The sequence below is a fragment of the Callospermophilus lateralis genome, chromosome 5 (genome assembly GCF_048772815.1).
Source record: "Callospermophilus lateralis isolate mCalLat2 chromosome 5, mCalLat2.hap1, whole genome shotgun sequence".
NCBI classification, from domain to species: Eukaryota; Metazoa; Chordata; class Mammalia; order Rodentia; family Sciuridae; genus Callospermophilus; species Callospermophilus lateralis.
In genome coordinates this window covers 43,416,267-43,538,162 of record NC_135309.1, presented here as the reverse complement: position 1 = coordinate 43,538,162, position 121,896 = coordinate 43,416,267, and the positions used below count along the sequence as shown (strand labels likewise).

Sequence of the window (121,896 nt, the reverse complement as noted above, 5' to 3'; positions counted from 1 at the left end):
TGTGAGATTGTGTCTCAGAATAAAAAAAATCAAAAGGACTGGGCACATAGCTCAGTGATAGAGCACCCCTGAGTTCAATCCCCAGTACCACAATCAATCAATCAATACTATTTTATTAAACAAAATGTAGCTATTTACCCTATGCTTCACTTCCATTACCATTTTAACCTCCCTCTACCCCTGGCTCCTATCTTATGTAAGCTGCAATGACTTTAACACATGAGCTTTTAGGGAACATTAAATCTGTCACTAAAGGAACTTCACTGATAATTATAAAAGCAAAGCTAAGCACCATAGAGAAAAGAGTTCGGACACGGATGAATTACAGTTCTGAAGCTTTGGAATAGCAAATGCAGATGGATTACAAGTACACTTCAGCTAGCTTACTGGGATTTATAAATTCTAAAATTAAAGAGCTGGGTCTCCTTTAAAAAAAAAATACAATCAACTCTTTATACATAGGGATTGCTGCCTCAAAAGAAGCATGTGACTATTAGATGAACATCATGCATACGCCAACAAAGCCAATGAAGAAAGGACATATGTCAAGTGTGAAAAGGGGCTGGGGTCATGGCCAGAGGTAGAGTGCTCACCTAGCATGCGTGAGGCACTGGGTTCAATCCTTAGCACCATATAAAAATAAAATAAAGATATTGTGTTCACCTATGACTAAAAAATAAATATTAAAAAAAATTAATAATGTGTGAAAAAAGCTGAGTGTCGTGTCACAGACCTGTAATCCCAGCAGCTCAGGAGGATGAGGCAGACTCAACAAAGCTAGACTTAGGGAAGTCCTAAGCAACTTAATGAGACTTTGTCTGTAAATAAAATATAAAAAAGGGCTGAGGATAAGGCAGGGTAGTAAAACACCCCTGGATTCAACCCCAGTACAAAAAAAAAAGGAGTTGGAGGGAGCTTTGACAGTGTCCTTTCATTTTCATTCTATACCTCCATTTTTATTTGTTGTTTTGCAGTGCTGAGGATCAAACCCAGGGCCTTGTGCATACTAAGCAAGCACTCTACCACTGAACTACACCCCCAGCCTAACCTCCAATTTGTGGGATCCCACTGTGGTAAAACTCTGACTAGCAAATGAAACTATGAATTCATCTATGTTTGTCTTATGCTAAATACTAAGAATATCAAAGACTAATAGGTTTCTTCAGGAAGAATTTTTAACAAGAGCTTCTTTTTTGTCTAGTTGTTGATGGAACTTTATTCCATTAATCTGTTTACATGTAGTGCTGAGAAATGAACCCAGTGCCTCACACATGCTAGGCAAGCGCTCTACCACTGAGCCACAACTCCAGCCCAGGAAGAAATTTTTAGAATTAGAACTGTTAAGTATTTTGAATAGTAAACTGTTAGAAATTTTTTATAAAGATACACTGAGTATAATAGTTCTCTTGCTTGTCTACAAATATAAGTAAAGTTAGAGAAACAGTAGAAGAGAAAGCACTGGAAGAAAAGATAATATTGGAAAAATGTAGATTGAATTGACTTTATTTTTATAAGGATTTAAGAAAACATGAGCAAATATTGATGTTGCATTAAAAAACAAATTAAAGTCTGTACATCATTCAAATTTTAAAAATCAGTCAGCTTGACACTAAAAAAAATGTACTAACAGAAGTGTTTCATTTTAGAGCAAGATACTATCAGTGGCACATTGCAACTAGACATACAAACATAAAGGAAATGCTAAAATAATGTAAATCTCTGAATCTCAAAGTGATCCAGTAGGTTGGAGGGAGCACCAATTGTCACCAATGTGGGACTGTGACACATTTTATCAGACAAAATAAACTACCACTGGTGATGAAGGTAAGTAAATAAATAAACTATCAAGGGGTTAAAAAAGGAGCCCATGATGCCTGGAATTTTAGAGTAAATGGTTTATTTGGTTCTGTTGTTACAAGGGTTTTGTCTGTTTTCTTCTTCAATAGAATAAGTAGATGTGTGAGGGTCCCCAGAATATTTCCCAATTATATCTTACTTCTTAGTACAGATAATTTTATATTGAAGGAGTAATGATTGCAACTCCCTGTCATTTAAGCCACTGAAGGTAATATTAAAATGTTTTAACTATAGTAGGCTTTGATTTTTTTTCTAAAACTGTAAATCAAGAATAAAGAACTTTTCTGTCTCTTAAGAAATGTACCTATTTACTTCCTGAAAAAAATTGTTTTCAAGAAGCTACAATATGAAATTCTAATATACCAGGAATCTTGAAAAGAATAGTAGATGACCCAATTATAGTCATTAAAATTAAAATATTTAGGAATTCAATCTTGAGGGCTCAAAAATATAATTTTTGATTCCTTATGCATTAAATTTCACCAAGAAATGCAAAATTCTATCTAAAAGTTGGTACTGGTATATTTTAACATTCCTAAAGAAAAAAAAAATTCAACACCTACTCAATTATCCTGAAGGAAAATCAGATTAAAAGTAGTAGGGCATTTGTACATATCATATGTACGGATGTCTAAACAAACAATTTCAGTGGGTAAATGAATCATATTGAATATTTATAGACTACAATCACTTTCTTTTGAAGATGAAAGAGATTTAGTACCTACGCATAGAGCCAGAGGTTTCCTAAAAGGAGTAAATACTAAACCTAAAAGGAGTAAATACTAAAACTCTTTGCACTGAAAAGAAATGCAAAAAATTCTTGTACTACAAATCTTTAATTTACAAAAACTACAAGTAGTCCAACTGTTGCCAATTTATAATTATAAAAATTAAAACAAAAACTCTGAACCAATTGTGTAAAATCTCTATTTTAACATTTTTAAATCCAGTTCATTTGTTCCAGTGAGTCAAGTAAGATTTAAACCCAAGGGGGCAGGGGCTGACAAAGGATTTTACCTTTTCTCAGGAGATAATCACAATTTCATTGAAAGAGGGTGAGTGGCCCCTTAGTGACTTGTATGCTTTAATACCTTCAACAAAAAGTCCCAATATTTCCATTTTTTCAAACCTCTGGAATATTATCCAGATATTTAAAATATTGACATCTAAGTTTTACATTAAAGACACCATACCCTGAAGACAGACCTGCTTAAATGTAGTTTGAATAATTGTGGGATACTTACTGACAGAAGATTTCTTTAGCAAATACTGGTTTCTTATATTTAAAAAATCAGCAAGACAGAATTTTAAAAATCTTAATTTACAATACATTGTAAACTTCAGACAATTACCACATATATCACAGACCAGCACAGGTAAAAATCGTTTTCTAAATGTTTATAAGACTTTGTATCTTCCTTTATTTGTTGGTTGGTATGAATTTTGCTGCAATAGAAAATAAAAGATATATGGTCAGAAAAAGAAAAAGATCATTTTCTTTATCAACTCATAAAACTCTATTAGATATTTAAAATAAAATGTTAACATTATTGCACTGAGGTAGAAGAAACTGTTCAATAAACTGATCATTTTTCTTTATTCATCCAACTACTCCTTGACAACTGTTTATATATATATGATTATTATTTGCAGTACTGGGAATTGAACTGAAGGCCTAAACATGCTAGGCAAGCACTTCACCACCAAGATATATCCCTCTCCCTGCATTTTAAAATTTTACTTTAAGGAAGGGTCTCACTATGTTTTCCAGGCTGAAATCAAACTTGCAATCTTCCTGCCTCAGTCTCCCCAGTAGCTGGGATTACAGGGGTACATGTATACCACTGTGTCTGGCTGACAAGTATGTTTTAAATCAACTTATGGTGATGGCACCTGCAAGTATATGGTTCTGTTTTTATCACTTGTTGGTGAAAATAGTCGAACACCCTTGATCCCCTAAAAGAACATTCTGTAAGTAGAATTTTAGAAAAAAAAAACCACTGTTTTTTTTTTTTTGTTGTTGTTGTTGTTGTTTTGTTTTTTGGGGTACCATAGGGCTCTTAACTTAAGATACATCCCTGGCCCTTTTTATTTATTTTTTTAAATTTTGAGACAGGGTCTCACTAGGTCACTAAATTGCTGAGGCTTGCTTGGAATTCACTGTGTTGGCCTCCTGAACTGCTGGGATTATAGGTGTGCACTACCACAGCAGGCTCCTCAAGAGAAAGGCTAAGATTTCCTTTAAAAGTTCCCTTATCTGCTGAGTGAAGCGGCCCATGTCTGTACTCTCAGCAGCTGAGAGTAGGAGGATCCAAGTTCAAAATCAACTTCAGCAACTTAGCGAGTCTCTTAATCCTAAATAAAAAGGGTTGGAAATGTGGCTTAGTGGTTGAGCACCCCTGGGTTCAATCCTTGGTACAAAAAAAAAAAAAAAAAAATTATCCCAAAATATATGTTGTAGAAAAAATTTATAAGCTTTAACTGGCACTGACGATACAAGAATGTATCTGTCTCTTTTGGAAAGGTAATTAGTAAAGGGCTGTCTTCCAAAATTAAATAGTTGCCCAAGTTGAAAACACTGATAAAACCACATGTTGGCAAAGATGTAGAGTAACTGGAATTTTCATACATTGCAGGAAGAAAAGTAAACTGGTATAATTCCTGTGGAGTTATACTACTAAAAAGCTAAACTCTGCATATCTTATAAACAGCAATTCTGCCCCACGGTATATATGCAAGAAAAAAGCATATTAATGTATACCAAAGAGACATGGAAGTAAGAGTATTTATAGAAGTGTTATTCATAAAAGCCCCAAACTGAAATAATCCCAAAGTCTACTACTATAATAACATGAATTGATATCCTCAAAATAATGTATTTTGTATAATAATAAATACAAAAGGAGTACTTAGCATATGAATTCACTTAATCTTAAATTCAAACACATACAAAATAAATCTACAATTTAATTTAAAAGTTATACTATAACATTTGAGGGGGATGAATAATAGAAGGGTCATGGGCAAGGCTTCTAGATGCTGGTAATGTTCTTTATTTCTTGATTTGGTAAGTAATTACATAAAAGTGCCTACTTTGTAAAAATTCATTGAACTATTATGATTTATGTACTTGATTGTATTTGTATTATAGTTTAATAACATATATACACTTTTGGTACTGGGTACTGAGCTCAGGGCCTCAAGAATTTATTATAAAAAATTTATTAAAATAAAAAAAGTCCCTGAGAAGAGTTTTTACTCACCAGTCGGATTAGTTCTTCCTTTATGAGCCTGGTGATTTCTGCCTTTGCTTTCTGCACAGCCAGTTCATTAGCACCTAATGATTGAATAGAAAATATATTATTCATATTACTAGAACTACACTGGATATTTATACAAGTCATGGAGGTTCAGAGGGAAATATAGTAGGTGACTTTTAGGAATACTGTACTGCCTGCCAAGGTAACAGTTCAATGCTGGTAGAATATCACCCATGTTACATAATGACTGCTTATTATTCTGATTACTTTTAGACTCTCAGATGTGACCAATATATGCAGTATTAATATATGCAGTATCAATATATGCAGTATTAATAGTTCTGGTATACTGATTAAAAACAGCAAAGAAAAGCTGATTAGGAATACAGCCAGAAGAGAATACAGCTAAGAGGAAATACAACTCCCTTGGTTCATTTATTTAATAAATATTTACAGGACCTTTTTTGTGTCCTGTGAGTCTGCAAATGTGTGAGGAAAATGTTCATCTGTATATTATTTTTTGGTACCAAGGATTAAACCCATGGGCGTTTAACCACTAAGCCATATCTCCAGCCCTTTTAAAAATTTTATTTAGAAACAGGGTCTTGCAGAGTTGCTAAGTGACTAAGTTGCTGAGACTGACTTTGAACTTGTTATCCTCCGGCCTCAACCTCTTAAACCGCTGAGATTACAGGTATGCCAGATGAACAAAGTCTCAAAGAATAAAAGAGGACTATCCAGGTTGTGGGAATGATAAAAGTATTTTGAAAAAGAACCACATGTGTTACGGTACAGAATTAAGAAAAGCAGGCTTCATTATTGAAGAGTAAGAGAAGTGTAGAATCGTCAGAAAAAAGAGCATTAGAGAATACTGTAAGGTAGCTGACTGCATGAGGGGGCTGGAGACACTCATCCAGTTACTAATTCCAGAAATGTTTAGCACCCACCATGTATGATATGTTATAAGAGATTCATTATACAAAGAACCCATTCATGCCCTTTACAATCTTGCAGACTACTAGAAAAAAAAACTTGTAAAGCCATTACAACAGAATGATTAGGAAGCAATTTATCAGAACAACCCCCCCCCACTCATTTTTTGTGGTACTGGGGTTGGAACCAAGTGGTATTCTGCCACTGAGCTACATCACCAGCTCCCCCGCTCCCCACTTAAGTTGTAGTTGGACACATACCTTTATTTATTTATTTATTTATTTTTTGAATGAAATTTGAGGGGGGGGGATTTTTTTTTAATATTTATTTTTTAGTTTTCGGTGGACACAACATCTTCATTTTATTTTTATGTGGTGCTGAGGATCGAACCCAGCGCCCCGCACATGCCAGGCAAGTGCGGTACCACTTGAGCCACATCTCCACCTTTATTTTATTTGTTTTTATGTGGTGCTGAGGATCAAACCCAGTGCCTCGAACGTGCTAGGTGAGTACTCTACTGCTGAGCCACAACCCCAGCCCCAACTAGCCCTTTTTAAATTATATTTTGAGATAGGGTTTCACTAAGTTGCCCAGGCTGGCCTTGAACTTGTAATCCTCCTGCCTCAGCCTCCTAAGTAGCTGGGATTACAGGTGTGTGCCACTGCTCTTGGCTCCTGGAAAAACTTTAAATTTCACTTCTAAGAAGTTTTCCCAGGGCTGGGGATGTGGCTCAAGCGGTAGCGCACTGGCCTGGCATGCGTGCGGCCCGGGTTCGATCCTCAGCACCACATACAAACAAAGATGTTGTATCCGCCGAAAACTAAAAAAAAAATAAATAAACATTAAAAAATTCTCTCTCTCTCTCTCACTTTAAAAAAAAAAAAAAAGTTTTCCCAGACTTCTCCAAGTAAAGTGCTTTCTCTCAGTGTTCTCACAATACTATATTCACACCACCATGAAAGTACATTTCTGAGGGAGAATGGACAAGATGTTTTTTCTGAGTGGATGTGAACAGTGAACAAGTTTAGATACTAGAAATTGACTAGCAAGTAAGGAAGTTAGAAGCAGTAAGGAAGATACTGAAACCAGGAGGAAGAGCAGGTGTTTTTAGCAAAGCGAGTGGATGAAATTTAATTTTGAAATTGCTGTAGTTGAAGTTATGGGACACATGGCTGAAAATATAAATGAGGTCTAGAAAGCCATCAAAGGTAAGTGGGGTGGGATCTGAAGCCAGGGAACCATACTCAGGGAGTAGCTAAGTATAGGTACAAGGCACAGTGAACATTCACAACAGGAAAAGAGCTGGACCAAAATAGAAGAAAGTCTGAAATGTCAAAGAATAAACAAACAAGTTGCATTGCAATGCAGAGAGCTACTTCTTTCTCTCTGAAGGAAAGAGTTCATAAGACATAAATCCCCACCCCCCCCTTACTAGAAGGGACTAACTTTCTTGAAGGATATGGACAATGGGCCCCAGGAAGAGAACTTCCCTTACTGTTTCCCTACCTGCCTTCCTGCCTGGCCCTAAATTAACCCTACCAACAAACCTCCTCCCATGGCCTGGTCCTGCTCACCAAAAGTAACTAATTCCTCCCATGACCTGGCTCTGCTAAGGATCTATAAAACCCACTGCCATTTTCCCCCTGAAGATGTGTCCCTTGTGTGTCCCTCTGGTGCTGAAAAAAGCATTCATTGCTGGTCCATGAGGTCTCCCTCCATTTTTTCTTTTTGTATTTGCTTTCATATGCTTTCATTTCTGAGAAAGATGTGGCAACAGTTTAACAAAGAACAAAGGGCCAAGGGGATGGCTGTAAAGTTATAGCAATATATTTAAGTCCTTCCACCACCACTAAGCACAACATTTTTTAAATTAAAAAAAAAATTTTTTTTAAGTTATACATGGACACAATACCTTTATTTTTCTTTAGTTTTATATGGTGCTGAGGATAGAACTCAGTGTCTCACACGTGCTCTACTACTGAGCCACAACCCTAGCCCTTACACACATTTTTAAAGATATAAGAATAAAAGCAAGAGCTAAGTCAGACCGAAAATTACAACCAAGGGGCTGGAGTTGTGGCTCAGTGGTAGAGCGCTTGCCTAACATGTGTGAAGTACTGTGTTCAATTCTCAGCATTACATATAAACAACTGAACGAAATAAAGGTCCCTTAACACCTTAAAAAAAAAAAATTACACCCAAAACAAAATTTGGAAGAAAAATAAGTTGCTTGGCATGAGTTGCTGGGAAGCTCATTGTTGGTATTCTTTAACAAGAAAAAAATCAGGGATTGGGGTGTGGCTCAGTGGTAGAGCGCTTGCCTAGTATGTGTGGGGTACTGGGTTCGATCTTCAGCACCACATAAAAATAAATAAATAAAAATATTGTGTCCATCTACAACTAAAAATATTTTAAGAAGAGAGAGAGAGAGAGAAGGAAAAAGAAGGAAGGAAGGAAATCACATGCTCACCTAGATCCAACTGGAAGCATAACTTTCCTACTTTAGCTAGAGCTTGACAATGAGGACATTTAAATTTCTGACTTATGTAACTTCTCTTGGTAATAGGTTGCACATGTTTATAGGCAGAAATGAGAAAGAGGCATTTCCTTTCATTGGTCCTAAAACAACTCTGGTTGCTTTTAAGGGATTCTCCACTAGTAAAAAGAGAGGGTCATACAACAGGCTATATAAATTATACAGGCTGACTTAGGCATGTAAGTCCTTCCTGTTCTCTTTCCCTCTGCCTGGTGGGAGGCCTGGAGCTGTTGAGCCACACAGAGCCTTCAAGGAGCCAGGCAGTGGGGTCCCTCCAATTATAGAACTAAAAACAGATGACACTAGGCTCCTTCCACACTAGCAACACCTGCTTTCATCCTGTTAGCTGAGTTTGCCTGGAGTTTCAAAAACTACATGATCCTTTAAAAAATCTAATTATCTCTAAAAATTCTAAAAGCTTTAGATCAATTTAATTACCAATCCCCAGCTTTTATTCAGCATCATTACGTCTCTAGAATACTCTTTAAGATTTGTTTTCGATGAGGTTACTTTTTTACTGGGAAAAAAAAATTGCCTAGATAATCATAAAAATTAGATGTTATTTACTGAGTGTGGCTGACAGTGGAGAGAAGTGACCAGGATCAAACTAGGTGGAAAGAAAAGCAAGCAGAAGCTGTGGGCTGAATACAGTAGTAGGTATTTAACTTTATGGCCACTGATAGAACAGGAGATGTGTTTTCATAAAGTTATATGTAAGTTGAACTATGATAATATAAATAAAACTATATTACACAAGGATAACTATTTTTAATAAATCACACACAAAAAAAGATCCTTTTTCAAAGCAAATAATCACTTTTCTGATTTACCTCTTTATTAAAAATTTTAAAATATGGGTTTTGCTTAATGATTACCATGATATTCAAGCAGAGACTAAAGGTCTGGTTCCATGTGTACCAGAAGTTGCACTATCAGATTCCTCTGCATATCATTGTCTCTCCATCCTACATGGTCTAATGAACACAGTAGCCCAAACCTGTCTAGTTCCAAGCACGGAGAGATGTCAGTTTAATTTTCTCTGCTTGAACATCTAGGTGCCAGTAACCCCCATTTTACTACTCATTGAGGAAGAATGTCACATGATTTGGAAAAATAATGAGCCATTGGCAGATAGAAATTCTTTAAGAATACATGAAATGATGCCATTTTAAAATCTGACTTGGGCTGGGGTTGTGGCGCAGCAGTAGAGTGCTCGCCTCGCATGTGCAAGACCCTGGGTTAGATCCTTAGCACCACATAAAAATAAATAAGTGAAATAAAGGTGTTGTGTCCAACTACAACTAAAAAATAAATATTAAAAAAAAAAATCTGACTTCGTGGTGGAGCACAACTGTAATACCAGCTACTTCAAAGGCTGAGGCATGAGGATCTCAGAATTGAGGCCAGCCTAGGCAATTTAGTGAGACCCTGACTTAAAATGAAACCTTAAAAAAGGGCTGGGAGGACTGGAGTTGTAGCTCAGCATGCACAGGAGGGGGGAAAAAAAAAGAAATTAATAATAAAAACTTTAAACTTTTATCAGCTCAAAGAGCTAAAAGAAACCTTCAACAAAGAACACAGCTGGGGCTGATCGGTAGAGTGCTTGCCTAGTATGTGTGAGGCACTAGGTTCGATTCTCAGCACCACATAAAAATAAATAAAAATAAAGGCCCATCGACAATTAAAGAACAAAAATAAAACACCATTAAAAAAAAAATAAAGAAAACTAGGAAAATACTATCTATCAAAACAGCAGATATCATAATGAAGAGCTAGGAAATAATAGGGCTGGCACGGCAATTAGACAAAAGAAAGAAATTCAAGGGATATAATAGGAAAAGAAGAGCTCAAACTATCCCTATTTGCCAACAACACAATTCTATATAAGCCCCCCAAAACTCCACCAGCAAGCTATTAGAACTCATAAACGAATTCAGCAAAGTAGCAGGTTATAAAATTAACACCCATAACTCAACTGTACTCCTACATAAAAATGTTAAATCAGCTGAAAGAAAAAATCAGAAAAACTATCCCATTCAAAATTGCCTAGAAAAAAATAAAATACTTGGGAATCAATCTAACAAAAGAGTTTGTAAAAGCCTTCTACAATGAGAACTACTGAAGAAGACCTTAGAAGATACAAAGATATCCCATGTTCTTGGAAAGGCAGAATTAAGACTGTCAAAATGGCCATGTAAAAATATAAAAGAATTCCTATTAAAATTCCAGTGATGTTCTTCACAGAAATAGAAAAGGCAGTCATGAAATTCATTTGGAAAAATAAGAGGCCCAGAATAGCAAAAGCACTCCTTAGTGAGAAAAGTGAAGCAGGAGGCATCACAATACCAAATGTTAAATTATACTACAGAGCTACAGTAACAAAAACAGCATGGTATTGGCACCAAAACAGATATGAAGACCAATGGAACAGAATAGAAGACACAGAGACAAACCCATAGTATCTCACAACAGACAAAGGCGCTACAAACATACATTGGAAAAAAGATAGCCTGTTTAACAAATGGTTCTGGGAAAAATGGAAATCTATATGTTGTAGAATGAAAGTTAACCCCTATCTCTCACCCTGCACAAAACTCAACTCAAAGTGGATCAAGGACCTAGGCATTAGACTAGAGACCCTGTGCCCAGCAGAAGAAAATGTTGGCTTAGGAATCAGTTTCCTCAACAAGACTCCTAAAGCACAAGAAGTAAAATCAAGAGTCAATATATGGGATGGTATCAAATTTACAAAGCTTCTTCACAGCAAAGGAAACAATAAAGAACACAAAGAGAGAACTTCAGAATAGGAAAAAACCTTGCCATCTGTAACTCAGAGCATTAATCTCCAGGATATGCAAAGAACTCAAAAAAACCTAACATCAAAAAAAAAAAAAAAAAAAACAAAAAAAAAAAACAAAAACAAAAACCAAGTAACCCAATAAATGAAATGGGCAAAGGAGCTGAACAGGCACTTCACAGAAGAAGAAATACAAATATATGAAAAAAAATATTCAACTTTTCTAGCAATTAGAGAAATGCAAATTAAAACTATAACAAGTAACAATAAATGTTGGTGAGGATGTGGGGAAAAACGTTCACTCATACATTGCTGGTGGGAGTGCAAATTGGTGCAACTACTCTGGAAAGCAGTATGGCAATTCCTCAGAAAACCTGGAATGGAACCTCCACATGAGTAGTTACCCACTCCTCAGTATACACCCAAAGGACTTAAAATCAGCGTACTATAGTGACACAGCCACTTCAATGTTTACAGCCACTCAATTCACAATAGTCCTAGGTACCCTACAACAGATGAATGGATAAAGAAAATGTGGTATGGTATATATACACAATGGAATATTACTCAGCCATAAAGAATGAAATTATGGCATTTGCCAGCAAATAGATAGAACTGAAGAATATCAGGCTAATTTTAAAAGAAAGAAAGAATAGGGTTGGGAGTATAGTTCAGTGATAATAATGTACACTTAACATGCACAAAGCTCTGGGTTCAAAAGTACAACAAATGGACTAAAAACTGCTTATCAGCAGATTTAAGCCAATAGAAGAATCACAAAATTTGAGGATAGGTCAATCAAGATTGAGTCTAGAAGACAGAATTAAAAGGAATGAAGAAAAATGACCAGAACCTAAGAGACCATGGGACACCACCAAATGTACCAACACAGGCATAACTAGTTTCAGAGAAGTGGAAAAGAAGCAGAAAGAACATATAAAGAAATGACAAAATTTTGATGAAATCTATACATCTAAACATTTTTTTTTTAAACCTAGAAGTGCTTCACCACTCTGCTACATTGCCAGCTCTATATTTTGAGACAGAGTTTCCTTAAATTGGCTGGCCTTGAACTTGTAATCCTCTGCCCCAGCCTCCTGAATCAAGGAGATTACAGGTATGAGCCATCATGACCAGCTTTTATCCCCCACCCCCAATACTGAGGATTAAATCCAGGGCCTCATACATGCTAGGTAAGTTTTCTACCACTGAGCTACTTCCCCAGCCCTCTCAAAAATCTTTAAAACAAACAAACAAAAAACCAACTATGTAGAGCCAGGTGTGGTGGTACATGGCTTTGATCCCAGCTACTCAGGAGACTAAAGCTGGACTGCAAGTTCCACGCCAGCTTGAGCAACTTAGTGGAATCCTGCCTCAAAATTTAAAATTTAAAAAGGCTAGGGAAGAAACTAGGGGTTAAGTTACCCTGGGTTCAATACTTCCCTCCCCACCCCAAATCCAAGTAGAACAGGCTCAAAAAAAATCAAAGTGTCAAAACATAATGAGAAGCCCAGAACAGCAGCACATGCCTGTGAACCCAGCTACTAGGCAGGAGAATGGCAAATTCAAGACCAGCCTGGGCAATTTAGCAAGATCCTGTCACAAAATAAAAGGGCTGGGAAGGTAGTTCAGTGATAGAGAACCTCTGGGTTCAATCTCCAGTACCACAAAAATAAATCAAAACAAAACATACACAAGAAAGAATCCTGGAAAAGCAACTCATCACTACAAGGGATCCTCAAGAAGATAGACAACTGTCAAAAATCACGAAAGTCAGAAGACTGAGAATGATGTACAAAGTACTAAAAGAAAAAACTCTATATCCAGAATACTATACTTCCAAAATGAAGGTGTAGCTAAACATAATGTTACAAACTTGCATTCCCAGCTATCCAGGAGAATAAAGCAAGAGGACTGGGGAGTTCAAGGCCAGCCTGGGCAATAGAGCATACCCTCTCTCAAAAACAAACCAACCAATTATCAAAACTGAAAGCAGAAAAAACTATTTTTACAGGTGAAATTGAGACATTCTCAGATAAACTAAACAGGAGAATTCATTACTGGTACACCTGTCCTAGAAGAAACCTCTAGACTGAAATGAAAAGACATTAGACAATAATTTGAGTCTACATGAAGAAATAAAGAATACTGGTAAAGGTAATTTCTACACAAGTAAATATAAGTTAGTATTCTTTTTAGTTTGTAGCTTCTCATAATTTTCTGTATGATTTAAAAAACAACTATATAAAATAATAATTATAAATCTTATAAATCTTATTTTGAAGGGTATAATGGACATATAAAGATGTACTTTGTGACAATAGCAACAAAAAAGCAACGGGACAGAACTATATAGGAGCAAAGTTTTTGTTGCTATGAAAACTAAAATCAGAGATACTGGGTGTGCTTATCATACACAAGGCCCCAGTTCAATTCCCAGCATCCAAAACAAAAGGCAACAAAAACTAAATTGGTATTAATCCAATTACACTGTGATATATATTAAGATGTTAACTTAATATATCACTACTCTACAAAAATAGTTATCACTACAAAAATAACTAAATAACAACAAATATTCATGTATATTGAGAGAGAGAGAGAGAGAAACAACATGGGATACAAATATTCAGAATGCTATGGAAGAATAATTGCTTGAGCCCAGGAGTTTGAGGCCAGCCTGAGGATGTACTTCAGCGGTAGACACCTAACGCATAAGCCCTGGGTTTGAGCCATAGCATCATACAAAGCACACAAGAAAATGGTTATCTAGCACAAAAGAAGGTAGTAACTAAGATCTTTTGTAATTTAGGCACTTATAGCAATAAATTTCTGAGTATTGCTTTCATTGCATCTTGTTAAGTTTTATGAATGCACTAAATAACCAATGAATTGTTTCTTTCATTTAATTCATTCATTCATTCATTCATTGTGACATGGGGACTGAACTGTACCAAGGGGCTCACACATGCTAGGCAAGTGCTCTACCAGAGATATATCTCTAGCTCTTTTTATTTTTTATTTTGATACAAGGTCTTGCTAAGTTGCCCAGACTGTCCTTGAACTTGTGATCTTCTGCCTTAGTCTACAGAGTAGCTGGGATTGTACCCAGGTGCCACCATATCTGGCTAGATTGCACATTTTAAAACAGTCAAAATGATAAGTTCTATGTAATTTGAATTTTACCTTAATTTTAAAAGTTGCAATAGTGATTAAAACCTAAAGTAGACATTATTTCAGCTTTAAGCCTTAAATAGCATAAGGCTGTTGATAAATTTTAAAACCAGTTCTAAATGGGGGACATTTAGAACAAATTGGCAATCTGGGCTCTGTACTGAAAACAATGCTGTGATGCAATGGACTTGAAGCCAGCACAAGTGGTCCACTTATCTAACAATCCAGTTCTTTCTGCTTCTCTTGCACATGAACTAAAAAAAAAAAAAATCCCCCACACAAAGAATTTTTAAAGTCTGTTACAAAGATGTTCAGATTAAATAAAATAGATCAGGATGCAACTGAATACCCCCGCCCAGGGGTGGATCAAGATGGAAACTGCCAATGGAATGAATTCATTCAGGAATGCTATGAAATATGGTTGTAAACCAACCTTAATTGCTCTTAGATAAAGTATTATTTATATCCTTTAGGGTATAGTATTAATTGTCTATTTGTCATTTTATTAAAGGTATGAATGAACTCAATTGTGTATAACTTCAGAGGCAATACTGGCTTAAACATTAAGTGGACTAACAGAGTTGATTTATTTTCTAACCTAAACTTTGGCTGGAATATTATACTTCTATGAAGAATAAATGGATCAGTCCTTAAAATGCATACTTCTTTTTTGCATGATTTTCAAATGTGAGCCACACAAGATCATTCTTTGTATATTTATAAACTTGTAAAGAAAAAAAAAAAAAACCTCAAATAATATACGAAACTATTTTTTTCTTTCAGGTATTCCTTCTTTTCAGTCCTTCCTAGAACTGACCTCACATTCTCTGTGTGTATTACATCTATGTCAACCTTGATCCAACTCTAGCCTGAAACAGAACCAATGGTACATACTTTCGATGGCCAAGTAAATTTTCCGCTCTCCTTCCTTGGGTTCTTTGCCAGGAGGGAAGTATGTTCCTCTTATTGTAATTGCAGCTTCAGAATATTCACTAATTCTTTGTAGAGCTTCCTTTGAGGTAACTTTCCACCTAGCCGTCTAAAAGAAGGGTAGAAGGAAAAAAAAATCACTTCATAACAAGGATTTTATAAATCAGGATGCTGACACAAATTACATTGGCTAATATATTATCATCAATATTAGGATTATAATACATGTATATATTATAAGTTCCTTTGGATCCTAACATATCTAGAACAGATTTGTAAAAAATGAATTTCAATTGCCGTCTTCCCCTTCTAGGTAAAAAATAAAGTAGCTATTAAAATGTTCACGTTTATTTTATTTTGCAATATTGAGGATTGAACCCAGGGACCCTTGACAATGAACTACATTCCCAGCCCTTTTTATTTAATTTTTTTAACTTTAAGACTGAGTTGCTAAGGCTGACTTTGAATAACTGTCCTTCTCACTCAAGCCTCCCAAACCACTGGAGTTATAGCTCTGAGTCACCAGGCCCAGTTGTTCATGCATTTTAAGGAAGCATTTCTGTTCTTAAAGAAGCAAGAGTTTCTACTTCACAATATAAAAAAATGTTTAGGGCTGGGGTTGTGGTTCAGTGGTGGAACCTAGCATGCTGAGGCACTGAGTTTGATTCTGAATACCGCATATAAATAAATAAAAGGCCCATCAATAACTTAGAAGAAAATTTTAAAAAATATTTAGACCTATTACTTGCCTGTGGGAAGTCATTGATCTCCAATTCTTCCTCATATCTCTTAAAAGACTCATTCTGTCCACCATCCTGTCTCTCCTCTTCTTGTTTTTCTAAAGGCACATAATTGAGCTTGGCATTGATCTTTTCAGCAAGTTGCTCTGCAATGGTTTTTGCAGACACAGTGGGAGCCAGAATGGTGCCACCTCTGAGGATTGCATTGGTGGCTTGTTGCATCACATCCTGTAGTTAAAAAAGATCTACAGTCAAATCTCAAATGAGGACAGACAAAACCAGAGAACTCACCACAAATTATTCTCAGAAAAGTCATTAATTCTGTTTAAATAAAGAAAAATATCATCTTTTGAGGGCTGGGATTATAGCTAAGTAGTCGAATGCTTACATACCATGTGCAAGGCCCTGGGTTTGATCCCAGCACTATCCCCCCAACCAAAAAAAAAAAAAAAAAAAAACACTTTCTAATTACTGTCCCATTCATATGTTTAATTTAGCACTATATATAACTAATAGTTTAATGTATTTCCCTTATCATTGATGAGAAAACGAAGAAACAGTCAATTCTCTATTACATCTCAGACATTCTGTGGATCATTAACTCTTGAGAGCAGATACAATGCAGTATTTCTAAAAACATTTCCTTTGAATTAGAATCTTTGTACCACTAACATCACTGAGTTTCTCCTTTCCCACTGACCCAAAAAACATTCAACAAATTACAGTAAATGACTTACACAATATCTTCAAAATACTGTTGAAATTAATAAGCCATTCTTTGGGAATGCTATTAAAAATTACTCTTAATTAAAACTTAAATGCTTCCAAGAAAAAGATGCCACATTAAATATTTTAAGAACACATTTCTCCACAATTTAAATACATGTTAGTTTGAGTCATAACCCAATGCTTACTTATTCAGGGAATATTTGCCAGCCCAAAAAAGACTCAGTCAATAACAGATTAAGAAAGACAAAACTGGGCTGGGGATGTGGATCAAGTGGTAGCGCGCTCGCCTGGCATGCGTGTGGCCCGGGTTCGATCCTCAGCACCACATACAAAACAAAGATGTTGTGTCCGTCGAAAACTAAAAAATAAATATTAAAAATTCTCTCTCTTAAAAAAAAAAAGAACTGGCCTTGGATTTGGGGAAGACCAATCAAAATCTAGTACAGGCTGAATATCCCTTATATGAAATGCTTGAGACAAGAAGTATTTCAGATTTCAGAGTTTTATCTGGATTTCAGAATATCCACAGACTTTAAGGTAGACATGGCTAATAGGAAAATTTGACATCCCAAATGCTACAAAATCCAAACCTTTTTGGACATTAGGTTGGTGATCAAAAAGTTTCAGATCTTAGAACATTTTGTTCTTAAAGTGCTAGTGATTTAACTCAGGACTTTGAGCAATGCTAAGTAAGTGCTTTACCAATGAACACTCTCAATCCTGAATTTTGGATTTTTTTTTTCTTTTTTTTTAAGAGAGAGAGAGAGAGAATATTTCAATATTTATTTATTTTTTTTAGTTCTCGGCGGACACAACATCTTTGTATGTGGTGCTGAGGATCGAACCTGGGCCGCACGAATGCCAGGTGAGCGCGCTGGATTTTTTTAGAACATGCTCATCTGCTCTACAAAAACGATCTATGGCTAACAGGTACTCTAGAAGAGGCATGAAGTTGCTCAGTTAATCAGACTGGCAACATCATCCAAATGCAATTATCAAAGAACCCTGTATTCTCACAAACTCAATTTCTAGGAAAACTTGTTCATTTATGCTCAGCATAATTCCTGAAAAGCATCTAAATCAAAAGTACTGAGACTTGGAACAAATTACTTAATACCTGAGACTCGATGCCCAAATTCTTCTGAGCATTGATTCTAAGAGCCAATCTCTTAGCAATTTCTAATTTCTCAGCATTTCCTGCAGTCGGAGCAGGAACACTAGATGTTCCAGGAGCAGCCATATCCTTTACTCTCTTCTTTGAATTAAACATGCTTTCAATTTGTTCATCAATCTAGACCAAGGAAATACAGGAAGGATTAGTAAAAACTAGATTAGAAATGCCAATTTAATTTCTACAAAACGAGTGAGAAACTGTTCCACCAAAAAGATAAAATCAGACATATATATATATATATATATATATATATATACACACACACACACACACACACACACACACACACACACATCTATGTGGGGGGTGAGGGTGTTGCTGGGGGATTGAACCCATGGCCTTGTGCAGCTATTTATTAAAGGGATACATTTCATTTCAATAATCTGTTGTCTATCGTGAAAGACAGACATACTGTAAATAAGCAAGCAAGCAAGCAAGAAGAGATACAAGGGCTGGGGATATAGCTCAGTTGGTAAAGTGCTTGCCTCGCATGCACAAGGTCCAGGGTTCAATCCCTAGCACCACCCTCTCCCCAACCCCCAAAAAAGAGAGAGAGAGAGAGAGAGAGAGAGAGAGAGAGAGAGAGAGAGACAGACAATGCTGCAGAAACCATTTAATCAGACTTCTAAGCAGTCCAGAAAACATTTAGTTTAGTAAATGAGGAAACATGTGCTGCCAATACAAAATAGTCCTTATGATGCAACTGAATTATTCCAGGATTTAGACCTTAAGGACAAATTATAATACAAAGAGGTTAGAAGAAGTGCTATAATTCATGTCCAGAAGATAAGTAAAAATATAGTCAATAATTCTCAGGGGATGTCATGACTTGCTCTGTAGGCAAGGTGTCCAGTCCCAACACCTAAAATGCAATTGGATTTGCTTTAAAAACTGGATAACATAATCAGAAAAAAGGGCTTACTGCTTTATTCTTCCGAATCAATGAAGAAAATAAAGACGATTTTCCCCATAAAGGTTAAGAGCAGCGCTGAAGGCCTCAGCACTCCAGAACTCACATGAGCCCTCATGCAGTGCACTTTCTTTTCTCTTTGAGACAGGGTCATTGTCCAGCCTGGGCTACAACTCATGGGCTCAAGTGATCCACGTGCCTAGGAGTCCTGAATTGCTGGGACTACAGGCACCAGCCATCATGCTTGGCTATTGCACTTCTTTTAAAAGCCTGCCTTTTGCCCAACAATGACTGATGGCACTGATTAGAAACATAAATTCCCTCATAAATCCACATTAGATTAATAAGGCTTTATCTTCTCAATCTCAAATGCAGAGAAAAGTTTCTCTGAGGTTAAAGATATATAAGGTTGGGCTGGGGATGTGGCTCAAGTGGTAGCGCGCTCGCCTGGCATGCGTGCGGCCAGGGTTCGATCCTCGGCACCACATACAAACAAAGATGTTGTGTCCACCGAGAACTAAAAAATAAATATTAAAAAAAATTTTAAAAAAAAGATATATAAGGTTAATTTAGAAAGCCCTTTTACTGAAATAGTCAACAGCTTTTCATTATCTATGCAAAATTTTAATTATCAACTAGTTTTAAACCTAACATTTGGCTTAGTAAAGCTGTTTTAAATTAAACAGCATGTATGATATAAAAATCTAAAAAAATATATTGAATCAGGAAAATGTGGATGGTCCTTTATCAATAGGAATGATTTTATTTTGGGCTTTACTCACTTTTTTTCTCTTAAGTTCTATATTACTTTAACGACCAAAGAAACAATCAAATATTTAATCACAAGATTTTTAAAACTTTTAAAAGTAATATAAAAAAGTAATAAGAGATGGTCTAAAAATACAGCTACAAATTATTTAAGAAGTAAAGCCTCCCCTTGAGTGTGAGATGAACTCAGTGACTTCTAATAGAAGAAAATGGAAGTGACAGTGTGTAGCTTCAAAGACTAGTCATAAAAGGCACTAAAGCTTCCTCTCCTCTTTCTTGGATCATTCTCTATGGAGGAAGCCAGCTGCCTGAAGACACACAGATAGAGAAGAGAACAAAGTCATCCTGTAAATATCAAAGTGAGTGAGCCATCATAGAAGCCTCAGTCAAACCATCAGGGGACTGGGCCAACCACCTGGCTGAAACCCATGAAAGTCCAAGCCAGAAGTAGTTGGCTAAACACCCATTCCTGCCTGTCAGGAACTATGAGATAATAACTGCTTATTATTTTAACCCGCTAAGTTTTGTATTGATTTCTTACACAGTAATAGGTAATTAAAAATGGATTTTTAAAAATTTTGAGATAGTAGGTAAACTAAAAAGAAATGACCCTGGGATAATGGGAGAGCTGGGCTCTGGTTCTGGTTAGGCTTACTTTCTTGGGTAGATCTGGATCAAATATCTTCTTTTTTTGGTACTGAGGTTTGAGCTCAGGGGCACCTGGCCACTGAGCCATAACCCCAGCCCTATTTTGTATTTTACTGAGGATCTCATTGAGTTGTTTAGTGCCTCCCTTTTGCTAAAGCTGGCTTAGAACCTTCGATTCTCCTGCCTCAGCCTTCCAAGCCACTGGGATTACCCAAATACTTTTACAGAGCCTCCATTTCCCAATGCAAAGATGAAATTGAATTCCTAATTTCCATAAGCAAGATAAGGTTTAATCTAATTTAAAAACAAACAAATAAACTGTGGTATGATCAATGTACTGGAAATGTTCTAGCTTAACCAAAGTTAAATGGTCTTCCTTAAGAATTTTTCAGGTTGGGTGCGGTGGCACATGCCTGTAATCCCAGCGGCGAGGGAGGCAGAGGCAGAGGCAGGAGGATCGAGAGTTCAGAGCCAGCCTCAGCAATTTAGTGAGGCTAAGCAACTCAGTGAGACCCTTAATAAAATACAAAATAGGGCATGGGATGAGGCTCAGTGGTCAAGTGCCCCAAGTTCAATCCCTGGTACTCAAAAAAGGAAAAAGAAGAAAAAAAAAAAGATTTTTTCATATCCTTGGACGTGCATTATTTGTATATACTAGACAGATTTTCCAAAATTATAATGGTAACAATTCTTTTCTAATGCTGTAAAACCACACTCTGAAAACCTTAACCTGCTAAGAATATAGGCTTCAATAAGAATAATACTAGCTGTGTAAACCTGAAAAGGTTATTATTTCTTTCTAAGCCTCAGTCTGCTCTATTATAAAATGGCAAATATTTTGAGTATGTACCTTATATGCCAACTGTGAGGAAGTAATGAAACATCCCTGGTAAAGCACTTGGCACAGCATGTGCTACTTAGTAGCACTCAATAAATTCTGAGTATCACTATTAATAAAGCTATTTGATAATTACTCAATTTAAAAAGAATAAAAAACATTGATAGCTGGGTGCAGTAGCATGGACCTGTAGTCCCAGCTATTGAGGACTCAAGGAAGAAGGATCACATGAGCTCAAGGAAAGAGACCCGATATCAACATAGCAGCAGTAACAACAACAAAAAACAATACTAATACAATATTTTTAAATGTACGGCAGCCAGGCATTCTTTCATACTAGTACAATGAGTACAAACTGATATTCCCTTGCTGGAGGACCATCTGACAATGTTTAAGACTAAGTTAACAGCCTAGCAATTAGTATTAACTAATCCTCAAGAGGTAATCTAGTGGGTGTGCAAAAGTTAAATGTACAAGAATGAACAATGAAATATAGTTTACAATAGCTATATTCCAAATAGTGAATACATGAAAATAATCCATACATTCAAAAACAGGTGTTTAATTCATTCAATTCTGAAATATCCATATAATGTTATGAAGTCCTCAAGAATAATATAAGTAAACTTCTAAAATGAAAATATTTCTACAAACTGTTGTTGAGAAGGGAAAATGAGTAAATAAAAATACACAAAGAGAAAATAATATTGGGAGGGTACATGCCAAGGTTTCTAGGGACTGGTTCCCTCAACAAGCCTATGGTCAGCCCTCTAGCATAGAAGGGATAATTTCTTCAATAGATGTTAGTGAAACTTAGAATATACTTACATCAACCGCAGCATCCTCATCATCTGAATCTTGCAGACCAAGAGCCGCTTTTTGTAATTTCTTCCTCTCATTAGCCAAAGCTTGTTCGGTTTCATCAAATTTGAATCCCTTACCAGAGAACCCACTACTCTTTTTAATTATTTTTCCTTCCTTTCAAAGAAAAATTTTAAAAATTAGAGACTTTTAAATATTTTCCAAAGTGGTACATGCAAATTTAACAGAAATGCTTCACCTAGCCTGTAAGACAAACGAAGAACTCTACAGAACTTTATAAAACATTAAATTCAAGCAAAGAAAGAGAACTGTTTTTACTTTTTCCTCTTTAAAGAAATAAATCAAAACAGTCCATCAAGATGTCCAAGTATCAAGTATTCACATTATGATTTGCATAAAAGAAATACAAGTTAAAAAACTCACAGCTTTCTGTTGATCTTTGAAATCACTCCAAAGTTTCTCTAGATCAGGAGGCACTGCAGTCCCTGACAATTCAAGAGCTTTAATTATGTCACCAGCATAGCGAGCTTGATCTTCTGTGATAAAAGTATAGGCATATCCCTAAAGAATGAAGAAGTAAAATTATTGGATATTAATAAGACAAATCCTACTTAGATCAAAAGTAAATTAAATATGATCCACCTAATAAATCCTCTTGAGACTGATACCAATACTAAAGAACTTTAAAGGCCACAAAAGAGTCCTATTAAATTCTTAAATAGTTCAAAGGAAAATATGTAATTTCAACATTTAAAAATAAAATAAGCAGCCTGGCATGTGGTTCAGTGGTAGAATACTTGTGTAAAATGTGCAAGGTCCCAGGCTCAACACTCCCCACCCCAAAAAAGATACATAAAACAAGAAAATATCTAATTTCTTTGTAATTAAAAAATGAAACTTGACACAAATACACAATTGCATTACTGTATTAATTTCATTAATTTTTCTCTTTTATGCTTAATATCATCTTCTTTTTACTACCTGCTATACCACTTTAACACATATTAACTTCCTAGGATATAGCATTCTGTATATTTCTTTAAGACTAATAAAAGAGGGTAGGCACAGCAGCATACTCTGGTAAGCCCAGCAACTAGAAAGGCTGAGGCAGAAAAACAGCATGTTTGAAGCTAGCCTCAGCAATTTAGCAAGATGCTGTCTCCAAATACTATTAAAATAAAATTAAAAAGGCTGGAGATGTAGCTCCGTGGCAAAGCACTTTCCTGACATGCAGAAGACATTGGATTTGATCCCTAGCCCAGTTTAAAAAAAAAAGGGGGGGGGGGTGTGAACATATATATCTATGTGTGATGTGTATGTGGGTAGGTCTATTTTATGATCTCATGTTAAAAAAAAAAAAAAAGGCCATGAAACATCCCAGCCTATATATTTACATGTGTATGTGTATATACAAATTGTTAGACAAGGGCGAAAAATCTAAAAGGAGACACAACTGTTAAACAATATCCAGAGAGCGCATCCTTTCAATAAGACTTAGGGGTGTGTGTGTGTGTGTGTGTGTGTGTGTAAATGATTAACATCATCCATTCCACATAAACCTGATAATCAAGGATTTTTCAAATTGTCCCTATAACTCCTATTAGCTACTCCTTAAAACACTAAAGAAGCACCTATATTGTAACATAAAGGAAATCAAGTATTTAAAAATTCTTTTTACTTTATTGCCTGCTCTTCCAGTCCGTCCTGCTCTGTGCACATAATCCTCATAATGATTGGGGCAGCTGTAATTTACTACAAGAATCAAATGTTTCACATCTAGACCTCGGGCAGCAACAGAGGTGGCCACAAGAAGTTTGCAGGTCCCATTCTTAAAGTCATTTATAATACTGTCTCTGTCATATTGATCAATACCTGCAAGTAAAGAGAAAAACTATAAAACATGTTCAAATTAAATTTCCCATTCCCTTTGACAGAGAAAGAATCTAAATGTGGAGAAAAAACAAATCCACACCTACAATGTCTACAGTATAAAAATAAAAGACTACAGCAATTCAGTGGTGAGTTGGGTGTGGTTGTACCTGCCTATAATCCCTGCAACTTGGGAGGCTGTAGGGGTGCAGTGGGGTGGGAACTTCAGAACATAAGAGAATTCGGAATATTTACAATGTGTTATTCACAAAGTTCAGTGTAAAAACAAAAATTACTAGGCATATAAACAGAAAAACCTGAAACAAAATCAACAGAAAATAATCATTAGAGACTGACATCAAAATAACACAGATGTTATATTTAATAAAGATTTTTTCAAGTACCTATAATAACTATGATCAAGGATTTTTTAATGCTTATAATAAATGTCTTGAAAATCTAAAACAAAACAAAACAAACAAACAAAAAACAAAAACAACAACAACAACAACAAAAAAAAAACAAGAAAATGTAGACGAGAAACCACTGGAAAGTTTAGGACTAACAAAACACATGTATGAGGTCCTTGGTTCAATATCCAGTACCACACATGTACAAAAAATACAACTGAATTAAAAAAAAAAAAATTCACTGGATAAGAGCTGGGGTTACAGCTTTGCAGTAAAGCACCTACCTATCATGCATCATGCATGAGGTCCTGGGCTTGATTCCTAGCACCATAAAATAACAACAACAACAAATCCTCATCAGAGGGACTTAACTGAAGGTTAAAAATGATGAAAAAAAAGATAAAGAAAAAAATGATAAGAAAATTATACACTCTGAATTACAAAGAGAGGGAAGCTAAAAAAGACTGAATAAATCACATGTGAGATAACTTTAAAAGGTAAAACACACACAAAGCTGGAGTCACAAAAAAGGAGAGAAGGTAGGAAAAAAAATTAAAGAAATAACAAGCCATAAATTTCCCAAATTAGATATAAGACATAAATACAGATTCTAGAAGTTAAATGAACAAAATATACATGAAGTAAACCATTCACAGATACTTTACCATATGACCCTGTTATCCCATCTACATTCACATAAAAACCTTTACTTGAATATTTAACAGCAGCTCATTTATTTATTTTTTTAAATTTTTAGTGTTTTTTTTAGGTGGACACAATATCTTTATTTTATTTTTATGTGGTGCTGAGAATCGAACCTAGTGCCTCACACATGCTAGGCAAGTGTGCTACCACTTGAGCCACATCCCCAGCCCTCATTTAATTTTAAAATCTAGAAATAATCAAAATGTTCTTAAATGGATGAGTAAGAAGTGACACAGCCATATAAATAAATACAAAATAAACAAATATGACAGTAAATAAAACAACCGAGGCAACAACTTAGATGAATCTCAGTTATTATGTTGAATAATAATAATAAAGCCAACTGTAAAAAGGTTATGTGCTGATATCACTTACAAAAATTCTTGTAAGAAAGCAGCAGTGCCCCCAGGACAGCAAACAAAACCCATAGAAAAGACAGCAAAAAGGCCAAAAGGTTTGCCAGATGTTACAAACCAGGGTAGGGGGTGCCTTTCTAATTACCTTTACCTTTACAGGGACAAGATGAGAGAGTTTTGTGGGGTAATGGAAAGTTCTATATACTGATTATGGTGGTGGTTAAGTAGATGAACTCCTGGGAACAGCCTAGGTGTCCCAAAGAAATGACTAGAATATTATTCAGCAATAAAGAACTGATACATTCAACAACATGGACAAATCTCAAAAAACATATGTTACCTCTTAAAAAGTAACAGTACATACTATATGGTTCCATTTGTCTGAAATTCTAAAACAAATAAAACTAATTATGTGGAAAAAAATGTTTGAAGTGGTTGGCTCTTAGGGTAGGAACAGGGATTGACAGGAAAATTTATGAGGTTTTATATCTTTTTTTTTTTTGTACTGGGGATTGAACTCAGGGGCACTCAACTACTGAGTCATATCCCCAGCCTGATTTTAAATTTTATTTAGAGACAGGGTCTCACTGAGTTGCTTAGCACCTCGCTTTTGCTGAGGCTGGTTTTGAACTCGTAATCTTCCTGTCTCAGCCTCCAGAGCCTTGGGGATTACAGGCATGTGCCACAAGGCCCAGATACACACACACACACACACACACACACACACACACACACACACACACACATTTTTAGTTGTTGATGCACCTTCATTTATTTTATTTTTATGTGTTGCTGAGAATTCAACCAAGTGCCTCACACATGCTAGGCAAGTGCTCTACACCTGAGCCACCCAAGCCCACTGAGATTGTATCTAAATAGAGCTTGAGTTTCACAAATTATGTGCATATGTGAGAATTCATTAAATGGTACACTTAAGATGCATACATTTCACTATAGTTCAAATACAGTTTTTTTTTTTTAGTTGTAGATGGGACACAATAACTTTATTTTTTTGTGTGGCACTAAGGATCAAACCCAGTGCCTCACATGTGCTAGGCAAGTACTCTATTACTGAGTCACAACCGCAGCCCATATAGTTTTATATTTAAAAACAATTTTGAACTAGTGTTAATGACATTGAAGTAGAATTGCTGAACTGATGCTACAAATTAATAAAATCTGATGAATTTTATTAATAAAAATGAATGGAGGGGCTGGGGATGTGGCTCAAGCGGTAGCACGCTCGCCTGGCATGCATGCGGCCCAGGTTCGATCCTCAGCACCACATACAAACAAAGATGTTGTGCCTGCCAAAAACTAAAAAAAAAATAAATATTAAAATTCTCTCTCTCTTTAAAAAAAAGATGAATGGATAGCTAAAGATACAGAAAGAAATTTCTTTAAAAAATGTTAACTGTAAGGCTAGAGGCATGGGCTCAGTGGTAGAGAGCTTGCCTAGAATATACAAGGCTGTGTGTGTTTACACACACACACACACACATACACGTGTGTTACTTGTAGAATCTACTATAAATAAGGGTGTTCACTATAAAATTTTTTTCAGATTTTCTATGTTTGAAAATTTTGGTAATTAAAAATTAGGAGAGCTAGGTATGGTGGCTTGTGCAACTTGGGAGGCTAAGGCAGGAGGATTGCAAGTTTGAGACCAGCCTGGGCAACTTAGCAAACCCTGTCTCGAAATAAAAAAGGGGTGGGGATGTAGCTCCATGGTAGACTGCCCTAGGTTCAATCCCCAATGCTGTGAAAAGAAAAAAAGGGGGATGGGGGCAGGGTGTATATATGTGACATACACATACATAGAAATAGTCTCTCTCTTTAAACTTGTTTTCTCTGGAAGTTGATGACTGCATTTGCACAGCCTTTCTCCTGGAAGACCAACTTGAGCTGACCTCAAAACAAGGGAAAAGGGGCTGGGGATGTGGCTCAAGCGGTAGCGCGCTCGCCTGGCATGCATGCGGCCCAGGTTTGATCCTCAGCACCACGTACAGACAAAGATGTTGTGTCCACCAAATACTAAAAAAATAAATATTAAAATTCTCTCTCTCCCTCTTTCTCACTCGCTCTCACTCTTTCTTTAAAAAAAACAAAAAACCAAGGGAAAAAAGGACAAAAAAAAAACCATCTCTTCAAGTTGTAAACATGCGAGCTAAAACTAAAACTTTTAGAAGAAAAACAAAGGATAAAATTTTCATAACCTTGGATTTGGCAATGATTTCTTTGATATGACAACAAATGCACAGATACGAAAGGAAAAAGTAAACTGGGATTCAAAATGTAAATCTGGAATCACTTTGCCTTGAGATTTTGCATTGTGTGAAACAATAAAATTTCCTCACAATTTAAGGCAATTGAGTTAATATTTTCTGTTATTTGCAAAAAACAAAAAAACCCCAATACTTTGGAATGGATTTTCTTACATAAGTTTTTCTGATACAAGGGGGGGAGACTCATAGTGGGGTAGGGAGGGAGAGCATGGGAGGATTAGATTAATTCTAGATAGGGAAGAGGAGTGGGAGGGAAAGGAAGGGGGAAGGGGATTAACAAGGATGGTGGAATGTGATGGTCATCATTATACAAAGTACATGTATGAAGACTTGAATTGGGTATCAACATACCTTATATACAAACAGAGATATAAAAAATTGTAATGCAAAAAAAAAAAAAAAAAGAATAGCATTACCTTAGATTAGGTAGAGGGAAGTGAAAGGAGGGGAAGGTAGGGGATGTGGAGATAAGAAAGATAATAGAATAAAACAGACATTATTACTTTATGTATGTATGTGACTGTATGATCAATGTGATTCTACAATATATATACTCAGAAAAATGAGAAATTATATCCCATCTATGAATGATATATCAAAGTATATAAGTGCTATTTTACTGTCATGTATAATAAAAACAAATAAAAAATTAAAAAAAAAAAATCAATACTAATAGTCCATGTCAAAGACCTCAAAGAAGCATTTTGTCCTCCAGAAAGTCTTTGTTCTTTTACACCAGAATTATGAGGAAGCAGAAACCACTGGAATGCTTTCCAAATTTAGTTCACCATATTACTCCAAGGATGTTTTCAAGAAAAATTTTAATTATTCAATATTAATGCAAAAATGAAGAAATGGATGACTGACAAAATAGAATTTTCAGTCATGGTTTAATCAAAATATTTTCAGATCTCTTCTTTCATTCTTTAATCCACCTTAAGTGAATGTTGGCATGTGATAAGTAAAAAAACATAGTATTAAGAACAACATGTTCTTCATGTATTTTGTTCATAAACCACAATTGTCTTGTCCTGGCAAATCTCTTAATGAAAAAGTCAAGCAATCATGAAATGTTTTGACTGTTGTACTGAGAAATTTTTCTCAGGTTGAGTGCTAACAGTGGGTAGAACACACAATTCACACTCTTATTATCTCCTACCACTTACCCTATCCCCTCCAGACCTGAGCAGCTACAGGCAGCTCTGTAGAAGACAGTCTTATATCCCCTCACTATATACAGAATAAACATAAATAAAGAGCTATCAAGTCATTAAATGCTAGTTTTGTCAACAAGACTGGCCATTTATGCAGATCAATCTTCAAAGAATAAATATACCATAGTGTGCATCCTCATAAATGAACATATTCAATATATTCTCTCTTGTTTAGTCACATTCCAAAGACATAAATATTTTTAGCAATTCTAATAACTCTAGCAAGAATGGACCATATGTTTTGCTGTTTGTATTTATTTCTTCTACAAAGGTAAAAACAATAATTAAATACATTTCAGGGGCCTGGGTTGTGGCTCAGTGGTACAGCTTACCTAGCATGTGCAGAACCTGGGTTCAAACCTCAGCACAACATAAAAATAAATAAATAAAATAAAGGTATTATGTCCAACTACAACTAAAAATTAAAAAAAAAAAAAAAAAAAAAAAAAAAAAAACATGCATGGGCTGAGGATGTGGCTCAAGCGGTAGCCCGCTCGCCTGGCATGCATGTGGCCCGGGTTCGATCCTCAGCACCACATACAAAGATGTTGTGTCCGCTGAGAATTAAAAAATAAATATTAAAATTCTCTCTCTCTCTCTCTGTCTCCCTCTCACTCAGTCTTTAAAAAAAAAAACAAAAAACATGCATTTCAGACACATCAATACCCACACTTCTCAAACATACATGGACAAACCAGTTTTAAACAAAACATTTAAAATTAAGAACTATAGGACTCTGGAACAAGACAGGGATGCCCTCTCTCACCACTTCTATTCAATATAGTTCTCGAAACACTGGCCAGAGCAATTAGACAGACGAAAGAAATTAAAGGCATAAAAATAGGAAAAGAAGAACTTAAATTATCACTATTTGCGGATGATATGATCCTATACCTAGAAGACACAAAAGGGTCTACAAAGAAACTACTAGAGCTAATAAATGAATTCAGCAAAGTGGCTGGATATAAAATCAACACGCATAAATCAAAGGCATTCCTGTATATCAGCGACAAATCTTCTGAACTGGAAATGAGGACATCTACCCCATTCACAATATCCTCAAAAAAAAATAAAATACTTGGGAATCAACCTAACAAAAGAGGTGAAAGATTTATACAATGAAAACTACAGAACCCTAAAGAGAGAAATAGAAGAAGATCTCAGAAGATGGAAAAATATACCCTGTTCATGGATAGGCAGAACTAACATCATCAAAATGGCAATATTACCAAAAGTTCTCTATAGGTTCAATGCAATGCCAATCAAAATCCCAACGGCATTTCTTGTAGAAATAGATAAAGCAATCATGAAATTCATATGGAAAAATAAAAGACCCAGAATAGCAAAAGCAATTCTAAGCAGGAAGTGTGAATCAGGAGGTGTAGCGATACCAGATTTCAAACTGTACTACAAAGCAATAGTAACAAAAACAGCATGGTACTGGTACCAAAACAGGCAGGTGGACCAATGGTACAGAATAGAGGACACAGAAACCAATCCACAAAATTACAACTATCTTATATTCGATAAAGGGGCTAAAAGCATGCAATGGAGTAAGGATAGCATCTTCAACAAATGGTGCTGGGAAAACTGGAAATCCATATGCAATAAAATGAAACTGAATCCCCTCCTCTCGCCATGCACAAAAGTTAACTAAAAATGGATCAAGGACCGTGATATCAAATCAGAGACTATGCGTCTGATAGATGAAAAGGTTGGCTCCGATCTACATATTGTGGGGTCGGGCTCCAAATTCCTTAATAGGACACCCATAGCACAAGAGTTAAAAACAAGAATCAACAAATGGGACTTACTCAAACTAAAAAGTTTTTTCTCAGCAAGAGAAACAATAAGAGAGGTAAATAGGGAGCCTACATCATGGGAACAAATTTTTACTCCTCACACTTCAGATAGAGCCCTAATATCCAGAGTATACAAAGAACTCAAAAAATTAAACAATAAGAAAACAAATAACCCAATCAACAAATGGGCCAAAGACCTGAACAGACACTTCTCAGAGGAGGACATACAATCAATCAACAAGTACATGAAAAAATGCTCACCATCTCTAGCAGTCAGAGAAATGCAAATCAAAACCACCCTAAGATACCATTTCACTCCAGTAAGATTGGCAGCCATTATGAAGTCGAACAATAACAAGTGCTGGCGAGGATGTGGGGAAAAGGGTACTCTTATACATTGCTGGTGGGACTGCAAAATGGTGAGGCCAATATGGAAAGCAGTATGGAGATTCCTGGGAAAGCTGGGAATGGAACCACCATTTGACCCAGCTATTGCCCTTCTCAGACAATTCCCTGAAGACCTCAAAAGAGCGTACTACAGGGATACTGCCACATCGATGTTCATAGCAGCACAATTCACAATAGCTAGACTGTGGAACCAACCCCGATGCCCCTCAATAGATGAATGGATAAAAAAAATGTGGCATTTATACACAATGGAGTACTACGCAGCACTAAGAAATGACAAAATCATGGAATTTGCAGGGAAATGGATGGCACTAGAGCAGATTATGCTAAGTGAAGCTAGCCAATCCCTAAAAAACAAATGCCAAATGTCTTCTTTGATATAATGAGAGCAACCAAGAACAGAGCAGGGAGGAAGAGCAGGAGGAAAAGATTAACATTAAGCAGAGTCATGAAGTGGGAGGGAAAGGGAGAGAAAAGGGAAATTGCTTGGAAATGGAAGGAGACCCTCATTGTTATACAAAATTACATATAAGAGTTTGTGAGGGGAATGGGAAAAAAATAAGGAGAGAAATGAATTACAGTAGATGGGGTAGAGAGAGAAGATGGGAGGGGAGGGGAGGGGGGATAGTAGAGGATAGGAAAGGTAGCAGAATACAACAGTTACTATTATGGTATTATGTAAAAATGTGGATGTGTAACCAATGTGATTCTGAAATCTTTGTAATGTTTTGAATAACCAATAAAAAAATAAAATAAAATAAAATAAAATAAAATAAAAAATAAAATAAAGCTTAAAAAAAAAAAAACTATAGGACTGGGGTTATAGATCAGTGGTAGAGCGCTTGTCTGGCACATATAAGGCACTGGGTTCGATCCTTAGCACCATATAAAAATAAATACTTTAGCCGGGCACAGTGGCACACGCCTGTAATCCCAGAAGCTGGGGAGGCTTAGACAGGAGGATCATGAATTTAAAGCCAGACTCAGAAATGGTGAGGTGCTAAGCAACTCAGTGAGACTCTAATAAAACACAAAATAGGGCCAGGGATGTCGCTCAGTGGCCGAGTGCCCGAGTTCAATCCCTGGTACCAAAAAATAATTAAATACATTAAATAAAGGCATTGTGTACATCTACAACTAATTTTTTTAAAAATTAAGATATACAGAATAACAAAGAGCAGAAAGAAAATTATCACAGGTAAGAAACCTGAGCCCATGTTTCAAATGTATAGAATTACTAAAGTTCTGGACAGAAGCTTTGCAGCAAATAGCAACAAAAACATTTTTAAGATAATGAGGCCAAATGGCAAAAATAAAAGTTATATGTATCAGTATTAGTTATACTAGTGATTTGAGATTAATTTAAAAAGTAAATGCAATGCTTTCTAGAGAAAGTTATCAGATTAATAATTGCCAATGTTAACGGGAAGAGTGTGATGAAGGATTTTTAGAACACTGAAAACTATCTTGCATGATACTATAATGATGGACAAAAATCAATATAAATTTGTCAAAATCCATAGAAAGTACACCACCAACACTGAACCCTAGTATAATATGGACTTTGTATGTCAGTGATGTGTCAATGTAGGTTTGTTGATTTTTAACAAGGATTTTTAACAAGGATGCAAGGATTTTAACAGTGAAGAAGGCTGGGGGAGGGGCTAAAGGTATGTGAGAAACCTAAGTTCTCAACCCAAAGTTCTGCTCAACTTCGTTATGAACCTAGAAATGCTCTTTAAAAATACTAAAAGCAAAAAAAGTCAAATTATAAAGAAAGACTTTGGCATACAACAGACATAAACCAATGGAGATGAACAAGGCCCAAAAGAGAATCCTCACATATACAGTCAATTAATTAATTAATGGGAAAGGAGGCCAGATGCAAAAGCTTGAACCCTATCTTACATTATATATAAAAATTAAATAAAAATGTATCAAGTTGGGTGATAGTGGCACACACTACACTTTTAGTCCCTCCCAGTCATTCAGGAGGCTGCAGTGGGTTCAAGACCAGGCTGGGTTTATTTAAAAAAATTTTAAAAAAAAGGACAAAAAAACCCCACCAAGTTCTAAACACGTGAGCTAATAAACTATAAAACTTTTAGAAGGATAAAATTTTCATAATCTTGGATTTGGCAATGATTGGCAATGATTTCCTTGATATGACAACAAATGCACAGACACAAAAAGAAAATAAACTGAGATTCTAAATGTGAAACTTTGGTACTCAAAAGACCCTATCTAAAGAGAAGAAGTTCACAGAATGGGAGAAAACATCTGCAAATCATATAGCTGGTAACACATTATCATACAGAACATAGAAACCCTATAGCAAAAAACAAAACAAGCCAGTTAAAAACTGGATAAAGGGCTCAAACATACATTTCTCCAAAGAAGAAATACAAATAGCCAATAATGACATTAAAAAGATGCTTAACATCTTATTAGAGAAATACAAATCAGAGTCATGATTTTTGATAATAGTATGGCTATTATCAAAAAAAAAAAAAAAAAAACAGCAAGTGTTAGCCAAGACAGAGAGAGATTGGAACCCCAGTGCATTGCTGGTGGGAATATCAAATGGTACAGCCACTGTGGAAATCAATTTGATAGTTCCTCAGAAACTTAAATACAGAATTAGCATACCAATTCCATTCCAAGGCATTCATCCAAAGTAACTGAAGACATTACACAAGATACCTGTATACCACATTCAGTCAATCATACATAATAGCCAAAAGGATACCCAGGTCTCCATCAACAGGTAAATAAAGAAAATGTGGTATATAAAAATAATGGCATATTATTTAGCCTTAAAATGGAAATCTGAGCCAGGCATGGTGGCACATGCCTGTAATCCCATGACTCAGGAGGCTGAGGCCGGAAGATTACACATTCAAAGCCAGCCTCAGCAATTTAGCAAGGCCCTAAACAACTTAGCAAGACCCTAACTCTAAATAAAATATAAAAAACAAGGAGGCTGGAGTTGTGGCTCAGTGATAGAGTGCACACCTTGCACGTGTGAGGCACTGGGTTCGATCCTCAGCACCACATAAAAATAAAATAAAGGTATTGTGTAAAACAAAATACATTAAAAAAAATAAGGCTAAGGATATGGCTAAGTGGTTAAGTGTCCCTGGATCATATCAATCAATCAATCAATAAAATGGTTAAAAAGGGAAATTTGTTTAATGTATATTTACCATATTTTTTTTAAAAAAAGGAAAATATAACTCATTTTAAAACATTACAAGTTGACTAACCAGCCAGGCACAGTGGCACATGCTATAATCCCAGCAGCTCAGGAGGCTGAGGCAGAAGGATCAAAAGTTCAAAGCAAACCTGAGGCACTAAGCAATTCAGAGAGACCCTGGCTCTAAATAAAATATAAAAAAGGGCTAGGGGCGCTGGGGCTGTAGCTCTGTGGCAGAGCACTTGCCTAGCATGTGTGAGGCACTGGGTTCAATCCTTAGCACCACATAAATGAATAAAATAAAATAAAGGCATGCTGTCCATCTACAACTATTTAAAAAGGTGGGGGGTGGTTGGAGATGTGGATCAGTGGTTAAATATCTCTGGGTTCAATCCCCAGTAACAAAAAAAAAAAAAAAAAAAAAAGAAGAAGAAGGAGGAGATAAGAAGGTAAGAAGGTAACTAACCTAACCCTGTTAGTGATGTATCTCAGAGGCAGAGTCCTTGGCTAGTGTATGTAAGGTTATGGGTTCAATCCCCAGCATAGCAAATAAAACAAACGCTTTTACAAAGTTAAAGGAATACAAGCCCATTTAATTTCATCCCGCATGAAGCCAGGTATGGTAGACTGTATATTCCAAAGATGACAATAAAAAGTATCTCCTGTCCCACATTATCTTCTGCATGTGGTAAGATACTCTCTTATTAAGAGGTGGAGTCTATACCTCCATTCCCCTAAATCTGGACCAGTCTTGGGACTATTTTGACCTATAGTACGTAGAAGAAATAAAAACTCTGTTAATTCCCAGGACTGTCCCCCTTGGCATGCCAGATTCTGCTTCTTGTCTTGGGCTTTAAAAAACCTAATAGCCCACAAGACTCCCTTGGCCAATAGCTTGACTAATGTCCTAGTCAAGAGCCAGTGCCAATTTGCCAGCCACATAAGTGAGGCAAATTGAAAGTAGATCATAAGCCCCACTGAGCCACCCTACTCAAACCCCGAATAAGCTACAAAGCATGAAACAACGAAGTAGATGTATATGTCAAATTCTGCCCAAATTGCAGAATTATAAGAAAATTAAAGAGCGTTGCCTCTAAATTCCAAAGTAGTGCAGTACAAAGCCAGACAGCCAGAATACCTGCTTGATGAGGGTAATTCAAACTGTACCTGTTTCACATGTGTTCTAAGCCCCACATATACATAAAAATGCTGAAGTTATATCTAAAGTTACACAAAAATCCAATGTATGCCTGTCTCATTTACTTTATCTCTAATATGACTGATGAACGCAGAAAGCTCAGTAAAAACTGAGATAAATAATATAAAACTAAATACATGGAAAAAAAATAATATAAAACAATTCTAAATTACAGAGAACAAAGCAAATATTATCAGATTATACCACAGAGCTTAAACATTACCTCCATGAAGAGACATGCAAGGGTAAGATGCTCTCATTAAATCCTTTAATAGACCATCAGCATGTTCCTGCTTATCCACAAATATAATCACAGATCCTGATTCTTGATAATGGCCTAGAAGCTCAAGTAACTTCAAGAATTTCTTTTCTTCTTCAATCACAATCTGAAAACACCAAATTACACCAAGTTATTGGATTAAAAATGCAAACACAATCTTTGGACAGAAATACTCATTTAGTGTGTGGTGAATACAAAATAATTCAAGATAATTCTATATTTTAAGGAAGGGCTAGGAAAATGCTGACTTTAATTGAAAAGTAAATAAGTTAAAAAAAATTATAAATCTTTAGGGAATAAAAATTTTGCAAATATGAGCAAGCAATCATCTGTTTGCTCATCTCTTAACTTCATAAGTAATCAAAGATTAAAACAGGTGTGTTATATTTCTATCTACCCCACCTCTGATGAAAGAAACCAAAAAGAGTATTTTAAATAGTCACTTCCACATAACAACAGTCAAATACACCTGGCAAAATACTGAAGCCTGCAATGAATGCAGACCACTTAATTTTAGAAATTATCTATCCACCTCACAAACATCAATCCCAAAAAGATCACACAACCTGCCTACATATCAAGGAAACTAGGGATTTCCTAACAACAATACCCACCACTTGTTGCTCCACATCTGAGCAAACCACACTCCTGCCTCCAACCTGTACTTCAATGGGTTTACTCAAGATTCTACGAGCCAAAGCTTCCATAGCTCTGGGGAAAGTAGCTGAAAACATAACCGTCTGTCGATCAGGACGGACATTATCCACAATGCGCATGACCTGAGAAAAAAACACAAATAAATATGGTAAATATAATAGACTCCAAAGCTTATGCAATGTTAAAGTTAAGTAGAAGAAACTTTTGAGAACAAATGTTTTTCAGTTACTTTTATTTATTTATTTATTTATTTTTGGTGCTGGTGATCGAACCCAGGGCCTTGTGCATGCAAGGCAAGCACTCTACCAACTAAGCCATAGCCCCAGCCCTCAGTTACTTTTTTTAAAAATATATATATATTTTTAGATGTTGATGTACTTTTATTTTTTATTCATTTATTTATTTGTGGTACTGAGAATTAAACCCAGGGCCTCACACATGCTAGGCAAGTGCTCTACCACTGAGCCACAACTCCAGCCCCATTCAGTTACTTTCAAAAAAGTATTTTAATGACTTTCAGACTTGTAACCTTAGAATATGACAATTCATTTTATTCCCCAATTTGCTGCTCTCCATTGAACTATCTCAAGAAATAAAAATTCTACACACTTAGGCCAAAAGTCTAGATGCCATCTTTGACAAATCCTTCTCTGTCAATCATCTCACCAAAATCCATTAATAAATTCAGTAGTCTCATCTTCAAACTATATCTAGGATGCAGGTAATACCTATAACTATCACTGTTTTCCTTCATTTATTTAACTTATTTTTACTGAGCACTTAATAGCCAGGCATTGTTCTAAGTGCTAGGAATATAAAATAATAAAAACACACAAAAAGCTATGCACGGTGGCATACCCCTGTAATTTCAGAGACTGGGGAGGCAAAGGATCTTAAGTTTGAGGCCAGCCTCAGCAACTTAGTAAAACCCTGTCTCAAAATTAAAAGGAAAAAAACAAAAAAACCTAAAAGAATTGGGGATGTAGTTTAGTGGTAAAGTAGTACCCCTGAGTTCAACCTTCAGTTCCAAACATACATGCACAGAGTAGGAGAATCCTGAGAAGATGGCAGAGTGGAAGTACCAGGTATAAATATTTCTGTCTTTTTTTTAATATTTATTTTTTAGTTGTAGTTGGACACAATATCTTTACTTTATTTATTATTTATTTTTATGCGGTGCCAAGGATCAAACCCAGGGCCTTGCATGTGCTAGGTACGCACTCTAACACTTAGCCACAACCTGTCTCTCTTTTGACAACTACTCCAATGGTAGAATCTGTCTGATGTGACTGTACTGTTGTTGTTGTTTTTAATATTATATAGTTGTACATGGACACAACTTTTTTTTTTTTTTTTAATGTGGCACTGGAGAATCAAATCCAGTGCCTCACATGTGCTAGGCAAGCACTCTACCACTGTACTGATTTTTTTGAGGTCTCAGCCCTATACTGATTTTTTAGAGGTCTGAAAGCTTACAACTTCCAGGGGAAATCTTTGGAGGTAAATTATGAATAACTTCAGTTTTAAACACAGTAGAAGTCAATATTTTGTGCCCCCTGCCCTATTGCAGGGGAGGTCCCCGAACATGTTCCTAGAGCTGACTGCATGTAGCTTTGGAAGTTTAGAGTTGCCAAGAAGGACCTTGTGTTCCAAATATCAAGGATCTGTGCTCTGATTGCTACTTTACATCGCTAATGTATAAATAAAGAGACAGTGTCTATTGTTGTTGCACCCATCCCCCCAATTTACTATGAGATCCTCTCCCTATAGCTCAAGTGACTTCCAGGCAATTTAAAGCTTAGTACCCACTTTTCCTTTCTTTTGTTGTCCTCCTTTTCCCCTTCTGGTACCCAAATATTTAATATTAGGACATTAAAAAAAAAAAACAGCTATTCAGGAAGCTGGAATTGGAACTGGAGTTCCACTTAAGCCTAGGAATCTGAGACTAGCCTGGTCAACATAATGAGACTTTATGGCGAAAAAGAAAAAAAAAATTAAAAAAAGACTAGGACATTCAAAAACAACCAAATACACAGGGAAAATAAGAAAATTCTCACACATACTCAGGAAAAGCTACAGGTTCAGAAAATAAATAAGAAGACGTTAAGTTTATGCCTCAGTCTAACCCTTGGCACAAATACAGCCTTTAACAATAAAAATAACAACAACAACAAAGGTAAACTCTAAGAAGGTGGGGGGTGGGATCTTGATTCACAGAGTTACCACAGTTCAAATGACCGGTTCTCAACAAAATCTTGCAAGACATACAAACAGGAAAGTATGGACCACGCAAAGGAAAAAAATTAATCAATAGAAACTGTCCATGGAAATGACCTGGTGGCAGATCTACTAGACAAATGCTTTAAAACAACTGTGTTGGAGATAAACAAACAACAACAACAAAAACAACTATAGGAGCTACTCATAGTAATGCATTCCTATAATCCCAGTGACTCAAGGTAGAGGCAGGAATATCTCAAGTTGAAGGCCAGCCAGAGCAACTTATCATCAAGATCAAGACTATTTCTCAAAATAAAACTTTAAAAGGACTGGGGATGTAGCTCAGTCACAGAACACCCCTCAGTTCAGTCCCCAATACCACATATACATACTCACACATAGGGAAAAAAAAAAAGCTTCAGGAAGATATAGAGAAAAATCAAGAAAACAACTCATTAACAAAATGCAAATATAAAAAACGAGACAGAACCTAAAAAGAAGAAGCTATAAAGTACAAGAAATGAAAAATTTACTAGTCATCTAGGCAGATTTGAATGCAGAAGAATGCATCAATAAACTTGAAAATAGGGTAATGGAAAGTATTAGATCTGAGGAGCAGAAAAAAGAAAAAGGAAAACATAAGGAACCCATGAGATACTATCAAGCAGAACAATATATCTATTATGGGTGTCCCAAAAGGAGAAACAAGAGAGAAAGGCAGAAAAAATTTTGAAAAATAATGCCTGAAATCTTCCTAAATTTGCCAAGCACAGTAGTGCTTACCTATAATGGTAACAACTCAGGAGGCTGAGGCAGGAGGAAAACAAGTTGGAGAACAGTCTGGGCAACTCAGCAAGATCATATGTCAAAGAGAAATGGGACTGGAAATGAAGCTCAGTGGTAGAATGCCCCAGGGTTAAATCTCTAGTACTACAAAAAATAAATTAAAAAACAAAAACTTCCCCAATTTAATGAAAAACATGACTTTTAACATTCAAGAAGCTAACTGAAGTCTAAGTAAAAGGAACTCAGAAAGACTCATACGAAGATTTATCACAATCAAACTTTCTGACAAGACAGAAAATCTTGAAAGCAACAAGAAGCAGCTTGTCATATACAAGTAAACTTCAACAAACTATCAGTAGACTTCTCACCAGAAAACTCTGGAAAGAGAGAAGGCAGGACACACACACACACAAAAAAAAAACATTAAAACACTTTCAAATAAACAAAAGCTGAGAAAGTTCATGACCACTAGATCTGCTTTGTAAGAAATGCACAAGGAAGTCTTCAAGGTAAAATTAAAAAACACAAGACAATAACTTTCAGATACATGAAGTATTACAGAACTCAATAAAAGGAAAAGGCAACTATCTATAAATACTAATATTATCTTTTTTGGCAAGGGAACTTGGGATTAAACTCAGGGTGCTTTATTTTTTATTTTGAGACAGGGTCTCACCAAGTTTCCCAGGGCCTCAATAAACTGCTAAGGCTATGGGCTGTGGCTTAGTGGCAGAGTGCTTGCCTAGAGAGAGACACTGGGTTCAGTCCTCAGCATCACATAAAAATAAAATAAATAAAAGGTATTATGTCCACCTACAACTAAAAAATATATATTTAAAAAAAATAGACAAAGAGAAAAATATGTATATAGGAAATAAAAATATGTACATATCCATTGTTCTTCCCTTATCCTGCCCCTCCTCCCTCTCCCTCAATTCCCTTCCTCTACTTCACTGATCTGATCATTCTTCTATTTTAATAGAACCCCCTCCCCGCAAAGGTTTTTTTGTTCTTTCCCCCTTTATTTTGGACTAGCTAATGCATATTAGAGAAAATATTTGATCTTTGACTTTCTGGATCTCTATCAAGGTAAATTTTTTCCAAAATATATATTGGGTTTTTTGTTTTGTGGGGTTTTTTTTTTTTTTTTTTGGTACTGGGGATTAAACCCTGGAGTACTTAACCACTGAGCCACATCCTCAGCCCTTTTTATTTTTTGAGACAGGATCTTACTAAGTTGCTTAGGCTGGCCTCCAACTTGTAATCCTTCTGCCTCAGCCTCCCAAATTATTGGAATTATAGACATGTACCATGACAGCCGGCTCCAAAATACATATTAACATCACAGGGAGGGCTGGGGATATAACTCAGTTGGGAGAGTGCTTGCATCACATGCACAAGACCCTGGGTTCAATCCCCAGCAGCAAAAAAAAAAAAAAAAAAAAAAAAATCACAGGGATCATTTTTGTGGTTTAAGAGTTATAGTTGAGATAATTATGCAGATGAGCAATTAAGCTGTTAACCTTCTAATAGTAAATGATTTTCTGGAGAATAAAGAAAGATATTGCACACTGTCTAAGCATAGAACAGAATGGGTTAAACTTTTAAAGGATCTTTATAACAATTGTCTATAAGAGGTAGGACTCATTTAATTTTAGCCTATGAGTGTGAAAGGAGATAGAAAGTAATAGGATGTTTTCAAAACAGCAAAGGTGGGGCTGGAGATGTGGCTCAAGTGGTAGTGTGCTTGCCTAGCATGCGTGAGGCACTGGGTTCGATTCTCAGCACCACATAAAAATAAAATGAAATAAAGATATTGAGTCCACCTAAAACAAAAACTGAAAAATAAATATTAAAAAAAAAAAAAAAAAAACAGCAAAGGTGATAATGATAAAGTCTCCTTAAGTTGCTGAGGGTCCCACAAAGCTACTTCCCCAGAGGTTGAGATTACAGGAATGTGCCACTGTGCCCCACGATGAATATTTTCCGTTTTTTGGTACCAGAGATGGAACCCAAGGGCGCTTATCCTCTGAGTCACATCCCTAGCCCTTTTTTAAGAGACAGGGTCTCACTGAGTTGCTTAGGCCCTCCATAAGTTGCTGAGGCTGGGTTTGAACTGATGAACCTCCTGCCTCAGACTTCCAAGCAGGAGTATTTTCTTGGATTCTCTTTAGTTTCTTGGTTAGGCAGGCACAGTAACTTATGCCCATAGACTCAGCTACTAGAGACTGAAGCAGGAAGACTGCAAATTCAAGGCTAGCCTTAGCAATTTTACAACACTGTCTCAAAATAAAAAATAAAAAGGGCTGGGGGTATATTTCAGTGGTAAAGTGCCCCTCAGTTCTATCTCTAGTATAATACAACAGACAAAAAATAAATAAATTAATTAATTAATTAAAAAACCCCACAAGTTTTCTAGTTCATCTATTGGCTTTAAGGGTGTGGCATGTTTTAGAGAAAAGAATGTAAGTAGATTTAAGAGGAGATTCTAAATGGCAGGTTTGCTTTTGCTAAGAATTTAAGAAAATTTGTGGAAAGTAAAATGTTTACATTTAAGATAACTTTAATATATTTTTCAACCATTGAAAAGGAATAAGTTGGTAGGAGAAAAATACAGTATGCTCTTTTTAGTGCATAGTACCTACAAACAACACAATGGTGACATTTCTGTTACTACAGTCTGAGATTACAAATTTTTTATTAGAGCACATTGACACATTGCTATTCTTTTTAAGAAAAATTTCTACTACCTTTCAAAATGTGATTCCAAGGCTGGGAGTATAGCACAGTGGTAGAGTATTTGACTACCATGTACAAGGCCTTGGATTCAATATCTAGCACCACCAAAAAAAAAAAGTCTTTATAAATTTCTATCAGTAAAATCTTATACTAGACCAAACTGCATGTAAGAGAAATATAAAAACCTAAGCTGGTCAAATGCTTTGAATCTTATTTATTTATTTTTGGGTACCAGGGATTGAACTCAGGGATGCTTGACCACTGAGCCACATCCCCAGCCCTATTTTGTATTTTATATAGAGACAGGGTCTCACTGAGTTGCTAAGCACCTAACCATTGCTAAGGCTGGCTTTGAATTCGATCCTCCTACTTCAGCCTCCCAAGCCACTGGAATTACAGGGTTACAGGCGTGCACCACCGCAACTGGCTAAACCTTAATTTTTTGTGTTTGGAGAATGTAAATAACAACATGCTACCTAGATCATGAGGGTAGTTAAAAGCAGAAATTAAAACAATTTATTTGAAAAGAAAATGTAACTAGAAAATATGAAAGTTTAAGGTTAGTACTCTAATTCTGTTTATTTTTTCTTTTTAGTTATACGTGACTATAGAAAGTTTTACATATTATACTCACACAGAGTATAACTTACTCTAATTACACCACATTCTTGTGGTTGAATGAGATGTTATACTAGTGGTGTATTCACACATGAACATAGGAAAGTCATGTCCAATTCTTTCTACTGTCTTTCCTCTTCCTATCACCGTTCCCTTCCCTTCATTACTCTTTGTCTAATCCAATGAACTTCTATTCTTCTCCCCTGCCCCTTATTGTGTGTTAGCATCCACATATCAGAGAGAACATTTGAACTTTGGATTTTTGGGAATGGCTTATTTCACTTAGCATGACAGTCTCTAGTTCCATTTTCTAATTCTAGTTTGATTTATGATGGTTTAGACTTCTAAGGAGTTGCTTGCATAAATACCTCCTAAACAAGTTTTATAAGGAATCTGAAACATAAATATCTATTTTAATTCCATGTGTCCCTAACATACTACATTTCTAGGCAAAAAAATGTGTGTGAATTTCAGAAACCACATAAACATTTCATTCTTATGGCAGTTACACAGTCATATTTACATTTCAAAACATTTAAGAAACTCAGCAATTACCTGTGGTTCAAAACCCATGTCAAACATTCTATCTGCTTCATCCAAAACAACATATGTCACTCTTCGAAGATTTGTGACCCGACCTAAGATGAGAAGAAAAATAAAAACAAAAAGAAAAACTAAAAATCAGTCACAAGTCATTTTATGACTACCAAGAACTTAAAAAACTGTAAAGGGAACTAAAATGCCTGACTTAACCACAGGGGTAGGTTAGGTATCTTTAAACAGTGAAAAGAAATTTTGGTCTACAATGTCTTAATCTAGTGACAAATACTTTCTGACAATGGGTATATGAGGCCCTTTATTTTGTCAAACTCGTCTCTTGCATACCATCATAGGGCCTGAAGAACCTGTAAAATTCAGAAAACAGCCCTCTCCAAAACACATCATAAAACTAAGACTGAGATGAAGCATCGAGCCACATCAGCCATTATTTGACAGCATCACCTAGAAAAAAACATATTAGAGATTACAGCGTATGTGTGGAAAGCAAGTTCCAGTGCTAACTACTTCAGATGTAGAAAATTTCTCTTTATCTTACTTTATCATCTATTTTCCCTATATTTAGAAGCTCCTTAAATGGGCAGGTCAAACCATTAATGAGAAACTATTCAACATCATTAGGTAACATATTACACAAAATCTTTAAAATACAAAATGCATTATATAAATACATTTTTCTATTTTTCTATAAAAAGCTACAACTACAATTTTACTTAAATGAGTTCCTACTGATTTAAATAAATGTTCCTGGCTTCTTAACCAGTGAAAGCTAAATACACAGGAATCCTTTTCCAAAGAATTAATAAAAGCACTGCTATCAACTGTTGAATCAATCACCTGGCAAAACACATATAAAATAGTTATTAAAGATAAACCAATAAGGACAGATAAAGGAAAAAGGTAAATTAATCAAGATGAATTTCAGGAGATTTAATCAATGCAGCATTGAGAAAAAACAAGGGATTATTTAATCAGCAGTCATCCCAAAACTTTTCGTAGGCTATACAAGCACAATGACTTATCAAACCATTTTAATGTCACTTTGCCAACTTCATGTAGAATTAGAATTAAGTTCATACAGAAATTCAAGCAGAATGCTATTAGAAACATGCATTACTCAGTTTTTATTACCCTTGTATGTATATACTGAATACTGCAATGGAAATCTTTGAAAGCATTTTCATCAAAAAATAAAAATGAGTCAAAATAAGTGCTTCCTAATATTTAAGTATTCCACACTAATATTTGCAGCCCCAATTAGTTTTGCAAGGTTGGGAACAGCATTAAATTACCTACCTTTGATGGTTTAAGTCTCGGAAGCCCAGTTCTATAAATCTTGAAGGGCCTTTCTCCACAGAAGTTAAATAATGTCAACAGTTTAGTAACAGTTTTGATAGGGAATAATTTAACAAAGCAATATGAGCTAAAAACATGCAATATTTACAAAAGGTAAAATTTCCTGAAGCTGCAATATCTTAATTTATCTAGTATTGTAAGATACTACAAAGAAAAAAGCCTAAATTTTATAATAACAAATAAGATAATATATGTATCCTTTTAAAAGTAAAGCAAGGTGAAAAATGGATTCAAAATCTAAATGCTAAGAGATCAGATATAGTTGGGTCTGAAAAGAAATTTTAAATTGAATCACAAAAAAACTACTAATACTTATGATAATAAACTTGTTACAATACAAATTCTAAGATATTACAGCTTTAAGAGGAAACATAGAAACCCTTTATTGGTTTCTTGTATTTGCTAAAAAAAAAAAAATGTATAAAATCCATAACTAAAACAGAACAAGAAAAAAATACCTCTGACTTACCACTGTTAGCTGCTAACATGTCAATCATTCGACCAGGTGTGCAAACAATAATTTCAGCACCTCTTTTCAGCTCAGCAATCTAATTAAAAAGATGAAATTTTTTAGTTGATCATCACTAATGCTTAAACAGATTAAAAAATCTAGTATCTGATCCTTGCATGGTTCTACCAAGCAAAACAAGATCCGACTAAAACACTCTAAAATCTCTGACTAAATTCTTTGGAATGCAGGAGCACTACTAATGGAATATTTAAGAGTAGCATGACCACATGCTGCCATAAATTTGAAACCAATGAAACTAAAGAATTTTACCAGTTTTAATTTACCACTGTCTCAAAACCATGAAAGGAAGATGAAGAGAGGTGTGTAAAACACACAAAAACATATCAATGTTTCTAATTTTGGGTTACCACCAATTAAATTAATTTCATAAGTTACAACCAGTCATTTAAGTAATTAAATAGAATGAAAAATACCAGTGCCCTAGACATCACAATTTGGGGATAGTGGGTACTAGGAATTGAGCTCAGGGAATTTTACCACTGAATTATACTTCTACCCCCTTTTTTAAAATTTTTACTTTGAGTCAGGGTCTTGCTAAATTGTTGAGGCTGGCCTCAAACCTGTGATACTCCTATCTCAGCTTCCCAGTCACTGGGAAGGACCACGATATTCAGCACATGATAAAACTTTTGTTTGATTTATATAAATGTAATATGCATGCATGTACCAGTTTATTTTAGAAATGTATTTCTATTTTTAAAATTTGTTTTCTAAATGCATTTCTTACTACAAAACGTGATCCAAAAAATTGACAAAGATGAACTCAGTAAATAAACCAAGTGTGGGCTGGGGCTATAGCTCAGAGGCAGAGCATTTGCCTAGTACATGTGAGGCACTGGGTTTGATCCTTAATACCACATTAAATATAAACAAATAAAATAAAGACATTCATCTATAACCACAAAAAATATTTTTATAAAAAAGAAGCCAAGCTCAAGTATTTAAACTAGCATTAGGATAAGGAAATCAAATATTCCCTGGTTTTAGTAGTAAGAAAGAATTTTACTTTAAGTAAGTTCAGAGAATGCCACTTAAATTATATCTTATTGTCCTGGTATCTCAATATATATTAGTTCATCAGTCTATGAAGTCTTGAAGAAAAAAAAAACCTGTTTTAACTTTGTATAACCGAACACTTCCAGGACTTATTTGATCATAGAACCCATTATTTTTTCTTCTAATTAAACAAAATATCTGGGGTTGGGCTGTAGCTCAGCGGCAGAGCACTTGCCACGCATGTGTGAGGCACTGGGTTTCATCCTCAGCATCACAAAAAAATAAAACAAAGACATACTGTCTACCTACAACTACAAATAAATAAATAAATAAAAATCTATTGCTATCATTCTTTAGAAGACACTTAGATAAATGCCAAGCCAAAGAGAGTCAAAATGGTTTAAATAATTCTTTCTAAAATCATTTAAGAATGCAGATCACCATTTTTCAAGATGTCAACAAGCATTAAAGACAATAAATGCCAATCTGGGAATCAGAAGACCTAGGTCCTAGGGCAAATTCCAGTTCTTATTAATCCAGTTCTTATTAATCTAACTGGTCAACTTAGTAAATGCTCTCAATACTTTGGTGCATGCCTATAATCCCAATAGCTCAGGAGGCTGAGGCAGGAAGATCGAGAGTTCAAAGCCAACTTCAACAAAAGCAAGGCTCTAAACAACTCGGTGAGACCCTGTCTCTAGATAAAATACAAAATAGGGCTGGGACGTGGCCTCAATGGTCGAGTGCCCCTGAGTTTATCCAAAAACAAAGATGGAAAATATTCTGACTTCCTTAGGCAGGAGAAGAGGAAGATCATGTTAACATAAAAGTACTCCAAATTTTATATTTTTTTATTTATCTTTTTAAAAAAATATATTTATTTTTTAGCTGTAGTTAAATACCTTTATTTTATTTATTTATATGTGGTGCTGAGGATCAAACCCAGGGCCCCACATGCGCTAGGTGAGCACTCTACCACTGAGCTACAACCCCAGCCCTCAAATTTTAAAAATAGAGCATTAACATAATCATTCTCCTACCACCCCGGCTTGTGTGAGGTGTGTGTCAGCTTGCAGTACCAGGGATTAAATCCAGGGGCACTCTAGAATATTATTTTTATTTTGAGACAGGGCCTCACTAAATAGCTGAACTGGAATCCTCCTGCCTCAGTCTCCCAAGTAGTTGAGATTACAGGTTTGTGCCACTGCATGTGACTCTCCTAGGTTTACTGAGGTATAATCAACAAAAAATATTATGTATTAGAGCTGGGTGGACCTTGCCAGTAATCTCTGCAACATGTGGGGGAGGCAGGAAGATCACAAGTTTGAATCCAATCTTGTCAACTTAGTTAAGACCCTATCTCAAAATAAACAATAAAGAGTTAGGGATTAGCCCAGTGGTAAAGTACTCCTGCGTTTAATCCCCAGGGTAAGTAAGTACATAAATAAGTAAAGCAAATGAATAAATATAAAAAGGACTAGAGATATAGCTTGATGATAAAGGACCCCTGGATTCAGTTCCCAGTAGAAATACACATACAATTATGTATTAAAGGTCTGGGGAGCAGAGCATGGTGATGCACACCTATAATCCCAGAAATCTGGGAGACTGAGGCAGGAGGATTGGAAGTTCAAGATCAGCCTCAGCAATTTAGCAAGGCAATACCCTGTCTGAAAATAAAAAACAAAAGGGGCTGGAGCTGGGACTCAATGGTTAAATGTCTCTGGGTTCAATCCTTGGCACCAAAAAAAAAAAAAAAAAAAAAGAAAGAAACTACTCTGTACTCTGTAATTTTAAGTACATAATACAAGATTAACTATAGTCACCATATTGTATATTAGACTTTCAGAGCATATTCATTCTACATAACATAACTCATTCTTTTTTTAATTCATTTTTCAGTTTTAATTGAACACAATATCTTTTATTTTATATATGTGGTGATGAAGATCAAACTCAGTGTCTCAAGCATGCTAGGTGAGCACTCTACCACTGAGCCACAACCCCAGCCCACATAATTCATTCTTACAACTATTTCACACCTAATCCTCTTTATGATAGAAGAGTCACTATTCAAAACACTAAAGTAAAAATCACTCTTACTTTACTGAACCATTCAATTTGAGAAATGATGGAAAAACTGAATGTTCCTGTTGTAAGTACCTGCTCACTGATTCCTGTTCCTCCATAAACACAGACCACTCTAAGTCCCAAAGTCTTCGAAAACTTCTTACATTCTTTAGTAATTTGTAAAGCCAGTTCTCGAGTTGGAGTCATGATGACAGCTGAAAAGATAAATATGTCAAAAGCCTAAGCACCAAGATTCTTAAGAAGCTAGGTTTTAAAATGTTAAGTTTAACCCCTGAAATAAAAGTCATCTCTCTTAATTAAAAAAAAAAAAATTTGTGCAACTCTGAAAATTCTATTTCAAAAGCTTTGTAACGGCAGAGATTGTGGTGAAGGGTAGGCAGATTTTTAAGAACATGCTATAGGAAAATAAATGAGAGTTAAAAATACCACACTCAACCTTCAGGAAAATACTTGGTTGAACAGAATGAAAACGGTTTTCAACTGCAAATCACAGAACAAAAAAAATCAAGTGACTCACTGTGTTGCAGAAGCCATACCGCTCCTTCAGGAAACAACCTTGGTCTGACTGGCTCAGACAGAGAAGAAATAAACAATACCCTGTATTTCCAAGAAAGGAGCCGAAAAATTTTCCAAAACCCTACTAAAATTTGCAGAAGATATCTCTGCCAAAATGAATAAACATCTGAATCTGAAGACCTAACCCTGAATGAAATGCCGATACTACAGACTTATAAAGCCATAAAAAAAATTAAAAAAAAAAAATAGGAAAATACATTTCCATATTATCTTCCTTGTTGAGTTTATATATCCACTGATACTGGGCTAGGAACAAACCTCAACATAAATTAAACAGATATATGCATGAGGGGTCTACCTGCCGAGTCAGAGTTTAAAAACTGAGCTGTGCCAGGAGAGGCTGTTTTTGTACTTCTGAGATGTCACTCCAGAGCTCTGAAGATTCTCACTCCACCTGCTGGTAAGGGAAATCAGCCCCAAAGTGCCAAAATGATAAAGGAATTGTACATAAAGGCATCTTTATGGTTATAATTAAGAACAATATAGGATATCAGGTCTTTCTGATTAACTGACAACAAGGATATGTCAAAAATTAATTTAATGAGAAGAACTATACCTATTGGCCCTTCTCCTTCTTCTAATGACCTCTGATCCATAATGTGTCTAAACATGGGCAACAGAAAAGCAATGGTCTTTCCACTTCCTGTTTTGGCAATGCCAATCAAATCTCGTCCAGACATTATAGCAGGAATTGCTTGAGTTTGGATTGGTGTGGGCTTTTCATACCCATGCCTTAAAAACAAAGAATAGAAAGAGAAGGTAAAAACTGAGATCTTCTGATGCCCCAGAATCCCATAAAAATAAGTTCTTCCAAAATGTGGCATGTTCATACAAGAAAGTATTATTTGGAAATAAAAAGGAATGTGATATTCAGAGATTCTACAATATGAACAAATCTTGAAAACACTGTGATTATACTAAGTGAAAATAATCAGAAAGACTACATGTTAAGTGATAGTGCTTATATAAAATGTCCAGTATAACTAAACAAATATAGACAAAGTACATTAATGAATGTAGAGGTGATGGGAATATATGGCTTTCTTTTTGAGATGATGAAAAATGTAACCAAGAGAAATATCTGTTTGAAAGGGCAATTTTGAGTAGTAAGATACTGAAAAATGTAGATAACCACTTACTTTTTGAGAGAATTTAAGATCTTCATGGAAATTCCACACTGGACCCAAGACTTAATTGGTTTGGGGCAACCTTTTCCTTTGACTGTGATACCCTCCATTTCCAATCGAAATACATTCACCTCTGCAAAACAAAGCCCAGATCAAAAATTCCTGATGCTTTCTATTTTAATTAGGCATGGTAGGACTAAGAATATCAGCTTTTTTTTTTTTTTAATTTAACAAACAATATTATGGAAGAGTTATAGGAGGAAGCATTGAAAGTCACTTAAAGCAGTTACTGTTGCAATCAACTAAGGATGACCAGAAATACCCTCATTTCAACAATCTTTCATTTTTTTTCTTAAAACTACAATAATAATAAAATAAAAGGAATAACAGACAAGTAATACAGCCACTTATTCTACCATGACTTGTCCAATTACCTTTATTCAACCAATAATATCCATATTCACCATGTATCTCCTAACTCTTAAATACCAGAAGGACTAAGAGATTTTTTTTTTTTTGTACCAGGGATTGAACTCAGGGGCACTCAATTACTGAGCCACATCCCCAGCCCATTTTTGTATTTTATTTAGAAACAGGATCTCACTGAGTTGCTTAGTGCCTAACCCTTTCTGAGGCTGGCTTTGAACTCACAAACCTCCTGTCTCAGCCTCCCGAGCTGCTGGGATTATAGGCATGCGCCACCACACCGAGCCTAACAGACATATTTTACTGGCAATCTCACTTTAAAACACTAAAAACAAGAAGCTGAATTAATTTTGCTCATTTAAAAAATATTTCCCTAAAACCCTCTACCTCACAGGTTTGTCCACATTACTCCTGGGCAGAGTGAAGTATATCCTCCTTTGAGCCCACTATAACCAATAAACAAATAAAAAAAAAGAACTTTACCCTCTTGAGACATTTTTGCTAGTTCTGGAACTTCAACGTAAAAGTTTTTTCTGAATGGCTCATATTCAATTTTTCCATGATCAACTGGTTCCAGAAGTTTTCTCTGTTTGGTCTGATAGCCTGTAAGAGCTGTCTGAAGATCAACTTCTTCCTCCTCTGAAGAATACTTTAGTTTACAAAAAAAAAAAAAAAGTAAAAAAATTCATTATTACTGTCCCCTTATACGAAGCAACAGTTCTAGATTTTAAGTCTCCTCTCCTAGAAACTACTCTAGGGCTCTTTTTGCTTTTATTCTAAACAGACTGCTTAACCCATGAGATTTTTATGCTACACCAGAACTTAACACCTAATTTCAAAAATCACTTCAAACTATTCCTGTCAGAATTTTTATAACACCTCCTGCAAAGTTTTATAACAATATTTATTTTTTCTTTGCCCTTATAGAAAGTTATACTGCAATACAAAATTAAAGTAATTCTAGTAATGGCTTAATGAAGTTTTGCTATTGTTTTCACTATGCTAATGCACAGAAACTTAATTCATTCTGTCACTTCATTTCTTCTCTCCATATTATAAACTTGAGGTGAGCTGATGAGGGGGATGAAAAAATGCACACAGCAAGAAATGAAAGACTTCAGAATGTTCTACTATATTTAGATAAATTCTACTACACTACTAAGAATAGCAAGGGTTCCTCATAATAGTCTGCATAGCTGAATAATATGTCTCAATCAACGTTATGCAATAAATGCCTGTAGAATACAATCATAAATAAAGTCAAAATTTTAAAGTTAAAAAAAAAAAAAATCACCTCCATGGCATCCTGGTCATTCTCCATCAGCTCACCTTTCTTCTTATCAGAATCTACAACTGCCTTTTTGGTTGTCACGACAGTGACAACTTTTGTGACTGTTGGCCCAGACTTCTAAAATAAAAAAGGAATATAAATTGTTTTGCAAAAGGGAAAAACAAGTTATACTCTAAGAACAATGGTGTCATAATTTATAATCAAATTAATTTATTGACAACTCATTGAAATGACAAACAGTAGTGTGCTTTTTCCCTTTAATTTGTATAAAATTTTAAATGTAATACAATTATGTTTTATATGTGTACACACACACACACACACACACACACACTCCCCCACCCCTCCCTGCCCGTACTAGGGATAACTCAGGGGCACTCTATCACCGAGTTACACCTTCATTCCTTTTCACTTTTTATTCTGAGACAGGGTATCAGTAAGTTGCCCAGGCTGCCCTTACATTTGCAATCCTTCTCCATCAGTGTCCCCAGTAACTAGGATTACAGATTGACACTGGTCTCAAATTTGCAATCCTCCTGCCTCAGCCTGCCAAGCTGTTGGGATTACAGGCATGTGCCTAGTTTAATTATATTACATTGTGAAATATAATAAAAAATAAAAAACCATTTATATATACATGGTTTTTTCCATGATGTTATATGATATGATGATATATTTTAAATATACTATCAAATGGTATTTTTTACTCATTAGACAAGCCAGGCACTGTTCTGGGAGTTTGAATGAATCAATAGACAGGTCAAGGTCACCACTCTTTGGAGTTTATTTTGAAGGCAGGTGGAAAAAATAGAAAGCACAATAAAAATTATAATATATGAAAAGGTAATAAATGCTATAAAGGACTTGAGATAGTAATATATAAACAAAGATACTAAATAAAGATGGTGGTAATAGAACAGCTTTTGAAAGTACAATTACAGCTAAAATTCATCATTTAAAAAAATGTTTAAATTCATCAGTTTCTCTGGTACTTGGGAAAAGTATTGTTATTTCCGAAATGAAGAAAAACGAAAACATTAACTCAATTAAAATGCAAAGCAAGAGTAGGATGAATTATCCAAGTGGGAATATAAATCTTTAAAAAGAAGGAAAAAACTCCATACCTTTTCATTTCCCCCTCCACCTTTTACACTTCTCATATTAAACTTTTTCACTTCTTCTTTCACTTCTTCCATGTATGCATCTAATGGATCTAATTCCTCACCCTCCATTTCATTTCCTTCCTTTTCAGCTTCTGCAGGATCATCCTCATCATCTAAAAATATCAGAATGTATTTCTTTGTACATTGTGTTTTAAAATACCCGACACAGACCACACCTTACCTTTCTAACCTTTTCTCCCACTGCTAACAACCACTCCTTTCCAATTACTCCAGTCACACTACAGTTCAATACTTAACTTAGAAGTTTTTATACTTTTAAATCACACATGACTTTTTTTTTTTTTTTTTTTTTTTTTTTTTGCAGAGGGTGGAGTGGGGTGGGGTGTATGTGTTACTGAGGATTAAGCCTAGGGCAAGTGTTCTACTACTGAGCTATATCTTCAGCCCTTTATATTTTGAGACAGAGTGTCACTAATTTGCCCAGGCTGCCCTTGAACTTGCAGTCCTTCTGACACAGTCTCCCAAATAGTTGGGATTACAGGCCTGCACCATCAAGCCCAACCATGTATTACTTTTAAATAACAATGATGAAAAAAATAAATGCCAATAAGTCATTTAATTATGCTTAGAAAATGGATCTCCACGGCTAAGGATATAGCTCAGTAGTATAGCACTAGTCTAGCATGTATAAGGCACTAGGTTTAGTTATAGTTCAGCAAAAAAAAAAAAAAAAAAAAAAAAAAAAAATTCCATTTTAGATTTATAGTAATATTACTAGAAACAGAATTAAAAACTTTCTCTGCTAAATGACATTTACAATCATTTCTTTTCTTTCAAGTACCCCAATCACAGAAAGAAAAAATGGCACATTACTCATAACTAAAAATAATTTTATGTAATGAAGATATCATGATCTTTTATAGACATAATCCATGCATGTATTCAAACCACTTTGAAACTTTCAGAAAATGGGCCAAAATTCCATTTTCCTCCAAGTCCACAATCTTTCATTTCACTAAAGTCTCAAAATTAAAACAGAAATGGAGAGGTAGGTTGGGATACAGTTAGTCTAGCAAAGGTGAGGCCCTGGGTTTGATGCCTAGTACCATACACACAATAATAATAATAATAATAATAATAATAAAAAGCGGAGAGGTTCTCTATAAATTATGAAAAATTAGAGAAGGGACTTGAAAGCATGTCCTTCATTTACTCTAATAACATTTATACCAGCAATTAAAGAGCTTCCAGCTGTGGTGGTACATGCCTGTAATCCCAACAACTTGGGAAGCTGAGGCAGGAGAACCAAAAGTTAAAGGCCAGCATTGGCAACTTAGCAAGAACCCATCTCAAAATAAAAAAAAATTTAAAAATGGCTAAAGATGTACTTCAGTAATAGACTGCTCCTAGGTTCAAATTCCAGTACAAAAAAAGAAAGGAAGAAAGAAAAAAATAAATACCTAAATAAATATATTTGCATACCAATGCTCATAGCAGCATTATTCACACTAGCCAAAATGCATAAACAACCTAAAGGTGCAAAATAATAACGAATGAATAAATACAATGTGACATATAAATACAATGAAATATTATTCAGCCATTTAAAGAAATTCTCACATATGCTATAATATAGATGAATCTTGATAACATTGTACACACTGAAATAAGCCAGACACAAAAGAACAAATATTGAACAATTCCACTTCTATGAGATCCCTAAAATGGGCAAGTTGGTAGAGATTGAAAGTAGAATAAAAGTTACTGGGGCTGGGGATGTGGCTCAAGCGGTAGCGTGCTCGCCTGGCATGCGTGCAGCCCAGGTTCAATCCTCAGCACAACATGAAAAAAAAGATGTTGTGTCTGCCAAAAAACTAAAATATAAATATTAAAAAATTCTCTCTCTCTCTTACTTAAAACAGGCTGAGAGAGGCAGGATGGTGAGTTATTAATAAGTATAGAGTTTCTGTTTAGAATGATGAAAAAGTTCAGGAAATGAACAATGACAATGGCTTTCCAACACTATGAGTGTACTTATTACCACTGAATTGTCTACTTTTATATATCATGTATATTTTCCACTTTCAAAAAAAAAAGCCCCCATCCTCATATGAAATTTACTAATAATTCTGGAATATAACAAATAAATATACCATCATCATCTTCTAAACTCCATTTTTTCCCTTGTTTCATCTCTTCAATTTCTTTTTTCAGTTCCCCTATGTTTTCCATGGCCTTTTTACGCTGCTCTTCTCGCCATTTTTCAACTCTTTCCTTTCGCTTTCTCATTTCTTCCTCCAGTTTATTCTGGTCAAAGTTCTTGGGAAGGGGAAGAGAAAAGGAAAATAAAAAGCAAAACCAATATTAGCAGTTTTACTCCAAGTGACATTCCAAATAAGTTCTCCAAATTATAAAAAAGGAAAACAAAATAGGCACAAATATAAACTGCTAAATGTAGACCAGATTTACTAGATCATACATCTTAAAAAAGAGATTCATAAGTCAGGCATAATGGCCCATGCCTATAATCCTAGCAATTTGGGAGGCTGAGGTAGGAGTATTGCAAGTTTGAGGCCAGACTTAGAAACTTAGTGAGATCTTATCTTAAAATAAAAAATAAAAAGCATTGGGGATATAGCTGTATGGTAAAGTGTTTCTGGGTTCAATCCCCAGTACCAAAAATTTAAAAGTACATATGTGAAAACATACAACTATTTTGGAAGTCAATTTGACAACATTTACATGATCTAATCACATTTTGTAAATAAAAACAGATGATGTGAATAAAATGCAACTTTTTCAAGAAAAAATTTCTCATGGAGACAACTATTACTTTATCTTCCTTTTATCTTATGCCATTATGTATTTTAAAATTAAGCACAGGGCTGACAATGTAGCTCAGAAAGCACATGTCTTAAATGTATGTGTGAGGCTTTGTGTTCGTTCAATCCCTAGCACCACCACCAAAGGTGGGAGAAAAAAATGCCAGGAGTGGCAGTGCTTGCCTATAATCCCAGCAACTCAGGAGGCTTAGGCAGGAAGATTGCAAGTTCAAGGCCAGCCTTAGCAACTTAGTGAGGCCCTAAGCAACTTAGCAAAAACCTGTCTCAAAATAAAATAAAAAGGGGTGAGGATGTATATCTCAGTGGTGGAGTGATCCTGGGTTCCATTCTCAGTACTGGGAGGAAAAAAAAAAAAAATCAACTCTATAAACAAATAATTTGTTATAGAAGCAAGAGTGATACCATAAGGATTATTTATAAGTTAGTAAACATACACCAGCATCTTTTTCTTTTTCATCCTCCTTATCATCTTTGTCTTTTTTCTTCTCTTTAGAACTTTCCCCACTTTCTGTTTTCTCTTTGGACCTAGACCTACCAAAAAAGAGAAACAGAGAAAGAGATATCAACTATTTGTCCTTGGAAACATTCATTTTAAAATGCCTCCACAGACCAGTATTTCACTTTTTTAGTTAAGAAATAAACTTCTAGGAATCAACTGCATTCTCATATTACATTAAAAAACATCCTGAAAATATAATGTAAAAAATTAATCCCTGACACTAATGGCAAACAATACTATTTAGAAATCTAACCAAGAAAATCTGAATGTACCATATTAAAAACAATACCAAAATTTAAATACGAAAATAAAAACTTAGAGAAATATACTAAGATCTTAATGTTCTGTAAGGTAATTTATGTATATAATAAGATTTAAAACCACAATTGGCTTGTTATTTGACTTAAGGTTTCTTATAATGACTAAAATTGTCTTAATTTTAATGTAATCAAATTAATCATTCTTCCCCCACCTTTATATGTGGTGTTAGTCTCTGAGATTACAAATACTTCCAGACTTGATAAAGATATTCAGAGATTAAAAAAAAATATTCTTCAGCATAAATTTGTAAAAGGTTTAATGTTGCCACCTGTTTTGGTCTTTAATATATCTGGAATTGCTTTGTATGCGCACAGTAGGCAAGTAGTTGTATTTCATTATAAACTAACAAATAATATTAACACCAAATTTTAATAGCTTGTCCTCACTGACTACCAGGATCTGTTTCTGGGCTCTTTATATGGTTCCACTGGTCTATGTGACCAGCCCTACATTAATACCACACTGACCTCATTTTAATAACTTTTTGACAACCTTCAGACACTTGGCAGAAAAAGTCCTCCAACATTGTTCTTCAAGAATATTTACATTCCTTTATATTTCTAATTTTATGATGAGCTTATAAAATGCCCTTTCAACTCACTTCTGCTAAGAAACTTTAAAATATGAATATATGTTAAGTTTAATAAAATATTTTTCCTTAATCTATTTAACAAGCACATGACTTTTCTCCTGAAATCATATTAACACAGAACATTACAATGTAAACATTACAATTGTAAATTACATTCACAAATTTGTAAAGCTAAACCATGTTCCCATTTTTTAAAAAACTCAATTTATTTATGCTACCTTTTACATAGACTGTTGGATTTAATGTTAATCTTCATGTTTATATTGAATGTAGCCTACAATTTTCTTTTCTCATATTGACCTTGCCAGGTTTATATCCATTATTCTCAATGCATAAGATCTCTAATCATCTAAAGTAAAAATTGAACCACCCTAATCTGAAATCCAAAATCTGAAATGTTCCAATATCCTAAATTTTTGAGCACCCATAACACCACAAGAGGAAAATTCAACACCTGATTTCATATGACAACTTGCACTCAAAATGCAGATGCACTAGGCTGGGGCTGTAGCTCAGTGGCAGAACACTTGCCTAGCATGTATGAGGCACTGGGTTCAATCCTTAACACCACATAAAAACAAATAAAGGCATGCCATCCATCTACAACTACAAAAAAAAATTTTTTTTAAATGCAGGTGAACTAAAAATAATGTATAAAATTACCTTTGGGCTATGTGAATAATAATATATATGAAACATAAATAAGTTTTCTGATTAGTCTTGGGTCTCATCCCCAGGACATCTCATTATGAATATACAAATAGCCCAAAACTGGGTTGAGGTTGTGGCTCAGCAGTAGCCCACTTGCCTGGCATGTGTGAGGCACTGGGTTCGATTCTCAGCACCACATAAAATAAATAAAGGACTATCAACAACTAAAAAATAAAAATAAAAAATAAAAAACCCCAAATAGCCCAAAACACAAAAAAATCCAAACTGTAAACACTCTGGTTTCAAACATTTTGGATAAGACATAGTCAACCTAGCCCTTACAAAAAATAAAGAACAAAAACTCCTATAAATAAATTTATATTTTTATTTACTTATTTTTTTGAAGTGCTGGGGATTGAATCCACGGCTTCACACATGCTAGGCAAACACTCTACTTCTGAGCTACATCCTCACCTCCACAAATGAATTTTAAAATGAGATATACTTCAGGAAAGAAAAAATCCAAATGGCCAATAAAAATATGAAAAGTCTCCATAAATTAAAACAATGAAAATGCCAGGGCATGGCATAACACGCCTACAGTCCCAGCACCTAGAAGGCTGGGACAAGAGGATAACTTGAGCCCAAAATTCAAGATCAGTCTGGGCAACATTGTGAGAATGTATCTTAAAAAACAAAAACAAACAACAACAAAACCCACAGTGATATTGTTATTACACATATAACAAAGTGCAAAAAACTAACAATTTTAAAAGGGTATGAAGCAACAGAATTCTCATACCTTGATGGTAGGAATATAATTAGTACAAACTCTTTGGAAAACATTATCTACTAAAAACAATGCTAGGGCTGAGGATGTAGTTCAGTTGGCAGAGTGCTTGTCTTGCATGAACAAGGCCACGCACCACCAAAAAATAAATTGAAAAAAAATTTAAGAAATAAAAACAAAGTTATACCTATGACCAAGCAATTTCAATTCTAGATATATAACCTAAGTAAACTGCTGCACATGTTCTCTAGGACATATATATAAAAACGCTCACATCCATCTCACTAGAATGGACAAAATGAAGTACATTAACACCTCAGAATACTATTCAGTAATGAAAATGAACTACTGCTAGAAGCAACAAAAATGAATCTCAAAAATATTAAGCAAAAAAAAAAAAAAAAAAAAACCACACACACACACACACACACACACACACACACAAAATACAGAATCCTGGGGCTGGGGTTATGGCTCAGCGGTAGACCGCTCACCTCGCATGTGCAAGGCCCTGGGTTCGATCCTCAGCACCACATAAAAATAAATAAAAGTTATTGTGTACAACTACAAAAAAATAAATATCAAAAAAAATATGGGACCCTATTCATGTAAATCATGTAAAGTTAAGAATCAGGTATCTAAACTATTTTTCCAGAAGACACAGATGGGAAAAACCACACAGGAATGTAAGGAAATTACTAGCATAAAAATCAATAGTAATTTTATTTAGGAAGGTAGATAGCTGAATTAAAGAGGGAAATAAAAGACTGCTGGGATACTGACAATATTTCTTTCCTTCCTTCTTTCTTTTTGATACTTGGGATTTAACTCAGGGATACTATACCACTGAGCTACATCCCCAGCCCTTTATATTTTTTAAAATTTGAGACAGGGTCTCACTGAATTGCTTAGGGCCTTGCTAATTAATTGCTAAACCCGGTCTTGAACTTGTAATCCTCCTGCCTCAACCTCCCACATCGTTGGGATTAAAGGCATACACCACCACACCTAACTACAATGTTTTATCTCTTATTCTTGTTGGAGGATCTATTATGTGTTTGCTTTAAAATTATTTAATAATTTGTATGTTAATATTTCATTCACTTTTCTGAATATATTACTCTTAATTTTTTTAAAATCCCCAAAGTACCACACTGACAGTGAAATAAATTTTATTAAGTAAAATAAGCAACATGGGAAAAAATACCAATAATTACTTGAAGAATATACAGAAAACAGACTTAGGCCTACATATTAACTATCCTATGACTCAGTGAAGAAACAATAGGTAAAGTACAAACCACTGAACAAAGAAATATAGTAAACATATTATGTCTAACAAACAAATTACATCCCAAAACTGAATGTTTTTTTTTTTTTTAAATGAATGCTATTGGCATCTCCAGGAAACACATATATTTAATTTATATAAGCAAAGCACTGTAGCACATGCCTGTAATCCCAACAGCTCAGGAGGCTAAGACAGGAGGATCGTGAGTTCAAAGCCAGCATCAGCAACAGTTACTTAGTGAGGCACTAAGAAACTCAGTGAGACCTTGTTTCTAAATAAAATACAAAATAGGGCTGGGGATGTGGCTCAATGTTCTAGTTCAATCCCTGATACAAAAAAAAAAAAAAAACAAGCAAAGCTTACCCTTCCTAAATAGCAATTCAGCAATGCATACCAAAAATTCAAAGTTTATTTGTCAACAATGTCAGAAACATTACCTAAGAAAATAATTTCAAAGGAAGTTACATAATATCCAGAAAGAGGTCTATAAAACATATTTCTGATCGTGAATAGTATGTATTAAATAAGGGTAAACTGCATTAATTATTAAAACTGATAGAGGGGCTCAATTGGTAGAGTGCTTGCCTAGCATGCACCACCACAAAAAAAACCTGTATTTTCTAGTATTTTCCAACAAAATCATGAACTTATATTCAGTTAAAATTCTGTCAATAGTTCATAGCAGGAGCCAAATTCAACAATTGTTTATAAGAATAAATTTAAAAGGAAGAGAAGGAAAAAAAAAAAAGGCACAGGGAAGAGAGCTAGTTTTCCAACCTGCATGACGTTTACCTATTCTCAGCTTTCTTGCTTTTATTGCCAGGACTGGAAGATCGGGATCGCCGGCCCCGGCTTCTACTCCTTGAGCGTCTCCTGTCTCGGCTGCGAGATCTTCTTCGCTCTCGGCTTCTGTCTCTCTCTCTACTTCTGGAACGCCTGAAAAAGAGACACTTTTCATTTATTCTATAACCAACAGAACTATTATTTCAGATCACGATTCTGTCCATTTGAAAAGACCTGCTGCTTATGTGTGTGCATGCATGCAGGGGGTGGGGGTGTTCTCCACCACTGAGCTACATCCCCAGACCTTTTTCTTTTCTTGAGAAGATCTCACTAAATTGCCGAGATTGGCCTCAGATATGCAATCCTCCTGCCTCAGCCTCCCAAGTTGATAGGATTATGGGCGTGTGCCAGAGCATCCAGATGAATCTTAATTATCACCATTATTGTTTGGCACAGTATCACATCTGTGAACCAGGGACTTGGGAGGCTGAGACAGGAGGATCACCAAGTTTGAGACCAGCCTCAACAAGTTAGCAAGACCCTGTCAAAAATTTTTTTAAAAAGGGGGATGTGGGGGCTGGAGATGTAGCTCAGTAGTAATAGCATCCCTGGGTTAAATACCTAGTAACAAAACAAAACAAAACAAAAAAACATTAATTATTAAAGGCTTTTAGGATCAAAACAGCTAAAAAAAAAGAAACAAGTAAAGCCAAGTCCAGCAAGTGCTCAATGAAAAAATGAGGGTACTAATTTTATGTTGGCTCAATGGTAGAGCTCACTTGCCTATAGTGTGCAAGACCCAGGTTTGATCCCTAGCACCACATACACACAAAAAAAGCCGAAGGATGGGCAGAGCAGAATGAGACTTCGAAAAGATCAGTGATCTGAAGATTTGGAGGCAAGAATTTCACTGGTACTGCTAATAATCAGTGACATGAAAAGGTCAGATCTCCAACTCTCTGGGTCTCAATTTCCTCATCTATAAAATATGAAGACTTCACTATATACTCTCAAAATGTTCCTGAGCTGGGTGCAGCAGCCCAGGAGGCTGAGCCAAGAGGATCTCGAGTTCAAAGCCAGCCTCAGCAATGGTGAGGCGCTGAGTAACCTAGTGAGAACCTGTCTCTAAATAAAAAACAAAATAGGGCTGGAGATGTGGCTCAGTGGTTGAGAGCTCCTGAGTTCAATCCCCAGTACCCCCCGCCACAATGCTTCTTGATCTAAAATCTTGTGATTCTGCTTTCACACTAAAAAGTCAAAAACAAATGTTAAATGATCAATTTCACTTAAGTGATTAACGATGTGAAATTATTCAGGGAACCATGTAATACGAAATTGAATTAGTTAGCATTAGTCACACTGTTATAGGTTAATACTTTCCCTGATAATATCATTGCATCCTCTCCTTCCAATGTCTGAAAAATACTGTCAAATTCTTTCTGTGATCTGTTCATAGTACCAGTTCACAGCTCTGTAATCTGTTCACAGTACAACTTTGTCTTCCTTGTCTTTTTTTTCCTTTTTTTGTCATTGTACTGCAGATTGAACCCAGAGCCTCATGTTTCCACTTCCTATTTTCACGAGAAAATGTATAAGAAAAAAAAATTTTTTTCTACCTTTATTTATTTATCTTTATATGGTGCTGAGGATTAAACCCAGTGCCTCACACATGCTAGGCGAGTGTTCTACCACTGAGCCACATCCCCAGCCCTACTTTGTATTTTTATTTAGAGATAGGGTCTCACTGAGTTGGTTAGCACCTCGCTTTTGCTGAGACTGGCTTTGAACTCGCAATCCTCCCACCTCAGCCTCATGAGCCGCTGGGATTACAGGAATGCACCACTCTGCCTGACTCAAGAAAATTATATATTTTTTTTAGTTGCAGTTGAACACAATACCTTTATTTTATTTATTTTTATGTGGTGCTGAGGACCAAACCCAGGGCCTTGCACATGCTAGGCGAGCACTCTATTGCTGAGCCACAACCCCAGCCCCAAGAAAATTATTTTTTAATAACCGTTTTTCAACTCCAGAAAGGTCATGGCTTCTTAACTAGTGCCAATGATCCAATGATTATATAATCAAGAAAATATAAAACAAAAATTAGACTGCTTTAGTGTAAATCTTAGAATAGTTTAATAAAGTAGTTCAAATCAGAAAGGAGGACTTTGAGAAAGTTCTGCCTGTCTCCTCCTATCTATTCCAGTGGCTGCTGTGAACCCAAGTAGTCAGCTGCTTGGGGAAGAATAATATTAGAACTTCCGACCTTTTTTTTTTTTTTTTAAACTTCACTTTTACCTATTACAATAGGCTTCAGGGGCTCTTTATATTATAGAAAATACAACCTAAGTTTCCAAATTTAAAATATTGTTAGATAGAATCTCGGTAGGCAAATCCTTCTGACTATATCTAAAGAACAAGGATAAAGCTGAAGGCCCACAAATGGGCTTCTAAATTGCAGTCCAAACACACTTTTTGAGAAGCCTGATTTAGTTAACAAGGCCCAATTTATGAGCAGTCATTCAGAGAATAATGACTTTTTTTTTTTTAAGAGAGAGAGAGAGAGAGAATTTAATATTCTTTTTTAGTTTTCGATGGACACAGCATCTTTATTTTATTTTTATGTAGTGCTGAGGATCGAAACCAGCACCCTGCGCATGCCAGGCGAGCCACATCCCCAGCCCCAGAGATTAATGTCTTACCTTAGACGCTTTCTGTCCCTTGACCGAGATCTTCTTTTATCTCTGCTCCGAGACCTCTCTCTCCTTCTATCTCTATCTCTGCTTCTAGATCGTCTGTCATCTCCACGTTTACTTCTTTTATCTGAAGGTGAGCGGCTTCTAGATCTACTTCCAGAACGTCCCCGCGATGCTGACCGTTTCCGATAATGGCTACAATAGCATGAAGTCAAAGTTAAGCTTAGCAAATACAGATTGCATTCTATTGTTTTATTAGTTTTTTCCAATAAAATCTCATGAGACAAATTAAAAACAGAAAGGACTTTTCATAAACTGTTTTAATTAGGAAGCCAGACATGATAAATATGTAATCAAGTAATTATAAAATTAAAAAGTAGACTGCTCTTAGGTTAAATCTAAAACAATTTATTAAAGTAGTTTAAAACAGGAGGGCTTAGAGAAAGTTCTACCCTGTCTCCTTCTCCTGTGTATTTCAGTGGCTGGTCTGAACCCAATGGTCAGCTCTCTTGGGGCAGGATCAAAATAGAACCATCATGAATAGAACATATTCATGACTTGGGTCAGAATGGCAGTTTGAGATACTAAGAATGGTTGAAATCTAGAAAAAGAAAGAAAAAATTTAAAAATCTGGCTCTGATTAGACTGGGGATGTAGCTCAGTGGTAAATCACCCCTGGGTTCAATCTCCAGCACCAAAAAAAAAAAAAAAAGGAAGAAAAGAATTAACTCTTTTGTTACAGCACAGGGGTGGAAAACTGTCTTGAAAGGGAAGCAAGGGCAATAAACAAAATAGTCCAAGCTCCTACCTTCGAGTCCCAGGCAGCTTCGTTCTGGTTAAGGAGGAGATGCCGGACAAGTAAAGAAACAAATATGCAATATGTCAAGAAGTACAATAGAGAAAAACAGATCAGAGCAAAGTAAAAAGAGAGAATGGACAGTGGGAAGCTTGCTACTTTATTGCTGGTGACTAGAGAAGACTTCACTAATAAAATAAAGTGACATTTATTATAGAAGCTTAAAGGAAATAAAGGTAGGAACCATGAAGAACCATGACAGCTGCAAAGTCATTAAGAAGCTCTACTGGTACATTCAAGGAACAGCAAGGAAGCCTGCTTTGGCCAAGGCTTAATGAGCTAGAGAGTGCCACAAGAGAAGTTCAAATAAACAACAAGGCAGCCAATTATAGAAATTCTTATATGACATTATATAGGACTTATTTTGAGGAAGATGAAAGCTATTAGTTGGAATATGGTGGCATGCCCATAGTCCCAGTTAGCTACTAGGGGTTGAGGAGAAAGGATCACTTGAGCTCTTAAGTTCACGACCAGTCTGAATAACACAGGAAGACCCCATCTCAAAAAACGAATAAAAATAAATAGGGCCGGGAGTGAAGCTCAGTGGTACCGTAATTGCCCAACATACATGAAGTGCTTGCCCAACATACATGAAGTCCTGTGTTCAACCTCCAGCACCAAAAAGAAAAATAAAGTTGCTAATGTACTAACATGAAAAGAATGAAGGAGTACATTTAGGGGAAAGGTAAGAAATCAGAATATTAGGTATCCAAGTGGAGATGTACAACCATAGGTAAAATCTGAGTCTGGAGTTGAAGAGGTTTGGTCTGAAAATATATACTGTGGAGCCATTAGTGTACAAAGACTACTCAAAGCTATAACCCTGGATAAGACCATTAAGGAATGATCACACCTGATTTATCTTTTGTAGAAATACAAACTTGTTACCTTTCCCTACCCCAAACTATGTATCATCCCAACTTCTGGTCACTAGGCTCAAAACATCAGTTAACTCGAATATTTTTCTTTTTTTCATTCTACACAACCAATAAAACACCAAGCGTTACCAATTTCACCTCTGTAATCCTTTCACATTATATCACCTCTTCAGAGCTATCACTGTCACTAATCCATATGAGATTTAACTACTGAGTAATTTTTTTATTTTTTAATTTTGGTACTAGGAATTGAGCCCAAGGGCACTTAACCAATGAGTCACATCCCCAGCCCTTTTTATTTTTGACACAGGATCTCAGTAAGTTGCATAGGGCCCCACTAAGTTGTTGAGGCTGGCCTCAAACTTGACATCCTCCTGTCTCAGCCTTCTAAGCCACTGGAATTACAGGTTTGAGACACGGTGCCCAGCTAGTTTTTTTTAAAGACTCCTGATCTTCCTGCTTCTAGGATCATCTTCTGACCCTATTCAAAATCTTCAAAAGCTCACAAATTTTTATCTTCAAAATTAAATTGGTAATTCATTTTCTGTGTTTTTTCAAGACCTACCTTCTTCTTCTCAATCCTTCATGAAATCCATATATGTAGGAAAACTGGATTCTTTAGAGTATTTATCTAACACCCTGCTCTTTCCCATCTGAGCCTTTCATTCCTGCTTGAACAAACCTAAAGCACACACTCTAGGACATAAAGGTATGGCAGAAGGCTAAAAGGCTAGAAGGAGGCCTTGAAGGCTATTGTCAAAGTTTGAATTTCATCTTGGAAGCAAAAGGAGCTACTGAAAACAAGTCAGGGAGATGACACTGATTTTATCTTTATTTCACAAGTGTCTCTTTGGCTGCAATATGAGGGCTCTGATGATTAGAAAAGCAAGATCAAAGAATGATAATCAATTCAGGGAGCAATCAATTTGAAGGAGGTGCAGAAGTATGAGCAATAAGTGATTAAAGGCCTCAAGTGAGGGAGATCAGGAATGGGGAAAGGATGCAGAATCCAACTAGATGTAGGCAATAAAAAAGATGAATCAAATATCACTTCCTGATTTCTGGTCTAAATAGCCAAATGAATGGCAATGCCTTTAGGAAGCCCAGGGCGGGACGACTCTGTAATCCCAGCAGCCTGGGAGGCTGAGATAGGGGGATCTTGAGTTCAAACCCAGCCTCACCAAGGGCAAGGCACTAAGCAACTCAGGGAGACCCTGTCTCTAAATAAAATACAAAATAGAGCTGGAGATGTGGCTCAGTAGTCGAGTGTCCCCCAAGTTCAATCCCTGGTACCCAAACTAAACCAAAACACAACAACTTTGGAGAAATTTAAAAGATCTTCACAGGATTTTTCTGTAGCTAAGTAAGTATTCTTTATCCAGACGATGGTTACACAATTCATATATTTGCTAAATTTCATCAAGCTCTACTCACACTTTGTTCATTTCCCTGAAAGTATGCCACAATAAAGCATTTAGCATTAAAAACAAAGCAAAACCGTCACTGTCCCTAGACATAAAGCATCTTTCAGTCACTGCTAAACACATATCAAATATTTATATTTAAGATAAAAAAAAAAAAGTCAAGGTCCTGAGCCAGTTGTCAACAATCTTAAGAGATTTCACAGTCCTAATAAGGTCTCCCAGCTGAGTTTAAAGAATACAGAAAGCAGATAACAAAGAAATATGAAATCCTTTTGCGAAGTAAACATCCACGCAACAAATACTGCAGCCCAGTAAAAGCCGGTCGAGTACAATGCTGAAGATGCAGTAAAAATGCCCACACGGTCCTTTCAACCGACTTGGGAAAAGACAATCGGCGCAAAAAGAATGAAATACAGAGTGAAAGGAGCCGAGAAATGTTGCAAATGCGAAGCGATTAAAAAAAAAAAAAATCAACTGGGATCACTACTAGCTGAGGCAACCAGGGTAGGAAGTGGCAGGATGGGGTGACCCGTCCCAGGCGGCCTGGAGGGCTGCTCTTGCTCCAGAGGCTCAAAACGGGTGATGGCAGTGCAGGGTAAGAATGTGCCCATCACCGACCCAAGCACAGACATTCCCTCAGCCGAAGGATCTAGCACATTCAGTGGCTGGGGAGCACAGTGGCCACACGTGGAGGCCACCCCAGGCCTGGCCCCGCCACCACCTCAACTCCCGCCTCTTCTCCCTACCCCGAGAAGCCGCTCGCCCGCTCGGCGCACTAACTCACCGCGACTCCCTGCCCATTCTGCCGACTGCAGGAAAGCCGCGTCCTTGAGGACGACTCGCAAGCGAAAGGGACAAAGGAGAAAGACCCGCTACCCTCGGCGCGTCAGGCGAAGACTTAGCACTAAGAACTGGTAGCAGAGACAGCAGAGGAAGCCATCCCAACGCAGCCAACGACAACAGGACGTGCTGGCACCGACTGCAGAAGGAAGGAAACTGCCGGCCGGAAGTTGCTGTCTTTCCACAGCGCCGCCTTTCGGCTGGAGGGCGCGCAGCGCGGACAGCGCCAGAAAGGCATGCCCTTGCCAGGTTTGTGCCAAACTAGAGTTTGCGTTCAAGGGCAGCGCCTCAGTCGCGGGATCCTTGGGTGTGGTTTTGCTGCTGGGGCCACCAACACGTCCTGGACAGTCAGCTGCTGCCCCAGAGGGTTTACTCATGTCCGTCTTAATCTTTCCTAAATAATACTATAACCTTCTCCATTCACGCACTTTATTCATGTATGCAGTCACTCATTTTTGTTGTGTGCCAGGTTTGTGCTAGATCTCACGGAGAGTGGGGGATGGATATGACCGAAAACAAAAAAGATGTAATACCATAAGGAAAGTGCATACTGGAAAAAAAAGAAAGAGCTCTCTGAGGAAGTAAGTGACCTTTCAGCTTGCAGGTGAGAGTTGAAGACTGACTAGGAGTTAACCTGATGAAGAAGACAAGAGTTAAAAATATATTAGCAAAAGACGTGACAGCTCTTGTCCCTCATGATGGTGCATGCCCGTAATCCCGGTGTCTGGGGTGACTGAGGCAGGAGGGTTGAAAGTTCAAGAAAAGTCTTTGAAATTTAGGGTAGACCCTCAACAATTTAGGGAGACCCTGTCTGAAAGCTAAAGCATCTTTGGGTTTAATCCCCAGTAGAAAGAAAGGAAGGAAGGAAGGAAGGAAGGAAGGAAGGAAGGAAGGAAGGAGAGAGAAAGAAAGATTTTTATATAAATATATATTTATATATAATATATATTTATTTATTTTTTCCCTCCCCTCAACATTGCCTGCCCTGAGAAGGGTTAGGGAAAATCAGATATGAATGCCTGAGTTTCCATTGATGACCTGACTTACTTGGTCAGTTTTTCGTTTTATTTTTAGTTACAACAGTATCTTTATTTTATCTTTATGTGGTACTGAGGATTGATCCCAGTGCCTCATGCATGGTAGGCGAGCACTCTACCTCTGAGCCACAACCCCAGCTCTGTTTTTGTTTTTTTTTAACTGGAGATTGACCCAGGGGCACTTTAATACTGAGCTATATAGCCCTAACCCTTTTAATGTTTTATTTTGAGACAGAGTCTCCCTAAACTCTTTAAAACCTCACTAAGTTGCTGAGGCTGGCCTCCAACTTGCAATCATGTTGCCTAAGCCTCCTCAGTGGCTGGGTTTACAGGCCTGTGCCATACCCCGCAGCATTGGGGATTTTTAAGCTTCCTAGGAGACCCTGAAGTAGCCAAGATTGGGAATTAATGGTCTGGTAGAACACATACCCAAGATTTTGCAGAAAGCTGCCATGAAGTTGGGGAAGAATCTCTCATTTTTACCCTACATGTGACTGTACTGCTACTTACTTTCTTACACCTAAATAGAAAAGCACTATACCTTTTTTTTTTTTTTTTTTTTTTTTTGGTACTGGGGATTGAACTCAGGGGCACTTGCCCACTGAGCCACATTCCCTGTCCTATTTTGTATTTTATTTAGAGACAGGGTCTCATTGAGTTACTTAGCACCTCACCGATGCTGAAGCTGTCTTTGAACTCATGATCCTTCTGCCTCAGCCTCCCAAGCTGCTGGGATTATAGGTGTGTGCCACCATGCTGGGCAAAAATACTATATCTTTATTGTGGCAGTTGTGTGGATATATACATTTGTTAAAATTCATTGAATTACACTTTAGTTAATTTTTGCAGTACTAGTAACTGAAACCAGGGCTTCATGCATGTTAAACCCTCTACCACTGATCTACATCCTCTGCCTATTTTACTTTGACACAGGATCTAAGTAAATTGCCCAGGCAGGCCTCAAATTTGTGATCCTCCTGCCTCAGTCTTCTGAGTAGCTGAGATTACAGGGGTGTGCCACCATGCCTAGCAAACTATACAGTTTGAATTGATGTTTTATTCTATATAAAATTTAATATCAAATAAAGATGATTTTTTTAAAAAAGTAAAATAAAAATAGTGTAAGGTTAAGATTCCAAGCTGAGTTCTGGCTCTCAACCCTATGGCGGTTGCCTGCCTGTGTGAGCTGTGAGCTGCACTGAAGAGGGAGAGACTGGAGAGTTTGGCACCCTGCCAAGGGTAAGGAAGGACTGAAACAATATTACCAGATGGACTGCCAAGGAGGGACAGGTACCAGAGCTACATAAATTGCTGGGATGTAGGCTATAGGGAAGGATATGGATTTCAGTCTAAGAGAAATAGGAAAACAGGCCACCTGGGGTCCTGTAGTTCCAGGTGTTCTGCTGCTCCAGTGGCTGAGGTGCCAGCCTGGAGAACATAGCAGGAGCTTTCTCAAAACAAAACAAAAATAGAAAACCACTAGTGACTTAACCAGTGGAGACAAGATATGGTCAGATTCCAGATGTATTCTGGGGAAAGCTCTCAAAACAAACTGATCAATTGACTGTAAGCTGTGAGGGAAAGGGAAGAAGAAAGCTGACTCCCAAGCTTTTTAAAAGAATATTTTTATTAGTTATTGATGGGTCTTTATTTGTTTATATGTGATGCTGAGACTTGAACCCAGTGCCTCGCACATGCTAGGCAAGCGCTCTGCCACTGAGCCACAACCCCAGCCCAGACTCCCAGGTTTTGAACAGAGCTATACTTTGATTGTTGTAATGTATGGAGATGAGAAAGGCATGGGAGCAGCCATTTGGGGGGCGGGGGAAGGAAAGAAATGAGCAATTCTGTTTTAGTCGTGAGAGGCTTGAGATGCCTACTACACTTCCAGGAACTTATGGCTATATAAGGTGTTATATGAATCTGGAGTACAAGGGAGAAATAGAAGTGGGAGAGAAGTGGGTTACTAGCAATTTGTATTAAGTATAGTACAACCATGGACTGGTGAGATCATGCAGAGGGAATGGAAGTAATGCAATTTGAATATTGCTTGGTCACAGAATTAATGTTAACAGGTGGAACAGATTTTTTTTTTTTTTTTTTTTTTTTTGGTACAGAGTATTAAACTCAGGGGCACTCAGCCACTGAGCCACATCCCCAGCTCTATTTTGTATTTTATTTAGAGACAGGGTCTCACTGAGTTGCTCAGTACCTCACTTTTGCTGAGGCTGGCTTTAAACTCATGACCCTCCTGTCTCAGCCTCACACGCCACTGGGATTACAGGCATTGCCAGCGCACCCAGCTGGAACAGATTTTTTAATCACATACTCAAACTTCTTGATTTTAAGAAAACAGACACTCAGGAAACACACTTAGTCCTATATCACTCATCTTGCTAGAACTAGAATCTAGGCATGATACCTAGATCTAGGCTCATTTGAAGATACTTTATTTCTAACTCCCCTCTGAGAGAACCCATTAACAAGGCAATTCTCACTGCCATAATAATTTATGACCACAATACATTGGTGGTTAATTCACATTACTTCTCTGTCCTGCGGGAAGCTGCTAGTGTCTCAAATATGTCACTCAGAGCAAATAGCCTGGCTTCCAAAGCAGATTTTGATTCTGACTCAGTTCTGAGAAACTTATAATCGTCTGTTTTTAATACCAATGGTGATAATTAATCAGACTAAAAAACCCACTGGGTGACATGGTTGAAGATGTCCTATTTAAACGACCATATTTGTCAGTCATTTAGCTCACATACATGTCAAAATTCCTAAAAAGATTTTAAATTTTTCTGAACACGAAGAGATTCCATTTCCATCTGATATCATTCACCATACTGAAGCAAATGATCAGGGGGATGTCAATCAACTGTAGAGAAAAAGTGACAACAACAGGTATCTGACAGGTCTTTTTTTTTCTTTTTTTACTTTACATCTCTATTCCTGTTTTTTTTTAAATTTTTAAAAATTCTTTCTTTATTTATTTATTTTAGTCATATATGACAGCAGAATGGATTGACATATAATACATACATCAATCATATTGTCTATTCTATTCTGCTGCCCTTCCTATCCTCCTTACTCCTTCCCTCCTCTCCCATCCTTTCTCTCTATCCAATCTAATGTGACACCTTTTTTTTCTTTTTCTCATTACAACATCATATATGTATTCTGTATAACAATGAGATTTTCCTTCCATCTTCCGTGCAACTCCCCTTCTCCCTCTTTTTCCCTCCCACTTCTCTTCCCTATTTAGTGGTAGTCTTCTTCTCATGCTCTTCTTCCCTATCCCATTTCTTCCCTACCCCCTTATATCAGAGAAGACATTGGGCATTTGCTTTTTTGGGATTGGCTAACTTCACTTAGCATAATCTGCTCTAATGCCATCAATTTGCCTGCAAATGCCATGATCTTGTTATTTTTTAGTGCCGAGTAATATTCCATTGTCTTACAGGTCTTCTTGATATATAAATTTATGTGGGAGGCCATAATGTTGTGTCCGCCGCTGGGTGAGAGACCCTTAGACACAGCTGTGTCAGAGCTTTCCCCACCCTTCTCCAGGTCCGATTGAGGGGTAATCATTCCCCCCCCTCCCCGACCTTGGGAGGCTGCCCCTCTTAATCTTCATTGGATGGGATTTTCCCCAGAATCTTTTGTTCCCCTCCCTGGGGTGTTCTCTCTCTCTCTCTCTCTTTTTTTTTTTTTTTTAAAGAGAGAGAGAGAGAGAGAGAGAGAGAGAGAGAGAGAGAGAATTTTTTTTTTTAATATTTATTTTTTAGTTTTCGGCGGACACAACATCTTTGTTTGTGGTGCTGAGGATCCAACCCAGGCCACAGGCATGCCAGACGAGCGCGCTACCTCGGGGGAGCCATCCTGGAGCTAGTTTAAAGGTAATTAGAGGGCTGGGGATGTGGCTCAAGCGGTAGTGTGCGTACAGCCCAGGTTCGATCCTCAGCACCACATACAAACGATGTTGTGTCCGCCGAAAACTAAAAAATAAGTATTAAAAAAAACTCTCAAAAAAAAGTTAACTAGAGTCTTGTCTCTTTAATTCAAAACTTCCTAGCGGTTCCTCACGTCTCCAACCTTCATTCATGAAGCCAGAGTGGGTCGAAGGTTAAAAATTTGACAATGAAACACACTCTTATTTAGTTGCTGAGGGTCTTGTGATCCTCCTGCCCCAATCACTGGGATTACAGGAATGCATCACCATGCCTACCCCCTACTTTTTTTTTAATTTAAGGAAACAAAAGTGGTAAACATGCAATTCAAGATCACTAGTGTTTTCCTAGGGATTAAGGGGGTGACAAGTCTAAGGATGCTTTATATTTCTCTCTAGATTCATTTTGAAATCAGAAAATGTGTATGCTTGTAATCTTAATCTCAAACTAAAGGAACAGACTTAAATTATTCTGTTACTCTGGTTTAAAATAAAATTATACAAAATAAGACTTAGTGAGCATAAAAAATAAAGTATGTGTTTTTAATATCATGAGTATTAACCAAATAGACCATACAAAAATCTGTAAAAAAAAAAAAAAAAAATGTAGTACCAAATGATTTAATACTCAATTCATTTTTTTTTTCATTTTATTTTTAGGATGGTTTCATTTTTCAGGACAAAATGACACAAATACAAGAAACAATCTTCAGGGCTGGCTGAGACCACATTTATCTGCTCTCTCAAAAGCATTAGCTCAGGCCCCAAAAGAGGAATTACAAATCTGAGAAGTTAGGGAAAAGATATATAGACTAGGGATTCTAATTAAACAAGGAAAATCATTAATGACATTGGTACTCTATTTTTCATAGTAATACTAATACAAATGTAACATTTTCAAATCAAGGAACCTGTCATTCCTTTCCTATTGGCTTTATAATCCCTATGAAATAAAATTATATAAAGGTGTAAACTGATATGCCTCTTTTAGAGACACTGCAATATAGAAGAGTAATTGGTTTTTTTGTAAGCTTCTTCTGAGTTCTGCAGGTTTCATGGTACTTCAGAGCCCCAGTAATCCAGCAGTTCATGACAGAAGATAAAAGTGAAAAAGTAGACACACAGATCTGTGAAGACTTCGCCCATTTTGCCATAGGTATCCATTGATCGATTTATCACTTCAGCAGGAATTCCAGATAATAGAAGTGCTGCTGTCAATACTGTTGTCTTTATTTTCTTTTCACTCTGTAAAGACAAAGATTCAAATTAACTTTACATCTTTCAGCAGACTACATAAACTCTATAAAACATGATGAATTCTGCCTAACTGGTTTAGAGCTTGTTAAGAAAGTTTTAAAACAATATGCTAGCATTTACTGAGAATATAATAGGCAAATCAGTAAACTATAGGCAATAGCAGGTAAGAGTCTATCAAAAAATTTTAAAAGGTGTCATCTTGGAAACAAGGCACAATTTGAAATATACATGATACCACAAGGCAAAAAACAGGAAAATCATTATTAGTTAGGACTTCAATAACTGCTAAATGAATGAAACGAACAATGTGTCATTAGGGCCCAAAGGAGATAGAAATTGTCCCAGTTTTCTGTAAATAAAGGAATAATTCTATAGGAGGTAGAAAATAGGCCTTCAAGAAGGAGCAGCACTTAGATTGGGAGAAATAAGATGAGAAATCTTATTTTAAGTCTCATGATAACAAAAGCCAGAGGCAAAAGAATGCTGATCATATTGGAGAACACTGAGTAATTTGTAACCATATCACAGGAATATCCTTAAAGGTCCTACATGATATGCAAAGAAATTCACACCTGATTACATGCACAACAGGATATCATCGGACAAGAATACTTTTGGGGGAAGAGAGAACATTTATTGTCTCATTTTAAAAAAAAAATTCAAAGTTGCTTTTTTAAAAAAAAGTTATTGATTGGTATCAAGAAAACCACTCACATGGTTCAATAATTTTAGAAATATAAAAAGTTATGCCAGATATGGTGGTGCACCTGCAGTCCCAACTATTCAGGAAGCTCAAGTGGGAGGATGGCTTCAGCCCAGGAGTTCAAGACCAGCCTGGGCAACATAGAGGGACCCTGTCTAAAAATAAATACGTAAAAATTAAAAATAAAAGTTATAATTAACTTAGAAAAATGAAGCCCATGTCCACCAAGACACAAAGAAAGTTTCTTAGAAGTAAAACTTCGATTTTAGTCAAAATGAACCAAAACTGGGAATAGCCATGATATCCATCAACAGGAAATCAAATAAACAAATGGATTTATTCGTACTCCTGATTTATCACTCACCAAAATAAAATGGAATCAACAATAAATATACTCAAAAACTTAATGAACCTCAAAAATATCATGCAGAATTAAAGAAGGCTTATAAAAACACAAAAAGGAATAAATGATCCTATTAATTACTAAAACAGGTAAAACTAATTTATGGCGGGAAAAAGAAAATTAGATCTTTGTGGGAGAGGAACTGGGAGTGCCTGGAAAGGGACACAATCAAACTTTCTGGGATGATACAAGGTTCTAAACCTTGAGTTTTTCAGGTTGTCAGAACTTATCAAATGGTTCACTTAGAACATGCGCATTTCCTTTACAAAAAGTTAACCTTAAATAAAAAGAACCAGCTAGTCAGTCTCAGCAACTTAGCAAGACCTTGTCTCAAAATAAAAAATAAAAATAAACTAGGCATAGTGGTGTACGCCTGAATCCCAGCAGCTCTGGAGGCTGTGGCAGGAGGATCACAAGTTCAAAGCCATCCTCAGCAATTTAGCAAGGCCCTAAACAACTCAGAGACTGTTTCTAAATAAAATACAAAGTAGGGCTGAGGATGTGGCTCAGTGGTAAGACATCCCTGGGTTCTATCCCCCGTGCAAAAACAAAACAAAACAAAAAAGAGCCAGCTGGGTAAGGGGATGTTCACCTATAATCCCAGTGACTAAGGAGTTTTGAGGAAAGAGGATTATAAATTCGAGGCCAGTCTCAGCAATTTAATGAAGTCCTAATAACTGAGCTAGAGTCTGTCTCAAAATAAAAAAAAAATTTAAAAAAGGATTGGGAATATAGCTTAGTGGTAAAGCACCTCTAGGTTTAATCCCCAGTAAACCCTCCCTAAATAAATAAAAAGAACCATAAACATTGACTTGGAGTTAATGATATGTTAGAGGGGTGAAGTATATAGATATGTACATCTATAACATACTTTGAAATACAGCAAGAAAAATAAGATGGATTTGAAAATAGAAAATTCTATACATGACAAATATAATGAGAGGTTAATTACAGAATCTACATAGTAAAGATAGTGTTCACTGCACAATTCTTTCATTTGTGTGTTTAAAAACTACTGCAGCATCTGGGCACATTGGCACATGCATGTAATCCCAGCTCCTCCAGAGGCTGAGGCAGAAGGATTCTAAAATTTGAGGCTAACACAGGAAGTTTAATTTAGACCCAGTCTCAAAGTAAAAAATAAAAAGGACTAGGGTTGGGAATGTAGCTAAGAGGTAGAGTGCCCTTGGATTCAATCCCCTGCACCACAAAGAAAAGGGAAAAAAACCTACCATAACAAAACAGGCAGGGTGGGGCATGCCTGTAATCCCAGTGGCTGGGAGGCTGATTGCAAGTTCAAAGCCAGCCTAAGCAATTTAATGAGGCCCTAAGCAACTTAGTGAGACCTGTCTCAAAATTAAAAAAATAAAAAGGGATGAGATGTGGCTCAGTGGTTAAGCACCCCTGGGTTCAATCCCTGGTACCAAAAAAAAAAAAAAAAAAGAAAGAAAGAAAGAAAGAAACCACCATAACAAAATGTTGTTTTGTCGAAAGTGTAAAAATCTCCCTTTCTTGTTTCTCCCCCATTTACCTAGTAATCTATACACAGCTCTATTACTATTACTGTTAATAGTTTCATGAATATATAAACAAAATCAAATATGAATTATTTTGCATCCTTTTCACACACAAAAAAGGAGTATGCTACAGATCATATTTCTACACTTTTTATTTTTCTCTTTTAATATTTCTTGGACAGCTTACCACTATGACTATAGGGAAAACTTCTTTTGTGTGTTTATGGTGCTGAGGATCAAACCCAGGGGCTTGTGTATGCTAGGCAAGTGCTCCAACTCTGAGCTACATCCCCAATGCAAGATTGAACTTCTAGGCCAATGCTTTAATTAAAATGATATTTCTTTCTTTACTCTTTTACTTTCTGTATTTGACCAATTTGAGCTTCAAAACACAAATATTTTAAATCCATCAAAACCCAAAACAGATCTATTGGCCCATTAGAAATGACTAAGCATGGGGTGAATGCCTGTAATCCCAGTGGCTGTGGAGGCTGTGGCAGGAGGATCAAGAGTTCAAAACCAGCCTCAGCAATTTAGTGAGGCCCCAAGTGACTCAGCAAGACCCTATCTCTAAATAAAATATAAAAAAGGCTAGGGATATGGCTCAGTGGTTGAGCACCCCTAAGATGAATCGCCAGTTCTAAAGAAAAAGAAATGACTAAGCAGGGCTGAGGGTATTACTCAGTGGTAGAGAACTGTCTAGCATGCATGAGGCCCTGAGTTGGATCCCAGCACCACCCATACAAAAAAAAATGGCTAAGCAAACAGCCAAGTAGTCATTTTTCAGCCAAAAAAATAAAAAATGAAAAAACCAAAAAAACTCAAATAAAGATAAAGTGCATTGTTACCAAGTGTTCAATAAGGGGCATAGTAAGATAGTCAAAATAATTTTATTTTATCTTCATTTATTTTTTAGGTGTAGATGGACACAACACAATGCCTCTATTTTTATGTGGTGCTGAGGATTGAACCCAGGTCCTGCCTGTGCTAGGCCAGCACTCTACCGCAGAGCCACAATCCCAGCCCTCAAACCAATTTTAAAAATTTATTTCTTTTATTATAAATAAAATGAATTACTAAAGTTAAATAGTAATTAAATTGAACATTTTTCTTAGACAAGTACTATTAATACTACCCTAAGGACCTCAAACCACATGGACCAACATTTTTGTAAAATATAATGAAAGTGTATGATAATATAAAAGTACTACGAAAATTCCTGATTATCCACTTTATTATTTTTGGGGAGTACCAGGGACTATAGATGTACACACAGTCTTATGGGGCTCAAGTTGCCTGATATCCAAGATAACTTTACTTGTCTGACCAAGTTTTATGTGAGTTTTTTTTGTTTGTTTGTTTTTGTTTTTTAACTCGGGGGCATTGGACCACTGAGCCACATCCCCATCCCTATTTTGTATTTTATTTAGAGACAGGGTCTCACTAAGTTGCTTAGTGCCTTGATTTTGCTGAAGCTAGCTTTGAACTCACAATCTTCCTGCCTCAACCTCTTGAGCAACTGGGACTGATCGCTCCATTTGAACTTAATACATCTTGAGACATAATTAGTTTGAAGATCAGCACTGGCAGGCAAACCGTACTTTGAGCATCACTGATCCAGAACACAAGCAGAACCACATAAAACTTGGTCAGACAAGTTTAGTTTTGGTACTGGGAATTGAACCCAGAGGCACTTAACCACTGAGCCACATCCCCAGTCTTTTTTACTTATTTTGAGAAGAGGTCTCCCTAATTTGCTTAGGGCCTCATTAAGTTGCTGAGGGTGTTTCTGAACTTTCCATCCTCCTGCCTCAGCTTCCTGCACTGCTGGAATTACATGTGTGAGCCACTGTGCCCAGCAGGACCATTTTTTTTTTTAAGTTCTTAAAATTAGCTAGTCATGAATCAATCTAAATACATCACCAAACTTAGAAAAGATTTTAATTTACCTTGGGAAAATATTTGTACAGTCCCATGTACGCAAGTTGTAAAGTAAGAAATGGAGCAAATATGGACTGTGAAGATAAAAGATAAAATTAAATATTTCCAACATAATCATTCAAACCACAATAAATCAAACAGAAGCTAAAAAATTCCAAGCAAAAAACTACAATAAAATATTAATTTAGTGGCTGAAAGTTATATAGTTCTTTCAATTTCCCCAAAGTCTTCTCTCATAAATATTTACTTTTAAAATTGTTTAAGAGTATACACTAGTGCTAGATATATAATAATAAATCATGAATTTCCTTCACCTAGAAGGAACTAACTGACAACCTGAAGCATACCTAAAAGGCCCAACACTCAAAATATACACCATTCATTCCTTAGACTTTGGGGCAAAGAATAACTCAGATGGCTACCATCTTGAGCCCTCAAATGAGGAGCTATTCACACTATAGATAAAATGACTTGATGATCTGGCTTCTTAGGCAAAATGGAAAAGATCAAAGTAACACTTAATTTACATAATTATTTCTAAAGTTAAAAAAAAAAGCTCCTGAAAAAACGAGGCACAAAATGAGATGATGCTTTAAAAGCATGAAAGCACAGAGTCCTTTAGATAAGAGAGATAAAAGCAGCTACCTAGCTCACTAAATGTTAAAAGCATCATCAATCTTTGCTATAATTTATTATCAGGGGAAAAAAAAAATCGGAGATCTGTTGATTATAACTAAAGAAACATTTGCATAAAAAGATTTTCAAAAACTGTTTTGCTTAATGATATAAATCTTAATTACCTGGAAAATTTGTTTATGTGCCTGATATATGGTAGATATTCTTAAAATGTCTATTGAACAGAAATAGTTCTAAGAGCAAGATGCGAGTGAACTATGAGCTATGCTTTTCTGCCGCCTGCCACTACTGTAAAATAACAGGACCACATCATGGTACAAAAAAGGCCTGTCATACCACTTCAACATTATGAAAATGTTGAAATACCTTTTGACACACAGGAACTCTATACTATTTGGAACTTAATAATTAATATACTTTCTATATTGGCACTTAACCCTTTGGTTCTAGTATGAAACTGCCTGGATTTAATCTCAGCTGTCACTTAGATGCTGTGTGACCTTGGGCAAATGATTTTACCCAAGTCTTCATTCCTTTACAGATTTAAATGATATCTAGTTCATAAAGGATGAAAAGTAAATAAATTATTACAAGCAAAGCACTTAATGGTAGCTGGCATAAAGAACACCTTTAAAAATTATTAATAGGCTATCATTCTGTAACTATGGTGAATAATGAAGTTTATATAATACACCTCCAAATAGCTTCATAAATCTGGTAGATATTAACTTAATATTGGCAATTAATCCTGTGAATTAAAAGTACTTATCATATATAGTCAACTTGCATTTTCCAAATTTAGTTAGTTTATAGCTCTTTCCTTACCAAATATTTGCAAACAAAAGCTCTGACGCCAAGAGCAAGAAGAGCACATCCCACCAATCTAAATATTCGAAAAGAGTCAAATTCTTCTGATGCACTTCCATCATCTGGATTGGGCTTTTCACTGATCAACTGTTTCCGTAATTTCATTGCTTCTTCAAATCTGGAAAGGTACTGTTCTAGACCATGGCGAGAACCCCTCTGGACAGTGTCCGTGGTCAGGTCCCCTCTGTTTCGCTGTCGGAGCTCAAGGTTGACATCATTACTGCACTCCGGTGGTTTAATAAAAGAGTCCAATTTGTCTCCCAGCTGGGTCCCCTTTACCTCCACAACACCACCCTGCTGGTCAGTTGTTCCTGGACTGACCGAGTCACCCAGCACTATTCGCTTTGAAACGGAAGGAATGCTGAGGGAGTTCAGTTTATCACTGTCCTGCTGCTTTGATTTTGCTTGACTTTCCTCTTCTAAGGGGGAAAAAAAAAATTAAAAGCCTTTTGTTATTACACATGCCTTATGTGTTAATATTTTTAAAATACGTTGCTGCAGCTAAAACTCGACAGTCACTAAATCAAAATACTGATTTTGCATAAAATAAAAACAAGTTCCTCTTTCTATACCATCAAACTATATCACCCAAGAGTATTCCTGAAGAGGAAATAATCCAAACTTTGTGGGTAGGAGATAGGACTAATAAACAAACTAGGAAAAATATTCAAGGATGGAAAAAGCTGTCAAGACCAACTTTTCATGGATAACATATTCCAGAAATATGACTACATTGGTTGCACTAGCTTATTTGGTTAAAAATACAAAGCCATTAAAGATTTTTAAGATCTGAATTTTAAAATAAAATTTCTGAATCCAGAGCCCTGTGAGCATAGGGTGTGGCATAGCCTACAACTATTGTTAGGCAGCCATTAGGGCAGCCATTAGTAAGTACTTACATAGTTTTAGGATGCTGCTGATTCAAAACAAAATAAAATAGAAATAAATTTCAAAACAAAAGAACAAAATACAGAAAGATACTAAGTAGTCGGGTGCAGTGGCACACCTATAATACAGGGAGGCCAAGGCAGGAGGATTATAAATTCAAAGCCAGCCTCAGCAACTTGGCCAGACTCTGCTCTAAATAAAATGTAAAAAAAAAAAAAAAAAAAAAAAAGCTGGGGATGTGGCTCAGTGGTGAAGCACCCGTGATACCAAAATGTGTGTGTGTATATATATATATCTCTATCTATCTATATATATCTATATATAATATAACATACCTATTATTTATTATATGTAATATCATATATAATAAATAATGCTCTGAGAAAGAAAGAAGATCCTGATATTAACCATGAATGGAAAAACGTTTCTTCTAATGGTGCTCCTACATCTCATTTGAACTGTCTGAAGTTGACACTACCCAAGCCTCACAGAAGTTACGAAGATCTAAGGAGCTTGCAAAAACTGACTAAGGCAATCATTTAAGAACACACTTAAAATTTAAACTTAGACAATATTAGGGCATTCTAAGTGTTCAATTATATTCACTTCAAAAGCATTTATTGGACAAGTCTTTGGGTGAGAATGTACTTTCCTTTAGAGTGAAATGTGGTTCCCGAAATAAACCGCAGTAACCTCACCTAATGAGAGAAAATCTCAGGTGAGGATGTCGCACCTATTGGGTCTATAAAAGATGATCACTCTTCCCCCCACCTGTTCTAGAAGGTCTGTTGGTCACAGTATTATGAGCACTGAACACCGACACCAAGATATGAGTCCCTGATCCACGTAGGATGGACGAGCAGGCAGTTCATAAAGAGAAGAGTTATACAGCAAAAGGCAATAGAAAGTAGAAGCCGGGAAGGCAATGGAAGGAAAAGCATTTGGAACAGATGGAAACTAAAACAATTGGCCTGAGGGGCGCGGTGGACAGTCAGTCTGGGGATGAAGTGTGCGCCCTTCCAGAAAGACGAGAGGGTAACGGGGCGGAGGGACCCAGGGGCCAAGGCTTTGCACCGGGTGGGGACAGCCTCAGCAAAGCTCCGGGAAAACTGCGCGGAGTGACTAGGACCGTCCTGGAGCTAAGGAGTGAGAACGGGGGGCATCACTTAAACGGGCAGGAGCAGAATGGAGGTCAGCGAGCAGGGTTTGGTCCACAACATCAGTGCAGTGGAGGAGGGCGGGCAGAATGATCCTGAAGACCGTAAGGGGTGGGCGGAAAACTCAAGGGAAACCGAGGCTCTCACCCGCGCCGCTCCCGGGCCTGTGAAAGCCCATGATGCGGTTGATGCGCTGCTCCGAGTTCATGAGCAGCTTTCTCCGCCGAAGCTCCGCCCGACGCTGGGAAGCAGACATGCCTGAGCCCGCCGAGGCCCCGGGTCTGTCCCCGCCGTCGGTGGCCACGGTCACCGGCTCCATCCTTCCTCCACAGTGTGGGAGAACTGGCAGTGGTGACAGAGGAGGTGTCGGCGCGGATGACTTAGGGCCGCAGAAAGCACGTCACCCTCCCACGGTAGCACCGCCCCCCAGCGCGGTGCCAGAGTCGGCCGGCTGAGCACGCGCAGCCCGAGGGACCGCGCACAGGCTCTGGCCGCCATCTTGGGTGAGGGCAAAGAGGGCACGCGTCCCTACCCGCCTTGGCTGGCTCTCACTTACTTGCCTTCCCCGGTGTTGAGTCCCCTCCGCTGTTCATGCGGAGGTAAAGAAAACCAGCACTCGGCCTGACGGGTGGGCAAGGACGCCAGTGAGGAGCGGGTTCATGCCACATTATTGCCAGGAAGCAAAATGGAGATTGCAGCGTCAGGCGCCTGTCTCCAGACCTTCTGCGGTCTGCTCGCCGGCTGGGAACTACGTAACTGCGGGAGCGACGCCTGGGGGAGCATTGACTGGGATTTATTAGGAGGTGCCGATTCTCATCCTGAACCGCCCTTCTTCCGGAAACACGCCCGGTTTCTTCTAGGGTTACATTCTTGTTCAAATGAGGTTTTCCCAAGAAAGCCTTCCATGTCCATTCTATCTAAATTAACAGAACCCTGAGTGTGTGTTTGGTACCGGATTGAACTCAGGGGCACTCGACCACTGAGCCACGTCCCCCGCCCTATTTTGTGTTTTATAGAGACAGGGTCTCACTGAGTTGCTTAGCACCTCGCTAAATTGCTGAGGCTGGCTTTGAACTCGCGGTTCTCCCGCCTTAGTCTCCTGAGCCGCTGGGATTACAGCTCACAGCACTCTGTGTTCCCTTGTTTTGCGTTATGTTTCTCCTTCACTCTTAATCACCTCGCGTGCTAAGTGTACTACTAATTTTGTTTGTGTTTCACTAGCTGGAATGCAAGCTTGGTGAAGGCAAGCCTTGTTTTGTCCACTGCTGCAGTTCCTAGAACAGCGAACGCACTACAGGCCGGCTTACTCCTCAGGCCCAGTAGGCGCAACGTTGAGGGCCCTTAGTAATTTGGGACCCCACGAAAACGCTTCAATTTTAGTTTCTCTTAGTATCAGAGGAAACAATTATTATCATATAATAACGAGCCAAATCTGAGTTATAGTCGTCTTTAATAGCCGCACAGTTATGAAATATTTTAAGTAAGTTTACATGGAGGCAGGAGCCCGCAGGCAAAATTGCCAATGTTAGGTAGGACTTAAGGACGCCAAAATGGCAGAGGCAGGGTATATAAGAAGGACACGGCTGGAGGACAAGACAGAAGACTGGTCACGTCCCTGTTTACCTTAAGTCCCGTTACCATGACAACTCCCGCCACTGAGGATGTATCACCATGACAACGCCAGCCACAGGTTTGGTATTTTAAAGTGACCAATGGGGGTAAATTGGACAGTATTCTAATTAGGTTTTCTAAAGTAACCAATGGGGAAATTGGACAATAATCAGGTATCATAAGGTAACCAGTTGGGGGGCGAATAGGGTAAGGTCTTCAATCAGGTCAGTATAGGGAAGGGAACACCTCATAGCTAAGCATATAAGACACTGATTTCCAGACATCAGGACCTTGAGTCTCTCTTGCTGGGCCCACTCTGCTACTTCCACCTTTAATAAATCTGTGTATTGCCTGTGACTTCTGTGTGTCTTGCTCAATTCTTTCTTCCGCACACCAAGGATCTGGACCCTGACAATAACACCATGGGCCCAGGAAAATAAAAATGTAATCCTTGCATTCAGTAATCAACTAAGTGAAAGACTCCATCAACACGTGCTAAGAGGGGACCATGGCCAGGTCCCTGAGGCTCCAGTGTAGATAAATCCAGTCTCTAAAGAGAAGTGCCAGGGCTGGGGATGTGGCTCTGTGCTAGAGTGCTTGCCTGTTGCCTGGCATGCACAAAATCTCAGGTTCAACCCCACCATCAGGGGTGGGGGGGGAATAGAGAGAGAGAGAGACAGCCATTCCCATAAACCATTGGAATGCAGAAAACCCGCCCAAGAACTGTTTGAATGTGAAACAAGCAGCAAGCACTCCTGAGCAACCCTGCCTAAGTCTTTGGCTTGTAATTGCCCACAAAAGGTAACCCCCCCCAACAAAGGGGTTGCTTCTTCTCCCTTGCTCAGAAGGCTGAGGCAGGAGCCAAGTTCAAAGCCAGCCTAAGCAAAATCTACTTACTGAGCAACTCAGTGAGACCCTGTCTCTAAATAAAATACAAAAAAGGGCTGGGGATGTAGCTCATTGTTAAGTGCCCCTGAGTTCAATCCCTAGTACCAAAAAGAAAAAAAAAAAAAAACAGTTTATCACTGAGTATAGTGTCACACACTTGTAATCCTGGGAGGCTGAGGGAAAAGGATCGCAAGTACAAGGTCTGTGGTATTTTTGTTGCTCAATTTAAGTTCGTTTATTTTGTTTTCTTTTAACAGTGTTGGGGATTGAACCCAGTGCCCCTGTACCACTGAGCTACATCCCAAGTCCTTTTTTAAAATTTCATTTCAAGATAGGGTCTCTCTAAATTGCCTATGCTGATCCTGAATTTGAGAGCCTCCTGCTTCAGCCTCCCAAGTGGCTGGGATTGCAGGGGATATTGCATAGATGTACAACATAGCACCACTCAGTGACTGGCTAGTTATTCACATCGCTTTCAACAACCAGTCACTGTAAGCTCTTTCAACTGACTTTATTGAATAGCCAAATTGATAAATTAGCACAGATCAAATGATTGCTTCGATTATAAAGTGTGTGTGTGTGTGTGTGTGTGTGTGTGTGTTTTGCTGGGAATCGAACTCAGGACCTTGTGCAAACAAGGCAAGCACTCTATCCACTGAGCTATATCCCCAGCCCCAATAATTTTTTTTTTTTTTTTTTTTTTTTTTGGTGCCAGGGATTGAACTCAGGGATGCTTAACCACTGACCTACATCCTATTCCTTTTAATTTTTTATTTTGAGAAAGAATATCACTGAATTGGTTAGGGCTTCACTAAATTGCTGAGGCTGGCTTTGAATTTGTAATCCTCCTGCCTCAGCTTCCCAAATTGCTGGAATTACAGGCATGTGCCACCATGTCCGGCAGTATTAATTTTTTATATATAAGAATAAAACAGTGAAAACTACAAACTGCACAAAGGAAGACAAATCTTGTTTCTAACATTTGAGAGAATAGAGATTTAACCCCAACACTGGCAATCAATAATAACTTGAATTTGAGAATAAGAATTTAATTTTACAACATTATATATTATTTATAAAATTAAAAATTCTATATAAGGATTATATATGCAATAGTTAACACATTTTTAATTTTTTTTTTTAGTTGTAGATGGACACAATAGCTTTATTTATTTATTTTTTTATGTGGTACTGAGGATTATACCCAGTGCCTCACATGTGCAAGGCAGGTACTTCTACCACTGAGCTACAGTCCCAGCCTCTAGTTAACAACATTTTGAAATCACATTTGGTGGTCCTCTAGATAATAACTGTTATGCATATTTGATTAAGATAAACACTTTATTTTGGTTGGAGATGAAACTCAGTGATAGAGCACTCAGGGTCCAATCACAGTATAAAAAAACAACAAACAAACAAAAATATTGTTATTCTAAAGATTGCAAAACAGTCTAATAGACTCAATCCATTACACTAAAAACAATAAAATTTTCACAATCTAAAATAAATGGTACTGCTTGATGAATGTTATTATCAGACTTACAGAAATGTTATTTTAAAAATTCTAGAAATTAGAAAAAGTACTTTTTATGGTAGAACTGAAAAATTCAGATTCATATACTAAGATTGCTGTTGTTTGTTACTTTAGTAGTTATAGAGCTGTAGAAAATTCAAGGATCATTGGGTTGGGGGTTGTGGCTCAGTGATAGAAAGTTTGCCTAGCACATATGAGGCACTGGGTTGATCCCCAGCACCACATAAAAGTCAATAAATAAAACAGAAGTATTTAAAAAAATTCAAGGATCTTTCATAATTTACAACTATATCTTTTAAAATGTGGTGCCGCAGTCCGGCTGGCTGCAGCAGAATAACCAGGGGGTGACGAACAACTTGTGTAGATTGATGCAGCAGGAGAGGGAGCCATTTATTGTAAAACAGGAGTGGTATTTATACATTCCACACAGCTTATCTTAATTAGCATAAACTAGATACAGCAGTCAACCAATAAGGAATCTCTAGACTTAATGGCTTGCTTTTGTTACTTCACAAACCACTCCCTCTGGCATTTTGCCAGGTGCCATCCAGACTTGTTTACAGACTCTAACATTTCTCTGGCAAAATGCCAGGCGCCATCCTGACTTGTTTACAGACTCTAACATTTCCCCCTTTTGTTTAATTTAAATAACAACCATAGTGGTTTTTACACAAACACCACAAACAATCTGCTACAAGTAGAAGGGGAGGATACAAAATGCCACAATACCAAGCCAATTGCTGGCTCCATGCAAGAAGCCCTTGGAAAAATTATACCAGCAATGACACCGTTTGCAAAGATACCAAGTTACAATTTGTTGTAGATTACAGTTTGTTGTTTCAGTCCAGGTAAAGCAGTGTCTCAATAGATTAACTCACAGTCCAGATAAATCACAGTCCAGGTAAGTTCTGCAAGCAGTTCAAAGCAGAGGAATCTGTCAATATGTCCATTTCCTCCCAAAGTAAATCAACTCCTTGATTGAGCATTACTTGTTGAGTTATTATTCATTGATGCATCAGTTTATACAGTTTGTTGTGATAACTATCGAAGAAGCTGTAGTTTGGATTTATCTTTGTCTTTACCGGCACTGCGATGAAGATAGGAATTCTGGCAATGATGCTAAGAAAAAAATTATGTAACATTCCAACAGGCACTAAGAAAACAATTTTTTGAACAATTTATATTATCCTGAACAGAATTATTAAATCTAATGAAAAGGAAAGGTGAAAGTAAACAAACATATCTGTTAACCTCCTTATTTGTTCACATATTAAAACAATTTTCAACAGCTGTTTACCCAATCTAAATTAAACCATTAAAATCACGTGAATAAAAAAAATTCGGATCCATTTATTCATGAGCGCTCCTCATATATGATATATGGACATACAGACATACAACACAAAACAGAAGTGTGCACACATAACATACAACATATAAGACAATAGTAGAGGCCTTGTAGCTTTACCTAGGTGTAATCTCCATTGCAATGTTTAAAAACTCCACAGTCAAAAAATAAAACTGATTAGAAAAACATTAACCTAGGTCTGTATGAGCTCAGAAATAAAATAGAAGTTTATGATGTGGGAAAAGGCAAATAATAAAATAAATATTGAAAAAAGCATCCTGGTTAATCACTGTTGCAGATGTAAGAATAGCCAAATTGGAGCTCTGGATATCAGCTGTTATGGATTTGAGTCAAATCACCTTTCTTTTTTTTTTTTTTTCAGGTCCATAGAATTCGCTTTGGTTAGTTTCTCTGGAATCCAAATCGGCTGTTGTTCTCCCTGTGGAAACACACAAACAGAACCCCGACTCCAGACAATCACTGGGTCAGGACCTTTCCATTGTCCTGTTAGAATATCCTTCCAAGTACCTTAGGCTTATGTACATTTTTTGGACACATATGCCTTTCCACAGCACTAAGCCCTGATGAATCCAAATTTAAAAAGTTTAGAGTAAAAAGGGTTATTTTAAGTTTATCTTTGGGGGATATATACCCCTTTCCAATTCCCTCTTTTTTGCTTTAATAAGTACATTTTAATAGTTTGATGAGCTCTTTCAACTATGCCTTGTCCCTGAGGATTGTATGGGATTCCTGTCATATGAGTAATGCCAAATGATGAGCAAAATTGTTTAAAAGAGGTAGAAGTATAACCAGGACCATTATCTGTTTTTAACTGTTTAGGAACGCCCACAGTGGCAAAATTTTGTAAGCAATGAGCTATAACATCTTTAGTTTTTTTCTCCGGCATGAAGGGAGCCCATCAAAAATCCAGAAGAAGTATCAACTGTAACATGCAAATATTTTAATTTTCCAAATTCTGGCAAGTGTGTGACGTCCATCTGCCAAATATGGTTAGGTATCAGTCCTCTAGGATTGACTCCAAGATTAACTTGTGGTGAAAAGGTCACACAATTTTGACATTGTTTTATTATTTGTCTAGCTTGTTCCTTAGTTATTTTAAAACGCTTTTGTAAAGTATTAGCATTGACATGGAACCTTTTATGAAAATGTGTAGCTTCTTCTAGTGTAGAGAAAATATGTATGTCATGTGTAGTTTTATCTGCTAAATCGTTGCCCAAACTAAGGGCTCCAGGCAATCCTGTATGTGCTCTGATATGTCCTATAAAGAATGTATCTTTTCTGTCCCAGATTAGATTTTGTATAGCAGAAAACAAAGAGAAAACAGTAGAGGAAGGGGAAATCCTACCAGCATCTTCAAGGGATACTATAGCATTAACTATATACTGACTATCAGAAAATAAATTAAACACAGAATCTTTAAACATCACAAAAGCTTGTAAAACTGCATTAAGCTCTACCTTTTGAGCTGATTGTTTGGGTACTAAAAATGTAAAAGTTTGATCAGGGGTAACCACTGCTGCTGTACCATTATTTGACCCATCAGTGAATATATTTGGAGCATTCATGATAGGGGTTTTTCTTGTCATTTTTGGAAAAACTACAGGATGTGAAGACCAAAAAGACAACAAAGGATTAGATGGTAAGTGATTATCAAATGAAACATTAGATTTACACATGATTATTGCTCAAGTATTTAACTCATTAGCTCACTCATCAATTTGATCCATAGTATATGGAGTAATAATTTTATTGGGAGAAATTCCAAACACTCCCTTTGCTGCTTTTATTCCTTTGAGTATTAATTGTCCTACAGCCTCACGATAAGAATAGTGTTAGGAGAATAAGATAAATGTATCCACAATAATGGACCTTCTTGCCAAAGTACTCCTGTAGGAATATTTTTTGTTGGTATTACAATAAATTAAAAAGGCAAACTTATATCAATTCTATCCAAATGCATATTTTCCATATATGTTTCAATAATTTTTAATGCCTTTCTTGCTTCAGGCGTTAACATGCGGCGTGAATTTGGATCTGATGGACCTTTTAGGATATCAAATAAAGGTCCCAACTCTCCTGTTGGTATGCCTAGATAAGGCCTTATCCAATTTATGTCTCCTAATAACTTTTGAAAGTCATTAAGTGATTTGAGTTGATCTACTCGTATTTGAATTTTTGGTGGATGGACCATGGTTGAGGATAATAGAACTCCTAAATAATTAATTGGAAAATTTAATTGTGCTTTATCTATTGCTATCTCTAGATTATAATTTTTTAATAAGTTTGTAAGTGTGGCATAACATTCTAGCAATGTGTTTTTATCTTTGTGTGCTAACAATACATCATCCATATAGTGAAATATTTGTAGTTCAGGATTTTGATTTGTAAGTGGCTGGATTGCGTTGTTAACATAAATTTGACACATAGTTGGGCTGTTAGCCATCCCTTGAGGGAGTACTTTCCATTCATATCTCTGATCAGGACCTTCATGATTCAGTGCAAGGATAGTAAATGCAAAACGTGGTCTATCCTCAGGATGAATTGGAATTGAAAAAAAAAATCTTTAATATCTATAGCTAAAACGTACCAGGTTTTTGGCAAAGCAGACAATTGAGGAATCCCCATTTGAGCAGGTCCCATAATAACCATCTCATTATTAATGGCTCTTAAATCTTGCAATAATCTCCATTTACCAGATTTCTTTTTAATGACAAAAATGGGAGTATTATAGGGAGATACAGAAGGTTGTATATGTCCCTCCGCTAATTGTTGTTTGACCAGGTCATGGGCTGCTTGTATCTTTTCTTTAGTCAGGGGCCACTGAGGAACCCATACTGGTCTTTCTGATTTCCAAGTAATTTTTATTGCCTCAGTGACCCCTTCTGAAAACCCAGTCCATGTCTATTTATTCCTTGATCTATTTGAATTGGTGCTGCTATACCTTGTTTTCCTAATCTTTTTTCTTTCCTGAAACCTTGTCTAGCCCTAATAGTGGGCACATTTGGATTGATGTTATTTGTTAATGTCAAACCTAATTGATCTAGGACATCTCATCCCCACAAATTTATAGGAAGATGATCCAATACATATGGCTGTGTAGTTCCTTCACATCCTTCAGGATCCTTCCAATCTAATACCATTGCACTTCTTTGGGGATTAGTTGCCACTCCTAGGCCTCGAAGCGTTTGAGTGGCTTGTTGTAACGGCCAATGTTTTGGCCATTCTTGACGAGATATGATGCTAAGGTTTGCACCTGTATCCAGTAGCCCATTAAATTCATGTCCTTGAATATTTAGTTTTAGCATTGGGCGAGAATCTAAATTCAAAGACAGCATAGCCCAATCTACACCTGTGGAGCCTAATCCCCTGGAACCTCTTTCTATACTACTACTAGAAAATTTATCATGTAGGCTGGGTATTATTAATAACTGTGCTATTCTATCTCCTGGTGAAATTTACTGATATACCCTTTGGAGAACTAGCTATAATTTTTATTTCATCTTCATAATCGGGATCAATTACCCCGGGACTTATCCTAAGTCCTTTTAGCGTAGAAGAACTGCATCCTAACAATAAGCCTACTGTTCCTTGGGGAAGAGGTCCTTTTACTCCTGAGGGAATGATTTGAACTCCCATCTCTGGAGTTAGTACTGCTCTGGCGGAGGTGCAGATGTCCAACCCTGCGCTCCCTCTGGTTCGTCTGATGAGAGATCTGATGGATAATGTGTCCTGGGCACTACCCTGATGGTGTTGCTGGGTTCCTCCATGGTGTTTCTGGGTTCCTCCAGTGCCCCATACATTTGTGGTCGTGGGCCCTGGAGCATTGGACCCCCCTGTCCGTTTTTTGACAATGGAGCCTGATGCCTTTCTCCACGATATCGTGGGTAAACACCTGGTCCTTGTCCATTTTTTGATAACGGAGTACCCTCTATGGTGGTTTGAGAACGGCATTCATTAGCCCAATGTCTTCCTCTATGGCATCGTGGGCAAATACCTGGTATTCTATTCCTTTGATACCTAGCTTTGTTAAACCCTCCTCCTATGGGGCAACTCCTTTTAAAATGTCATGTTTGTTCACAATTGTAGCATGTTTTTGGCCTGGCATCTAAAGCCTGTTGTACTGCTGCCAAGACTTGTCCTTTTCATTAATGTCTCTACATAATTTAATATATGTGTTTAAATCTTCATGTCTCCATGGTCTAATGACCTCTCTGCAGCAACGATTTGCTTGGTCATAAGCCAGTTGTTTTATAAATGGCATTGCTTGTTCTGTATCCCTAAAAATTCTGGAAGCTGCTTGAATAAGCCTATCTACAAATTCAGTGTAAGGTTCATTAGTTCCTTGTATTACCTTAGATAATTGACCTTGTAAATCTCCATGCCCCTGTAAAGTTTTCCATGCCCTAACCGCATCTACAGCAATTTGTGCGTATACGCCAGTTTACAGACTCTAACAATGTGGCATAGTAGAATTATTATTTGCTTTACATCAAAAAGAAAGAAAAGATGACTGCAGATAGTTTCCTACTGTCCCCCTGCAAAACCTTCGAAAGCACTGAATATTCCCCAAAAGCTCATTCATTCTCTCTCTTTTTGTTTTTTTGGGGATTGAACTCAGGGGCACTTAATCACTGAGACACATCCCCAGCCCTATTTTGTATTTTATTTAGAGACATGGTCTCTCTGAGTTGCTTACTTAGTACCTCGATTTTGCTGAGGCTGGATTTCAACTCAAGATCCTCCTGCCTTAGCCTCCTGAGCCACTAGGATTATGGGTGTGCATCATCACACAGGCTCATTTGTTCTCTTATTATCTGGAGAACAAATATTGTGAATCCTAATTAATTTTTTTTTTTTTTTGGCTTTTCTGGTACTGAGGATTGAACCCAGGGATGCTTTATCACTAAGCTCCACCCCCAGCCTTTTTTTATTTTAAAAAATTTTTAGACAGGGACTTGGTAGATTACTTAGGGCCTTTCCAAATTGCTTAGGCTGGCCTTGAAATTGCAATCCTCCTGCCTGAGCCTCCTGAGTCACTGGGATTACAGGTGTGTGCTACCACACCTGGCTGAAATTTATGTTTTTTTGAACTGTTATAAAATTACTTTGGATTGTGCATGTTACACAATATCTAAAATGTGTTTTGGGGGTGGGTACCAGGAATTGAACTCAGGGGCACTAGACCACTGAGCCATATCCCCAGCCTTTAAAATATTTTTTAAAGTAAATTTGTGAAATATATGCTAACACAGCATGCAGTAATAACAAGAATCATATTATTACCCTATGTACCTATATAACTATATGACCGATGGGATTCTACACCATGCATAACCAGAAGAATGAGAAATTATACTCCATTATATATGCTATATCAAAATGCATTCTACTATCATGTATAACTAATTGAAACAAATACAAGAAAAAAATTTTAAACTCTGTTAGACACTAAATGTTTTTGTCTTCTCCCCCCACCACACACAAAAATTATAGGTTGAAGCCTTAGCCCCTAAAGGAATTATATTTGGAAGCAGAATTTATGAGGAGGTGATAAGGTTAAATGAGGTCATATGGGAGGGGCTCTAAAGCAACAGTGCTGATAACTTTATAAGAAGTGACAAATACATCAGATCCCTCTATCCTTCCACCATGCAAGAACACAATGAGAAGGAAAGCTGTCTGAAAGCCTGGAAGAGATTTCTCACTAGCAACTGAATCAGCTGGTACCTTGATCTTGGACCTATAGCCTGTAAGGAACTGTAAGGAATAGAACTGTGAAAAATAAAGTTCTGTTGTTTTAAGCTTAAATAAATAAATAAATAAATAATCAAGCACTTCATGGTGATGCATGCTTGTAATCCCACTGGCTCAGGAGGCCGAGGCAGGAAGATCACAAATTTGAGGTCATCCTCATCGATTTAGTGAGGCCCTGAACAATTTAGTGAGTCCCTGTATCAACAAAAAATAAAAAGGACCTGGGATGTAGCTTAGTTGTAAAGTGTCCTTGAGTTCAGTCCCCAGTACCAATGGAAGAAAAAAAAAAAAGTAATATCCGTTTAGGAGGCAGTGAGGCACAAGGAAGATTATTCCTAGAAGCACAAATGTTTCTCTCTGTAAGATTCTTTACTATTATTAAGAATAGACCTAGAGGCTGGGGATGTGGCTCAAGCGGTAGCGGGCTCACCTGGCATGCGTGAGGCCCGGGTTCGATCCTCAGCACCACATACGAAACAAAGATGTTGTGTCCACCGATAACTTAAAAATAAAAACATTAAAAATTCTCTCCCTCTCTCACTCTCTGTTTAAAAAAAAAAAAAAAAGAATAGACCTAGGAATGTCAATACATAAATCACATTGAGAAGAAAATTTTAGTTCTTTAAAGGATCATCAGTGTGTTATGATTTTGCTTCTTAAAAAGGGGTAAATATAAATTTATTTTAATTTGTTAAAATTTGAAAATTGCTTCCTAATGTATCAAGCAGCTTTCAAGAAAAGTTTCAGTTGAATGCGCCACTTGAACAATGAAAACAAATTTTAATACTATTTAAGGAAGATGATATCTTCAAGAAACACAATCATTCTGAGCCATCTGGTAAACAGTAGTTGTATTCTCCTGAAGGGACCATCCTAAACATTTCAGTTAAAGTTAGCCCATATGGATATAAATCTGAAAGTTACTGTTTCATTAAAACTTAATTATTAAACACCTTAGAAAAATGTTGCTGATACATTTGAGATAGCATTTAAGAGAACTTTAATTTCTTTCACTGATCCTCCTTTTGCCAACACTTACCATGTATCACAGAGCAGAAATGTATCCAGCAAAACCCCACAAGACCCAGGAGTAGTGGCATGCCTGTGATCCCAGCCACCCAGGAGGCTGAAGCAGAAGGTCTAGAAGTTCAAGGCCAGCTTCAGCAATTCAGCAAGGCTCTAAGCAACTTAACAAGGACCTATCTTTAAAATAAATAAATAAATAAGGAACTGGGGATGTAACTCAGCCGTAAACCATTTCTTGGTTCAATTTCCAGTACCAGAAACAAACAATTTTTAAAAAGAAAAATGTAAAGAATCAAGACAATTAAAATTTCTCATTTCTCTATTATCACTGTCAGTTCCAATATATTTATGAAAACATCTGAAAGGGTTTTCATTGAATATTAAAATAGTATGGCATGTCTTCTGCAGCCAAATCAGAATATCACCTAATTACAGCTTTCACTTCAAATCAAAGTGACATTGTTCTTCAACCATAGAGAACACTTAAAGCTTGAACACTTTCCTTCAAATCCTTCTCAACCTAGACTACACTTAGTTTACTCTAGTTTTAATTAACATGATGCTCCTTTTTCTTCTTTGAAGAAAGAAAAAAAGTATGGGGGAATGAATTCTAGTTTTTCTACATTCTATTTATTTTTGGATTTTCTGATTTTTAAAAAGACCATTGTCACAGGGCACAGTGGCACATGCCTATAATCCCAGTGGTTTGGGAAGCTGAGTCAGGAGGATCACAAATTCAAAGCCAGCCTCTGCAACTTAGTAAGACCCTGTCTCAAAATAAAAAATGGATGTGGTTCAGTGGCTAAGCACCCTTGGGTTCAATTTCCTGGTACAAAAAAAAAAAAAAAAAAGATCATTGTCAATGGACTTGTAACTTCCTTGCAATGCTTGGTGTTTTGAGATTTTAAATGTAACAACCAAAATATCAGAAAAATAAAAAAAAAATGATAAATAAACATGTGGAACACAAAAGTTTTTATTTTACCAAATATTCTTTGCCTTTGCAATATTGCCTTTTCTTATTTCAATACATAATAACTCAAATATAATTGGCAACAAAGAATAAAGGTATCTAATCATATGTAGATATACTTTGGTTGTTTTGTTTTGTTGGCACTGGGAGTTGAACCAAGAGCTTCACACGTGGTAGGCAAATGCCCTGCTACTGAGCTATATCCCCAGTCCATTAATGTTTTGGGAACAAAAAAAAAAAAAGAACAAAAACAATAGTTCAGAGTTGCATGTTTTGGTCTCTGATATTGTCCTCTATTGTTTATAGTTTACTGAAATCACGGTGAAAACATCTTAATCATCAGTGTAGTTCATAAACACCACAGGAAGGAATTACATACATCCAAGAATCCTGAATGGTTACAATTTCCTTAGGAATAATTAGATCAAGTTTCTTTATTCATTCATTTATTTACTTGCTGTGGATATACAAGAACTCATAATTTGATAATATGAAAGTGCAGATTCTGTTATGTCTTTGTGTGTGTGTATTGAACCTGGAGTTGCTTTATCAATGAAATAATATCTAGCCATTGTGTTATTTTGAGATGGGGTCTTGCTAAGTTTTGGAGGCTGGCCTTGAACTTGTGATCCTCCTGCCTCAGCCTCCTAAGTCACTGGCAGTGCAAGTCTGTGCTACTGCGCCAATTCCTTGAAGGAAGTTTGCTTTCATTGGACTCTCATCCCTTAGGAATAAAAGACAAAAATATTTATATACATCAAATAAAATGTAAAAGTAAAGCAGTGGGTTTGTTACAGGCTTTTGATTTGCCATGATAACTAACACAATATTTATCCAACAGCTACTTCTAGAGGCTTTCTCTGAGAGTATTTGATGACTATATACATGATGTAAAACATCATGTCATTTGGGGTAAAAACTTTGATGGAATTAGGATAAATAGTTAAGCTTTTATAAAATATTTTTTAGTTATAGAGAGATGCAATATCTTTATTTTGTTTATTCATTTTTATGTGGTGCTGAGGATCAAACCCAGTGCCTCATATGTGCAAGGCAAGTGTTCTGCCACTGAGCCACAAGCCCAGCCCCAATAGTTAAGTGACATTTAGAATTAATTGGTGTTATGGTTTCGATATGAGATGTCTCCTAAAAGCTCATGTGTTACAGAATACAAGAAAGTTTAGAGGTAAACTGATTGGGTTATAATAGTCTTAATCCAATGGGTGCATTATAATAGTCTTAATCCAATGGGTGCATTAATTCACTTTAGTGGATTAACTGACTGGGTGATGATTGTAGGCAGGGAGGGTGTGGCTGGAGAAAGTAGGTCACTGGAGGCGATTTTGCTTAAGCTTTGTTTATTTAAATAAATAAACAATTGCACTGGTCAATTTGACATGTCTCTATTCCTTGGATTTGTCTAGAGATTTGTCTTAGAGAAATTAAATAAAGGCACTATTTTCAGAAACTTTTCTAAACCAAACTTTCTTGACATAGACCTAGAAAAGAAACAAAGTATAAAGTTTTAAATAATAAGCAAATGCTTCCTTATTTCTGTACAGGACTGTATATGATGAAGCTTAAAAACCTTCAAGGAAAAGCCACTAAAAAAGGGAATCAGTCTCACCTCAGATGAGATTGTCAACTCTATACAAATTGGGAAACACTGTGTGCATAAGGTAAACCTGTGAGAGGGATCATTGCCCTAAATGTTCCAGGAACAGCAGAGTCTTGCAGGCAGATCACCCATGACCAGACTGCCTGCCTACCTGGGAGCTATCAGTCCAGGACAGGAACTGAGGTCACCTCCCCCACACAGGATAATCATCTCATGATGAAACCTGGATCACCTCTTCCAGCAATAATTGTGGAGAGCCATTCTCACACGTGACTGGGCGACTCCTGGTTTGGGTCTGAGGCGCTCTGGCTAATCTGTGTCGGAGCTTTCCTGGCCCTCTCCTGATGAGAGAACCCGTCTGTGTGGGGTGTGACTGACCACTGACCGGGGGCCAATCACTGACCCTGACCTTGGAGTGCGGCCCCCCTCAACCTTCATTGGATGGAATTCTCCCCTGAATTTCTTGTTCCCCAATAAAAGGCTACTCCCTGGCGTGCTCTCTCTCTCTCTCTCCTGCTAGCCCTGAGTAATCCCTGCTGCCCTACCGGGTGGTTCGAGGTGGGAACCAGAGGGGGAGCCGTCTCGGACCTGGTCATAGAAAAAGGTAACTGAGTCTGTGTGTTTATTTCGATCTCACTAGCTAACTTTTATGCCAAGAACCTCATTAATGAAACTAGTGCGGTGGCCGCATGGTGGAAATAATGACTTCTCTGCAATCACCTGCAGAACCAGACTTGAGATAATGATCAACCAAACCAACAGTTTGAACAGGACTGCTTAAATATTCGAGCCTCCTGCTGGCTGCTTCAGGTCTTCCTCTATTTAATTCTGAAGCCCTTGTCAGTACCCTAGAGACATTTGATCCCCCTTATCTTCCTAACATAGCTGTAGTGAATAAATTATTTTCCCACCTTTCACTATTATTGTGGGGGGAGGGGTTTACCAGGGATTGAATTTAGGGCACTCGACCACTGAGCCACATCCCCAGCCCTATTTTGTATATTTAGAGACAGGGTCTCACTGAGTTGCTTAGTACCTCATTTTTACTGAGGCTGGCTTTGAACTCATGCTCCTCCTGCTGCAGCCTCCCAAGCCTCTGGGATTATAGGCATGTGCCACCACACCCAGCTTTCACCATTATTTTTTTCTGTTTCGTTTCTGGCCTGACTGGACCTGTTGGGACTCTCCAAAGTCAGACAAGGGCTGATTTTCCACTTGACACATAGCAAAAATGTGTTTCTCTAGATTCACATTTGTCCCAACTTGGAATGATTTTTATACAAAAACCAAATCCTTATATCCTCAAGAAAAGACATTTTTAAAAAATACAGCTGGGCATAGTGGCATAATCAGTGGCTCAGGAGGATCTCAAGTTCAAAGTAATTTAGCAAGGTCCTGTCTCAAAATAAAAAGGGTCAGGATGTGGCTCAGGTTAAGCCCCCTTGGGTTCAATTCCAGGTACAAAACAAAACACCAGAACTTTGTCAATGTCAGTTGTTAAAAGAATATCTTTAGACAAGCTGGCAGCAGTAGCACACACCTGTAATCCCAGGGACTCAGGAGGCTGAGGCAGGAGGATCCCAAGTTTGAGGCCAGCCTTGGCAAATTCAAGGCCAGCCTCAGCAATTTTAACAAGACTCTGTCTCAAACAACAAAAATAAAAAGTCTGGGGAATGTAGCTTAGCAGTAAAATTCCCCTGAGTTCAATCCCTAGCCCCGGTAAGAGAGAGAGAGAAAGAGAGAAAGCAAATTTAAAGATCAAGAAGTTTAATGTTACTAAAGGGAAGAAGCAGAACAGAACTAAAGAAAGAATCACATGTGTACCTCTTCCTTCTTTTTTTAAAAAAATGTTTTATACTTTCTCACTAAATTGAAAGGCTGGCCTCAAACTTGTCATCCTCCTGCCTTAGCTTCCCGAGTTATTAGGATTACAGGAATATGCCATTACGTCCAGCAACCAACCTCCTCCTTCTTTTAAAATTCAGTTTTTATAATGACAAATTATAAAATTGTCAAATTATAAATTTTATAATTGACAAATTTTAATTGTATGTATTTATGGGGCAGAAAGTGATATGATATTGCATATAATGTGAAATGACTGAATAGAGCTAATTAACAATCCATCACCTCAACTATTTTTTATGTATTCCTCCTGTCTAACTAAAACATTGTACCCTTTGACCAACATCTTCCTGTCCCCCCACACCCTTCAGTCTTTGGTAACCATGCCTGTAATCCTAGCTACTTGGGACACTGAGGCAGGAAGATTGCATGTTCAAGGCCAACCTGGGCAACTCAGCAAGACCTCATCTCAGAAGGAGAAGGAGAAGGAGAAGGAGCAGTTGCTCTGGAGTATGACATATGGAATTATGTTTGATCTCTCTCTCTCTCTCTCTCTCTCTCTCTCTCTCTCTCTTTCTCTCAATTTTTGTGTCACTGGGGATTAAAACCCAGGGGTGCTCTATTACTGAGCTATGTTCCAAGTTTTTTGTTTGTTTGTTTGTTTTTGTTTTTTTGGTACTGGGGATTGAACTCAGAGGCACTTAACTACTGAGCCACATCCCCAGCACTAGTTGTTTTTTTGTTTTTGTATTTTATTTAGAGCGAGAGTCTCACTGAGTTGCTTAGTGCCTTGCTTTTGCTGAGGCTGGCTTTGAACTCATGATCCTCCTGACTCATCCTCCTGAGCTGCTGTAATTACAGGTGTGCACCACCATGCCTGTCCTCAGCTCTTGTTACTTTATTTTGAAACACAGTCTCACTAAATTGTCAAAGCTGTGCTTGAACTTGCCATCCTCCTGCCTTAGCCTCCCAAATAGCTGGGATTATAGTTGTGTGCCACCATGCCTGACTTTGAGGTCTTATTTTACATATTTTGTACTTTACCTTTTTTTTTTTCTTCTCTTGTGGTGCTGGGGATCAAACCTAGAGCTTCATGCTAAGCATGCGCTCTACCCCAACCTCTCTTGCACTCTTCTTCTTTTAACTTTATCAAGAGTATTTGATTTGTAGTGAAGTTATCATAAAAAATAAAAAGAGAAACTTCCGAAATTCATCACAAAGTTTTATGAAATTAGCACTCTAGAAAAAGGACAAAGTCTAGTTTGTTGGCGGGTCCTCAAGTTCTTTATGTAAAGTACATAAAAATAGCCTTTGACTGGCCAAGTAGAAAAAAATGTTAAGCACTTTTAGGATGAACATTCCTCCTGCTTCACAGCCAATATCCATGTGTCTGTTATGGTATTCCCAGAGAAGACTGGCATGTGGCTCAGCTAAACTGGTGGGGAAGACTTCTCCAGGGAGCCTCCAGACCTCCAGCACGGAACAGGGCTACAATATTTGTCCCTCTTGGGATGAGGCTTCTGGATTCTTGGACTGAACAGCTACTAATTTTCCCATCTCACCAACCTGCAAATGGCCATTGTGGGACTATTTAGCCCCTGATTGTGTGAGCCAATATAATAAATCCCTTCTTAGGCTGGGGTTAGTGACACATTCTTATAGTTCCAGCTACCAGGGAGACTGAGGCAGGAGGATCATTTGAGTCTAGCAGTTCAAGACCAGCCTGGGCAACACAGAAAGATCTCATCTCAAAAAACAAAACAAAAAAACACCATCACCAAAAATCTCCTTTTAACAACTGTGTTTTCTTTTTGTTTGGTTCCTCTAAAGAACCCTGACTAATAGACATTATTAGGAAGCAGTTTTCATCCCTGAGGAGTTCTGGGAGAGAGGGTCCCTCAAGTCAGGATGAGCAAAGGTCTTGACATACATCACAGAAATGAATTTAAGAACATGTCAGTTAGAGGCAGATAGATTTATTTAGGAAAGCAGAGACACATTCAAGGGAGAAGGAAGGCCATATGGAGAGTGAAATGTTCTAGGAGTGAAAACAAGTACTATACATTCAAGGAAGAATTTGGGGCATCTTGAGAGCAAGAGAAAGCAACCCCTTTGCTGGGGGTGTTCAGTAGCTAAGGACTGAACTAGAAGTGAGTCAAGGTGCAGTTACACAACTTCTCACCAATTTTCCCTGAACTTGGGCATTGCCCTCACATCATGTTACCTTTGCCAGGAATGACACAGGCCAAGGGTGCGCCCTGGGTGGCAGGAGTGCTTGCTGCTTGCTTTACATTCTAACAGTTTGTGGGTGTTTTCTGCATTCCTATGGTTGAAGGGCACTTCTCTTTTTTTTTCTTTTTTTAATAATTTTTTTTTTTTTTTTAGTTGTCAGTGGAACTTTATTTTATTTATTTAGAGGCAGTGCTGAGATCGAACCCAGTGCCTCACACATGCTAGGCAAGTGCTCTGCCACTGAGCTCCAGCTCCAGCCCCTCTTTCTTTCCTGCTCTTTCTTTTGATACCAGGGATTGAACCCAGGAGCGCTTAACCACTGAGTTACATCCCTCAACCCTTTTTTTTTTGGGGGGGGACCGGGGGTTGAACTCAGGAACACTTAACCACTGAGCCACATCCCCAACCTTATTTTGTATTTTATTTAGAGACAGGGTCTCACTAAGTTGCTTAGCGTCTTGCTTTTGTTGAAGCTGGCTTTGATCCTCCTGCCTCAGCCTCCCAAGCTGCTAGGATTACAGGTATGTCACTGTACCCGACCATGGGTACTTCTCTTCTGAGACTCAGCCTATCTTCCTTTTTCTGTATCTCCAAATTGCTATCTCACCTATTCTCAGTAAATACTGCTAGGATGGGTCCTCAGCAGGAGGACAAGCCTCAGAACAACAGGAATGGCAGAGGGTAGTGATGCAGAGTCTTTTGTGTGGAGCTGGTCTGTCCCCTGGGACTACCAGCATTTTCAAGTGTGGCTGAAGCTCACAGATGATATTTTATGCAACTTCTTTCAGATGGTGTGTGATATTTAAGAATGAAGTAAAACCTGTTTTTTTTTTTTTCTTTTTTAAAATTTTCCTTTAATTCATTGATTGAATGATTTTTGAGACAGGTTTTCACCTTGTTGTCCAGGCTGATCTTGAACTCCTGGACTCAAAGGATCCTGCTACCTCAGCCTCCCAAGTAGCTGGGACTATAGGCACATGCTCCTGTGCCCAGCTTCAAACCTGTTTTATCAAATCATATCATGAAATATTTATCCTTCCTCTTATTTCATCTTATAAAATATTCAGTGTTTTCCATCAGTTATAAAAAGAAAGCACTAGATCATTTATTTTTTAGCAGTATATACCACAATAAATACTGCTACTGTCAGTGTGTAGTGTGTGGGATGTGTGTGTGTGTGTGTGTGTGTGTGTGTGTGTGTGTTACTGAGAATTGAGCCCAGGAGCATGCTACCACTGAGCTATATACCCAGCCCTTTAATTAAATTAATTAATTAGCTAATTAATTAATTAATTAATTAATTTTTTGGTACTAGGGATTGAACCCAGGGGCACTTAACCACCAAACTACATCCCCAGTCCTTTTTTTAAAAGATATTTTTAAAATTGTCAATGGACCTCTATTTTATTAATTTATTTATATGTGGTGCTGAGAATCAAACCCAGTGCCTCCCACATGCTAGGCAAGTGCTCTAACACCAAGCCACAATCCCAGCCCAATCCCCAGTCCTTTTTATTTTTTTATTTTGAAACAGAGTCTTGCAAAGTTGCTGAGGCTGGCCTTGAATTTGTGAATCTCCTGCCTCGGTCTCCAAGTAGTTGGGATTCCAGGCATGTGCTACCATGCCTGGAATAAATGATGCTTTCTATGCTTAATAATTATTCATTAGACACACACACACACACACACACACACAAACACACGTGCCATTTTCAAGAGATACACAAGGAGGGAATCCAATAAAACTTCTATCCAAATGATGAAACATTTTTCTGGAAGAGATTGTTTTTTTAAAACAGACTGTTTAAACTCTCCCTAATTCAAAGTTGAACTTTGAAAGGTTCTCAGAAGAGCTAAAGTCTTAATAAAATGTCCCTAATCCATGTGACTTTTGAAGATTCACTTGACCACATTTTCTTTTACATTTTAGTAGTGGTATGAGGGCCTGGGATATAGCTCTGAGGTCGAGTGCTTGCTTAGCATGTGCAAGGCTGAGGATTTGATCAAAAAAAAAAAAAAAAAAAAAAAAAAAAAGATGGTAAAAATAATCTCAGCTATCTTTGATTCCTCCATGCATGTACTTCCTTATTTAAACCTCCTGCTGCTTGAAGTGGGCGTTGGTGTTCTCTCTCTTTTAGAGATGAGGAAAAGAGTCTTTGTAAAGAAAGTCATATTCCCAAGGATATGAGATCATTTTCAGAACTGAGGAACCAGGGCTTGAATCTAAGAAGCTCTAGCAACCAGCTCAAGCATCTCTTTCCTGTACCCACCTCCCTCCCTGAGGCTCTAGGGTTGATATTTCATGGATCGCTAGGGCAGCAGGAGCTAGAAAGACAAGGTTTCCTCTAGAAATGTCAGGGAAACATAACTTTCAGGAATGCTACTTCTAGAACTCCCAGTGTATAATGGCCCACTTGATGGTGACCCACAAATCCCTTAGGATTTTCAATCCTTTTTTTTTTTTTTTTTTTTTTTTGGTACTGGGGATTAAACCCAGGGGCACTTAATCAATGAACCATATCCCCAGCTTTTTAATATATTTTCTTTAAAGACAGGGTCTCACTGAGTTGCTTAGAGCCTCACTAAGTTGCTGAGGTTGGCTTTGAACTCAAAATCCTCCTGCCTCAGCCTCCTGAGCCACTGGAATTACAGGCATGCATCCCCATGCCCGGCTTTTCTATTCTTTAAATCAATAGTTCACATTTTTCTGTCTTCAAGTTTGCTGAATCTTTCTTCTACTTGCTCAAACCTGCTTTTGAATTCCTGTAATGAATTTTTCATTTCAGTTATCACACTTTTCAGCTCCAGAATTTTTTGTGAGTTTCCTTTCTAGTTTTCCTGTCTCCTTATTGATATTTCCATCTTATTTCATCTATTTTTTGATATTTCTATTATATTGGCTTTCTTCATTTAGTTCTTCTGGCATCTTTAAAGCAGTTGCTTGAAGTATTCATCTAATAGATCCACCATCACTCAATTTTTTTTTTCTTTTTGGTATTGGAGATTGAACCAGGAGCACTTAACCACTGAGCCACATCCCCAGCCTTCTTCTTTAAAAAAATTTATATATATATAATTATATATATATATATATATATATATATATATATATATAGAGAGAGAGAGAGAGAGAGAGAGAGAGAGAGAGAGAGAGAGTTGTGGATGAACACAACACCTTTATTTTATTTTATTTATTTATTTTTATGTGGTGCTGAGGAACCCAGTGCCTCACACATGCTAGGCAAGTGCTTTTACCACAGAGCCACAACTCCAGCTCCTAATTTTTAATTTTGAAAAAGAGTCTCTCTAAGTTGCTTAGGGCCTTGCTAAATTGCTGAGGCTGGCTTTGAGCTTGTGATCCTCTAGTCTCAACCTTCAAGTCACTGGGATTACAGGCGTGTGCCACTGGTACTGGCCTGTCAGGACTTTTTTCAGGGATAGTTTCTGTTGATTTACTTTTTTTGTTTGTTTTGAATGGGCTACTTTCCTGTTTCTTTGTATGCTTTAAGAGGTTTTGTTATTGTTGTTCAAAACTGGATACTTAATCTGATAATCTTATAACTCTGGAAAACACATTCTCTCCCTTCCTCAGGGCTTACTGTTTTCTTTCTTTCTTTCTTTATTTGAAAAAAGTTTTAAGTGATGGAGTCTCACCCAGTGACTTGGGAGGCTGAGGCAGGATTGAAAGTTCAAGGCAGACTTAGCATCTTGGTGAGTACTTAAGCAACTTAGATGGGGAGGGACTTAGTTCAGTGGTAAAGTGCCGCAGTCTGGCTGGGCACAAATCACGAGCCACTGAAGCAGGAACAAACTTTATTTCTGAACTCCACCAGCACACTCCACACATGCTCCTGGGAACTCCCCCGAACGCCACGGCTGCTCCTCCAGGAACCAGCAACCCGAAATATCCCTCCTCTGGCACTTCCCCAACCAATGGGAACTCTCCCAGAATCCCCACAGGCGCTCAAGCGGAACTCAATGGGAACTCCGCCAGAACTCAAAAGTCATCATCTTAATGGCTCGCTAGCCTCACCTCTCAACCACTACCTCTGGCAAAAATGCCATGCGTCATCCCGACTTGGCTGTGGCCCTCAACAGTAAGGTGCCCCTGGGTTCAATCATCAGTACCAAAATAAATAAATAAATAAATAATAAAAAAATGAAGAGGAGTGGGGGTTGCCCCAGCTCTAGGCTCAAGTGATCCCCCTGCCTTAATTTTTTAATGTTAACTTTAATATTCTGCCTCTGTGTCAACAATCAACCTGAGGCCTAACCTGAAGTTCTTCTCAAGTCTTTTTGAGCCTCTGCCTTCTCCTCGGTGTGCATGATGAGTCTAAGTTCCACCATATATGCAGTTGTTTTGAATAATCCAATCTCAAATGTGTGACTTCCAGAAGGAGAAAAAGAGAAAAGTAAAGGGGGAACAAAAGACCCTGAGCTCTTAAGTCCCTGATAAGTCAGTGCCATCAGAGTGTAGGGAACCTGCAGTAATGGGGGAAGGTAGAAGAGCAGTGGCTACCACCTCTTTGTACCTCTGTGATCAGAAGCAGCGATCAGACCATAGATCCCTAATATGTGGAGGGCAGGGTCCTTTTTGCCCACCTTTGCTCCCACAGGTTGGTACTCCAGGTACACACACATGGCTGCCTCCATAGGGTTGACCAGTGGGAGGTGGGCAGCTGCTCCAAGAGCTGAAATTGACCAAAATTAAACATAATACCATCCAAGACCGCTCCTAGGAGTTGGAAGCCTTTAACAGGCTCCAGAGAGAGATCCAAAATAGTTACATCAGACAGAGTCTGTCATTGCAATTGTTGTCTGGGTTAAGAGATAAATTCTTTGTTTCCTACTCCACCATCTTCCCAGAGTCCCCTCCTCTCCCCAAGGTTTTGGGTTTTTCATTTTGATTTGTTTTTGCTGCAGTGCTGGGAATCAAAACCAGGGCCTCATGCATGCTTAGTACTGGAGGTGTAGCTATCTAGCTTGAGAGATTACAACCTCCCTCAAACTGAGCTACACTTCCGTCCCTAGCTTTTTACCTTGAAAAATTTTCAACTTTTTTTTGTTTAAGAAATTGGCTGCATGGGGCTGGGATTGTGGCTCAGTGGTAGAGTGCTCGCCTCGCACGTGTGAGACACTGGGTTCGATCCTCAGCACCACATAAAAATAAATAAACAAAATATTGTGCCCATGTATAACTAAAAAAAAAAATTGAAAAAAAAAAGAAATTGGCTGCAACGTACTCATACATAACACGCTTTAGGAGGAAGTTTTTTTCACCACAGAGCTAAATATCTGCCTTTCAATAAAGACTGGCGTTGTGTCCTAGGGCAAGGTTTGAAGGTGACCAACTTACTTTTTTATCTGTGATGTGGTGGGGTTGGTGGGAAATCAGTTTCAGGAACCGCTATCAGAAGAAAATGACCACCAGGGGGCAGTAAAAGCCGGTAGATGAGCAAGGAGCTCTGGATCTGGAGAAAGAGCTTCTATTACAACCTGGCATCTCATTGAGCTTTTCCCTCTTTATTAGTCTGAAGACTCGTGGGCATTTCTGTAGCATGAAATCTCCTTGTCCATTTTGGGTTGAAGTGGGTATAGCTTGGGAGAGGAGCAGGGGTGACCCAGAATGAGGATCCTCCTCTCGCCCACCGAATCTCTTTCCACATTCCAAAAGAAGGGGAGGCCTGGGGGATGGGCGAGCATGGCTGGGCTCTATTGCCCTTAGATACAGGCTTCTTCTGAAGGGTTGTCTGGCTGTGCCAGAGGGGTGAACTGAAAAAAATAGATGAGTTCAACAGAAACTGCTCTGATTTGGGGGGAGGTTGAAAAAGGAAAGTAAGGGTTGGATTTCTTGGGACTGAGAAGGACAAGTATTGTTGAAGCTACCAGGAACAGATACTGGAGCCTGCACCAACCCCACATTCCTCATCTGGCAGCAGTCCTTTGGGTGTGTCTGTTCCCAGAAGGACTGGTGAAGTTGACATTGTGTGTGGAGCCATGGTCTTCCGGAAGTCTTGGGAGCTGGTGATATTATCTCCTGTATGGACGGGCTGGGCAGCAGTGGTCGGAGAGACACTGGAGCTCTTCCCTGCACGAGAGGAAGTATTAAGGGGTCTTTCCTTCCTTCCTGTCTCCCTCCCTTCCTCTTTCCGTGGAAAATTTCACACACACACATAAAAGTAGAACAAAGATAACAAGGACTGCTGGACAGCCACAGTGAGCATCTCCTGACCACTTCGTCGTCATCGTCGGCGTCTTCTTCTTTTATTTATTTATTTTTTTGTAGTTGCATCTTTTATTTATTTATTTATTTATTTTTGTAGTTGCAGATGGACAGAATGCCTTTATTTTTTAAAATTTTATTTGTTTATTTTTTTAAAAAAACTTTTTAGTTGGAGATGGACACAATACCTTTATTTATTTATTTATTTATTTTTATGGTGTGGGGGATTGAACCCAGTGCCTCACATGTGCTAGGCAAGTGCTCTACCACTGAGCCACAACCCCAGCCCATGACCACTCTTCTTTATCCTCCTCTTCCACTCCCACCACTGAATTATTTTAAAGCAAATTCTGGACATTATTATATTTTATTTATAAATCTTTTAGGCTCTATTTGCAAATAATAATTATTTAAAATCCAAGCGTTATTGGGGAAAACCTGGTATATGAGAACTGCCTGTCAAAAATGGAATGTTCTGAAGGAAAAGAAAGAGGATATAACAAAATGCAATTTATTGGGAAATTATGCATAGAAGTGTATCAGCAAGACAGGACGATTCCTGCACCTGGAGGCAGAAGAGGCTTATATGCTAAGCTAGGCAAAGGTGGGCTATGCCAACTAGAATGTACCAGGGCTTTTTCAAAAACTACTAATATGTCGAATGTCAGTTTATCAGTTCTGGGAGCTGGGGATGTAGCTCAGTGAGAGAAGTGTGATTAGCATGTGTGAATCCCTGGGTTCAATCCCCAGCACCAATGAAAGTAAAAAAAAATTAAAAAGAAGAAGAAAAGAAAGAAAGAAGGAAACAGTCTGGTGTCAGTGGTTGTCACGACATGTTTGACTATGTTAACGGCTTAGCTTATCTGGCGGATTTGGAATGCATGCCACCATCAGCTGGTGGGCAAAATTGTGAATACAACCAAGTTGGCTCTAGTCATGTCAAGATAGATTATTGCACATGCACAATACCATTATCATACCTTGGCCTCTAATACCCAGTCCTTATTCACATTTTTCTGATTTTCTCAAGAAATTGTTCTGTAGTCATTTGGTTCAAATCAGGATCCACCTGAAGTGCACACTGTGCATTTGGTGGATGTATTTCTAAGATCTCTCATAATCTGCAATGACCTTCTTGGGACTTTATCTGGCAAGTGTTACAACTTGTAGAGGAACAGAGGGCTTTCTGGCACAGCCATGTCATATTAGATTCCCAGTAGATGGTGCTGGAATTCTGATATAATTTGACAAGTGCAGAAGAATTCCATTTCTCATAATCTGAGTCTAGACAATGTCATTAAGTTCTCACAACAACCCATATGATAGCAATAATGCTCATTTTATAGATGTAAAAATTAAGTCCAAGGGAGATTTTTAAAATAAGAAATAATGGTTTCTTTTCCGCATCTCACAGACCACATCTGTTTTTTTCTCCAGAATTTCTGTTGACCCAGGACAACCCACAGTGCCAGATGCCACCACCAAGAGCACCAATAGGTCTTCTTGCTAATAAACAGCAAGGGGATTTCGGAGAGTTAAAGGAGTGTGTATTTGGTGATGCCGAGACAACAGCTCCAACTACACCATCCCTCCCATGGAGTACAGATAAAAAGCATTTTCATTTCTCATAACTGCTTCAGATGTCAGCAGTTCTCTTTGTTTCTGTATGGATTTATTCTGACATGACTGCAGCTATCTTGAGTCATAACCACCATGATGTCCCCTGGAAAAATCCCAGTTAGTTTTTTCTGCACAGTTTTCCAGCAAATATAAATAAACAAAAGCATTACCGTGGTATGTGGAGCTTTACAACTGTACCCTGGCATCAGGAATGTGCCTGTCTCCTTGATGTTAGCTTAGATAAACCAGGTACAATTATGGGTTTGATGAAGACACTTCTGTCCTTACCCAATTTATATGCCCCTCCTTACTCAAATTGTGAGGATCTACTTGATCTTGCTGCTGCCCAGGACCACACTTCCAAAGGTCCCCAATAAATTTGTGCAAGGCTGGATCTGACTACCTCTCTTCCTTAGTCTCAGAGTACCTTTGGGTTGGTTCTCATACACTGTTCTAGGACAGTTGCAATAAAAAAATTTATTATGAAATTTTGTATTTTATAAATATGAAGCATATATATGTATGAATACATACAAAAAGTTTAAAAAACTAATGAAATAAGCTTTTATGCACCCAACATACAGTTTAACAAATAGAATCTTAAGCTAGGTATGGTGGCACATGCCTGTAATGCCAGCAACTTGGGAGGCTGAGGCAGGAAGATCATAAGTTCAAGGCCAGTCTCAACAAATTTGTGAGACCCTCAGCAACTGAGTAAGATCCTGTGTCAAAATAAAAACAAAAATGGCTGGGGATGTAGCTCAGTGGTAAAGCACCCCTGGGCTTAATTTCCAGTATTAAAAAAGAAAAAAAAAGTTAAGAATATCTTTAAAGCCCATGTAAGTCCCTCCCTGAATCCATTCTCTCCCTCCTAATTTCCCAAGGTTACATTGTACTGAGTTTTTAATTATCATTCATTTGCTTTCTTTATATTTACTACAAACAAATATATATGTATACATATATACATGTACCCAGTAATATATACTACCAATATAATATCGTGTAGACAGGATACTGACGTTTAGTTTTGGTGCTGGGGATAAAACCCAGGTCCTTGTGCATGCTAAGCATGTGCTTTATTACTGAGCTACATCCTCTGTTGTTGACTTTTAATTTGTATTAATCTGATGTAGATAAACTAGCATTTAATTGTGCTTTTAATTTGCATTTTTATGATGAATGTGAAGTTCATAATGCATTTTTCTGTTTTGTTGCCCTATTTCCTCTTCCGGTAATGGGAAGCAGATTATTCATCTGTTCCTTATGGGCAGTCCCCAGTACAAAAAAGAAAAAAAGAAACAGAAAGGCATAAAGACATACGAATAAGGAGAGAGAGAGAGAGAGGAAAAAAGAACAGGAAGTAAAAAGTAATAGTAGTTCTGAGGATCTTCTATTCCTGGATAAGGGAATATTCCTTGATTAGGATCCAGATCTGTCTGGTTTTTTGTTTTTTTTTTTTGGTACTGCAGATTGAACCTAGAACTGCTTAACCACTAAGCCACATTCCCATCACTTATTTATTTACATCATCATCATTATTATTATTATTATTTTTACCAGGAATTGAACTCAGGGGCATTCCACCACTAAGCCACATCCCCAGCCCTATTTTGTATTTTATTTAGAGACAGGGTCTCTCTGAGTTGCTTAGTGTCTTGCAGTTGCTGAGGCTGGCTTTGAATTCTCTATTCTCCTGTCTCAGCCTCCCAAGCCGCTGGAATTACAGGTGTGTGCCACCGCTACCGGCACTTATTTTAAATTTTGAGATGGGGGTCTCACTAAGTTGCTTAGGACTTCAATAAATTTCTGATGCTGGCTTTGAACTTGGGATTCTCCTTCCTCAGCCTCCTGAGTTGCTGGGATTACAGGCATACACAGCAGCAACTGACCCAAATTTGTTTTTTGAGAGTGGTTTCCTTTAGACTGTTATTCTCAGTGGATTTTGGATGCTTCCTCTACAAAAACCTCTTCCTTTTCTAAAGAAAATGACCTGTGTTTGCCAAAGAGCAGATTAATTTCTTATTCGTGTCCATAGAAAGTTGCACAAAAAAGGCTCAGAGGTCCTTATTGAGTTTAACCTATGTCTGTCATTTTTAGTCCAAGCAGGAAGTGCTTTCACCAACACAATTCCCTTTAAAAATCTATAGGTTTCCTATGAATCTAATTGGGGTTTGTGACATTCCCCAAAATACACATGCATTATTTTTTCCAAAATAAGCCTCTCTCTATTTGGACATGTGCTAAGAGGCTTGCCCTTCCAGCATGGACTGTGAGGAGCTTGAAGATGTGGAGAAACCCCTCCAGAGACTGTTTCAGAAAACAGCATCTGCTTTACAGGGCAGCAAAAATAGCTTTTATAGTGGGTATGTGCCAATTTGCATATAACAGTCACGGTAGGCTAGAGGTGATACACAACATATCATCTTACAGAAGTCCAGACACCAAGAGTTCTGAAACTGCCACAGAGGCTCATTTTGCATCAACAGGGGAATAACTCCTTGTCAAAGGAGCAAGGAAATTGGACTTGTTAGTGTTCTGACAGCACTCTGTCCCAAAACATAGCGTTCGTTCTATGTTAGGACTTCTTGATGCACAGTGAGCAAGATAAGCATTCCTCCATGAGGGTCCAAGGTCAGGCCTTGCAACAATTATGAAACAATGACCTTAAGGTTGTTAGACTATCTTTTCTCTAGATGGGAGGATCTGTGCAGCTTCATCTTAAATTATAATGAGTTATTGACAAAGGTTTTTTTATAGCTGCAACCTAGATTCAATCATGACTTTGAAGCCATTTCTTTTTCTTTTTCATTTGGTACTGCGGACTAAATCCAAGGTTTTTTTTTTTTTTTTTTTTTAATTTTGAAACAACTTGCTTAGTTGCTGAGGTTAGCCTCAAGTTTGTGATCTTCCTGCCTCAACCTCCTGAGCCGCTGGTAATTATAAGCATCTGCCAATTTTTCTGGTTCTATTTTTAAAATATGTTTCTTTTATACATACATACCTATGCTAAAGCTTTACTGATCAATTAGTCATAGTAGGAGATTAGTAACAATAACTAATAATTAAATAGAACAATTGTAACTATATATTATAATAAAAATTGTGTGAATGTACTATCCCCTTTGAAAGAGTAAAGATTAGTGAGTCTGCAGTCAATCACGATAGTTGATGTTATGGAAAGCAAAACCATGGATAAGGGTGAATATTGTAGTCATTTTAAAATTTGCCACTTTAAAAAAACCCAGATCCAGATGGTTTTACTGATGAATTCTGCCAAAAACTTAAAGAAAAATTAATGCCAATACTTTACAAACTCTTCCAAAAATGGAAAGGGAAAACTGCCCAAACTCATTTGATGAAGTCAATATTATCCTCATACCAAAGCCCAAAACATCACAAGACAACTGGGTACAGTGGCACATGCCTGTGATCCCAGAGGCTCAGGAGGCTGAGGCAGGAGGATTGTGAGTTGAAAGGCAGCCTCAGCAACTTAATGAGACCCTAAGTAACTCAGTGAGACCCTGTCTCTAAATAAGATATTAAAAAGGGTTGGGGATGTGGTTCAGTGGTTAAGTGCCCCGGTTCAATTCCTGGTACCAAAACAAAACAAAAACAACAACAACAACAACAAAAAATCACAAGAAATCACAGGAAAATTTTCTCCTACAGGCTGGAGATGTGGCTCAGTGGTAGAATGCTTATAATCATGAGGCCCTGGGTTTGCCCCTAGTATTAAAAAAAAAAATTCTCCTATGAATATAGATGAAAAAATATCCTGTACAAACTAATGGCAAATCAAAACCAACAATATATAAAAAAGATTGTATACCAAAACCAAGAAAAATATATCCCAGTAGTACAAGTTTGGCTTGTCTAAAAATTTATTAATACAGTTCATCATATTCATAGAATAAAGGGAGAACCACGTGATCATCTTAATAGATCCAGAACAAACATTTAACAAAATCTAACACCCTTTTATGATAAAAACCCTCAGCAAAATACAAATAGGAGGGAATTTCCCTAATCTGATAAATCATGTCAACAACAGCAACAAAAGCAAGCTAGGCGTGGTGCCACATGCCTGTAATCCCAGCATCTCAGGAGTCTGAGGCAGGAGGATTGTAAGTTCAAAGCCAGCCCAAGCAACAGTGAGGCGCTAAGCAACTCAGTGAGACCCTGTCTCGAAATAAGATACAAAATAGGGCTGGGGATGTGGCTCAGTGGCTGAGTGCCTCTGAGTTCAATCCCTGGTACCGAAAAAAAAAAAAAAAAAAAAATCCACAGGCAACATACTTACTGGTGAAAAACTAAAAACTTAAGAACAGAAATAAGGCCAGATGCTTTGCCTTGCCTGATTTTGTCACATATTCAACATTGTGCTGGAGATTTCATTCAGGGCAACAAGGTAAAAGAAAAACTAAAACTATTTCTATTGGAAGATGAGATGATTTTGTATGTAAAAAAAAAAATCCTATGGAACCCATTTTTAAAACTATTGGAACTGATAAATAAGTTCAGCAAGGTTATAGGAAACAAGATCCATATAGAATAATCAGTTGGAATTCTACACGCTAGTAATTAACAGCCCCAAAGTGATGATTAAGAAAACAATTCTGTTGGGTGCGATGGTGCACACCTGAGATTCCAGCAACTCAGGACACTGAAGCAGCAGGATCTCAAGCTCCAAGCCAACCTCAGCAACTTTGTGAGACCCCAACTCAAAACACAGAGAGTATAAAACACAAAATAGGGCTGGGGATGTGGCTCAGTGGTTGAGTGCCCCTGGGTTCAATCCCCCGCACCCACACTCCAAAAAAAGATGATGAAACTCCTCATTTGACCCGAAGGTTCAGTGTAATCTCTATCAAAATCCCATCTAGCTTATTTGCAGAATTTGAAAATTCAATTCTGATTTTCATATGGAAATTCAAAGAACCCAAGAGCCAACATCTTTAAAAAGAAGAGCTGAGTTGGAGGACTCACACTTTCTGATTTCCAATCTTACGACAAAATTACAATAATCAAGACAACGTGGTACTGATGTAAGGACTGTCACAGATCAATGAAATAAGATAAAGAGACTACAGATAAACCACGCATTTATGGACAATTGATTTGCATCATTTTTTTACTGTGGCAAATTGCCACATAATTTATCGTGGTAAATTACACAACATTAAATGCAAGTGAGAAATGTGTCATTTTGTACGTTTTCATCCATATTGAAGATTTGCTCTGGGAAGGAATTTTCCTCCACACTTAGTTTTATCATTATTTGCCCTCACCGCAGGGCTCCCAGACCCGCCACTCATTTTCACGTTAGGTAATAAGTGATGATTCTGAGCTCTTCAAACCACTCGCGCTGGCAGTCAAGTTCAACATTGTAGAAAGGGCCAACGCTTTCTTTCAACACCACAAACTTCTTGCTTTGTCCAGGATTGTCCTGGTGCTGAGAGGGATAGGATTCTCTAGCTGGTATTCAATCCAGGGTATTCGAAGTTTCTCTGTATCTGATCGAGGCCCTTCTAGAACTTTTTAGTCTCAGAGCCTTCAATGAGGCAGATCCATCAGGAGCTCCCATCACTTTGTTCTTGTGTTTCGTTGGCTAGCGAGCAATCACTATCACTCATTTTCCACCTCTGCAGTCCTTAATCCCTTTTAATTTCATTTCTAGGTCAATCGCTTGACATGGCCTCTTACTAGCAGGAAATTTTGTTTGCTTACGGGCCTTGATGGAAAAAAATGAGATTAAATAAAACATAAGAGAAAATGATGCTATCAAGAGATGCCAGAAATATATGTATGCTGCTGCTGCCAGCATAACGTGGCATATTGTTTTACAGCAAACTTTTATGTATGTAGAAGAGGTACCCTATAAAATAATGAGAGAAGGTACAATATAGTAAATATATAAACCAGCAACAGTCATTTATAAATTATTTGGTATTGTAAATAATTGTAGGTGTTGTACTGACAGCATCAGCACAAACATTGTGTGTTGTGTTGTACCACAACCTTATGATGGCTATGACATCCTTAGGTGGTAGGATGGGTAGCTCTTCTATCTGATGGTCCACCACCACGTATGTGGTCTTTCATTGACTGAAACGTGTCATGAGGCTCATGTCTACATATTCGTAATGTTGTGTGACCACCACCACTAACCATCTCCATAACTCTTTTTTTTTGTGGGGGGAGCCTGGGAGTCGATCCCAGGACTTTGTGCATGTTAGGCAAGCACTCTTGCCTAGTTCAACACCCATGTAAAACTGAAAATCTATACCCATTAAACAGTGAGTCACCATTTCCCCCTCCCTGGCATCTGCCATTTTTTTTTTTTTTTTTTTTGCCTCTAGAATTGTGACTATTTTGAGTACCTCATGTAAGTAAAATCATGCAGTAATTATCCTTTTGTAATTAGACTATTTCATTCAGCATGTCTTCAAGATTCATCCATGCTGTAGCATATATCAGAGTTTATTTCCTTTTTAGGGGTGAATAATATTTCATTGTATGTATATACCACATTTTGCTTATTAATTTTCCATTAATAGACATTTGGGTTGCTTTCATATTTTAGCAATTGTGGATGATGCTATGAACATGGGCATATAAATATGCTCTTTGAGACCCTACTTTCTTTTTCTTTTTTCTTATGGTGCTGGGGATTGAACCCAGGGCCTTATGCATGCAAGGAAAGCACTCTACCAGCTGAGCTATATCTTCAGCTTGAGACCCAACTTTCAATTCTTTTAGTTATCTACCAAGAATTACAATTACTGGATTGTAATATATTTCTCTTTGATTTTTTTTTTTGTACCAGAAATTGAACCCAAGGGCATTTGTCACTGAGCCACATCCCTAGTCTGTTTATTTTTTATTTTGAAACAGGGTCTCAATAAGTTTCCTAGGACCTCGATAAGTTGCTGGGACTGGCTTTAAACTTGCAATCCTTCTGTTTCAGCCTCCTGAGCGGCTGGGATAACAGGCATGCCCCAACATGCCTGGCTCTCTTTTTAATTTTTTGAGGAACTTCCATATGGGTTTCCACAGAAGCTATACCATTTTACATTCTTACCAATAGCACAAAAGGGTTCCAATTTATCCACTAACATCACGTGTGTGCGCTTTACTGGAGTTGAACCGAGGGGTGGTGTTACAGTTTGGATGTGAGGTGTCTCCCTACAATGAGGGAGACAATGCAAGAAGTGAGACAATGCAAGAAGGTGCAGGGGAGAAATAATTGAATTGTGAGAGCCTTAACCCAATAAACAAATTAATTCCTTGATAGGGATTAACTGAGTGGTAACTGAAGGCTGGTAGGGTGTGGCTGGAGGAGGTGGGCACTTTTGTGGGTATATATTTTGTATCTGTCAAGGGTAGTCTCTCTGCTTTTTGATCATCGTTCCTTCTGCCACACTCTTTTGCCATGATTTTCTGCCTCACCTTCAGCCCCAAGGAATGGAGTCTGCTGTCCATGGATGGAGATCTCTGAAACTGTGAGTCCCCAAATAAACTATTCCTCCTCTACAGTTTTTCTGGTTGGGTCTTTTAGTCACAGAAGCAAAAATGCTGACTAATATAGGTAGCCTGCCACTGAGCTACATCCCCAGTCCTTTTTATTTTAATTTGAGACACAGTCTCACTAAGATGCTCAGGCTGACCTTGAACTTGTGACCTTCCTGCCTCAACCTCCCAAGTCTCTGGGATTGCAAGCATGAGCCACCATATGTGACTTCTTGTTATTGTTGTTTTATTATTAGTCATCCTAGTGGGTGTGAGATGGTATCTAGTTGTCAACCAGTGGTGACCAGAACCTCTAAAATCACAAGCCAAAATAACCTTTTCCCTTTGTAAGTTGATTATCTTCGGTATTTGTTACAGAGATGAAAAGCTAACTAACACAATATTTATGGGACGCCATGTGATGTTTTGATATATGCATACATTGTGTCAAGTGCAAAAAAATTTTAATTTGCATACAAATCATCTGGAGATATTAAAATACAGATTGTGATTTACCAGGTCTGTAATGAGGACACAGTTTGATTAGCACAGAGATAACACAGCTCTTTCCTTCAGAAGCTTATGTTCCCAGTAGGAACGAAATAGAAATAACATGGAACAGGGCTCTCTGCTTCCTTTTGGCTCTGTCCTGAGCTGCTTTTCTCCACCACACACTTCCGCCACGATGTTCAGCCTCACTTCAGGCCCAGAGCAATGGAGTCAACCACCTGTGGACTGAGACTTCTGAAACCAAATTGCCCCATAGAAGCGCACTTAACCCATGCAGAGTCATTTGGAGGACCTCCCAAGAAATTTTCACATTGGAACCCTGGAAAGTGTGAATTTCTAAGTGATACGGCCGGAAGAATGCAGGCTTGAAAACTGCTGGTGGCTCTTATTTCATACCTAGGAGAAAATGGGTCTGTTGTTGTGAAGTCAACTTATGGATAAGGACAATAAAGGGAGAGGAGTCCTAAACACATTTGTCCCTAGTTCCAACTGTCCCTAAGACTCAGTTTTATCCCTGTCCCTCATGAGATTTGGTTACTTGAGTCAACACTGCCCCTTGAAAGACTCCTAGTGAAGACAGGAGACAATTAAAGTCCAAGTAGAACTAGGTTGACACAAGAGCAATCTACACTTCAAACATCGTGAGGTAAAGGATCCTGTCTTTCATCTTTATAATCACAGTGCATAAAATAGTGCTCAGAACACAGCAGTCAATAACTCTGCAGTCTTTCAAAATAGACTTACCAAGTATTTGGGAAACATGCTAAGAGCTGAGAATAAAATAGACAGCAAGACAAATGCAGTCTATTCCCAAAGAAACTTTCAGTCAAATGGACAGCACAGGAAAGATAACTGGCAATGACAGCAAAAAGTAATGCCTTCTTGACAGGGAATGTATTAATTACGGTTTTAAGGTGACAAGTCTGGCAGGGGATGTAGTTCAGTGATTACAGCATTTAACCAAGCATGCACAGGGACCTGGGTTCCATTTCCAGCCTTGCAAAGAAATAAAATAAAAAAATAAAGATTATAAAAAATTTAAACATAGAACATAGAAAAAATTAGGTGGAGCGAATTGACTCTCAAACTTGAGAAAAAGATGAATCAACACAGGAGGTTGAGATTAGTTATTGCATCTGTCTGAGATTTGCAAATATCCCATCAAACAGTCCAGGTGTATCTTCAAGGAACTAAGGGTTTTTTTTTGTTTTGTTTTGTTTTGTTTTTTAAGTTTTTTTTTAAGAGAGAGAGAGAGAGAGAGAGAGAGAGAGAGAGAGAGAGAGAGAGAGAATTTTTATTTATTTATTTTTTTAGTTTTCGGTGGACACAACATCTTTGTATGTGGTGCTGAGGATCGAACCCGGGCCAGACGCATGCCAGGCGAGCGCGCTACCGCTTGAACCACATCCCCAGCCCGGAACTAAGTTTTTATTAAACATATATGTTTAGTTTTAGATGGACACAATACTGCTATTTTATTTATTTTTATGTGGTGCTGAGGATGGAACCCAGTACCTTACACATGCAAGGCAAGCGCTCTACCACTGAGCTACAACCCCAGCCCAGGAACTAGGTTTTTAACCAAAGCTGAAATAATCAGCTTTCTTAGCTGTATCTAAGAAATGTGTGTTTAAAGAAGGGGGCAGTACACAGGAAAGCAGTACCACAGCATCAGACCATGGTAGTGCCCCCTGCAGCTCTGTCCTTGGAGTGGAGATGATGGCATCTTATCTGTTGACTTTTGTGAACTAAAGGGTGATTTGGCTCAACTAACCTTCCAGTAATCATTAGACTCCCCTGAGAAGTCTCCTTTAACCTATTCAAAATAAATTAGTTTTGGTATCTGATTCACCCAATTCAAGCTGTTCTGAGCCCTGCCTATATTCAACTTCTGGACTTGGATCATGGATCAGATTAAACACAGAAAGCCCTGCCCTCTGTAGCCTGGTATCAATAGCTGTTTATCTCTCTAGACTAAGCAAACACTGTTCATTTTCTCCTCCCCCAGCCCCTAGTAACCTCTAAAATCTACTTTCTCTCTCAATGAACCTGCCTATTCTAGGTACTTCATATAAGTGGAATCACACACTATTTTTCTTTTGTGTTTCATTTATTTCACTTAGCATGATATTTCCAAGGTTTATCTATATCATAGCATGTATTAGAACTTTACTAGATGAATAAGAATCCAATATATGTGTATACCATGTGTGTGTGTTATGGGGGATTGAACCCAGGGGCACTCTTCCACTAAGCTACGTCCCTGTCCTCTATTTTTTTATTTTGAAACAGGGTCTCATTAAGTTGCTAAGGCTGGCCTTGAACTTGCAACCCACCCACCTCAGCCTCCCTAGTAACTGGGATTTTCATTTGTCTCTCGATGAACTTGGGTTGTTTCCACCTTTTTTCTATTGTGAATAATGCTGCTATAAACATTGATGAAAAAATGTTCTTTTGAGTCCCTGTTTTCAATTTTTTTGGGCATACACACATGGGAGGGACTGCTGGGTCATAGGATAATTATAAATTTAGTTTTTTAAAGACCCTCTTCCTTATTCTTTTGGAATCACTGGAAAAACAAATCCCTTAATAACTTTATGTTGTATATAGAGCAAAATAATGTTCAATCTTTTTGTGGAACAGAATATGAACCTCTGGGCTCATTGCCATGAAGAGAGTTAGGTAGACTTTCCATATGTAGGTATCTCACTTAACCCTCTAAACTCTGAAAAGTACTGTAATCTCTAACTTAGTGTCGGAAGCCATTCTCACACGTGACTGGGTGACTCCCGGTTAGGGTCTGAGGCGCTCTGGCTGTGTCAGAGCTTTCCCGGCCCTCTCCTGTTGAGAGAACCTGTCCGTGTGGGGGTGTAACTGACCACTGACCCCGGAGGCCCAATCACTGACCCTGACCTTGGAGTGCGGCCCCCCTTCAACCTTCATTGGATGGAATTATCCCCTGAATTTCTTGCTCCCCAATAAAAGGCTACTCCCTGGCGTGCTCTCTCTCTCTCTCTCTCCTGCTAGCCCTGAGTAATCCTTGCTGCCCTGCCGGGCGGTTAGTGGAGGGAACCAGAGAGGGGAGCCGTCTCGGACCTGGTCATAGAAAAAGGTAACTGAGTCTGTGTGTTTATTTCGATCTCACTAGCTAACTTTTATGCCAAGAACCTCATTAATGAAACCATTGCGCTGGCCGCATGGTAGAATTGGCGCCCACGAGGGGGGCATTCTAGATTAGCTAGATTGAGTGGGAGCGCGCGCTATAAAGATAAAGAAAAAAGTAAAAGATAAAGGAAGTGGTGACAATTTGGGTCACAAAAGGAAGTGGTGACAATTTGGGTCACAAAAGTACCTTAAGATATTGAAGGAAAGAGACGTTAAATTAATTAAAATAAAAAATTCAACTTCTACCTATAGGAAATGTAACTATTTTAGACAGTATAATTAATCAGAAAGGAAAACAGATAAAGAAAGCTCAGTTATTACAATTCTTAGAGATTGTAGGTAAATATTGTCCTTGGTTTTGTGAACAAGAATCTCCAAATTTACTTAATTGGGAGAAATTAGGAAGAAAGTTACGAAAGGTCTGTCTTTCAAATGAATTACCTGGAGGCATAGATAATATTCAGAGAACCTGGACGGCCTTGGAAGTTTGTCTTTTTAAATATACGGGCCAGGATTCGTGGCCCCCTGAGGACCTGCTAAAAGACATTCAATGGGCTATCAAGTCTATTCAAATGGAAAATCCTATGTTAATTCCTTTTCCTTTAAGCCCCTTAAAAACGAAGGCCCTAGGGGCCAGGCCCAAAGTTAAAAATGTAAATTTAAACTTGCAAAATCAGGCTACTCCGCAGGAAGATTATGGAGAGCAATATCAGAGAGGAGATACCACCGAGGTCCTAGAGAGCCCTCCAAGGGAGGCAGAGGATCTTCCTGGAGAGGAAAATCTGGAAGAGGTTCCTAGAGGGGCTCAGAGTTCTTCTCAGCCACGTGACTTAAAAGCCCAATTTCAAAATGGCGACAGCACAGAACCTTTACCAGCTAATCTATGGGGGAGAGATATTTTAACCAAAATGAGATTGTTATTAGTTACTCCTAACTCTATGAGATCAGTTGAGGAAGTTAGTCAGAGATATTTTCCTGGAGATGATAGGGAGACCCTTCAGGAAGAGTATCTGTTTACAAACCAGTCTCCACGACAAAGATTAGTAAATGCTCCAAGCCAAAATTTTTATTAGGGGCCCTGAGTACTTCCCCGATCCCTAAGACAGCTGAAAAAATCACTTGGCTCACAGAGGAGCCTATATGGATTTCTCAGTGGCCCATCTCAGGGGAAAAGCTTAAAATAATTCACAGACTAGTTGAGGAACAACTTCAGGCTGGTCATATAGAACCAACGCTTAGTCCTTGGAACACACCTATTTTTGTTATTAAGAAAAAGTCAGGAAATTGGAGATTGCTGCAGGATTTAAGGGCAATAAATCATGCAATTCAGCCTATGGGATCCTTACAGCCAGGACTTCCCTCTCCCACAGCCATTCCTTTAGATTATAGCTTGATGGTAATAGATTTAAAAGACTGTTTTTTCTCTATAAGGTTACATCCTGGAGATTGTGAGAGATTTGCTTTCACTGTCCCAACAATTAATTTTAAGGAACCTGTTAAGAGATATTGCTGGAAAGTACTCCCACAGGGAATGCGTAATAGTCCTACTCTGTGCCAAAAATACGTAGACCAAGCGATAGATCCCATAAGAAGTAGCTTTCCTGATGCATATATTATTCATTTTATGGATGATATATTATTGGCTCATGCTAATCCAGAGGTACTTTCAGAAATTTTTACTCAGTTAGAGACTTCGCTTACAGCAATGGGTTTATGCATAGCTCCTCAAAAAATTCAAAAAGTGTCACCTTTTCAATATCTAGGTCAGATAATTCAAGGATGTACAATCCGTCCTCAAAATCTTCAGATAAGAATTAAGGAGTTACATACCTTTAATGATTTTCAAAAGCTATTAGGAGATATTAATTGGCTGAGGCCATCCTTAAAACTAACTACTTCTGAGTTAAGTCCTTTATTTCAGATATTACAAGGAAATCCTTCTCCAGTCTCTCCACGTCAGCTAACTTTAGAGGCTAAAACAGCTTTAAGGAAAGTTGAAAATGCAATTAAAAATGCACAGCTTACTAGAGTTGATCCTAAGGAAATGGTGTATTTATTAATATTTCCAACTAAACATACACCAACAGGAGCCATATGGCAAAAATTAGGAGTTATTGAGTGGATTTATTTATCCCACTCCCCTCAGAAAACATTAATTCCTTTTCATGATTCTATAGCTCAGTTAGTAATTAAGGGTAGAACTAGGATTTTACAATTAATTGGATCTGAACCTGATATCATAATTATTCCATTTTCTG

At 37.4% G+C, this 121,896-nt stretch overlaps 2 protein-coding genes across 6 annotated transcripts; both read right to left on the bottom strand.

Moving 5' to 3' along the window:
* Positions 1 to 1,485: 1,485 nt before the first annotated feature.
* Positions 1,486 to 67,513, bottom strand: Ddx46 (DEAD-box helicase 46). 5 transcript variants are annotated; one of them, XM_076856633.2, is made up of 24 exons: positions 67,345 to 67,513; positions 64,211 to 64,234; positions 63,409 to 63,597; positions 60,716 to 60,859; positions 56,214 to 56,310; positions 55,090 to 55,255; positions 52,937 to 53,088; positions 51,816 to 51,929; positions 51,005 to 51,170; positions 50,108 to 50,228; positions 49,525 to 49,700; positions 48,465 to 48,586; positions 45,243 to 45,321; positions 43,415 to 43,497; positions 36,454 to 36,618; positions 35,783 to 35,945; positions 23,795 to 23,988; positions 22,540 to 22,677; positions 22,123 to 22,272; positions 18,071 to 18,247; positions 16,237 to 16,455; positions 15,452 to 15,596; positions 5,121 to 5,194; positions 1,486 to 3,303 (listed from the first exon to the last, which is right to left on the bottom strand). In XM_076856633.2, the coding sequence occupies exons 1-24, from the start codon at positions 67,359 to 67,361 to the stop codon at positions 3,256 to 3,258; spliced, it is 3,123 nt and encodes a 1,040-aa protein (XP_076712748.1). In that variant the 5' UTR covers positions 67,362 to 67,513; the 3' UTR covers positions 1,486 to 3,255. The 5 variants fall into 5 exon arrangements, with proteins under 5 accessions (XP_076712748.1, XP_076712749.1, XP_076712750.1 ...); XM_076856634.2 differs by having other exon boundaries at positions 18,074 to 18,247; XM_076856635.2 differs by having other exon boundaries at positions 51,816 to 51,926.
* A 5,508-nt stretch (positions 67,514 to 73,021) lies between these two features.
* On the bottom strand, positions 73,022 to 82,149 carry Camlg (calcium modulating ligand). Its single transcript, XM_076855853.1, has 4 exons — positions 81,906 to 82,149; positions 79,672 to 80,132; positions 78,219 to 78,284; positions 73,022 to 73,634 (listed from the first exon to the last, which is right to left on the bottom strand). Exons 1-4 carry the CDS (start codon positions 82,075 to 82,077, stop codon positions 73,443 to 73,445), a joined length of 891 nt encoding a protein of 296 aa, XP_076711968.1. The 5' UTR covers positions 82,078 to 82,149; the 3' UTR covers positions 73,022 to 73,442.
* Positions 82,150 to 121,896: the final 39,747 nt, after the last annotated feature.

Bases quoted from the DNA above. Each gene is read 5' to 3' on its own strand.
- Ddx46 (XM_076856633.2), bottom strand. The intron at 18,248-22,122 runs GTAAGTATATTC...TCCTTGGTCTAG, and splicing joins ATGAGGATGCTGCGGTTGAT to ATTGATGAACAAATTGAAAG. The intron at 5,195-15,451 runs GTATGTACCATT...TTCAATCATTAG, and splicing joins AATTTACTTGGCCATCGAAA to GTGCTAATGAACTGGCTGTG.
- Camlg (XM_076855853.1), bottom strand. From the start codon at position 82,077: ATGGAGCCGGTGACCGTGGCCACCGACGGCGGGGACAGACCCGGGGCC. The intron at 78,285-79,671 runs GTAAGGAAAGAG...TTATCTTCACAG, and splicing joins CTTTTGTTTGCAAATATTTG to TCCATATTTGCTCCATTTCT. The intron at 73,635-78,218 runs GTAAATTAAAAT...TTGTCTTTACAG, and splicing joins TGTACAAATATTTTCCCAAG to AGTGAAAAGAAAATAAAGAC.